Consider the following 120,002-nt stretch of genomic DNA (forward strand, 5'->3'; position numbering starts at 1 on the left):
AAAGAAGTAGCTTGTATAAAACTATGAGTCGTATTGCAGCAGTACTGTCTGGTGTCCATAGCTGTCACATGCCCGGTTACACGATGACGGTTTCATAATGCAAACGACGCTATCATATTTCATGGCTGAGAGGACGTCTCAATCGCAAAGCGAGATCGCGATTACCACTAGAGTGGCCATTCGAATACTCTAAACTATGGACGCCAGTCTCCCACTAAACACCATATTGAATATGAGTATAACCTTTCCAATATATATGAGTGATGGAAATCTATCGACGTCAAAATAATTACATAAAAACAAAAAAGAACAATATGGCGGTCATCTGAATATTTCGAGGATCATTCATTGTAATGGCCAATATGGCGTCGTCACGTTACAAAAGCACGTGTAAGCGCGACCTCTAAACGATGTTATCCTCGCGACTAGACCGCGCCAAACAAATGCGGCCGAATTAAGAAATTACAAAGACATTAAAAATCAAGACTTCGAAAATGACTTTCCAAAACGAATCGTTCGTTTAATTGAATTAATTCGATTGGTTTTAAAATTGAAGGAGTGACATTTCTGATCTCGACGTTAGAATATAATTTGATTAGTAGGGCTGATTGAATCTTAAAAGCATTTTTCACGCAGAGCACCGTTTTTAATTTTACACCGCTCTCTCCCTCTCCCTCCCTCTCCCTCCAACTCCCTCCATCTCCCGTCCTCTCGGAGCTAAGTTGAATCGACCTAATTCTATTCTACAATTCTTAATTCGTCTTCGAATGGACTATCGTTAGATATAAATTAGACCAAGTTAATCATTAAAGTATAACCTCATTTCGGGGACTTATCGATGTTTCATCGAAGTCGCGTTTGACTACAAAGAAACTTTTGATATTTGATCATGTAACTCGCAGTTGCGATCAATTTGTAGAAATTTCAGTCAATATTTGCCCGGTTTGTTTAACGAGCCGGTAGGTTATAAAACTCTATCTCTTTATTCATCACCTTGTATTTATCGCGTTTATTGATATAACAGCAGAGGATACCTGCGCTTTCCCCTCCTACGGATTTTAGTATTACGCTCCCATTCAGGCCTATATTTGCTGAGAATTAGACCCCGCTAACGTTTTAAGTTGGCGTAATGGCTTTCGCCGCGTTTCCATTAGAAATTTGTTTATACACAGAATCGCCGCTTTATAGAATTTGTGGGTGTTTTTCGCCGGAAAGAATACCGCGTTCGTTTTGAAATTTCCTCTTGGAATTTCATCTTTGCAAAGAATATCTTCATTCTCCCACCTCACTAAAACCGACGCGAGGCAAACACTCTGTTCGCCTTTGTTTTCTTAATTGATTCCTCATTTAGGCAAAACGCGGGTGCTTTTCGACTTCAAAAAGCGACAGCCCACGATGTGTTTTTTGTTCAGAAACTCATGAATTTCACCCTAAACACGGAATGTTTGTCGTATTCGGTTTGATTATTCCGTCGACAAACGACGAGGTGAAAAGCAAAAACCTCCGAGACCAAAAGCAACCAACCTATTTAAATATTGGATAAATCGAAAAGACAGGTTGATCGAGTTTTTGCATATTCGTGAAAAAAGTCCTCTTGCAAACAGGCGATGAGCTAGATTTCCCAGGACACCGAACTAGATGTATTTCGTACGTGGCGTCTTCGCCACATCGAAAGGCAAGTAAATTCTTTAGGGACATTGAAACTAGTGAAACATGCACATACGAGTGAGACATAAGACTGTCTGTTGTGTATTCGTTTCTAGCGGGGCAAAAATACGACTGGGATCTCATTAAATGAGGTTATTCTCACCTCGAGTTGTGCTTCCATATTCTTCCGGGATTTACATAGACTTCGTTCCATAAAATACGTCTATAAAAGCCGTCGACGCATTTATTTTCGAAACAAAAATCGGTGATTCAAAATTAGAAATACTTAGACCACGTATTATTAGCTTTTTGGCGAAGAGCCGGGAAAATATAAGTGACAAATTTGAAAACTTATGGGAAAACATAAATCATGCTTTGCCTGACAGATCGTGACACTAAACCCGTGCGTATTCATATACGAGATGATAAACCGCGGAATATCTGTGTGAAGTTACGACTCGTTCTCAGAGACGGCTGACTAAATATCAAACTACTCTCCGTCTAGATGATTTCGCATTTAATATCGAGGTGTTGAACATAGAAATTTTATGAAAATAATCCGAACGCGAATTACCGAATAAATTGGTGTCAGAAATTGTGGGATAATCTGCGACAGAATATAATTAAAGCATGTGGCACTCAGATTTAAATAATTCATATATAAAAAATATGAATATATAAACCATATATGAATTCCCTGTTTTGTGAAATAGGCTGCGACAGGTGGTTTTTTCATACGGGTTTGGACCGTCAGGCCGAAAAACCTATATGACTATTCCATAAACTGAAATATCATTAGAATACCAGCTGATAATTGACTGACTTTTAATGTTACGTTTCAATAAATGGAACCCTGAACAATATTGCACGCTTTCCCCTTGGTTACACATACTATTACGTTTCCCGATACGACCTCGTAAATTGCCGCGCAAAAAAAAACTGGGTTCTGCGAAAATTGGTTTGACAATAGTCGGGCGGAGAACTGGTCAATTTAGGGACTGATGGCTGTGTCGATTATCGAATGTCTGATATCGCCACACGTCACAATCACTTCCATTCGTCACATTGCTACTGATAGGAAATAAATGGTTAGATTCCGACGCGCAATCCCAATAATCCAATCGTCAATAGCAAATTGTTGTTACATCGCTGTGTCACATGACATTACCGACATGTTCCGCTGGACCTATCGTCATCGCTTCGCTGCCTTTATTACTAATAACTTCACAAAACAGCATGAGCAAGAACAGTAGGGGTAAAAAAGTCATCGTAATCACGATCGAAATGCAACGATAAGCTGGTCCTAACCTCCTAACCGTCACTGTGTTCTAAATCCCAGTCTAAATGACCACCTTCATGGTCAAAAAATGGCTCGTTGTTCAAATTCAACCTAGACTGTCGAGCTGGTTTCTGTTCGGAGTCCAAATTCTGGGTGACTTCGACAAACAATCTAAGTAATGCACCCAATATTGTTTGGTTTGGTCACATCTTAACGATGGAAGCCGAGAATAACATTTCAGCACAATGAATGCACTCAGTACGGTATATATCATCACATTTATCCCCTCTAAAATATAACAACTGTAAAATCTAATTGCGACCTTATCTTCACAAAACTTAAAATACGAGAGGTAATTAGAGGAATTAGATACAAGTTAGATAAGTAAGACTAATGGATGAGATCTGTCGAGGATTGTGGTAGATTTATACCGTGGATTTTACTAATTCTCTCTTAAACATCACCGTTAAACCATTTACGGGGGGATTAACATTGAAACAAATGACATATCCCAGCGACAAAGAGTTTACCCAGTAAACCAGACAAATATAGGGGTATTGGGTTATACTATCGACATCGAAACCAATATTGAAATTCGATATTTCGACGACCGACCTGGTAAACCATTGTACAGTACATACTCACAACTCAAACGTTTATCGGGAAATCGGAGATAAGAGGAACCCGTTTAGATTTACCATTCGATTCTTTATCGATGGCCCTTAAACTACATTTACCATACAAGTAAATGACAACTGTTCGTTCGGTACTTTGGGTGCAACGATTGTTAAAAATTGCTAAAACTTTTTGATAATGGTTTTTCAAATAGATTCCTATTGTCATATAGCGGAAAGTAAGAAAAATTTCACTTGAAAAAGTCGATCTGATTTTATTTAGTTTGTATTCAAACACTTTCTATGATCCATTAACTAAGTTTAAGTAGACGAAGGGTGTAACTGTAACACTTGAGGCGTAGACTGGAGTTGAAATACGATATTCCTGAACAAGTCGCGTTAATGTTTCGGAGTTGATGATTTTGTTTAGTTATTCATGAAAAACTAGCTACGCCCGGGCAAATGAGTGAATGTTGATTGTCAGCGTGGTAACAGAACTGAAATGGCTGCAATGTATCGTAATTTTATGGTTAGTTAGGCATCTAATGTATTACGTCCCATCCATCTTCATCATAAAACCAAGATGAAAAGTAAACATCTACATCAGGTAGTATGCTTAATCTCAAATTCCCATCCTCAATCACACGGGGGGGGGGAGAGGCATCATTAATACGTCCAGCGTGTGCGTGGTGTGCGCTACGACTCCTGTAACACCGAAACACTTCGACTCGTATAGTCATTATAGAAAACCTACTAAAATTCACAAATCCGCACACGAACCTTTGACCATGAAATGAGGACACCGAAATGGTGAATAAATCAATTATTCTCCGTACCAAACCTAACGCAATGTGATGTTCCACTCGTACATAACATTCCAGAAGGAAATATCTTCAGCCTCGACAGAAAAATAATAACGAACTTTCGAAAGGGAACGACTAACCGATAGAATTATAGCACAGGCTTTTTTTGTTTTGATATTTCAAACATCTTTAGCCTTTAGTTGATGATTTTACATATCTTTATTCATTTCATTCGAAATAGAAATAGATTCGTCCTAAAAATGTTTGTTTGGAATAAATCACTTCAAAACGTAATTATACTCATATTTAAAATATGAATTCAAAATCATATACGAAACACAATTTCAGGATTTAATAATTTATATCGATTACGGCTTGTATCAATGGTTATCACTTGTAAAGCATTTTACAGTATAATCGTATATTTGGCCTGTATTTTGCACGCAGTTGCCTTGAAGTATCTAAGAGTACATAATCATGACAAAGTGCTGTCTATTTATGAATATTGTAACATCTATATCATTTATCTGTCAGTATAATTCATTATAGATCGTTTAATCAATCTAATGTACCGATTGTAAAGTATCTAAGTGGGTTGCGAAGGGTTTGTTTTTCGGAGGGTTTTACAGATATACGTGTGGTTATAAGTGGATTATTGAATTCATGGACGGACGCGATTTTAATCGCCTTCGCATCCGATTCGATCTCGGCATCGATTGATAAACCTGAAATAAAACAAGAAATCACGGATTCGACGCGAAATGCGGCGCCAACATCGACAAATTCTCATTGCGCGTGAAGTTGCTGATTTATTAAAGGTTTATGAAGAACGACGTTGCTTTTAGTGAAATTAAAAGTAAATCTTATAGATGGGGAGGATTTGAAGAATTTGAATGCGATTAATTTTGCCTAGACGCGCTTCGCGTAGAATATGTGAAATCACCACGCGACGAAATAAACACAACTTATGAAATAATCAATGATTTACCACTATTCTGTAGTTTCGAGATTTTTCATTCTAGTAAAAGTTATATTTCACTTGTCTAGACGTGTAAAGGTTCGATGAATGTAGGGATTGTCACAAGCGTTCGCTTATTAACTAGCGAGTTATTCTAATTAGATTGTGGCAACACCTGTCGTGTTTCAAGTGAAGAATTCGTTTAAATCGCGCCTTCATCTTCTTTCTATCCTTACTTCAAAAACACCATCATTAATTGAATCTCAAGGCGAAATAATGACTCTCCGATATAAAAGAAATAAGATAAATTTGTCTGAAATTAAGAAATGTTTCGGTGTCACTTGGCGCCAGTATGCTACAATATTGGAAGGAGAGATTGCTCCACCGTCTGGAGAGGGAAGGGACATGGATTAGAGAGGAATAACAATAGAATATGAAGAAATAGAGCGAGGAAGTTGCAGGATGAGCGCCAGAGACAGCGGAGGAAGGAGTGAGAAGAAAATGTGTTAAAGAGTAGACGTAATCAGGATGAGGAGGAAGAGAGGAGAGGGGAAGATGTAGAGAATGAGGGAAAGGATGAAGGAAGATGATTGTATGGAATGGGAGGATGGATAAAAAGGAAAAGGTAGAAATTATGAAATTCACATTTATGATACTTTTACTAATAGCGGATTGTTCTCTATAATAATGGTAACACATTGAACTGACTAGTAATAGTAGAGATATAGCGAAATGTTGATAAATGATGTGGTATAATTTGCAACCGCTGCAAATGACAGAAGACAAATTTCACCTAATAAATTTTTCCTTTCAGATGAGAAAATAGATAATTCAAAATAAACACAAATACATAATTATAACATGCATACTAGATTATATGTAGTTGCACACTTAGGGACATATTTCCGCGGTTCATGGTTAACTCGATTTTCGATTCACGCAATCGGTGAAACCCGGACCCCAGAGCCAATTCCACAGTTGACAGTCCGATTTGAATTTGGAGTCGTTCATTTGGTACATTTCTAAATCTACAACTCAAAACCGTCGAATGAACTGAATCCTGGAAAGTTTTAACTCATTGAAAATGAACTAATTCTAATTCACAACTGTGGCTCTAGATCCTGTTCTACATACTTAAATACTAAAAATAGAATTAATGGATTTAACGTTTTATATTTTATGCTGAAGCGTCAAAGCTGTATTTCATGTTTTATATAAAGGCGCGAGCGACTAATGAGTCGTCGGAATCAGCGCGAATCGTCCATAGATATAGAAGAAATAAACGCATTAATTTCTACGTCGTCTATTATGCTTTATTTCGCCGACGCGAAGATTTCTTGCGGCTTTGATAATTAGAATAAATGACTTGCGTCGGAAACGACACATCGCGGAATACAGAATAACAGGAGAAAATTCACCGACTTGACAAATTAGATGTAGTTAGTTATCGGAATACGAAAAATACTGACGTCGTTAAATTGGAAAAACGTCCAGAAATTATTCGATTACAAATGAATTGCAACAACACATTTCCGAACTTAAGCGCATTGTCAAAATACAATCTTCGAAAACCTATAAATCATGTTTGATAATAATAAAACGAGCATCACTCTTAATTTCTCTAAGACATCAACACATGTAACGCACAAAATTCACCGCTGGTTAGATCTCCACATCGAACGATCATCAAACGGGAAGATCTATTTCATTAACTTACGTGATTTTCAGCGTGCCATTTTTACCATATTGGTCAGCGGTCCGTACGTGATGATGCAGCTCAGTTACGAAACACTAACAGTTGAAATAATTCCGCGCACACTCGAGACAAGTAGCGTAGCGCCTCGCGTGGCCGAATTCGGAACTATACGAAGCCGGCATGACCTCGGTATTTCTTAATTTCAGTGAGATGAACAATAAAACCGTCGAACTAAACATTGATTGTTATCACTTCAATATCGCAGCATGTGACTCTATCGGGACCTTTATAGCAAATGAAGAAATGAAGTCCACACTTTCGGTTTTCGGGTTGGTTGATTCAAGTCGTATTTAAGACGCTTCGTCACCGAAATATCGACCAGAAACAGTCGACAAAATACGCCTGTCAGTTCATTGATAAAATGCGTGAATCAAAATTTGTTCAAGTCACGACCTTCACCAATTACGATATATTTCATCGTAACATTTTCATAAATCTCTGACAAAAACCGATTTCACGCGTAAAATGTATTCAAATTCAGCCGGTAAAACCTGACCGCAAACCGCATCCAGTTTCATAAACCTCATCAAAGTTTATTCTAAATACCGAAAGCGATTCGAAATCAAAACGTTGTCATTAGCAACAAATCAAAGTGTTACTTGATGAACGCATGTGAAATGTGATACTGATTTAATTAATCGTGTGAATGAAGGATGGTGGCACCTTCTACAGTATACACAAAGCTAAATGTGTCCATTAAAAGATCTTATGAACATAATTCCAACCTTTTAACGCTCACTTAATATCATCCCATTTATGTCTCGTACGTATATGGAGGACAAACTTTGATTATAAGTTCAAACACATTAATTCCAGAGGCAATAATGAATAAACATCCCATATCGGTGATTATGATATGAAATCTTAAGATATCATTGTGAGCCACAACGTTTCATCTGTTGACTAACGGCCATACCTGAGTCGTGACTTAAGCCCAAAAATGGTCTTAAATCATAAGACTGGTCTTAAGTTGTTAGATTGTTTATAGAACTTAATTTCTAATGCGTCTGCGACTTGTTGGAAACCGTAGCATGAACGCGTGATATACATACACTTATTTTTCCGATAGGTTTATAAATGGATACAGAAATGGTCACGGATATTCATGTTTGACGCAAATCTAATATCCATAAGAGAGTATTTTGCCATTTCGCGACGCGTACTTCGACCATGCGTCCCGAGCGATTTGTGAACGAAAACCTCGTTAGATTTCGTCTAAACAGCTGCGGAAAAGTTGGCCAAGAGTATTTGACTAGTCGGAGACGATGGCTCGAGGAGCTGGGAAGAGCATCTCTTCCTACTTTACTCTCGAGTTCCGATCGACGGTAAGGTTTTTAATGCGACTGACCACAACGAAGACGCGCAGAAACCTGGCCTTGAAACAAATGCAAATATGATTTGACGTTATGACTCTCAGGAAGGGCTACACATAAAATGTGCGCATCAGATCCGGAGGCCATAAAAGATCAAATCAAAGCTACTATCCATACCCCGCGTCCGCGTGTATGTATTAGAGGAAAAAGCAATCATTCGACCATTTGCCAGTGCAACTTCAGAAAGAATTTATATCACAAAATGACACATGTATATGAAATTGATATGATCGATAGCTGTATAACCCCGAGGTCTAAATCAGCAAACAGTACACCGAGTCACGAACACGCCACAGAGTCAGTCGTGTCGTATTTTTCTTCGTATTCACAGTGTAGACGGTATTTTAAGCTATCCTCCCGCGGGGACATTTCAGCGGTCGATTCCGTGTGAAGATTTTCTAAATTTCATTGACGGAAGTAAAATCAGGGCGAACCTCGGTCTATAAATTATCGGCGAAGCGTTCTCCTCGTCAGACCGTCAAATGATTTTACCGTTTGATTGCTATCATTAATGCTTCACGGGATCAATCGAATTTAGAAGCGCGCAAGCTACGGAGACCCAGTCTGATCAGAATAAATCACGTCGAGACGCCATGCGACCGGGTCACGCCAAATTACACCACTAAGAACACATAAGATTAGGTTAGGTATAAACGTTTGTTTTTGTCTTGCATCTTCTCTCAACCCGGTGAGTCTTCTGGCCAAACCATCACACGGTTAGTAGGCTCATCAATCCACCTTTAATGGCTGAAGCCTGGACGATCTGATTATCCATGTTGTGAGATGCCGGTCAGGAGATAAAAAACTGTAATTCATTTTTTTAATAGAAAATAACAGACAGGAGACCTAGCGATGTTTTTTGTAAAAATGGCGGCCTGAAGGGTCAGTGGTACAGACATCACAGACATTACTGAATACTGCTCGAGTTCAAGCGATTGACGCGCTCAAATTTCAGTTTCTAAATTTCTAGTAAGATTTAAGTGAACTGCATCGGAGATCAAACGATCGCTCTTCACTCTTCACAGCCAAATTCTGGTACGGGCCAAATTATTATTTCCCGATATAGATGATACGCCGGCCGCATTTGTCATTATCGTCGTTATTGTATACTTGAAATAAGCCGGGTCTGTAGACTTTTGTCCGTTTCGCGTGTCTTTTACACGATGTCCGCACAAAGAGAACAAGCAGAATCGGAAATCAGTGAACGGAAGACCGGCAGCTGATTTTTTCTGTAGCGGAAATTACGAGCAAGTACTGTGCACTCGGTAGAACCAGCCACATTCCGACTGACTTCAGGAGGTGGTGCGCGATCCTCAGAGCCGTTCAGAGCAATCGGGCTCACAAACCACTGTCTATTCCAAAATCTCGTGTGAAATCCCAAAATGAAATTCGAGAGTGGTTTCTTATATGAAAATATCGCGCCATTAAAAATGAGGGGTATTTCATAAGAGTACACTCGAGCCGGATATTGCAGGGAATCCCCAGTTACTCCAGACAAAACAATGCCGGGAATCTCCTATTTCACTAACAATTTTCCTATCAGGACCTACGGATCTCAAACATACAAGCTTTTCATCACCGTTCCTATTTTTAGAACTATAGCAACTTTGACGCTCCTCTTGTTCATTCTAGATACTATTTTTGGGTCGTGCCCGATGCATATTGAGGCCTTCTTTCTCAACTAGGTCTCATACCATACTTCTAATACGAGCTAACCATCTAATTTACACATTCGTATGAAAATTCAAATAGTTCATTTTCGTACGACCTACGGGTATATGTCACACGATAGAGTCAATAAAGTGGATTATGAAGAAAAAAAAATCCGACATCATTAGATCATTGGAACAAGCGCGAGTAAGTGTAGTCGTAGCAATCGTGAAGACATTGTAAACACTGGGAATAAATTGACCTCCGATCTTAGTTAAATATTTGCTATTTCTTCAGCCCGAACGATCGAGTCTTAACGTCATAGATGTTTAGACACGGCCGGTTGAAGAGAATTTTATTCACGGCCAAAGATCCGAAGTGTGTTTGTATAATTTGATGGCTTCGGTTCACCATTGCTGTCGGGAGACCTAATAATCTACAGCAAGGTAAATTTGATTAGCGCTTCTCAAACTACACTAATGTAACGCCCTCTCGAAATGAGAGAGCCAATCTAGCTCGATTTGCCATAAAAAAACGAGAATTAAGAATCTTAGCGTAAAGGAACATTAAGACTCGCAATGAGCCAGCCGGATATATGAAACTTCGATTGATAAGCGATAAAAACGTTTAACATAAAATATATCTATATGCATTACATCGTTGCCTAGTCAATACACATTTTTTGAAATAATTTTCGATAAGATTCACTCCACGTAGATGCATCATTTTGACATTGGCTAATCAAGCAACCTGTACTTATCAACAACCGACGACGTAACCCACCCGAGACAACTGATTATCTAGTTAATTTCCAATTTCCTGGTTTCCACCAGCCATGACTGTGAATACTAAAAAGCAGCGCATAGAAGTCCCGGTTGTATATGTTTATGAAGTGCACAAGCATCTGGGATTTACAAACGCATCATGATTATTTTTGAAACATAATTGCGAACAAAAATAATGTGGAAATTTCCCAGAAATGATGTTAAACGTAATGAACAAGGGAGAAGTAAAATCATTTGAAAAATGATGTTAGAAATGATCATGATTATAATTTCATTTTTATTTCGACCAGATTTCCACCAGGAAGTCGCTTTTCAAACAATGGAGCTATAATAGCATCAACCTAGTTTACATGTTCTACATTCAGAAATATTTGCAAAATTGAGTTTCAACTAGTAAGAAATTGATGATGATATTATACGTTACAGAGAGGATTTTTCTATCAAACAAACGGTATATTTGTCTATGATACAATCTGTAGCTTAAAATCCATGGAGTCGTATCACCAGGATCAAAACCAGTTGTATCAGTAATCCTCAATATACATCCCACAGAGCCTGTGCATATAGGCCTAACTCGTTTTTTCTTCCAGTGTATCATTTTCATCGAGCGAATTTGATTCGATACATGATTAGAATTTCACGTACCCTACGTGCACAGGGACAGCATTTAATTCAGAATTGTTTCGTACGACCTCCTACTTCAGCCCTGGCACCAGTCCACTATCAAGTTAAAGAGTCGAGAATGAGAAATTTGCTGCCATGAGTAAATCGTGAATACCACCACAGGCGTGGATCCATAGGGGGTTTTAGGGGTCGTGCCCCCCCCCCTGCTCAGCTACCAAAAAATTGTTTGATCATTTTCTTGAAAGAATGTACTCAATTCAAAGCCGGTAGAGAGTACCACATAATCGAGTACCATATTATCTTATGTTTGGCCAAACTATATGCCGTATAGGCCCTTCATTAGAGATTTTAGTCGGTAGTCTAACATTAGGCCTAACATTTTTATGAACCCCCCCCCCCCCGGAAAAAATGCCAACGCCAATGAAGAGAACGATGATGTTCAGCTATAGTTATAAATATCAAAATGAAGAGATTCAATGACGAACCACTCGGGTCTTAAGGTACCTCGAACAAGCGCTTACTAACGAATGAAAGCCCGTGGCCCGAAATGCCCGAATGAAAATGAGTTCCGAGTCGAAACTAGGTCAAAACGACGAACCAGTTAGTAAAATAATGAGTCGATGGTAGAAACGTTTACCAATAAAAAAGAAAATTAGCATGTTGGCCCCGTGGCCCGTTGATGATCGAAAAGGCTTCGAAAGTAGGTCAAAACGACGGCACTTACCATATAAGTACATGATGCTTCCTGGCCACTGTAGCCGCCAAACATCGCAGAGAGCTATGTCATGGTTGAAACGTTGTAAAGCATTGTTTGTGATTAATAACAGTGACGATGTTGCGCACACAGCGTGGGTTATCTTGTAGCAGATGTATAAAGAATCATTCATATGCTGTATGAGAATTAACCGATAGAATTAATACATGCAATAACAGCTTGTCTTCATGTGATGTGTCACTTGGACGCGTTTTTAGTCAATATCGGCTTCAAACTGTATGGAATTCCCCAAGGGTCATACGACTTACGAGTTACGTTTTACGAGTTACTACTTCCTTATACGTTACGACTTACGTTTAACGAATTACGAGTTACTATTTCCTTCGTTACAACTTATATCGAGCATCCGAAGCGCGAATTTAACAGAATTCGTCTCTTCGATAAATTTCACTCCGAAATAGTGGCAATTAATTGCAGTTGTTAACTGAATGATTGCTCTTTCTAGTGTTTTATTTGAATCTCTATATGCATAGTCCACTAAGTTATTTCTGTTTGTATAAAAAAGTTTGTTGGATTTGTAAATTTCCTACCGTGTAATAAAATCTCTGAATTTTGTGTTGTTCCACTATGCATTACCACTTGTAATGGGTCCGAGTGTAAATAAATAGATAAACTATGAGTGGGATGTCCCGGGTTCGAACCCAGTAATTACTGATACCGATTCAGAATGAATATGTAATCTAATGATGGTTATATCCACCAGATGGCGAGTGTGATTTTAACGGATTAAAGAAGAGTCAGTGCGACAAGTAAGCATCAGGACCATTCTGAAATCAGAAGCAGTAATTTCTGTATTCGCATAGTTTATCAATGATGCTATGATCGCCATCTATTGGAATTTGGGTGAACTGACTAGTCAGCTCTTACTCGTCGCACTGACCCTTCTTTAATCCGTTAAAATCACACTCGCCATCTGGTCGATATAACCATCATACTACAGGATCATTCTGAATCAGTGTTGGAAAAAAAGTCACCAGTTTTTTTTATTAGGAAAGCTGCATTCGAACATTATGTTTCATCTATGCGAACATTTTTGCCTGTTTATTTTAAATATTGCAGTGTCTGTGATATCATGGCCGTTAGATGGCGCATGTACAGCATGTGGCCACTTTTTCTGGTTCCAATGGAGTTTTAGAACGTCGTTCTATTAATGATTAGGCTAAACAAAAAATGATACCTTGTTTCTCCGCAGCGGCCGGGTCATTTTTGTAAAATATGATAAAATTTATAAACAGTTCATTTCTATAGCGGCCGGGGTCTGTTATGGTGAAATTGATCACGATTTAAAAAAAAGTAATGTATATGGTAGATAGGCGGCCGGCCGGGTCAACATTTAAGCTCAGCAGAGCGGAGAAACAAGGTATCAATTTTTTTTGGCCTATGAACAGGTTTTAAACACGACGCTATGTCATTGTACTTTAATCGTCAACACGTCATGAGAGCCTCATATAACATTCTTTGTAAATAAAAATGTATTGGTAGTAGGCTATATATATCGCCGATATGTGAAGGCGTTACCTATATCTGGTATTTCGAAATAGTTTTTCGCTAACTTTCCCTAGAAACGACTGCATTCGGTTATTTACGATGATAAATCCCGCAGGACCAGGATCAAAATATTATGAAAGTTCTGACTCGGGCTTGAATACCGGGACGGGTGTTACTACAAATGGATGCAGTTCTGCGTATTCAATATCAGCATCTGTTACATCTATACCTACGTTCAGCGGATCGGTAACAATTCTGCGCCATCCACGACCGGAATCAAAGGTAATCAATCATTACACTCTAGAACGTGGGGTCGCTATGAAAAGATAGGCCATTTCTGAGATTTCTGTCACACGTGGGGTCTCCTGTATGAAGAAAGACATACGGAAAAGATGCAATTTGGAGAGTGCCCGCGATTATCAGGTGTTAACGAATCGATTTCTGGCTTGACAAGGTTAACATCAGTGGGAAGGTACGTAGGGTCCAGACTCACAAACCCCTAGATTCACCTCTGCATGTAGGTTAATTCTATTTCATCGGTGTGGCAACGATTGGGGTCGTTGACATCTGCAAACGGGTGACGCTTATTTCTATTTCAGTGCGAGAAATTCAAACGCAAGTTCGGATGTGAATGTCAATGTTCTTGGTGGACTATCGGGAAGATTATCGCTACTATTCTAGTACTGATTCTCGCTGCTGTGGTTGGTTTACTGGTCGGTAAATTCGCCACGAACGAAGTCGAAGTAAATATATTAAACTTCACCAATATAATCTGATAAATGTCTTGAGAATGACAAAACTGTTTAGAAAGTTTGTGTCATTTTAGCCATACAATTTCGTAATACGGGAACGAGGCGCAATAGCGCACGTTGAAGGAGCACTCGTCTACAAGAATTCCGTTCGATTTTACACTCCGAGTCATAGTAATGATATCAAAAATGTGGAGACCATTTTAGACTTTTCTAAAGTAAGTATTTACAACATCGTCACAATAGACATAGTCAATCCAAACATCTTCACTGCACTAATTTGACATGAACATAATTGATAATTCTTAGTCTCGTATTTTAGAATTAATATCATTCATTTTACAAACCTAATTTCGTAATGTTTACATGTATATGGTTGTGTGTGTCGTGAGCGTGGGGTCGACCTCATACTTTCGTTCTTAGAGGCGGATTCGATATCGGGGGCTCTTACGACTGAGGCCTCTTGTGTCTGATTAGCACTCTTACAAGGGTGACTACAACCGAGCTTTACTAAACCTCATTGATTTATTATGGCGACGTCATCAATTGTTTTAGTTCATCTAAGTTCTGATTTGTGAGAATAAGGAGACAAATAAATGTTAAAAGTAAAATGTAAGCAAGATGTAAAGTTTATGATCCGAATTGGTCACGTAGTCATATGTGCTTTGTTAATGCTTAATGATTTAAGGGTGAGATAATTAATATAGACCACACATCAAAACATTGTTTCATCGACAATCTATCAGAGAAAGAGTTAGGATCATTGGACAATGTGAGGGAATCGTTGATCTATATAAGAGATAAGTTGGTAAGATGTGACAATCACTTATTGTATTATTCGCTTGTTTTCCGGTTACGAATCACCATTAACTGTAACAGTATCTGCAACACTTTCGTCTATTGTTTTAGAATCGCGTTCTTTGGCAAACAGAACCACCAGTCAAAGAAGGCAAATTAGCAGGACCGGTTACCGAAGTGCCTGGCGGTCGTACTCCAGACGCGTATCAGAAATGTAGAAAAAATAAATATCCTATTTATTCAGCTGGGATATTTTACACGTCATTAGGTATGCTAATGGTGTTCGTTAATTGTATCGTTTTAGTTTTGAAAAGCAATACACATGACTGTATTCATAATCATTTCAGACCTGAGCACTTGTGAGAAGGCGTGCTATCCACATTTTACTGTAACGAGTAATTCAGAATCGACACCAGTTATTCATCGTTTAAAGATGGCCGTCATTGAATGTGTGCGCTATGAACCTTGTAATAAAACTACTACGACTTGATGTAAATCTCGGAAAGATTTCTTTGAACAAACAGAGACATAAATACATATCGTTCTTTCTGTGTGCTAGCGTCAGGAACAGTTCGTATGTGTAATGTCCACGTACCGGTATGCCTTTTCGAAAGTAAGGCGCCCTAATGTGCGTATCATCCAGTGTGCTGATCTACAACACTATTCGAGATAGAGCTGAACTAAGTGAAAAACCTTGAAAATGAAGCAAATGACACTGACGACAAACACCGGTTTTACAAATAGACACGGTTTTATACTATTTACAATGATTACAATTCAATCCTATCGTATATGTTTATATTTGAAATTTCGAAGACTCCTCATTCTCAGTTAAATCATATAGTTGACCTTCAGTCGAGAAATATGTATTTTGGTCCGGAATATCCAAGAAGTTCATCTTAATAGTTAACTATAGCTTTCACTTGTTTGAATATAGGGTCCGATAGATTTACCCATAACTGAAATATAATAGTAAGATATAATAAGATATAATCAAGACTCTACATGTATATTTTGAGGTAAAGTAATCTGAGACCAAAATTTTACTTTTTCTTCAATGTTCCCTTTTGCGAATTTGGGTTGAGAACCGTTCTGCTGAGTCCGGCTAATTTATCTGTTTTAGCTTGTGAATTATGTGGGGCCGGGTGAATTTTGACTTGTTTCTTCGGTCCTGTCAATGAAACTCCTCCCACCATTGCTGGTCCTGTGTGAGGTGGCTTTATCGCAGGATGTGAATTCTGGGCTGGATTTTGTATTCCTGGATGGTTCGGCATCGGTCTATTTTGTGAGGCAGCATTGAAAGGAATTTTTCGATGTGGTTGTTGAGCGGCCCCGACTCGCGACTGGTGCCATGGAGGGTGATAGGGGGAAGAACCTGCTGAAGGTTGGTATGGGTTACCACTATTAGGAACGTGGTGGGGTGCCTGTATAGGTGGAAGGTGTGGTAAAGGTTTTTGCGGTGTTTTGAGATGATACGTTTGATGATGAGATTGGGAAAGTGGTGGTGGCAACATGGGGTGACCTCTATTTTGTGGCCCAGTTTTTCCAGAGACTGGATAATGTCCATGCCATGGATGGATTCCAGCCTGTAGTATCGGGACAGATGGATCATGTATTAATGCATGAATGCTGTGGGTTATCCTCACAGCTGCCTCAACAGTCACTACAATTATACAAAATTAGATTTAACATACATATATATACGTATTACATGAAGTTTCATTGCTGATATAATATGAACTATGGCACTTACGTATTTGTCCTTGCATTGTCACAGTTTGATGTGCAACGCAATATCCTCCACGTACCCTGCCCGCCGGACACGGTCCAGATGATGGTTCTGTTGAAGAAAATTATTCAATAAGATATTTTGCAAACGTATACAAACTATTTCGTAAATCATGAGTAATTTCAAGGCTTTCTTACTTAGCCTATGAATGTCGACTACGCAACTCTTCCTATCGATTCCAAGGTGGGAACCGATAGGACACAGAATCACTCTACAATAGTGAATTCCGTGTGGATTCATGCCGTATGGACAATGCGCCGATGTCCTCCTAAGGTCCCCGGGAGGTATTCTATCTGGTACCATGGGGTATGGATGTGGATGCGGTGGTAGATTCGGTAACGGACCTTTATCAGCTGAATGTAAGGAACAAATTTTATACTTTAGTGAGGATATGACGTACATAATAGATAGCTATATTCAAATAGAATCAAAGTTTGTGTTACCGACGAAGCCGGTGTGGACACACATGTCACCATATCTCTCAGCACCTGGAGGACATTTCACAACTGCAACGATTACATCGTTAGTTAATATCTAAATCTTAAAGAATCACATTTCCAGTTGAAAGTGCTGGCGTGTACTTACTGTTGCAAACCTTTCGCGGAGGAGGCTCCAAAATCGTGCCAGGCGGACAGAGCGGATGATCAGAGGCTGAAAATATTTCCAGAATAATTAAACTTAAGTCTGAATACTTTTTCCACGAAGGTATGCAACAATAGCTTACCGATACAGTGTCCGACTCCTCTTTGATCATATCCAGGAGGACATATGCTCGTGTACCGCATCACTGGTCAATGAAATAAAAATTATTTGATTGAGATAGATTAATGCACGCAGATCGATTAGATCGATATATTAGTCTGTATAAGACTTCACTTACTGTTGCATGTCATGTGTATTTCCTTGTAACCCGGTGGACATCTGTGAACTGTAAAGAAGGTGAGACATTGAATTTGAATTTGGCATATGGATTTTGTTATATTTAAGACCGAGGATTTTGATATATGATTAAGTCTTACAGGTGCAAGTTTGATAATTCCGGGAGAATCCAATCGGGCAAGCGAATTCTGAAAGATGGAAGTTTGCATTGAAAGGTTAACAAGTATCAGTGCTGTCATTGATAAATTGAAAATCATGAAACAAACTGCTATTAAAATGCCATATAAAAGGACTTACGCAGTGTAAGCTTGAAACATTTGTCTTGAACTCGAGAATAACCCAATGAACAGCTCATATCTACAATCAAATATTAGTACCAACTTAACATCTGCCAGAAATGGATGTTTTTAAGTAATAGCATGGCATCGCAAAAAGTTCTGGCACACAAATACAACTGCTACCTTTTTGTGGCATTTTATTAGCAATCGGACCGATTGGAATCCAACTAACCACAACCATAAGTTCAAATGGCTTACTGATATTTCGAGATTCCCTGTATGTTAAGCTTCTTTTCGTCACGAGGCATTGATCATACTAGTCTTCCCCAAATCTTGGAGCTCGAGATGCTGATGCTAGTTTTTTTTGCAAGTACTCACTTGTTATATTGAAATGACCATGCTATTACTTGACAAACATCGATATAATTGCATGCGAAAATTGCGTTCATCGCATTAAATTTTATTGGTAACACAGTTAACTTTTTCAATCTCAACAACTACTGAAATTCTCCAATGAGGTATTTTGTCCACAAAAATAGAAAACAAAAGGCTGCACACTGTAGCTTACAATATATCGACATACAGTAATTTGGACGTGAACATTGAGAATGTGTGGCACGCCAATAAAGTTCTTTTTGTAATCTCTTCACTTTTTCTTCCAGTTCGTATTTACCTTGCAACATTCGTCTGAGCATTGTTTGCCATATATAAATGAGTTGATGAGGATTCACTATGAACCAGTATTCTTGATACGTTAAACCCCAAATCTGAGATACGTCAACGTTGCCGACGCCGATATAGTAGAATCTCGAGATTTTACGCACCTCCGCGGCTTCGTGTTCCGCATTTTTCAGGTTCGAAGATTTCCCAGCGCCAATCATTACTATCACTTTAGCCACAGTTTTATCTCTGGCTCCATTCGCGGTACTGAATACCTCCTTGCGTATAGTGTACAAGGCAGCTGCAGTATTACCGTATTCTCCGCCGGTCACGTGTAGTTTACTAAGCTGTGTGACGGCTTGCACTTTATTCGGGTAGTTTCGGAAGTGACCGTACACGTGTGACATCCGGCCGAATCCGACGATAGCGACCCGTACACGATCTTTGTTGACGTCTAGATTTTCGACGAATAGCTGCATGAATCCTTTCACGAGATCAAGATTGGTATCTCCGATAGCGTACGATGTGTCTATAGCTAGGCATATATCAGCTATAGCCGTGGCTGTAATGAGAGTTATATCAATACGTCTTATATCTTCTTTAGATTAAAGTAAATTTAGCTTGGAAAGATTTTCGAAAATTAATTACTCACGTTGACCTGGAACACATCTTCCGTCCACCTCGATAAATCCAAAATGACACTTAAGTCCTAAAATGAAATTTATTCACATAATGTTTCACATACATTTCATACCATTTGATACATCATCAAACAATTAATAATGAAACAAAAAGCTTTTGTGGCAATAAATGTGTATGTTGTTAAACATTTTTCAAGAATGAGAAAACAACAAAAAATGAGTTCATTGATCCCTGAAAAATATGAAGATTGAATCATTACTACGATAAGAAAAATATAATGGATTTTAATTGGAGTCAATTTTTACATACCTGTTTTCTTTTTTACCATTTACAGCGATTTAAGACTTACATATTCTCCTTACGATTTATGCTCGCATTTTCCTAGGTCCAAGCAACAGCATCTTCACCATACTCCTCCGTATTAGTGAATTTGAAATTAATATTGAATGTTGTTAACTACGGTGAAATTTTCTATTAAATGCCATTTCCCGATTCATAAAAAGATTTAAAGATACACAACTTATTTAGTATAAAACCGCGTCTATTTGTCTTTAAAAAAAAACGTAACAACCCGACGAATGTCGAGAAGGAAGGAAAGATCCGGACCTATCCTACACCAAATATATAATTTACATGTATATTTAAATATATGTATATATATGATATAAATAACGATTGTATGTAGTCCAATAATATGGAGTCTCCTTCGGTTATCGTTTGCCATTGCCTGAAAAGATAAAAATGGAAAAAATGGAGAAAAATATCCGAAGGCTTAAGGCCGGAGAGTGATGAATGGATGGTTGCTGTTCAAACCAGTTCAGGTCTTACCTATACACGTTTTTGCGCTAATCGAAGGTATGAGTTCTATAAGTTTTTGATAATTTGCAGATCTGAACTGATAAGCTGCATTAGATGCAGTAGCTGCGTAACTCATCTGAGCATTAGTTACTCGATTTCCAACTACAATTGTAAACAACTCGAATTTCGCTTTTTTCAAGATATCCGCCTCTTGTTTCGCGACATTCTGATCTGTTGCTTGGCTTGATGTTATCAGAATTACAGCTTTTCGTGCTTCCGATCGCATCAAAGGTCGAAGCTGGTTATTTATGACCTTATACGCTGCCCCGATCATTCTATTGGCGCTTGGTTTGAAACGTATGGTCAATATAGCATTTATAAGATTATTCCTACAATACCAGTTGAAGTCCACGACAACTTTGGTATTTTTAGCGTCTGAAAACCTGACGATTCCAAGTCGAACATGAGCTTTGTCAATGCGCGGATCGTTTTGAACTAGAGTTGATAGGAATTGAGAAATGAGCAGTAAATTCGGCGCTCCAACTGCGTCGGAACTGTCAATCACAAAAATCACGTCAACGTGCAAATTAACCGGACACCCTACAATATACCGTCAATATACAGATTAGTCCAGGAATTTCCTTTCAACTTTAGTTCACAACGATTTTCTTTTTACCTCATAATTTTGGAAGTTGATAAAAGCAAACCATCCATTCTGGAAAGAAGCTGTGTACTTACGTTTGGTAATTGGTGGTTGGGCCGTTTTCACAGGTTGCTTGACACACTTCATTCCTGATAGAAATGAACCCACTGGGCAGTTCGGTAGACATTTATTTTGGAAGAAAGTGGTATCAGCTGGACACGTTGGCTCTGTAATAAAATAATCAGTGAGTAAATCTACGGAACGAAAATAAACCAGATCTGATGAAGTGGCATCCTTAAAATGATAACGAAAAAGATCGTGCAATATTCACTTACTTCCTACTGCCATTCCACAATTTCCATTTACTGGAACCATTCCGTTTGGGCACGTAGGAGCTAGAAAATAGGAAACAGCCTTTATTGCAAATAACCAAAGACGTAATCATTAGAATGATATTATGGACTTAATAAATAGAATGATACCTTCTACTTTAACTACACATTTTGTGTTGGGTTGGCATGTGGTCTTACATTGCCCCTGCTGCAATGTCATCCCTGCCTTGCACTTCGCACCTAACAAAAAGCAATTGATTGATTATCAGATGATGTCACTGTAATCGATGCATATTGATTTTATTAATAACTCGGTTTTGTTGAGAAATGGTATCAGTGCTAATAGTGTCCAAAATCAAGTACCTACCCTGTATGATTGATGTGCAGACTGTCCCTTGTAAGGTGCTTTTGGCAGGACATGTTGGAGCTGAAAATACAAAAAAAAAACAGATTCAATTCGGTCTAAATATAGATTTATAAAAGGTGAAAAATATGTATTGATTATTATACAAAGATACCTATAGGTCTGATCAACATTTCACATATGCCGCTAACAAGGGAGAATCCCGTGGGACAGGCGGACAACGCTACAAGAGATAAATTAGATACGAAACATTGAGACCATTCTCCTAGAAATTCTAAAAGGTAAATCTCGATAAAGAGGTACATACGTGAACAAGGCTTTCTTGTTGTCAATATGTTATTAGTTGTGCACGGAATCGATTTAGTGTGTTTCACCGGTACAGTTGGTTGTCCTGGAACTACTGTAGGCTGACCTGGTAAGGCTGGAGGAGGTGTCTTACATGGTTTTGTCGTGGTGACCCCTGGAGCAACTGGAACAGTTGGTTGTCCTGGAACAACTGTAGGCTGACCTGGTAAGGCTGGAGGAGGTGTCTTACATGGTTTTGTCGTGGTGACCCCTGGAGCAACTGGAACAGTTGGTTGTCCTGGAACAACTGTAGGCTGACCTGGTAAGGCTGGAGGAGGTGTCTTACATGGTTTTGTCGTGGTGACCCCTGGAGCAACTGGAACAGTTGGTTGTCCCGGAACTACTGTAGGCTGACCTGGTAAGGCTGGAGGAGGTGTCTTACAAGGCTTTTTCGTAGTAACGCCTGGAGCAACTGGGACAGTTGGTTGTCCTGGAACAACTGGGACAGTTGGTTGTCCTGGAACTACTGTAGGCTGACCTGGTAAGGCTGGAGGAGGTGTCTTACAAGGCTTTGTCGTAGTAACGCCTGGAGCAGCTGGAACAGTAGGTTGTCCCGGAACAACTGTAGGCTGACCTGGTAAAGCTGGAGGAGGTGTCTTACATGGTTTTGTCGTGGTGACCCCTGGAGCAACTGGGACAGTTGGTTGTCCCGGAACAACTGTAGGCTGACCTGGTAAGGCTGGAGGAGGTGTCTTACATGGTTTTGTCGTGGTGACCCCTGGAGCAACTGGGACAGTTGGTTGTCCCGGAACAACTGTAGGCTGACCTGGTAAGGCTGGAGGTGGTGTCTTACAAGGCTTTTTCGTGGTAACCCCTGGAACAACTGGCACAGTCGGTTTTCCTTTTGTCGGAACTACCGCTGGGTCTCCTGGTTTAGTAGGTTTAGGGGCGCCTGGTTTAGTAGGTTTAGGAGCGCCCGGTTTAGTGGGCTCTGGAGCCTCCTCATTCGGCTTTTTAGTTTTGCATGGTTTCTTTGTCGGAACTACCGCTGGGTCTCCTGGTTTAGTAGGTTTAGGGGCGCCCGGTTTAGTAGGTTTAGGAGCGCCCGGTTTAGTGGGCTCTGGAGCCTCCTCATTCGGCTTTTTAGTTTTGCATGGTTTCTTTGTCGGAACTACCGCTGGGTCACCTGGTTTAGTAGGTTTAGGGGCGCCCGGTTTAGTAGGTTTAGGAGCGCCCGGTTTAGTGGGCTCTGGAGCCTCCTCATTCGGCTTTTTAGTTTTGCATGGTTTCTTTGTCGGAACTACCGCTGGGTCTCCTGGTTTAGTAGGTTTAGGGGCGCCCGGTTTAGTAGGTTTAGGGGCACCCGGTTTAGTGGGCTCTGGAGCCTCCTCATTCGGCTTTTTAGTTTTGCATGGTTTCTTTGTTGGAACTACCGCTGGGTCCCCTGGTTTAGTAGGTTTAGGGTCCCCTGGTTTAGTAGGTTTAGGAGCGCCCGGTTTAGTGGGTTCTGGAGCCTCCTCATTCGGCTTTTTAGTTTTGCATGGTTTCTTTGTTGGAACTACCGCTGGGTCCCCTGGTTTAGTAGGTTTAGGGTCCCCTGGTTTAGTAGGTTTAGGAGCGCCCGGTTTAGTGGGTTCTGGAGCCTCCTCATTCGGCTTTTTAGTTTTGCATGGTTTCTTTGTTGGAACTACCGCTGGGTCCCCTGGTTTAGTAGGTTTAGGGTCCCCTGGTTTAGTAGGTTTAGGAGCGCCCGGTTTAGTGGGTTCTGGAGCCTCCTCATTCGGCTTTTTAGTTTTGCATGGTTTCTTTGTTGGAACTACCGCTGGGTCTCCTGGTTTAGTAGGTTTAGGAGCACCTGGTTTAGTAGGTTTAGGGGCTCCCGGTTTAGTCGGCTTCGGAGCGCCCGGTTTAGTAGGTTTTGGAGCACTGGGTTTATTGGTTTTTTTGGTTTTGCATGGTTTCTTTTTAGGTACTACTGCTGGGTCCCCTGGTTTAGTAGGTTTAGGGGCACCGGGTTTACTTGGTTTAGGGGCACCTGGTGCACCTGCCTTGCCGGTAGTACAAGGTTTTTTCTGACCTCGAATAGTAGTGGTCTTCGGTGGAGCTTTCGTAGCCGGGTTGTTTCCACATGGTAACGCGCAAGGATATTTCGAATCAGATCCTTTATAAGCCAGAATATCAGTAGCTGAAATGGATAACAACTGTCTTATTCAAACATCCGTCAAGACATTGCCATAAGACATTTAATATCTGATCCTTATTTTCAAAAAAGAATCCCTTTTTGCAAGACCATTACCTCTCAATCCCAAGTAACTTCTACCTACTGATGGGTTGTATCGAGCAAAAACTGCACAGAGAATACGTTTGATAGCCTTATCACTTTCATCAATGACAGCAATTACATGCGGTTTCGTGAAGGTCGTATTTACAATATTCCAATTTACTTTTCCTCCCGTCGTTATAGCATAGTATAAAACCCTTTGTGACTTCAAGTTGGTTAAACTTGCAGTAGCTTTCTTCTTATCAGCAGGAGTTGAACCGCCAATTGTGACAACCATATTGGGGAATTTATCTCTGGTGCCTTGTTTTTCTTTTAGTATCTTATTCGCTAAGTTGAGTGCGGCAAATAAATCCGTTTTTCTACCTTCGAATTTCAATTTAACTATGTCGGCGTTGTACAAGTCCAATACGGCTTTGTTAATTCCAATATCAAAGTCTCGCAATCTGAGAGATGTTGACCCGAAATATATCGGGATTATGGTCAACCAGTCTGGGTGTATGTAGTATGTTTTGAGAATCATTCTGATGATTCGTTTTACGACTTCAAACTTTTTCTCGCCTGTGCCACTCGACGCATCAATCAAAAGAATTAGAGTGACCTTCACACGGATCATTTCTATAACGGAAATTAAACAGCCCGGGTATACATGATATTGTCATCAAAAGTTACACAACAATTTATTTCCCTGCGATGAAACTTACTACTCGTATATTCTCCTCCAACTATTGTCTGTTTCAATTCAGTCGCTGAAAAATGAAGCCGTTAAAATAATATTCATTTTCTCCTTGTTTCAAATTATCAGAAAAAAAAAACAGTTCTAAACCAATAGTTTTACGATAAGTAAATAATCTTGGAGGACCATGGAGGAGCTTGAAGGGGCCTCATAAGCTTTAAGAACAGGTATCATTTAATGGATGTATATCTTTATTTTTTCAAAATATACTTACATTTAGCCATTCTTGGTAATAGAGACCTTGCCACTGATGCCAATATCTTCTTGGAATCAAGCGACTTCATATTAACAAAGTTGGCCTGTGGTATAACCTGACTAAGTGGTTTGGTTTCTACTTTTTTTCCAAGAAGTAGAACAAACATTCGAACTGACTTGAACGTTAGGCCACTCAGTAGCTCAGATACGGATACGGCATCACTTTTCTTAGGGGTGGAACTTCCGATAAAAAGGTAAACCTCGTCAGTTGTCTCACCATCGGATTTGGGACTTGTCTTTGTATCGACGATTCTAGTGATAACTTTAAGGAGATCCGCCGCTCCATCCGAAGCATCGTATTTTAATTGATCAACCTAAACGTTATAGAAGGTGAGTTAACGACAACAATTTTCTGGCTAAGAAAACAATCGTAGAATCAGACAAATGCAAAGTGTTCTTCCTACCTTACTTATCATCTTGAATTCCTGATATCTCTTCGTGCCTTGTAACGATGTAACGGTTTCTGTTTTTGTCATCACATCGTGAATGATTACTTGTAAATACTTTTTATCAATTTTGAAACTTTCGATTATGGCTTTTATGAAATACTTGGCTTTCTTGAAGTTTGTTTGGCCAGTATTGGGGCTGGCGTCGAGAATGATAATAAGACGCATAGTAATTCGAATTCTTGCTGAAATTATGTAAATATACATGTAAAAACGATGATGTTATGTACAATGAAAACCGATTAACGACTGCAGTGTATGCATGTCCTTACGTTTAGGAGTGGTGGTAGGCTTCGGCGTTGTTGTTGTTGTTGGTGGATTAGTTTCTTTTTCTGTGGTTTGAGTAGTCGGTGCTTCTGTTTCTTTTTCAGTTGTCCTCTTGGTTGGCTTCTCCGTTTCTTTTTCCTTCTTTTTCTTTTTATTCGATTTTGTCTTACCTATGAGGGCACAACACTTGAAAATGAAATACCTTCAGAAAACACAGTCATACATAGGCCGATGGGTTGGATTTTGTTGGGCTTTGTACGTTTCCTGTTTCGAAAGTTCATAAAACCCATCACCATCAATAAGACTTGAAGCTTGTTTACTTACCATACTGCAACGCGTTGAAGATTTGCTTACCTTATGATGAACTACCTTACCTCTCCGTTTCATATCTCAATATATTCGATATCTGCGAGTTGATCAATTCATCTGAAATCAAATATAAATCGACCAGGCTGAAGAGCCCAGCATGAATTCCCCACAATACTCTATAAGATATTTTTCGAGAACAAACTGGGAAAATAACGCACTCATAAAGATATCACATGATGTACGCATAATATCCTACATTTCATGTTATCAACAGGTTGTGGTGCTTTATATATTTTTCCAGCTCAATTCCAAAACAACAACAAACACATTTATGGCCACAAGTATTCTTAAGCAATAAGCCAATTCATACCCGAATGCTTATGAGGTAAAGTACAAAGACTCCCTGACCACTTCAATCCAGCATCACATTCGTAAGCTGAAAAGCAAAAAGAGATGTCAGTGTTTTACCAAAATCCAGAGGCCCCTGTGCATGATTTACAAGTACCTTCGCAATGTCCTCTAATGCTGATTTGATTCTGTTCGCGGCAATAGGAATCTCGCCTTGCTTGATCAACGAATAGGTGAACCAACCATTTAGCGCGGCTTGCTCTTGAAGTTGCAGTACTGTAAAAACGCATATGAGGTCCTGCTATCTGTCGTACAAATGATATGTCCTGGTGCATTCCGATCGGAATTGCGTACATATGTATTCTACTGTGGTAGAGTGTCTTGGATATGGCATCGTGTAGATTAACTAGTATTGAAGCTTCCGTAGCAGTTGAACCCGGTCTACAACCACCGATAAACAAAACCGCTTTACTAATGCGATTACTACGCAATTCCGAACCTTGAAGAATGGCCACGAGAGATTGAACAGCGTCGATCATTTTCGGTGGTTTGTCGACGAACTTCAACGAATGCACTTCTTTCATGAAATTGTTTACGATATCTGGTCGACTTGATTCTTTGAAAGTAATTTTTCGTGCAGCAGTGGTGTAGAATATCAATATGATTCGAGTCGAATGTTGTTCGGTTGTGTATTCCCTGACCAGTAGGTTTACGATTCGTTTTGCCGTCTCGAAATGTCCCTCCCCCGTAAATGATGACCCGTCCAGAAGAATTACCAGATCTATCACTAGGGCCGTGGCTAGAATTCGAAAAATCAATACCGAAAATAATACACATTTAAGTTAGATGAATCGAATGGTGTGTGAAAGCCCTACCTGAAAAAGCCGATGTAGGGCGGCACATTTTTGACACCCATTTCATTCCCTTTGGACATATGATAGCTATAATACAAAATATAATGAACAACATAACAATATATTAAAAGGGTTAGGAATGTACACCAGAAACCTCAAGAGCGGAATGTTTGGGTTGTGGCTTGTGGGTACTTACGAGTACACTTCCCATTTTGTGACACCATTCCAGTTCCGCAATGCAAATCTGAAAGTGGAAGATATCCACATCATAGCGTCTTATCACCTTCATATCATGTCATATTATTTTGTCATGTAAAGAAATTTATGGAAAAGCAAAATATTGAAAACAACGAACCTGCCTGGTATCTTCCCATAACGTTATTAACAGTAGTTATCATACTGGTCTCTTGTACGTAAAATACCATTTGAGGCCATATAATCGTATTTAGGTACGCTGTATCTAGTCTTTGTCCCATTGGTAAGGCGTATATGCGGATATCATCGTGATACAGCTTGGTCATTTCTATCAATACTTTCTCCTTCTGAAACATCGGTGGGTGGCAACTTCCAAGCATAATGACAACTTTAGGAATGTTCGAGTTCTTGTTTTTGTCTAATGCGACCAATTCGACGAGTTTCTTCAAAGCTCCAGCCATATCGGGAGGTTTGTCCGAATGCGTGACACTTTTTAGCACGTTGTAATATTCTTGTACCGAGCTGGACGACACAAAAGAAAATGTTTCCACATCATGCGTATAGTAGACTAGATAGATCTTCATAAAGTTCTTTTCCAAGTGGTATTGTTGTAAGAGCATTCGGACAAATTCTCTTTCTGTTTGAACATTCGACTGAGTTGTATAGCCAGAACCATCCATCAGGATATAGAGATTCAACTGAAGCTTCTCTATAAATCAGAGATGAAAAACATCGTGAACGTTTTTTACTATGATGATGTTTTTCTTTACAAAATGAGCGCAATTTACTAAACCCACCTGCTATGCGGGCGTCCATACATGATGTCAGCACCCATTTCAGATTGCTAGGACATTGTGTCTCTACAAGTTTCAAATATCTCTTATATTCATAACGTACGCTCATCAAAGATCAAACGGTTTCATAGGAAACACTTTTTATTGTTATATATACATACCGACACATTCACCGCGAATCTTTAATTGACTGTATGGACATGTCGTATCTGCAAAAGGTTACAACTTATTCCATTTATACGATTCACTTATCCTTGTTCAAACTACCACCGCATCATCGATATTAATGTATTACCTTGGAACATGCGAGAAACTAGTTCAAGAGAGGTTGTCATCAGGACAGTATCTCGTGATAAACGAGGGGTTGATCCTGACGATCTTTTCTTTCTTCTTTTATACTTCGTTTTCGTTCCTGTGCTGATATGAAATTGATATTGGGGCCAAATATTCTCATTCAAGAAACTCATCTGAACTTGGGAACCATACGCAACGGCGTACACCCGATATTTCAAATTGTACAGTATCCGTATTTCTGATTTGGCGTATTTCTCATCCTCTGCTTTGGGACGACAGCTACCAATAAGAAGAACGGCCGTTGGAATATCGTTTTTCTTGCTACCGGATGCTGTTGTGATTCCATCGATAGCTCTAAGTGCACCTAGCATAGCAGGAGGTTTCGACGATGATTGAAGACTAGCGAGACCTCTAAAGAACTCCTCTTTTTTAGCGTTTGAGCTATCGCCAGCGATTTCAAATTTTTCGTTTTTATCGGAATAAGCTACCACTGAGATTTTATAGGACGAAAATGCTAATTGACTTCCTTTCACGAAATCGACCACGAATTTCTTGATCATGTAAAAATGTCTGATACCAGTGAACGAAGATACATCCATAAGAACTATAATCTGCATCAGAGTAGCGCCTGAAAATTGAATGGTTATTATGGAAAAGTTCGATCCTGGAAGCTTAGGCAAAACAATAGATAAGCCCCACCAAGATGATACGTTATGCAACACACAATTCTTGAGGTTTCTGGTGTGAGAAAAATAGTTAAAGGAAGTTCATATTTATGATATTTACCTTTCCCTGTACAGGCGGAGCACATTAGGTTGGTTGCGTCCCATGTCAATCCACTAGGGCATTCTATGGCTAGAAAGAAGTTCAATGAATGGACAATAAAAAGAAGTTGTCAGATACGACTAGAATTTTCAATAAAATGAAGTGTTATCTGTGTGTTTGTTGTTCTTACATATACACTTGCGGCTCATGATGTCGTAAGTCTCCTTTGGTCGACAGGATACATCTGTAATATATTCCGAAGAAGCCGATGTAAATAATAAGTATAAGTTTAAGTATTTATTCTATATAATATGGAAGGAATTTTTTTCAAATACTAAATAATGTTACTAAGTCGACAATATTCACCTTTGAAAACTCGTCTCATTAGGTTTTTAACTACTTCTGATGATTGGCTTTGATCGTTCACGTGGAATTGATTCTGTGGCCAAAAGGTCAATGCAAGCCGTTTAGGGTCGACTTTGGTGCCCATCGTAATAGCGTACATTCTAACACCGTGTTGGAATACTTTAGCCGCCATCTTGTTGCATTCGTCAGTTTGCGTACTTACTGCCATGCAGCTTCCCAAGCAAATCACCGAGACCTTCGCGTCTGCGCGATTTCTGTGCATGAAGAACTTCTCGATTTCGGTGTAAACGTCTTGCATATTCGGTGCATCAGCGGAGACTACCAAATTCTGTATTTGTCGAATGACTGAGTTCTGTAGAGACGCTTGAGTGTAGTCTATACGCGCTGATACGGTACGAGCATACGGTAGGATGTATATTTGTAAATCGTTCGGGCTGACCGGATACGTCTTAACGATATGTTCAAGTACACCGCGCATAACATTGAAGCTCAAACTCCCGGTGTATGAAGACGAATCCAGTAGAATCCAAAGATCGACTTTGCTTGCTGCAATGGAGACACGTAAGAATTATAGTCTGCATCAGAGAAGCACCTGAGAATTGAATGTTTTTCGTGGAAAGTTCGATCCTAGAAGCCTAGGCCAAATTAAACCGTCATCTAAGCATCATCTAATAGATACTATGGCGTAACGTCATTCTGTTCAACTCTAGCTAAAACTTACTTGAAGTAAATTGTCCACCTTTGCACAAATATTTCTCGGGGTCGAATTTTAATGAAGCGCCACAGGTCGCCTCTGAAATGTGAACAGTGAAGATTGAGAACATTGATACTCTGTTCCTACGTATGAATATCTAAAAAGGGGATGAATTACAATCTAACTCACGAGTGCATTGCTTGGTATCTTTTGACATCACCATCCCAGAAGAACAGCCATTATCTGAAATAGCAATATCATTTCTATCATATCTACTGATAAATTGATAATTCAGCCGGTATATCCGTATATAAAATAGCCCTTGGTGAAACACTCGTGTTGTGGCGATGATATAAAAAAGGTCCTTCACAACAAATGAAAAAGAAATAAAGTCCAAAATGTTTCCTGAGCTTTTCCTTTCGGCTTTATCCTTATAGTCATCACCACGGAAACATTTTTGACTTCATTTCATTTTCCATTCTTAGTTCTTAGGGATTTTCATATAAAGAATATTACCTGCATTAATCTGTTTCAATATCGATTCTGATATTTTGTTCATTTCGTCCTGACTCGTTGCCAAACTTAATTTAAACTGATTTTGCAGCCAAACGAATGTCGATGTAAATTGCGTATCTTTCTTCTGACCGAGCTCTAAATGGTAAACTCTGGTCCCACGTTTCAAGATGTTGCCGAACGATTTTATGACGGGTTTCATCTGATCCGGCTGAGCGACGCCATCACCGGCGATCAGTATAGCTCGTTTAATTCCGGGTCTGAACCATGTAGTTCCAGACATCATATCTGATAACGATTTCAAAGCAGCCAACATGTCGGGTGGTTTGTTGTCATAAGCCAGTCGAGAAATCTGTGATGCATACACCTTGTAACGATACAAACAGATAGAAGATTATGAAACATTTTTTCTCGTAAACTATATACGAAAAATGACCCAGTCGTGGCACCTATCTGGGAGTGTCCGGGTAAAATTATCATTCCAGGTGCGATAGATGCGAGGCCAAGCTGTTCACAGAGCTATCACTAATGCACGCCGAATGGGACGGACTTTTACAATTTTTGCACAAAATAAGTCTTGACGTTTCATAAGGCGATGAAGCCAGTGATGTAACTCGCGAACTAACCAATGAAACGTTGTAGATAACGCGTACAACGAAATAGAATATCAATTTACCTTAAGATATTGCTGGTTTTCATTGTCCACAAAACTAAGGGTTTGAGTTGCGGAACTACCATAACTGATAACTATTACATTCAACGCTTTTTTATTCATGGGAAACCCGTTGATTACAGCTGGAAGTAACTGGCGAAGAACTTTGAATTCATTTTCACCAGTATAAGACGAAGAATCCAAAAATATGACGAGGTCCATCAGAATAAGGTCTGGAAATAAGATATGAGGTTACTGAATAAGTAAAAAGCAAAATCAATGAATATGATACAATCAATTCAATAAAAAACATTAAAATTCTATCATAAGCAATATGTGTTATGATGAGCGTGAAATGATTCATCATCTGAGAAAATCTTACCGTTTGTTTGGCCATGGATGCACATACTTGTTCCGTCCCATCTATAGTTTGGTCCGCAAGTAATTGCTATAAACGTAGAAAGTTTGGTACAATGATTTGTTAGATCTTTGCACAAATAAAATCAGAGAAAATTGGTCGGGTACGGCGCACTTACGTCCACAAGCTCCATTAGGTAGTGTAAACAAATTATCCATTTTACATGTTTTCACAGCTAGAATTTGAAAGAAATAAGTCAGGTATTTTGATGTAGCATGCAGTACAATCAGAGATCTATTCTTACTGATTTCTTTACTTACATCCATACACGCTATCAACTACGTTCTTCGCCATTTCAGCGAGATTCGTTTTTGTCGCCACCTTTGGTACATAGAAAGTTGACTCCTTCCACGCTATTCCCATCATGAAGTTCAAATCGAGTGTGTCACCGGCGCTAACGTAGAAATATCTGACTTGCTTTTTGTAGGACTTTTTCACGTCCTTGATAATTGCTTTATGTTCGCTTGGATCTTTCGCTTGACCGCTACCAATGATAAGGATGGCTGTTGGGAAGTAACCTCCTCTTAAATACTTCGCTTTTTCGGAACTTTTTGATTCGACCATTTTTGTAACTTCCGCAATGAGTTCTCTCATTTGAGATTGTCCTTGGAATGGAATTGTTTGCAGTCGATCATCAACATTTGACGACTGGTCTTTGAAAGTGGTCACTTGAACAATGCTGAAAAGACATATATATATGGTAGAAAGTGTTTTAAGAACGAACGTAATATATTATATTCAGGGTTGATAAATCAAATGCGTAATGACTCGTAATGCGTATTCATGAGGCAACTTATCCGCGCTCAGAATGATTTTTTATCGTTGTGCAAAAATATTTATCACTAACAATCACTAAAAACCACATGATTTATCAGTGACAAAGTGTAAAGTCTAAACGATGTAGAACCATAAAAAAGCGATTATAAAGAGATATCGATAGAAATATATGAATAATATGTAATTACTTATCATAGTAAACCAAGGCAATTTCGAGTGATTGTACTCCGATTGTATATTGTTTTCCAATTGCACTAATGAGCATCTTGACTTTATCTGACATTTTTCCGGTGTTGTCAGAATTATCCATGATTATTATCAGATCCAACGCGATGTTCTCTGCAAATCAAATAATTCGTGTACGTGAAATCACAATGTAAATGATACAAAAATTATTGATAAGTTATCATCATACTTTGGTCGTAGGATTCATCACAACGTCCAAGTTTTTTGGACCATTTCAATTCCTTTGGACAAACAATATCTTTGCATCCGTCCAACCCGTTGAATTTGCCATTTTCACATTTCATATCTAAAAAGATGAATGAATAATATACAAAGAGATGATTTATAACCACTCAGCTCGAGAGAAGTAGAATGTAAGTTTTTTTTACCATTTAGAATACGTGTAATAAGTTCATCACAATCTTCTGATGTTGATCCAGTCGATGGGAGCTCGAAGCTAAAGCTGTTCCAGATGACAGTCTCGGTGAAGCTCTTATCTTTACTAGAACCGACAGTTACGTGGTAAATGTAATTGAATTTTCGGTAGATGTTGAACAACGAGGTTTTCACTTTTTCTTTCGATTTACTATCGGCGTTAAAAGCGCCCAGTAACACAGCCGCAACGGCTCTACTCCCGGACGACTGAACCGTCGGATCTAATGTGCTTACAAGACTCGGTAAATTGTCCGTGTTGTCTAGATAGGGTATATTTTGAATTTGATCTTTTGTTTCCTTGCTTTTCGACGGGTCATCGATGCGAATAGTTCTGGCGCTATCGCTTTCGATATAAATCAAGTTGATTTTGAGATCGGGGTCGCCTACGTTATAACGTTTAAGCAGATCGAATAGAAACATTTTCAGCTGGGTCAGTTGATCGCGGCCGGTGCGAGCAGTATTGTCAATAGCTATTGAAACATCTGCCGGTGCCGATTCTGAAAATAATATGTACAAGATATAACAGACGTTTTGTTCTGAATTTAGAATGGACCAAGCGTTCACACTAGCGAAAAATGGCACGGACCAACTTAGAACGGGCAAAATCAACACCGATCAAAAAGACCTGATCCTGATCCGTTCTAAGTTCTAGAAAGGATCATTTCTCTGTGAAACATTGCCGACTTGCTGTGGACGGACAGCATTGGTTTGAACCGTCCTAGGGAACATACAGGCTAAACTAGCGATAGTGTGAATGCGGCTGTAAAATCAGGTAAAACGAATATAAGTGAATGTATATTTACTTTTTTGCGGAGGAGGAGAAGTAGTAGGTGTTGTGATTTCAGGGGTAGTTGTCGGCTCTGGTGTTGTAGTCGGTTTACAATCGCAATACATGTTCTTCCATTCGCATGTTGTGTAGCATTTTATTGCTGCAATTCGATATAATTTTGTTTAATCTTTAAAAGATAGTTTCTCAATTTCAATTAATTATGGGTCTTTTATACTTACTCGAACAGCCTTGGTCTTGAGATGACACCTGGTTGAATTCACATTTCTGATCTGAAATTCATTCAAAAATGCATCCTAATTTTCTCCATCATTTTGATTTTCTCCAAAGGATGAACGCCAAAAATTAGATTTTACCTGCTAACAGCTTTTTTATCATTTTATCAGCAAATCTATTCAGTTGTTCAGTAGTCATAGATGGCGTTGCGTCCTTTAGCCAGTTCTGTTCCCAAACTAACCGATGTGACGTCAAAACGCGATTGTCCAATTGATCCATCTGCCCTAGTCTGATAGCGTATACACGAATTCGTCCTGTCCGTAGATAAATAATCGAATTATCTTATAATCGTTAATCTATCGTAGGAATTAAAAACTAGTAAAAAGACATTTTCTTATCTAAATGTTTAGAAAAATATTCCAAATTAGTTTTTGAAGCAAAAGTTCCAGAAATCATGCTGTTTACCTTTGTAAATTGTTTGCATGTCAGTAACAACTGTTTCTTCATTTTTCTTCTGCGGTAAGCCTCCACCAATCACAACGACAACTTTAGGCGCATCCATTCGCACGTCAGAACCTGTTTTCAAGGCTGTCTTAGCCGCCGCCACTGCCGCGCTCATTCCACTGGTCGAACCACCTTCATATGTCAACGATTTAAACTCGCTTGTGAATTTCTGAATTTGATCCTTCGATATATCGCCGGTGAGCGTGTATTCGCGCACTTGTTTCGACTCGGTTGTGAAGTAATAGATCTTAAGTTGCAGCCCGTCCTGTGTTAAAGCGTAGTTGTTTGCCAATGTCGTTACTATTCCTTGTCCCGCCTGCATTTCTCTGTTTCCCGTATCTCCAGATCCATCGAAAAGAATTATCATGTCTAACTTCACCTTTTCTAAAAGTTTAGATCGCTATTCAATGATTTATACAACTGGTTTTTATAAAAGACCGTTAAGAATATATACATACGCTTCATATTAGCGAGGTCGTTATTTTTATCCGATGGATCTGGTGGGGGCTTTGTACCGCCATCAAGCCCCTGGGCCCCTGATGCACCCCTTGCCCCAAAGAGGCAAACCAGCACCAGGACTGGAAGGGGCCATCGTACAATCATTGCCCACCTACCTATAAAAAGGACAAAACACTTAGTGATTCCTGTTTAAAAGAACGGCGCGAACCTGCAGTCGCCAACATGTTTACTATTTAGTTTCAAGAAATCAGTTTATGAATAAGAAATTGAATCTAGAATGACTATTTACTCAAATATTACCTCCACTATATGCACGTATTTTTTTACTTTTCCGTGTAATAAGAAAACATATTCCGTGACGCGTTTGCCAACCGCATCTCACATAGTTCCACGTGTAAATGTCAGTTTGCTCGAACCCTTTCGCAAACATCTGGCCGCCAAACACTCCAATTAAGTATCGACTCGAAAAACTTTCTAATTATCGAAAATATTCTAATTGGAATGTTGGCTTTTGAATATCGAGTTTTACTAATTGAAGGGGGCATTTCGAAGGTTGTCGGATTATTCCTCTAAAGGGGAGTGTAACGTTTAAAGCTGAGAGTTCAAATCTATGAATCGTTGGTTACTAAAATCGTTTCGAGTCACCTGTTCAGAGCCGCACCTTCGTCCTCTTTCGAAATGGGTTAGGTATCTAGAACCAATTCCACAGTTCTCGACTGATTCTGACGCGTAGGGTGATGATAATTCATTTTCAATTTATTACTGACAATATATATACGTAGCCGCACCATCGTCCTTTTTCGAAATGGGTTAGGTATCTAGAACCAATTCCACAGTTCTCGACTGATTCTGACGCGTAGGGTGATGATAATTCATTTTCAATTTATTACTGACAATATATATACGTAGCCGCACCATCGTCCTTTTTCGAAATGGGTTAGGTATCTAGAACCAATTCCACAGTTCTCGACTGATTCTGACGCGTAGTGATGATAATTCATTTTCAATTTATTACTGACAATACGTATAACGATTAATCAGTTACGCAACCTAGAATTTCGTCCCAAATAGGACGATTTCATACTGGATATAACGAACTACGTAGCAGTTGCTGCGAACAGATTTTCTGGTTTCGCTGAAGTTCGTTGTAATGAAATTCCAACTGTATTTTACACCAAGTCCAGGGGGTGTCAGTCGGAAGGTATTTCGGAAATTAGTTTCGCATCTAAAACTGGGGAAACCTCGTAACTATTTAAACGCAGGTTCAATAATATGGATCTTCTTTTCGTGATTATTACTGCGCGTTCGTTCCATTTCTAGATGGGTTTGATAAGTCAGTGGACTAGAGGTCTGTCTGTCTGTAGAGGGAGTCTCGGAGAATATATGCATCAAAAAGTCTGTTCTCAGGCAAATTAAAAAAACAACTACGTCAAATATTGCCCGAATTAAGTTTATTAATACGTCAACAGTGTTTTTAGGACGGTATATCATAGCAGTTTCCCCATACACTATTAGATAAATAGAATTAAAATATAGCGTATATAAACTAAATCAATTGTAGAAAACGGTAGATTATTAGGGTTTATATTGTATAAATATTTGTAAATTCGAAAATCTCAGCTCATATATTTGCATACAAACTGTGCGAAGACACATTTATCCAGTTTACACAAATACCGGGTACATCGAAATTATGTTTCTACAATAATGGAAGCGATAAAAACTAACGGTATTCACAATCGTGTCAGTTATACAATTCAATTCATTTATGTTTATATTATTAATACAAGTAATAAAATATTATCTTACAATTTGATACATTAAATAGTGCGACCTGGTTAAATAGCAGAATTACAAATGGAGGTAGGAGTTATAGAGACAGGTTAAACAGTGCTATAGATTTTTAAAGACAGATTATGATTGATTTAGATCGATTTATGGAAGAGACAATTTACTGATTAGACAGATTTATAGAATCACATACTGGTAGACAGGTTTGGGCAGGTTTCAACTGAACGTTGATTCCGGATTACGAATTCTGGCCGCTTCTATCAGGTTTACGGATTATGCCATTCGAGAATAGGTTAAGGCTAAACAAAAATGATACCTTGTTTCTCCGCAGCGGCCGGGTCATTTTTGTAAAATATGATAAAATTTGTAAACAGTTCATTTCTATAGCGGCCGGGTCTGTTATGGTAAAATTGATCACGATTTTAAAAAAAGTAATGTATAGGGTAGATAGGCGGCCGGCCGGGTCAACATTTAAGCTCAGCAGAGCGGAGAAACAAGGTATCAATTTTTTTTAGCCTAACTATATTCCGGTCGATGTGAAGGCACCAAAAGAAAGTATTCTAGAATCAGTAGACACTAGTTGAAACGATACGTTAGTAAAAGGGTTACAGGGCCCAGTTGAACTGGAGATATAGAGACAGGTTTAATACAGGTTCTCGTGAATAATATGCTTTTTCGTCATAGTTTTTCAAGCTTTTGTCCAAGCGTCCGTGGATTCATCTTTCAGCGATGCTGTGTGCTTGTTGTGATTTATCAACGGCCATTTCAGCATCCACGGTCCCGATATGGTCGTATCAAATTCTTCTTCGTCCTGCAAACCGAAAACAATGTACTTAACATATATAGTACTGATGATATCTCATTAAAAACCGGCAAAAACAAGAGGCCAATAATTGGATAGATAACGAATGATACAATTAGTTTAATCAGGCGAGTTGTATAACAGCTGATGACAGCTGAAACTATTGGGGAAAAATCCAATCAAACAGAGCGAAATATTTCAGATATCAATCTACACCCCTACACCCCCCCCCCTTTCCCCCACAGACATTACTTTATTAACATTCTTACAATCTTTCAACGTTCACACTTCACAGTAATTCACCCTAGATTTATTTTTTTTCATTGAGTAAGAATGACAAACACAAGACATTAAACATTTTATCAGCAAATTTTCAAAAATTTATTGTCCACACTTTATGTTATAATGTCTGAATGGAGTATTCCTGACTGGAAAAGGTTACTCCAGGCTTAAGGGAGTGATTTCAGGCTGCAATAAGTGGCTCCAGGCTGAAGGGGGCTGGCTCCAGTGTGAATGGGTGGTTCCGGGCTGGGGGTGGTTCTAGGCTGCAGAGTGATGCCTACGTGAGTAAAACTTACATGATTGACAGCCTTTGCTTGTGCCAAATTTCTGTCCACGGAACAGAATGTTTCCCAATCAATGTCTGGTTTCGGGTTGTCTTTAGTTCTCATCGTGACACCTTTCTTGACGCCAAAAAATCCAAATGGTTTGTCTGGATTCTGCCAACGCAAGTCAAGACTCCAACGAATTTTATTAGATTTATTCGGCAAACTGAAAATAATGAATTAATCAGTGGAAATATAACTGAAACAAAATATATTTCAACATCACTGAATATAATGCAGATATCCATCTACAGGCCTGAATCACACCCCTTCCGAGATTCACTCTATTACTGTCACTATTTGAAAGCATGCCGATAGAATGTCCATCTGATGTTTGTTGATCATTTCCAATAGATTTATAGAAAATATCTTCACGGTAAAAAGTTGGAAGAATGTTGCTAAAGACATTGAATATCTGAGAGGGAATAGGGTCCAGGGTGTTCAAAGTACAAGTTCCAGGCTGCAAATGGTTACCTAACGTAAGCTGAAGGTGTTGTAAAGTGAGAATGTTTACCTCTGATGGGGAATCATATTGTTGAACAAGAGGAAACTGCCGTAATTGATGGGTAAAGTGAAAATATCTTTATCTAAATCGACGCCTGAATTAGAAAAACATAAAACAGACAAAATTGATTAGAAAAGATTTATTTTTCATAAGGATTTACCTGAATTGTCAGATCAATTTTCGCTATTGTGGGTCTTTTAGAAATAAACTCGATAGAATTCTCTGAATTGATTTTTTAGATAGAGATTGATAAATAGAGATATAGATTACCCAAATCGTTCTTCATATCTTCTTCATCCAGCATGACGTACCAGGTCGGACCGGCGCAACATGAATGTCTGGCTACCTTACCCGATTTATGCCCATTCATCACCATCTAAGCACAACACAAACAATCAGTGTTAATCAATTGAAAATCTTCACAAAATGAATCACAGTTAGCTTAAGGTTCCTTCATGAAGTATTCACAAATATTCACGTAGAGGGCAGTAATTCTCAGTGTATAGAATTTTGTATATTTCATGAATGGACTCTCGATCTTAAAACGTTTAAACATCCGGTTTAGGCTTTTTATACTGTGAATAGGAGTAATGCTAGTGAATGGGAAATCTATCTACCTGTAAACAGCCATTTTCATCATTAGCATCAATTAGAGGAATCCAAGCAGTTGGAGTCAGTGTAGTGTATGAATCCGTGTCCAAATATGCTGAATCTACAAATATAACACACAATGGATGACTCAGAGGAATAAGTCATTAGTTCCAAGTTTCAAATACGATCTCAAACTTTTATGAATTTGTCAGGCCCATATTCAGGGGGGAGTTTGGGCAACCCCCCACTGTTTGCCCATTTCGAGTTGTAGGTCAGGGAAAGTTTGGTCCGCGTCAAACAGGTACCATTTGGCACCAGCATGAATGTCCCCAGGTCTAATCGGGCACTGACAAAATTTTGCCCGAGTCAAAAACATCAGATCAGTTTTTATAAAGATACCTTGATGCCAGGGTACAGTAGTGGCGATACTTCCGGGCGTTTTAGTTCGTAGATTCCACACTGGATGACCGGCGATATCGGGACCAATCAGCTGTTCGACGATATTCAGCAACCGTTCGTCGGACCACAGATCGCGGAATGACTGGAAATCAGAACGGAGAAAAATTTTTACCCACCTCTAAAACAGCAGTGTTAGATCTAGATAACAGAATATTTACAGTACTACAGTCCATGGCTTCTAACTAGTTAGTTACCTAATCACTGGTGGTAAGCTTCTTATAATCGGATGGGCTTATACCAACGGTATATATATGTGGTTTGTGAAAATATCCGATCGTGAAACTAAACCACAGACAGGTTACTGACTAGGGCTTCTAACATGCTTGAAGAACCAACGGATATAGACTCGTATATAAATAATGAAGGGGTCTGAACTCTTTACCTGGGGTAAGATGCCACCTTTATGTAGGATGACATTGGCGCCAGGAAATTCTTTTTCAATCTCAGTCAATCTGTAGTAAAATCCCAAATCTTCGTATAAATCTACAACGAGGAGAGGTTTAACAGCATTTCAACAACCGCGCAATCTAAAAACTTCAACAACAATCATTCAGTCAACGATGAATTCATACTTTTAATTTTTCCCGCATTGTAAAGTTTCTTCGCCAGGTCGTCGACTAATTTATCGATATCGCGACAACAAGCGTCAAGTTGATCCTTCGTGAAGAAGTTCTCAACCACGATACAACCCTGTAATTCAGTACGGTAGAACGCAAATGAAATAGAGAATTAATATATTTTCTTTAAGAATTGATTTTCGAGGTAAATTCCGTACATTGATAATTAGCCTATACAAGATATCTCACCTATAGGCCCCTAATACTTAATAGGCTATATATAAAGTTTTCTTTACCCAGTTTAAAAACGATTAGACATGCATACCTTATCGAAAAACTGTTGAATTTTTTCTAGAGGTAGTTGTCCTGGTTTGGGCTCGGGTTGAGGAGGTAGAGTTGAGAACACTAGTGGATCACAGGGTACGTCTTTGGTTGGAGCCATGTTTTGTTTCTGAAGTTCCACCTAAGCCTACGTGATTTCTGTCAGGTCAGCTATATCAACAATCAAAAAGACGGATCACATGATAACGAGGAGAGCTTTTTATCTTGAACTGACCTGTTGAGAGAGTTTTGAGTTGAGAATACTATTATCTGATAATACCGACCGGTACCAGTTTTTCCTGCGCAATAATAATGCACGCACTTTGTTAGTAAATTTGAAGAAACGATCAAAATAACGGTGTTAGGCTATGATAAATATCTATGTGTATATAGGGTATGTGTTGTTATACCTGAGAAAATGTTGTTTGATTTTTCTTCGCAGTTTCTTTATTGAGCTAAATAAATTAAATTTGAATTGAGAATTTAAAAAGGCTGGCTCCAAGTATATTATAGCTCCAAGATAATGGTGCGTGTACTGAGTAAAACAGGGAACATGACTCGCGGTCCGGATGTGGTAGTCGAAGGATTTAATTGGCCGGTCTGACAATGGGGGTCCATTTTACTTACAACCCTAAGTCTTTTGGATTTTGATTGTTTTCTTCAAGCTATAGGACTTACTTTGGCCTCCTTAGTCCCCCAGTCTGGAAGTGCGTCTAGATCGGCGCAGTTGGAGAATCAGGAAGCCGGGCGAAGCCGCGGGACCCGCAGTCCGCCCAATAATAATATGGCAACTGTGGCTTCCAATGTCAGAATCACGAAAATGGGAAATATAATCATACATTTGAAGCAAGCAATGTGACTGAATGCAACAGTAATAATCATATACATCACAGTTCACCGTATTTATCGCAAATTATCTTGGTACCAGTGGTTCGTGTGCGGCGTAATAGTGTAGAGTAATTGGCATCCTGGGCGGTGGCGGTGATAGATACGGAAGATTCTCGGTAGTGAGAACAATATGGTAATCATATACTGTATCAAAGCAAGCGGAGCAAACGCCTGAAGATCGGAACATTGTTGCATTCGAACACAGCCAGTCAGTCGACCCGGCCATCTCCACCAGATTTCGCCGAATATAACAACGATGTCATCATATAAAGTGTTCGTAAATCGAACGCAAATTTGCTGCGGTAATTTCTGTGATGGATCGGGTAGATACACGTACGGTACCATAATGACATTAGCCCGTATCGTGTTATATGCAATCGGTATAATCGCCAATTGTCTGGCATTCATAGTTCTCCGTCTGATGAAAATAAAAGGAAGCAGTATCATGTATCTGAAGGTGCTCGCTATAGCTGATACTGTAAACTGTTTAACTGCGCTGTTCGGGCGCGAATTGATGGTTATTGCGAAGAGCTTCCCGTTTGAATATATTCGCTACGATCACATCTACCAACAGTATTTCCACCATTTGTATCTGTATGTAGATGTAATATATCAGATGACCACGACTACGAGTCCGTGGCTGCTTTTTGCATTAAGTATCGATCGTTATATGGCCATTAGATATCCTCTGTTTGCCAGACGTGTATGTACAATTGAAAATGCATGTCGCGTTTCTATTGCGACCTGGATTCTAACTCTCATTTTCGATATTCCGACACTTTGGGACCTGGAGACATATGTAGTAATGCCCAATAACCCGTGTACATATGTCGAAAAGAGAAGATTGCTGCTTCTCGATAAGAACTATGCAATGTATTACGATTTTATATTCGGTAAAGTTGTGCTTAAGTTCATTCCGGGTCTAGTTGTTGTCGTTTGCAACCTGCATATGTTTATGTTGGTTCGAGCGGCGGCTCGTACGCGTCAGAAACTTCAACATGTCGATACGGAAAATGATGATTCTACAAATAGTAAACAAGGTCGACAAATTACTCTCACGATACTCGCTTTAAACATTATATTTATGGTTGAATATATAATAGCTTTAATGAACACATTTCTATCAGCGGTTTTGCCGGCAAGTGAACTTAAAAGATATAGGCCTTATCATTCGGGTCAGTTGCTACACGCTGTTAATTCTATGATTAATCTATTCGTTTATTTGTGTATTCGAAGAGGTTTTGGAGAAACGCTTCTCTGGTTTTTGAGCTGCCATCGCTTTGGAAAACAGGCGTAGACTGCCGGCAGATATTTCAAAGTTGCTAGTAAACAATTGGCTACACTTGCCTATGAAATGTGGATCGCAGTACTAGAATGATGCAGAAATTAGTTGGGAGAGAACGGGGAACCCTGTAGACAAAGACATTGCAGTTAAATCTAGAAATAAACCTGAATGAATACTGCAATTACTTTTTTTCGCAGTTAGAGTCATATGGGGTCGGTTAAGCCAATTCAATTCATTGAGTTTGGGGCGAAGAGACGGTGAGTCAATCCAGCCGCCGACCGCGATTGCCGGGCCACACCGCCCCGGGCCGCCGGGATCGGCGAGATTCGGACCTCTGCGAGAACTGCTCGCACCGTAAGTAAAAAGTGATCGAGTCGCATTTCTTATTTTTGTGTCGCTGGCACTCGCAGGTGCGTTGGTCAACGAGTCTTTGCGGATGCAATCGTCGCTGGTGTCGCAGATAATCGTATCCGATGGCCGGCTCGCCGCACCGAGTCTGGCCGTCGCAAGGCCAATCCCCGTTTTATTCATTACCCAATTTAGTAAGACACACTCCAATAATATGGTAGGAATCAGATCCTGGTGCATCTCGTATCAATTCAAATTATTTTATTTACGCCGAACGTATCTCTCACTAAAATGGCAGTAATTGACAAATTTGCGTATTCTAGCAAAGATTTTCTATTATCTAGCGTTTGTGATGATCACAAAAACTGTAATAAAACTAAGGTGGGTTTGTGAATTTATTAAAACACGGTTAAAAAACACGATTGAACTATGAAAAAATGTTACACGCAATTCAATTCAATAATTATTATATTGTGTCATTATAACGGTTTATGTCGGCTTCTCTTACAACACACATGGGGCATCTAGATTTAGCATGAGAATCTACTACTATGAAGTTTAGCAAATCCACTACTTCCAGTACATCTACAAAAAATTTTGGGGTCCTAATTGCGGTGTCCTTCTTTTGAAAAATTGATAATATCCCCATCCTGGCCTGGGCCAGATTTAACATAAGACAAAAACCAGTATGTTAGACAGCTGGAAGAAGGTGACTCCCAAGAATTTGTGCAGAGTTCGAGGGAGTGCAGCAGAAATACTCGCATCAGTATTTAAATAGTCTGAATACCAGTCGTTGTTCTGGGTTTCCTCAGTGTTGTGGGAACGATGGCTAGGTACTAGACTAAGTCAGTATTATGACCTATTTATTTTAATTTTCTAGTTGGAAGTGATGTTGTGTGATGGATGGGATGAAGGTATGAAGCAAGGATACTTCAGATATGAGTTGAATGATGTGCAATCAAGACTCATTCCTGGGGAAAGAAAATATATTGTTCAGGTAATCATGAGTCAGTTTGCTACAACTGGAAGTTTTTACTCTGAAGCAAAATCAAACCAATCTAACTGTAAGAGTTTAAAGTCAAATTTATCCAAGAATGCTTGAATCCGGGTCCAGAAACGTCATGAACTAGAGACTTGACTTCGGTTTCTGAACTCTTTTTGCTTTGTTATTTTTAGTTTAATAACAAGCGGTTTGTGGAACGCCGTAAACCACAGATGATAACACATCTCCGAGAACCATTTCAGCCAGATAAATTCAACTTCACCAAGGTGAAGAATACCGAAATATTATTTCAATTGACACCTCATCATTCCAATGATTCTATAGATATTAATGAAGTGAGTTATTGATTGAATCAAGGTTTACTCTGCTGTAACTGGTACCTGGTATTTTAACTGCTGATTCTCTTTACAGGAACAAACATTAATGATGATCAACGTGAGTCCAATAGAATATGGTCATGTTTTATTGGTACCTAATATACAACAGCATCTAAACCAGGTATTCCCTCGATTTGGAAGTTCTGGTTATCTTATCAAACATGATATTTGATAACTTCTTTTTTTCTATACAATAGGTCCTCACTGAACAAGCTATTAAATATGGTATAGAACTGATGTTGTTAACTATCTCAAGGTAAGTCATTACAGTGGAAGCTCGTGAAAACGAACTTCAGGGGACAAGAAAATCTGTTTGTTAAGAGAGTTCCTTATACAGTGAAACCTCGTTACAGCAAACTTCAGGGCACCTGAAAATCTGTGTGTTTTAACTGTATAGTTCTATTGGAACCTAGTTACAATGAACTTCAGGGGACCAGAAAATCTGTTTCATCCAGTATGAAATTATCATAGTTTTCCTATTTGGAACAAATTTCTCGGTTTGTAATAAGTAACTGACAAATCTGTGTATGCGAACTCATTATAACAAGGTTCCATCGTATCCCTTCAAGGAATCTGTAAATGATGAAACTAACGAATTAAGCAAATAATGTTTCTCAAATTTTCAGAGAGTTTCGAGTTGGTTTTAACAGTCTTTGCGCTCACGCATCTGTTAATCATTTACATTTACATGGATGGTACGTACAGTGGCAGTTACCAACTGAGACCTGTGTAAGTTTCTACAACTGAAATGAACTTAGGGGCGGTCCAGAAAAGAAACCCTGATATCCCCCCTAGATCCGCCCCTGCCACTACTCACTTCATAACAAAATCTTCATTTCAGAAAGCGGATAGAATATGCGAAGACTGTTTTGAATTGAGGGATAGTTTAGTTCGTGGTTTTGCTTTCGAAGTGATGGATCTCAATAACATAGACAATCTCAGCAGGTTAGAGGAAACAATCTGAACCAGTTAGACACAGTTTTCGGTGTCATTCGGAACTAGTTTTAAAGATTCTGGGTCCAGTTATATACAACAATGGTCATTAATCGTGAGACCTATCTAAAGCAATACGGTGTTGTTAAATCTAAGCCCTAATAATGAACATGTGCTTTTACCAACTCTTTCCGCAGGAAAATATTTCAAATCACGGAATATTTCAGCGATAATGAAGTCGCTCACAACATGTATCTAACTCGAGGTGATTCATTCTCTGATAGTTCAGTGCATGGTATAGTACGTATTCTTCTATGGCCTCGACAGTCAGTCTTCGGTAAGACATTATTATTCGTTATCACACCAGACACGTTCATCGGAACCGAATTCATGTTGAACTTCTTTTTAATTCAGAGATGAAAGAAGAAAATCTATTCAATATTGCCGTCGCCGAGCTATCGGGCTATTTGCCTATAAGAGGTAAAGTAGCATACTGGATTTTGTTTTAGATCGATAAAGATTTTCTTCATCATCGTTTTTCTGTCCATTTCAGATTTAGACGGATTTAAGAATATCACAGAAAAAGAAATCGATTCGGCAATAGAGGAAGCATCTTTAAGTAAAGAGCAATTCGATTCTATAAAAACTGATATTATTAAGTTAATTGGACACTGATTTGGAAGTCATTAAAATAAGGAGTTAATAATCTATTCAGGCCTTTCTACAGCCTATATCCTACAGACTTATACATTCACTTTAGTTTCTTCCGTCCTGTGTAGTTTGCAGTCGTCTTGATAAATTCAATCACGGAACGTTCATAAAGTATGTATGGAAGATTTCACTTATTTTTGCAATTTTCTAATCTCCCTTCCTCGTGGATGCTTAAAGTACTTTGATGATAGATCCCGTGCTTTGTTTTTCATTAGTGAATTGTCTAAGGGTGCTTTGAACAGAGCCTGTATGTTTGAAAATAAAGTATGCTTTAATAATGCACATGTGTTACTTATGTCGTTGTTAAAATTTGAAGCTCTACATGAGACAGTAATAAAGTTGAAAGACTACCTTTAAGAAAAATGTTTGTTCGTATTATATTCATAAACTTTTACAAGTAATAAAGTGACGTTACAGAGATATATTGCACAGCTTAGATTAATCCTCCTGTTATCGATGTTTTCTGAAATTCTGCAATGTACTCCAAAATATAAGACCTGAAATGAATAAATACATATTTGCGCTTTGAGCTTAGATATGAATTCAAAAAGATTTGACTTAAGCCGAGTCTACTGCCAGTATTTACCTCAATCGTTCAGCCATCTCAATACCGCTCCACCGTGGACTGTAGGGATAATGCTCTATCGTAACGCTGAATGGCTTCTGCTGATTTGACTCGTGATAAACTGATTGAAACGTCAGGGTCGGTTTCACTAGTGGAAAGTTTAATGCAATTTCAACTGAAATAGAGAAGAGCATATGATATCATGGTGGTAAAAGGGGCAACGGTCTTTAGAAAGTGCCCTTTCAAAAGACCCTGAGACCCCTTATTTGAAAAGTGCTTGCCCATTTAGAGTTCAGACTGCAGTGCATGTCTTGACATACCCCCAGAAATTTAAGAACTTACTGTGGATAATGAAGAAGAAATCATTCCATTCAAATAGAAATGAGATGCTTGTATATTTCTCGGCATCATATTCAATCACAGATCTACATTGAAGAAAACTTATGAAAAGTGACTTCACAAATGAAAAATTTCACGGAGTTTACTCTAAACAGGTCTGAAACTTACCTTTCGTAATGAGCCAGGAAAGCCGACACATATTCCACCCGTTTTTCATGATAACTAATAACTTGATTGACCTAGAAAATCAAACATTTCTCATTCGATTCAAAAAGACTATAGCCTTAAATATTACGAATAGCAAATCCAGTGGAACCTCTTTACAAGGAATTCAGGGAAACCAGAAAATCTGTTCATTATAATCGATGAAATTTCTAGGTTTGTAATAACCGATAACGCATTACATCCAAAGTCATCGTAACGAGGTGCCACTGTATTTCAAGATTGTTTGAAGCCTTTACCTTGTTTTTGAGGAGTGTTATTAACTGTGATATATACTCGATCAGATGAGTACGGCTTTGAATGATAGGAATTTTCATTGAATTTGCACTACCGAGGATACTATAAGTAACGACAAAAACAATGATCATTTAACACTTACCGGGTTGATAGATAGAGATTATCCAGACCGGACTACCTGATATCTCTAATTATACACCGGACTACCTGATATCTCTAATTATACACCGGACTACCTGATATCTCTAAGTATAGACCAGACTACCTGATATCTCTAACTGTAGTAGTTTCCACCGAAAAATGAGAGTAATTCTCCCTTATTTTTGGAACCTGCTTTCCTAGATCAACTACTGAATTATGAATACACCAAGTAAAATCTTACTTTTGAAGCCGTGGAGACAGAAACAACTGCGATGAAGGTTTATAACTATCAGGGGTTTGATAGGTTATCAATAAAACTGCCGTGTTTTCACCGGGATTTTCCTGGAATAAGAAATTGACAATTCAACTATGACAACGAACGCAGTAACATTTTACTAACATGGGTCACATTTACGACGGAAGATGATCCGAGGGGTCTTACCAGACTTCCATATGAACCTCTTAATTTATTTGAAGGCACATTGTAGTCGAAAATTCTGGGAAAGGGTGTATTTTTTTGTCTTTCAAAAGTACACCTCCATGATGCCCAATTTTAATGACTTTGCCCTAAAAAAAAGTTTCGTTCGACCCTGGATTCACCTGTATACTACAGAAGATACAATACCCTGATAAGATAAGGCGGGATATTTTCCAAATCGATTTCCAGCTTCACCAATATGTTCACATTTCCGAATCTCTGAGAAATAATTAGAAATTCTATCGTTTTACATCGTAACATTTCAAATACTTTTCATTGTTATCAAATATCGAACATGAAATCAGACCTCTTTTTTCTGTTGAACGTGAATTTCGATGTCTTCCTGTTTGAAACCAGAGTCTAGTAACGTAGTATATTCTGTACGGATATGTGCACTTTGTCGAGCCAGTGATAGATGATACTCTTTATACTGTTTCAACACATCGACGACAAATTTCCGTAAAGCGAAACGATCTGAAGAATCATACGACAGTAAACTCTGAAAGAGACAAATATTTCGATTTCTGTCAATCAACTGTCTGGAGTCCGTCCTGAAGCCTCCTGAAGTAGCTTGTCTGTCTGAGGGTGAAGGGTACAGACAGCAGCTTGTCTACCTGAAGGTGAATGGTCCAGACAGCAGTCCCCAGGTCAAAGTTAACACCAGTCTATAAAACCGGGCCCAGGACTGTAAAACACGTACCTGGCATTCATGTAAGTCCAGATGGAAATTCCTATCATCGGGACCAAATATAATATCCGGAGGTTTATTGGGACAGCAACAATTGAATAGAATTTCCCCTGAAATGTAGATAATCACCCGAAATTTTAAAATTGAATTTAGCAGGTCTAGGCTCATCGGCTGGCAATGTCCACTTACAAGCAATTAACTGTTTAGCGTAGGGTACAGCAATTTTAAATCTATCACCACAAGAATAATCAGTCAATGTAGGTGTACTGAAAATTCAAAAGAAAAATTAGATCCATAAAGAGGTTATTGCGATGGTAAACAGACAAAAATCGAGCAAAAATCTGTACTCCGATACAGGGCAGGACTGGGACGGTCACTGGAGGACGAGACTGAGTGAGGAGAGAGTGGAGGGAGATGATTTGTTCAATCCTACCTCGATTTTATCTCTAAAATCCGTGGATTTTCTTTCATAACACCAATAAAACCGCATTTCTCTAGAGTCTTTACACATGGTGCTAACTGATCGTGAATTACACTGGCCATATCTTTCATTATTTCGACTCATAGACGAATAAAACCATTCAAATTCGAAATAATGAATAAATAAATCAAAAATACTGAAACACTTCCGGGTTTTCAGGGAATTCCCGGCAGGTGGCGATGGGAAACACCTCCCTCGTATTCCCATAATAGTCAAAATCCAAACATTAACAATCTTGCCTAAAAAACGCAATTTATCGTTGAATTCTCAGAAATATGGCAATTTCTATCAGATATTGTATTGTTATCACAATTATACTGATTATCTGTACATTTATTACCTATCTGTGTGACGAGATATCCGTTACGCAGTCATCATCAGGAGACCCAGGCCGCCAGGCGAAAACACCCCCGGCCCCTGTCCCTGATGATAGTTATGATAATCTCTTCTGGTTTGTTCAGGTAAACGATTTCATTCATCAAGGCTTCACTTTTATTGCGTATCAATCAATAAAAGGCAAAGCGCTAATTCAGGACCCCCAGCCCACCTTAATGTGATAAGTCTCAACAATTCAATCAATCTCAACTTCATGGAATCATCTTAGTCTCGTACTAATTGATCCAGATCTATTTCTATGATGTTTTATTTCTTATCGTTATTACAGATTACTGACCTTCACATAAGTCGTTTCAATGATCCTGGCAAAAAGATGCTTTTAAAAGATTTCTGTCAAAAGGATTTAGCGTTGATAAACCCCGATGTTACTCTAGTAACTGGTAAGTCTGGTACTGATACTACTGCTGCTGCTGCTGCTGCTGCTGCTGCTACTGTTCATAAATTGAAATGAAAAGTTATCCAAAATGTTTCTAATGTTGTTGTCAGGTGATATGACACATGCTAAAGGCGCTGATCATCTAGAGTCTGGACAGTACATCGATGAATGGCAAGATTATAATAGAATTATAACAGAGTCAGGAATCCTGAATAAAACAGTATGGCTCGATATTAGAGGCAATCATGGTACATATCTCTCCTTCGCATACAAAATCTGCATCCAGTTCCACAGTTCAGTTTGACTAGATTTGAAAAAGATTAATTTCTAAATTGATGCTGGGGTGGCTTGTGTCCAAAAGCGATCTTAAATCTTAACACTTTTCTCATATGTTGGCTACCAGAACTAAGATGGTCTTAGTTTATCATAGTCTTAAATCTAACCATGGCTGTGTGTATTCATAAAATCTGTTGTTTCATTTACAGATGTGTTTAATGTACCCTATTTGAATAGCGATTTGAATTATTTCAAGTAAGTATTTGTTTTATGATAGTCCTGCAATGGGCTTTCTGGTTTGTGAAAATATCTGACTTCAATGATAGAAATTGCTGTCCAGAAACTGCTGTGACTCAAAGAGTTACATATATTCTCATATTGTAGGGAGTTCTCACAACAGGGGAAAAAGCATTTATCCTCCTATCATTACACGCATAAGAAGAAATTTGGACGTTATTCGTTTATTGGGGTTGATGCGTGTCCAGTTCCGGGTCCTAAACGACCGTTTAATTTCTTCGGAATGGTTTCAGCGGTAAGTCGATAGTTATACTATAAACCATAGCATATCATCAATTTTAGGGCAACAGTGAATATTTCCTTAGTGAGAACCAATCATAAGAACCGATGTCAACTTTCTTCCACTGGTCCTGACTATCTCGTACTATGTGATGATCATTACTGAATCATGGCCAAATTAGTTTGTTGATGATTGATTACAGAATGAATTTAAGAGTCTGACTAATTATAAATTAGCTGCTGATGCGTCTAACGTGACTATCTGGTTTGGTCATTATCCTACTTCAACGATTCACAGTCCAGCTCCCGGTATCCGGCATTTAATGAGGTAAATTGCCAATCACTATAACTAGTCCAATTTTAAAGAAGGTTGAAGTAAATTCGCTTATATTTTGATATAATTCAGGGACAGTTCGGCTTATTTGTGTGGCCATTTACACACTTTAGGTGATCTAGTTATGAACATGTACGCCAAACAAAAATCCGGAAATCTAGAGCTGGAACTTGGAGACTGGAAAGACAACAGAATGTGAGAATAAGTCAAATTTCATAGATTCATTTCATCAACCCACCAACTGTTATCACGTAAAATTCTGTTCAGGAATTTCTTTAATTTATGCATCGTTTTATGTTATTCAGATATAATTCATTATGTTTTAACTTTGATTTTCAGGTTTCGATTGTTAGTAATAGATCACGATCTGTTATCATTCGTTGATCAGAAAATGGGAACGTGGCCTATAATAATAGTATCGAATCCTAAACATGCGTTATATTCAATGCCTTCGCATGAACCAGTTGGAAGAATGTTACATTCAACTCATATCAGGTTTGCACTTTCAAAATAAGCTTCATTCATTCACACTTTCGCTAGTTAGTCTTTTCTGATTTGGCCCGTACCTGAAACAGACCAATTTAAAACAGACTAAATCAACAATGTGCGATCCCATGTATTTAAATCCATCCAGCTAGATGCTACATTGTGATTGACATCAATTAAAGCAAAGTTTCCATAAGAAAACTGAGGAGGCCATGCTAAAATTTAGAATGGACTAATGGTCTAATTTGATCCATTCTGAAATGGAACATTCTGAATAGAATTTCTATTCAGAATGTTCCATTTCAGAATGGATCAAATAGACTTGATTTAGCTCTAAATATAAAAGTTTTTGTGAACGTGGCTCATTGTATTGTATTTTTACAGGGTATTAGTATTTTCACCGGCACATATTGAGTATGTTCGTATAAGTATTGACTCAGTATTTCTTGGAGAGGGTAAACGATCAGGAGGCCCTCTCTACACTTTACGCTGGGATCCGCAAAGCTACGCTTCAGGAATTCATCAATTAACCATTTCTGTCAAGGTAGCTATCAATATAAACAATGCGATCGATATTTATGGGAATTAGAATTCAGAAATAACACCAACTTAGAAAATTCAATTATTTTCTTTTGACAGGACGAAAAGCATGGATTGCGTATAATATCTCAGCCATTCTCTTTGGATAACACTAGTTTAAGCTTTAGTTTATTCCCTCGGCTGATTCTCATGTGGAATATGTCTACACTTGTAAGTATTAAAATCATCATTATCAATTCTTTATTTCGCAAGGCCTCATAAAAACATTTAAAACGTAGTATAGAAACCACAATCAGAATAGCATGTTTTAAAAGTTCAGCTTAAGTGTCGGACATTTTGTTTCATCTATGCGCATAAAGCTGATTTTTGTCTTATGTGATAATCTGATGCAATCAGCTCCATGGCAAGCGTGGTCTGTAGAATAATTATCTCCCCACCTCTATTTCAGTGTCAGTTGTTATTCTGGAGTATTTGGCTGTTCTCATTCTTACCATTAGTAATTCTGCGGTTTCTGCATATTCCTATATTAGGTAGGTCTATGTACAATTAAAGTAAGATTGGCCTTGCCTATATTTTGTGCAGCCTTCATGTAAGGATTCAAACTCGATTTTCAGTTCCCAGTGAATTCACTGGTTGTTTGGTGAAATTCCTGCAGAATTGGATGAACAGATTCTATTTGTTGACTGCAACTAATAGAATATTTTGGCCACTAGCAGTTTTCCATGTTTACATCGCCGTGGGTAAGCACATTTCGAATATTCTTATTTATCAAATGTGAATTCGTTTTGATATTCTATATGATATATTTGCTGCAGGACCGTGGTTTATTGGTCGTGTTTTAGATGAGTATATCGGAGTGTGTTTTGTGTTTGGTCTATATGTTGATGGTCAACTGCTTCCATTGCATTCCACATATGCGTACGGTTTTCTATTTGTAAGTCATTTGAAACAAAAGTTCTTTTTAGATCAACTTTAATTTCTGTAGAAAAGATTGAGCATTAGCAATATCTATCTGCACCCATCCCCTAAGACCCTGCTACCTTTACCCTCCCTCAACAAACAATCTGTAGTGGGTAAAGGCAGCAGATTGTCTGAGGGGGTACAGATTGTTACAGACGTATCTGTTCTAGCTCGAATTAATGCTTTCTCGTTTCTATTTCAGATATTATTTTTCAATATTCCGTTGATTCTGTTGTTGGGGATGTACCTCGAACGTGCTGCTACCCCGACTCGTGATTCTACGAGGACAAGGTGTGCGTCTAAATATGCCCCTCATCGCCTTCTAATAGATCACTGGGCGATGACTTTGTTATTGATATTTCATTGTTATTGCGCTGTGGCCGGTATCTTCTTGGCGTATGGAACTATGGCGTTTCTGTTGGGCCCTTTGTTGACTTGGTCGGTGATATTGCAGTTAACCCTCTGGTTTCTGGCCGCGCGTGGTAAACCCGTCGCTACTGTCTCCAATGGACTGATAATAATACCTGCTCCAGTTTCCGGACGTACAAGTAGGCCGTTATGATGTTGGATTTGAATTTCTGATCAGTTATTTTTCGAACGAAAAACAGAAACCAAGAAATTTGTTCCGTGCAAAGCGAAAACTGTGATATTCATGGGTTTATCAGTGATTTTGAGCAGTGATTGACAGAGAAAGAACAATTTTATTTTTTATTTTTATGTCGATTGTTCCTGGCAGAAAAATTCACAATTACCTCTACAGATTTTAAAGATTTTCTGCGATTTATATTATTGTGTTTTGAATTAGTATTCATACTAATTCGTTCAATTGTTATAGGTCAGCGCAGTTAATGCATACTACGTGTAATAATTCATGGTTAGGGAACTAGCTTTGTTTTGAATCTGCTTATAAGTACAAAAGGTTTGATATCAGTTTCTGATATGACGTCATTTGATGAAAATATGGCTTTTTTGCACAGCACTAGTCAGGTCATTAAGGGTCCAGGGGTCCCTGAAAAATTCCCCAAATAATCTTGAGTAACGTTTCAACTATGGTCATGTACAATAGACTCTGCCTAAACCGGTACTGGTCTAATCCGGTAATCCGTTCAATTCAGTAAAATCGAAATAAGATTTCCATTTGCTACTGTTTTTGAAATACGTATACAAGACTACTTAGTTCTGATTTTTTTCAAAAGATTGCCAAACTTTTGCCAGTTTTTTTGGTTGTTAGGCCGGCTGTTGGCACCAGGTGATGGGCTCATTCTATGTGCTATGCTGTTCCGGCATCCTAATGGTGGTCATAATGATATTTCTAGCTATTTTTTTATTGAAGAAAACATCGTAATAAATAAGGCCCTTTCAAAAATAAATGGTTTTGTGCTTTAATTTCTTTGTCAATTTTTGATCCAGCATACTAGATTCAACCATGTTTGCAGCAGCAGAATGGTTAATGACCCGAATGAATCTTCACTCCAGGAAGAGTGAGGGGTAGAGGAGAGACTTCCCCACCCACAATCCGATCGAACCTGCCTCGATTTAGTCTAGTACCTAGCCGTCATTACCGGGGGAGCTCAACGACTATGCTCCGTCCCCTCGATGGATTTCGATTCATTATCTACAATCCTTGGATATTCTTTCAACTCAATAAAACCACCACGGCTAGAGTCTTCACACATGGATCATGAATTATACTGGCCACATCTTTCACTATTTCGTCTCATAGGTAGCAAAAAATGATTGGAAATGAGAGTAAAGATGGGAAAAGGTGGTTATCCACCGAACACCGGTCGGGAATTCTCCCCGGTGGTGATTCGAAATTATAGTAAGAACATACAAAACTTTCAAGAAAAATTTCATATTGAAGATAACCTTTTATTTCTCTCTTTCGAAAAAAAGGCGTCAGCTCTAAGTAAATTTTTCTTTTTTTAGTAGACTCTCCAACAATCATTTCCGAACTCCAGATTGAAGTCGGCCGCCACTACTGTCGCCCCATCACCCCCATTTCTGAGACGACCTGCCCCAGTCTGCGATTCGAACTTAATTGAAAATGAAAAACATTTCCACCTCTCCTGTCCGCTCTTTCTGTTACACCGCAATAAATTTCTCGGCCAACTCTGGAAACTATTGTCCATGTCGGCAATTATCCAACATCGTATGTAATATGATTTAAATAGTCTTTTATCAGTGAAATATTTTTTAGGTAAATCTAGCTGTTGTCCAGTTTTATTGAACTCTTCAAGTGATCGATTATGGCTCCCCGGCGGCATCTCAGTATACTTAAAAACGTTGTTCCATGTTAAACCTGTATGGCTATTCTATATTTCTCGAGTTTATTAATTTCTTTGAAAAAAAAAATAACAATCAGATTTGCGATGTCCTGGTACTTTATTACTGTAAAAACCGATGATATGATATGCTTGTTGTACTTTTTGTATTAAGGTGTAATAAAGTTATTTTGAATTTGAATGAATTTGATGATCGACTTCCGTTTATACGGAACTCCCGACAGGTGGCGACTGGAAACACCTCCGGGTTTTCCACCAAATTTAATTTGTAAATGTAAACGAATCTAAAATCGCAAATTTTTTCGTCGAATTCTCAGAAATATGGGAATATCTATCAGATGTTGTATTGCTATCACAATTATACTGATTATCTGTACATTTATTACCTATCTGTGTGACGAGATATCCGTTACACCGCAGTCATCAGCAGGAGACCCAGGCCGCCAGGCGAAGAAAACACCCCCTGTCCCTGATGATAGTTATGATAATCTCTTCTGGTTTGTTCAGGTAAACGATTTTATTCGTCAAGGCTTCACTTTTATTGCGTATAAATCAATAAAAGGTAAAGCGCTAATTCAGGACCCCCCCCCCCCCCCACCTTACTGTGATAAAGTCTCAACTTCATGGAATCATCTTGGTCTCGTACTAATTGATCCAGATCTATGTCTATGATGTTTTATTTCATATCGTTATTACAGATTACTGACCTTCACATAAGTCGTTTCTATGATCCGAGAAGAAAGAAGCTTTTAAAAGATTTCTGTCAAAAGGATCTAGCGTTGATAAGCCCTGATGTTACACTAGTAACTGGTAAGTCTGGTACTGATACTGCGGCTGCTGCTGCTGCTGCTGCTGCTGCTGCTGCTGCTACTGTTCATAAATTGAAATAACAAATTATCTAAAATGTGTCTTATGTTGTTGTTGTCAGGTGATTTGACGGATGCTAAACATGCTAACAATCAAGGGTCAGAACAGTACATCGATGAATGGCAAGATTATAATAGAATTATAACAGAGTCAGGAATCCTGAATAAAACAGTATGGCTCGATATTAGAGGCAATCATGGTACATATCTCTCCCTCTCATAAAAAAACTGCATCCAGATCCACAGTTAAATTCTAAGGCCTAAGTGATCTTTAATCTCAACACTTTCTCAATATGGCTATGAAGCTATGTCTTTAGTCTAGTCTCAAATCTAACTCTGACTGTGCAACAAGATTCCCTGGAGTTAAACCTAAACTGTTGTCGTGATAATTTTATGTGTAGTATTTATAAGATCTATTCATTTACAGATGCGTTTAATGTACCCTATTTGAATAGCGATTTGAATTACTTCAAGTAAGTATCTGTCTTATTATAAAGCTTTATTAATGCAGATTTCAATGATAGTAATTGCATTCTAAAAACCGCAGTGAATAAGTTACTAAGTTACCAATATTCTTATATTGTAGGAAGTTTTCACATCAGGGAAAAAAGCATTTATCCTCCTATCATTACACGCATAAGAAGAAATTTGGACGTTATTCGTTTATTGGCGTTGATGCGTGTCCAGTTCCGGGTCCTAAACGACCGTTTAATTTCTTCGGAATGGTTTCAGCGGTAAGTCGATAGTTGAACTATAAACCATAGCAAATCATCAATTTTAGGGCAACATTGAATATTGTTTCATGGCCTTAATTATCAACAATGAAAGGTCTGTGCTCTACAAAAAAATGTTTACCAAGTTTTAGAACACTGATAGTTTCTGTACCTACGTTGTTTATGGCATATGGTGGCCATTTTGGATTTTCCATTAGAAATGGAAAGATTTCGCTTTACCCCTTATCCTATATTCTGTTAATATACTGTAATAGGGTTGACCAAAATTGTCTATATTTTACATACTGGTATTTATTTTGTGAACTTGTCACAGTTTGTGGGTGATTGATTTCAGAATGAATTCGAGAGTCTGACTAATTATAAATTAGCTGCTGATGCATCTAATGTGACTATCTGGTTTGGTCATTATCCTACTTCAGTGATTCACAGTCCAGCTCCCGGTATCCGGCATTTAATGAGGTAAATTGCCAATCACTATAATTAATTTGTGGTGAAATTAAAATCGCACAACTGATGACTAAAAGAATAAGAAACCAATCTGTTTTTGTGTTATGTGATGATATTTGGTATAATAACGGCTGAAATGCTCTGGAATCTAATTCACATTTTGTCACGATGGTTCTAAGATTTGTCTATGAGTTTAGAGATATTTGACTTGAAAGCATTCAACATAATGGGAGTAGATTAGTGCATTTCCACAATAATTTGTTACTTTGTCATGTATTATTTAAAGGAGTGTGATGTAATTCGCTTATATTTTGATATATTTCAGGGACAGTTCGGCTTATTTGTGTGGCCATTTACACACTTTAGGTGGTCTTGTTCCGAACATGTACGCCAAACAAAAATCTGGAAATCTTGAGTTGGAACTTGGAGACTGGAAAGACAACAGAATGTGAGAATAAGTCAAATTTCATAGATTTATGTCATCAATCCTCGAAATGTTATCACGTAAAATTCTATTCTAGAATTTCTTTAATTCATGCATCATTTTATGTTATTCAGTTATAATTCATTATGTTGTGACTTTGATTTTCAGGTTTCGATTGTTAGTAATAGATCACGATCTGTTATCATTCGTTGATCAGAAAATGGGAACGTGGCCTATAATAATAGTATCGAACCCTAAACATGCGTTATATTCAATGCCTTCGCATGAACCAGTTGGAAGAATGTTACATTCAACTCATATTAGGTTTGTACTTTCAAAATAATTTCATTCATTGGGAAGGCTCCGTATTGATTCTCATTCAATTTTGATTGATGAACTCTAAAACCACATTCACACTTTCGCTAGTTAGTCCTGCACCTGGAACAGACCAACTTAGAATCTACCAACGCAATGCTATACATTCAGATATTTTCAAATCCGTCCCAATAGATGCAACACTGATTACAGTTACGTGAAATAAGAGCCAAGTTTCTATTCACACATAGAGAATTAGGTTGTGCTTAAATTTCGAATGGAGCTAAGTCTGGTCTTTTTGGTCGATCTAAATTTAGGGCCAATTTTAGAACTGACTTTTTGCTGGTGTGAACACTAAGTTCGTTCTAAATAGGAGTGGACTAAATTTAGTTCTAAATAACATCGTGTGAACGTGGCTAATTGTATTGTATTTTTACAGGGTATTAGTATTTTCACCGGCACATATTGAGTATGTTCATATAAGTATTGACTCAGTATTTCTTGGAGAGGGTAAACGATCAGGAGGCCCTCTCTACACTTTACGCTGGGATCCGCAAAGCTACGCTTCAGGAATTCATCAAATAACCATTTCTGTCAAGGTAGCTATCAATATAAACAATGCGATCGACATTTATGGGAATTAGAATTCAGAAATAACACCAACTTAGAAAATTCAATTATTCTCTTTTGACAGGACGAAAAGCATGGATTGCATATAATATCTCAGCCATTCTCTTTGGATAACACTAGTTTAAGCTTTAGTTTATTCCCTCGGCTGATTCTCATGTGGAATATGTCTACACTTGTAAGTATTAATCATCATTATCAATTCTATATTTCGCAAGGCCTCATAAAAACATTCAAATCATAGTATAGAAACCACAATCAGAATAGCATATTTTAAAAGTTCAGCTTAAGTGTCGGACATTTTGTTTCATCTATGCGCATAAAGCTGATTTATGTGATAATCTGATGCAATCAGCTCCATGGCAAGCGTGGTCTGTAGAATAATTATCTCCCCACCTCTATTTTCAGTGTCAGTTGTTATTCTGGAGTATTTGGCTGTTTTCATTCTTACCATTAGTAATTCTGAGGTTTCTGCATATTCCTATATTAGGTAGGTCTATGTAAAATTGGAGTTAGATAAGCCTATATTTTGTGCAGCCTTCATGTAAAGATTCAAACTCGATTTTCAGTTCCCAGTGAATTCAGTGGGTGTCTAGTGAATTTCCTGCAGAATTGGATGAACAGATTCTATTTGTTGACTGCAACTAATAGAATATTTTGGCCACTAGCAGTTTTCCATGTTTACATCGCCGTGGGTAAGCACATTTCGAATATTCTTATTTATCAAATGTGAATTCGTTTTGATATTCTATATGATATATTTGCTGCAGGACCGTGGTTTATTGGTCGTGTTTTAGATGAGTTTATCGGAGTGTGTTTTGTGTTTGGTCTATATGTTGATGGTCAACTGCTTCCATCGCATTCCACATATGCGTACGGTTTTCTTTTTGTAAGTCATTTGATACAAATGTTCTTTTTAGATGAACTTTAATTTCAGCTATCATACACCGTGCTATCTGTACCCATCCCCTCTTTGACGATCTGCTACCTTTACCCTCCCTTAATAGACAATCTGTGGTGAGTGCAGATTATCTGAAAGGGTGCAGGGTAAAGGCAGCAGATTGTCTGAGGGGGTACAGATTGTTACAGACGTATCTGTTTTAGCTTGAATTAATGCTTTCTCGTTTCTATTTCAGATATTATTTTTCAATATTCCGTTGATTCTGTTGTTGGGGATGTACCTCGAACGTGCTGCTACCCCGACTCATGATTCTACGAGGACAAGGTGTGCGTCTAAATATGCCCCTCATCGCCTTCTAATAGATCACTGGGCGATGACTTTGTTATTGATTATTCAGTGTTATTGCGCTGTGACTGGTTTTTATTGGGCGTATGGAACTATGGCGTTTCTGTTGGGCCCGTTAAAGACTTGGTCGGTGATATTGCAGTTAACCCTCTGGTTTCTGGCCGCGCGTGGTAAACCCGTCGCTACTGTCTCCAATGGACTGATAATAATACCTGCTCCAGTTTCCGGACGTACAAGTAGGCCGTCTTGATGTTGGATTTGAATTTCTGTTCAGTTATTTTTTGTGTTTTCAAACTAAAAACAGAAACCGAGAAATTTGCTGCGTTCAAAGCAAAAACTGAGGTATTCATGGATTAATCAGTGATTTTGAGCAGTGATTGACAGAGAAAGAATGATTTTAATGTTTTTAGGATGTTTTATTTTAATTTCGATTGTTCCAGGCAGAAAATTCATAATCATTTCTACAGATTAAAGATTTTCTGCCATTTATATTATTGTGTTTTGAATAGTATTCGTACTAACTCTGTGTTTGTTTTATGAACCCGGTACGTTTCATTTTGATGCGACGACGGTAAGAAATTACTATAAAACACATTCCTGTAATTTTATAATCTATTTTATTAATGCGGTAATAACATGAACTCGAAAAAATTCGTTTTAGAATCCGTGGTTAAACATGTAGTTTACAGATGAATCAATAGATGGCGAGCTAGTCGTGTATTTAGTGAAAAAAAATTCGTGTTTTAGATATTTTCAATCGTTATAGTTCAGCGGGGTAAAAAATGCATGTTTCGATCGTATATCAGTTCATGTTTAGTGAACTAGCTTTGTTTTGAATCTGCTTATAAGTACAAAAGGTTTGATATCAGTTTTGTGATGGTATTTGCTGAAAATATGGCTTTTTGCACAGCACCATAAGGTATTAAGGGTCCAGGGGTCCCTGAAAAATCCGCAAATAACCTTGTGATTATTACGACAATTTAAGTTTGAATTTTTATGATTTTAAACCGCGACCCAAGAAAGGAAATTTGGGGCATTATTTTGAAAGCAAGTTTAGTTTCATTGGATTAAGATTGGTACCGCATTACAGGACAAATGCAAACCATTGATCTAACATTTTAAGTCCACGTTTGTAAAGATAATATAAAATCCTACACTCAGAATGAAAGAGTGCAGAATGTGATGTAATAACATTTCGACTACATGTACATCGTAGCAGTCATCTGGACTGTACATAAGGCTAAACAAAAATGATACCTTGTTTCTCCGCAGCGGCCGGGTCATTTTTGTAAAATATGATAATATTTATAAACAGTTCATTTCTATAGCGGCCGGGTCTGTTATGGTAAAATTGATCACGATTTTTAAAAAAGTAATGTATACGGTAGATAGGCGGCCGGCCGGGTCAACATTTAAGCTCAGCAGAGCGGAGAAACAAGGTATCAATTTTTTTTAGCCTAATATCTCATAATTTTGTTATAACTTTTGTATTACTGAGCACGAGTTAGGATATGCGTCATGTCGAGAAGTCGAACAAATTATTAGATCATCTCGAGAAAACATTTCGCACTCTTTTTATTCGTTTAAGTAGGGATTTTATAATACGTGCTTCCATATGTAACCGTGAAATGTCGTGATCTTCTCGCGTGAAATCGGTTGGGATTTGAAGAATTGTCCGATCAATTAACGCGAAAGGAAAATCTCGTGTAGCGAACGAACGCGCAGTAAGTAAAGGATGTTTGATCCTCTTTAGTAATTAGCCTCAGTTAAGAGTATCGGTGTTTAGGGTCGTGTAAAGGAGAGCAGGCAGCGCTCTGTCGATGACAGCCGGCAATTTAGCTCTCAAATCGATACGAAGAATTTAAACATTCTTACCCCAATATGATTATGACATAAGCAGTTCGTTACTAATGGCTTAAACCTCGATAAGCTCTTTACCTTATTAATGAATCATTACTGGGCAGGGGAGAGAGGGGATGGGTTCATCCGCACTTTAACCCGCCACGAAACCGTAATTTTTCTCAAAAGTATTATAGTTGATTTTCCATAAACGTGTTCATTTTTGATAAATTGACAGCCAATTTAGCAGTTTTCAATTTCGACTGAGATCAAGATTGACTCGGTAGATTTTACCCGGCAAAAAGTTGAAATACAGGTTTACTGACCGATCATCGAGAAACAATCGAGATGGCGCTTGCCTCGGAGATCTCACGGGACCAATAAATCATCTCCAAATTCCACAAATTTTGGGGCCAGTTGGAGCAGGGATGGGTCGTTATAACGATAAACAAGACAATCTGTGATATGTCTGGGGCACGCGTTATTGAACCCGTGGGCAGGGAGTGGGTCCACACGAATAGCTAGTGTCGTAGGTTCCTTATAGTTGGGGTTTTTGAAAATATGAAAAAAACGGATGAAGTTCTGAGCGTCTAGAGCGATTCTGTGACAAAATGACCGGCAATAATGTTATCTTTGCATAAAATAGGGGGTGGGATCCCTGCCCCCCAGCCCCCTCCCCCTCCATCGAATAAATAAAATCCGCAGCAACCGGAGTAAACGGAGTCTACTTCTACGTCAACCTTCCGTTACCTCCTAACTACCGCGTTGACGACGTGTGTTACGCCGACTGGGTGGTTCCGGCAGCAGGGAGAATAGTCACTTCAATTTTTAAACCTCCAGTCAAATGTTAACCAAAAACAAATCTACTATGGAACCGAAGCCTAATGTCTATTATGAAATTCCATTGTTGTTTGAATCTGATATTTTACTCACGTACATCAAAATAAACAATATGTTTAATTTTATTGCATGATTTCGTTATGAATGCGCTGGTGCTGGTATTGAATTTCAATTAGGAGAATTGAGACATTTTTACACATTTTTATGCAATAGTATTGTATATCTGACTATAATTGGGATGAATGAACGAATAACTACATTCGAAACCACTAGAGAAGGCGTCGAGGCCACAGGATGATTCGCGTGGAATATGAATGAGGAGAGCGAGAGGTTATGTGTTGACGTCCACGTAGAATGTTCGCATGCGTCATAATGGCCGTGGCAACTTTGCTTCCAGGCGTAGAATGTTCGCATGCGTCATAATGGCCGTGGCAACTTTGCTTCCAGGCGTAGAATGTTTGCAGGCGTCATAATGGCCGTGGCAACTTTGCTTCCAGGCGTAGAATGTTCGCAGGCGTCATAATGGCCGTGGCAACTTTGCTTCCAGGCATAGAATGTTCGCATGCGTCATAATGGCCGTGGCAACTTTGCTTCCAGGCGTAGAATGTTTGCAGGCGTCATAGTGGCCGTGGCAACTTTGCTTCCAGGTGCTAAGTTTCAACTACGAGCAATCATCTGGTTTTCAAATCGGTTTATAGATGACCATCTTAATTCTCAGAAGTTGATGCATTTAGCCGTATGACGGCCAATATGACGTCATGGACATGGCCTCTATTCATAGGTGAGATAATGAAGGTTGATTCGAATTCTTGATAGTCTTGGCTCTTTTAGATATAAGATAAAAAGAGATTCTTCGCGTCGTCAACGAATTTGGACCACACGTCGTGACGTGCTCTCGACGAAGTTAGAGATTAATCGCCAGGTAAAAAACGCCGGCAGCAAAAACACCCGCTGAAGACAGTTAAAACTCGAGCTACAGAAAATCCCTTCTTAGTCGACATTAGACGCTACAGGAAATAGGAAAATACTGGCGTAATCATGAAATCAGACGACAAACGAACAAGGAGATTGGCCGTGCTTGCAGTCATTAGTATCGGGCTAAAATCATTGTACAAACAGCTACTTTTGACAATAATCCGGCTTTGCAGGCTGATGTTTGGATCTAAAGCGACGCTGTAAAATAGACGCTCGTGTTGGCAAGCGAGCAGTACCTGCACCGATAATGGCCAGGATCAACTGTCTGATGTACGGATTTTCTTTTAGCCGTCGTCGACAAGTGCCCAATTAAACGACTCGACGTTTATCTGCCATTATCGAATTGTAACGTTCTTTGAACTGATAGCGCTGGTGTTTTCGAACGCGATTTCTTCCATTGATTAACGATTTGTTGCTCGAGTAATCCGCGCACCGCCTTTGAAGAAAGTCGGCGAATTTTTATCCTAGATACTTACGTAATAGCAGCGAATGATGAACCTTTTAGGCCGTCTTCCTCTCCTCGCTTGCCGGCCATTATTTAGAATTAGAAAAAAAATGTTGAATATGTTTTAAAGATAATTGATAAGATAATAGTGGACTAAAAAATCTGAATTTAAGAAATGTATCACTGTTTCGTAACAGCCATCATCAGGTGGAATATGTAACGTCTCAATGACATCGGTCGTTTTTTTAGAGAAATAAAAGTGTCCATTCCGATATAAAAACATCATTAATCGAATATGTTTTGATGGATTGATTAACGCGCATTGCGCACGCGTGTACGGAGCCCGCTGCGGTATTCACGGCGTGGTAACCTTTGCGCGGAAGACGCGAAAGCTTCCAATATCCGTAAGTTTGAAAAGACGCGAATATCACGAGGTCCATCGAATCATCAGAATCGAATCTAATCGTAATACAGAAAGCGAAACGTAAAGTGAGATTCCCGCGGTTAGTATTGCGACCGCCGCCGGAGGGGATCACATCCGCTATTCACTAACAGAATACTGTCGCTTTTCACTACTTATTTTTACCGTACGATATTGAATATCGCTAGATTATTAATAATCTCCAGAAACTAATGGTTAATTCTTGTAACACCCAAGCTGTTCTTTATCGAAATGATATTCGTTAATTGTGGAAAGTAGAAATATACGATCATATAAACGGATATGACAGTTTGGCTCCGATAGACGCGACACGAAATTGATGAAAATATGAGAAATTACATTATTCGAGCTTTTTTCTGGGGCATTAAGGTCCGCTCACATTTCGTGAATTTCGGGGAGATCGCGCAGAACACGTTCTACAAATCTCGCTTAAGATTTGACTCCAACGTTTCCAATGTATTGATCGTAAACTAAACCGACAACGCTGGAACGTGGAAACTGTGGAACGTGAGTCCACGTTTAACAAACTGGACTCGGTTCCACAGTTGTGAGTTAGTAGCTTATATATATACTCTGAGTTATTGAAATCCTAATACAGATCTGTGGAAATTGTGTCCAGGAATCTGTGGAACTGAGTCCAGGAATCTGTGTGAACTGTGTTTTCAGTCTATATATATATATATATGTAACGATATGTTCGATCCAAAATTGAAATGATTTGAACATCTCGATTTCGTTTCATTTTTGCAGGTGAATTATTTATTATTGAACTGAGCGACAATATAATGATACACGTCTATGTTGAATCAGGTGATGATTATATGTACATACATTGAAACTATTTTAAACGCTTATTGTAATTACACTGGTTTTATCCGTTAAACTCCGATCATTGTATATATGTATATATGTCGGTCGGTCGGTCGGTCAAGAGTTATTGCCGTGAATAAAATTATGCTAGCTTAAAAAAACCGTGCATCACGAGTGAAATTAAACTCGACCCACTTTAAGGATATTTTGCGGATATTTTCAACGTTCAGGCATCGGGGGGGGGGGGGGGGGTGATTTCTTATAGTCCAGTCATTGTTTCGCATTGATTCAAAAACAGCCGCGTTCAAACTATCGCTAGTTAGTATGTGCTCTAATGAACCGACAAATCTAGAAAGGTCCAAATCGATGTTCTGTGCGTCCACAAACGTTTTTAAATCAGCTGAAATCACTGGTAGACATAAACATAACGCTTTGATTAACAGGGAATAATATCAAGTTTCTAGTCACACAAACAGAAATGGTCCGTCCTGAAATTTAGAACAAATCTGGAATGGTGTTTTGTCTGCCAAAATTCGAACGGAGTTTTCGCTTGGGTCCGTTCATGTATATACAAGGTTATAGTCCATGGTCCATTCTAAATAGGAATGAACGGACTAACTTTAGATTTTTCTAGATAGCGTAGCGTGTGGAACGCGGTTGAATGTGTGACCTGCAATGAATAATTAAAACATAACCGCGATTATCTCGGTTTCCTCCTTACGTTAAACGCGGTACTTAGCACCGATCTAAAGGGCTTTCTTACCCCCTGTAATACCCTCTTCAACTCGGTAACTTGATATTAGCCGTCGCTTGATGTTTGACACGTCTCGCTGGTTTCCGACGAACTATTATTACAACAATATACGGCCGATGACGAGGGCCCAAAAATCACCCCTTCAAAACTAACTTTCGACTTATAATAAAAGTCCTCCTAACCTCGTTTGATCAAAAGTACGTATTTCAAAAACAAAATGAAAGTATATTTCGAATTTCCATAATATTTGAAATTGCCACATGTAGTGTTTAAAAAAGGCATAGAAACATCCGAATTCTGCAGTCGAATTTTCAATTGAGATGATCGGTTTTTTCGGCAGATTGGCGCCAATTTGTAGCTAGAAGAACGATACTCAGACATAGAAAATACTCGACATGGTCCCAGTTTTAAAAAGACGAGAGCTCTTTAATTTGAGTGCGATCGTCACCGTGCCGTATCAAGTGCTCAAAATCAAATGAAAATACCATAAGGTATTATGTCAATTAAATAAACGGTGCATGTTGATACGTGCGCCTCTCCGGTAGCAGCGCAGATGGACCCATCTTTAGATAACGATCGTAATTTTTTTTTTCTCTATAATATCTTCCGGTCGTGTCAAACGATTCGTTTTATCTATTCATCTATAACTACTTTTAGATTATATATGCACATACTCGAACTGTTGGGATGTATCCCTGCTCTTGCCAACGCGACCACCATTTAGTTCATCGATTGTGATTTTAGTTAGAAAACTGAATCACTGGCCTTGGCGGCCGGCCATTTTCTCGTTCGATATAAAAAAAAGTTGGCCCAGATTTGAAAAAAAAATGTGAATCTTTTCGAGCTAATGTTTTAGAAACAAAGAACTATTGTTAGTTAACGGATAATTTGACGAAGTCCGCAGGTGGCCCGAGATAGTGCTGTTGCACAACAAACCCCGAGGACCTTTTTGCGCCTAATCCGTTGAAGTCAAATCGCATTGAATGTATTTTGGAATCTCCGAGCGTGTAACGGTTTAAGCTCCATTTATTTCAGCCGTAAGATGCGATTTTTAGACGGAAAGCGATAAATCCTCGTTTCCTCTGCAAACTTTGTGGATGTCTTTCATGTCCTGAGGCTGTCAGGTTGATGCCGGAAGTTAAGTAGGCCGGTGGTAAATGCTATGATCTCGGGGGTTACTTCTCTACCAGTGTTTATCGCCCGAAAGCAAATCGATTAGTCTCTACGAAATCTGCCCACTTGTCCCTTTTGTCAGCGGGCTGTTAATTGGCGGCGAGTGATGTTAAAATGTCAAACAAATCCAAGTAAGCCGTAGAAATGCTCACGTAAGCTTTCGGCAGCTAGCGAATCAATGGTAAACGGTTTAAGCCATCAATTAAAACAGTAAGCGCCGAGAGAGCGTGTTCGGCTGCTGGTTCTGACGTTAGTCGATCATCTTTAATCGACTCACAGACGATGGTAAAACGTTACTTAACAGATTTGGAATAACTTTGTACATTAAGGTCGGAGAGGATTACACAACGCCGAAAAGACAAAGTCAGCTTTTCCTGCTTCGATTAGTTGTTGCAACTCAATTACTGAACGCTTATCCACCAGCTCTTTTCATCACTTCATCATCGCCAACCTTTTAAAATAGAAAAAAAAACTACATCCACTCGATTCATCAATGTGTACATGTGTATATATATATATAGTTTTAAGTATTGTTTTGATGTCGTTTTACCGTTTCTTATTCTAGGAATCAAGAAATGGAGATCGACAAAAGTGAAGATATAAAGAAAGACGAGAAAACTTGAAAGGCATTTTTGATGTATTGTGATAATGTATTCAGTTGTTTACGCGTTTAACTTAATTGTTTCCATTCAATAAACTTCGTACGAATTTGAATATCAATATTAATTTGAAATCGATTACACTTTTTGTTCATTATTTTCCGCGGTATTCTAAAGTAACCATTATAACGTCGTTACCTGTATTTTCCCCTATATCTCGAGCGTCAAGTGGGTGAATTGTCTCACTATTACGTAGCAAAATAAACAACAACTTTCTTCTAAGCTGCTAAGCTTTTTCACGCTTATCCGCATTACTTTGTGTCTAGCGAATCCATTATTTCAAAATCCGTTCTATTCTATAAACTAGGGCTAATTGATTTTGCCAGTGGTTGTTTTCGGAGGGCTTAAGAGCTTTTCGTGGAGGATTTTCACCGCTGACAAAAGCGAGGACCTCGGCGATCCCCTCGTACAAGAATTATGCATTCCGGCTGCCTAAAATCTGTCATTTGTAAACTTCCGATAATCTATTGTTTGGACCCACCTCTGATGATGTGGGTCATTCTGTTGTTAATCTCCTTAAAATGTTTACGGACACGGAGGATGGATAAAGCGAATTGAACTGGCTTTTCAGTTGAATGGATGAATGTGCCCCTTTCCCTCTTTCTCGTAATTCATAATGACCGCCTTTCTGATATAGGCAAAGATTTATTGAGGAAAATCCAAAACCAGATTGAATCGTATAATTTGAGTTGAATAGCAACTTATTTACATGTAATTGCCGCAAATAATATTCTAACCATTAATAGCTCTTTTCCCCGTGACGAATACAGACATTAACTCTTGCAAATATTGCGTGAAATATTGCATGAAGTGAAATCGCATATTTTTACGCGTCAAATCGAGATAAGAGTTGATGATGACAGCAGCGACGGAGAATGCGTGAATAACGACATGGGCGGGACTAACGGCCAATTGATCTGTCGCTCAGCCTATCAAGCCTACGGCTCTCGGAATAAACCTGCCTTTGAACTCGGTAATAAGAGGCTTAGCTCCTAACTTAAAACGCAAACACGGTTTATATGCGCACCTAATGGGACGGGCTTTGCTTAAATTCATTAATACGGCTATGAGTTAAACAGCTTACACTGACAACCATCATATTTTAACAGTCGGTTGACGTCAACGCAAGTCATTCGTGTCAACCATCCTGCGTCGAAAACTTCATTTCAACTGATTCGTCATTAGCTCGAAAAACTATCAGGATTTTACGACGATTTTCGACTTCAACGAAGTTGACATCGCATTTTTTCGCGCGCTGTTCGTCGATAAGCCGGACTTTCAAAAGCAGTAAAACATGCAGCATTTACCGTACTATTTCCCGACTGCGGAGCAGTTGAAATCAGCTAGTCTTCTATCTGGACATGGACGATCTTTATTCACGATTGACAGTATACTAGCCCCTCGGCCAATTCATTACCAGAGACCAACACCTTACTTACCGTATGCAGCTTTCCCCAGTCACGCAGCTCATCCTGACTTTTTAGGTAAGTCGTGAATTATTCATTTATGCGGTTTATCGTGTGACTGGAGGCGTTTATAGTTACGGGTGCAATTTATAGGTTATAGGGAGAATATGATAGTAGAATTTCAGTATTTTACGATCATGGTGTCCAGACCCTGCAGATTTAATAGCTAATATCAATTTTTGACGTGTTGTATACAGTTCTAAATAGTCAAAAACTTTCATGTTCACGATGAGAGGTATCTTGAATTGTAAACGGTTTGTTACTTGTAATACTTAAGTCAGCTATTTCAGAAAGGATCGTGATTTAAGCCTGAATACATGAGTATAAAAGACAAACTGTTGTTTACATTTTTCCTAATTCATTCGACATTTGAGGACTCCTCGAACATTAATCATGGTCGATTTATTTATTACGTAGGAATTGAAACAATGTTGATGTTTATGTAACAGATTGGTTAAAACAGAAAACTCAAGCTTTCGATATAGAGAATGAATGAAATATTTTGCTTCATCCAATGATACTAGAATCAATTTGGGCGAGCTAATCACCAACTTCGGATGAACATTTTCAAGAAAGCGTGCAGTTATGTATGAACTTGCTAATGGCAAATTATTTTTACTCGATTAGCTACGAACTACACACACTAATAACCATTCGATGGAAATATTGTATTCTGAAAGGAAGCCATAAATATGACGTATTCATCCGATGTATTCCAAGGTTTAAATCTTATGAACTTCAGATCAGTTTATCGCGTTTCTTATCTCCGTTTTATTATACATTTTCAAAAATTATGTAATCATTATCAACACGCAAATATATCAGAGTTTTAATCCGTCCGCCAGCTTAAGACGACATATGTTTGATATGTTTGATCGTGGCTTCAATTGATGAAATTAAAATAAGCAATTTGAGTAAACAAGAGGCCATCTTAGATCTAAATCACGGATGAAATATGTTATGCTTCATCTTATGAAATATCAGGAACTTGGGAAAGAATATCTATGAATATATCAACACGAAATAGAATTTTCAGTTTGCCTTGTTATTAGTAATGTTTTGAGCCTAAAGAATTAGGAATGCTTCAGAATGGAGTTGAGTAAATTAAGTGTTAACTCACTGAAACTGAATTAATTTAACTAAGAGTTTATTCTAACTCAGAACTGTGGAACTGGACTTTATCTAGTTTTAGTCTGTAGCAGGCGAATTGTCAATAGTTATGAATCTGTCCACATCCAAAAAGCCCTAGTATATCGCCTTGATTGAGTTTATATTTTGGCAACAGGTTTTGCCCAAGTGTGAATTAGACACTAAAGCCCTGTATTGTTTTAATTTGTCTTTCAACCAGCAGTAATTTTACATTGCAAGTGATCTGTTGCGATTAGATTTACGATCAGGGGTGACGCGGTTATGGGGCAGACACGCTAAATATCCCTTAATCAGACTTGTTTACCTTTTTAATTCCAAACCTCCACACCCTAAACCTCCCAAATATGTCTAACCTTCCATTTTGTAAAGATATATGATATACATGTATATGTATTAAATATGATATATTAAACAGGGCATATTGGCGGTAAATGCTCGGCTCTATCCCTGGTAGTTAATATGATAACTAGTTGAGAACAGATGGTTAAATACGGACAAGTACTTTTCATTCGTAATTTATATTACTAAATCATATATACATGCATGATATATGTGTATAGGTTAATACTCATAATGACCACTAAATCCTTAGTGATTAACTTCAAAATTCACTTTTGATTCACATTAATCTACATTAATACATGAAATCCTATAATGCGAAATAGCTGATTTATGGGCAGTGTAGCGTTGAGGATTATTCACGAATCTGTATAGGGTGAGGATTAATTGTCGAATGGAACCAAATTCGTGTTTTATTGCTGACTTAGGATTAAAATACAATAGTAGGCTAACGAAATCCGGTATCCCTTCACCACCCGGTACCACTACTGTTAACTCAATGTCCACTCATCCCAGCCGTTAAGTGAACAACGACATGTCTGGAAAAAAGACATCAATATTAGTCGGCAATTGAAATTAGAACTCGATAGAACAAAGCCCGATCAAATTCTATGTCTGTTTGTATTTTGAAAAATGTCCATATGCCACATGTATGACTGGTTCGGATCATATTAAACTCATTTATCACCGAGGATAAACATTTTCACATTAAAATTGATGAACAAATCATTGACGTATTTCATTTTCTCCATTTCATCGGAAAAAAAGAAGAAAAATGACCGACAACAAAAGCAACGCGAAAAATTAGGGCAAGCAGGTGTAGCAATTCTTTATTTGTCGCAAGTTTTACAATACAAAATTCTAAGTAGCCCAATATTTACATAATTTGCTATATATTTGACATAAAGGACCCTAAGATTTGAATGGAGGCAATGCGCATTTCTGCGGCTCTTGGTGAAAGGTCACCGTAGAGTATCGAACAACGATCGAACGATCAAAACTATAACGACCAAACGAAAAGACCTGGTTCCGGTGATACAATCCTACAGCACGGACTGGTTCCGGTGCTACAACCTCCAAATGACTCTCCGCTTAAAACGATACTTTGATTAAGGACGCATTAAGTTTCAACGCAAATAACATTTACTTTTCAGGGATTTCGATACATTCAATCTTGAATTCTTATTCACAAATTGATGATATATTCAGGGGTCAGTTTCAAAAAGCAAAATTCAGATTCAACGAATGCTAATAAGAAAACCTTTTCATGCTAATGACCAAATAAATGAAATTAGCCTCCTAAAATTGGACCAAAGTAGACGAATTCGCTTCGAGCGAGATTATTTAAGTCGTAAGAAATTAGTATCGAGCTGTAGAAGTTATTTGTTAAATTCAATGTGTAATAATCTGAGGTGGGATTTGTAATTTACACGTACATACGCTAAACCGTTAATCACAGACGAAACCCATTAAACTAATCCAAAACCGTGTCTCGGATTAAGAAGGATTATCGTTTAATCCCTTTACTTAGCCTTATGCGTGAAGAGCGAATTAAAGTAAGGGTAAACAACATCTATAAGACGTGTTGTTGTGGGTTTTCTTCACTAAACCGTGACGCATTAAACTCGACACCAATCAACAATAATAATACAGTTATTTGATCGGTTGTGAGCAGACGATCCTGATTCCTTTCAACTTACGATTGATGTTAAGTCTGGGAGTTTTAGAGGACCCTGTGGTGTCGGTTTGTTTTACATCTATAATATGATGTGGGCGCCCATCTGATAGATACATTTGCCTCGGTTTATTCAGTAAAATGCAATCTATTATCATGTATTCATTGCTCATTACATCCAGCTTTACTTTCTCTCTTTCTCTCTCTCCTGACGACACGAAGCTGTTAAATGACTCTCAATCCTCCGAAGTACCCACTATAAATTCAACGGTTGCATTTTTATGTCGTTTCAGCTGCCTATCATCCATTTTCAAGTTTCATGTCCCCAGATCTAATGAGAGCTGGACAAAAAAGAAAACGTAGACATAGAACTATTTTCACTGAAGAGCAACTAGAAGAATTGGAAGCAACGTTTCAAAAAACGCATTACCCCGACGTATTACTACGCGAGGAACTGGCAATGAAAGTAGATCTGAAGGAAGAACGAGTTGAGGTCAGTATAAAAAAGTACTATCGTAGTTCTCATAGAAAAAATATCGATATCACTCGAAAGTTCATTAAAGTAGGGAACCTCGTTGACTAACGTTTAGCCAAATCGTTGTATGTGTAGTGGTTGCTATGTTTTTGGTAGCTATTCTGGAGAGGTTGATAAGTTTATTCACAACTCTCTCATCCAACATGCGCCGGATATGAAACTTTCTCATGAAGTGGTCAATAACAGTTGACACAAGGACATCTGTTAATCTATCAAAACTGCTCATTTTCTGCCGAATTTATTTGTTAATTTTCGCTATTGAAAATGAATGGCTCGGTGTAGTCGTGTGTCCCGTATGTCTGTACGAGTGTTTACACACAGTCTTCATTGAGACTTTCAGCACTTGGATCCGAAACAAATCCACTTCATCTCCTGTCGAACGAAAGTCAACTTGGCTTTGTGCTCTTTTAGTGGTTATTTCTCTATCAAAGTATGAAAACGTTACTTTTTTTCAAGAATTTCAAAACAATGAAACAATGAAAAGTTATTGCGACAAAGAATAATCGGCAAAACCTCGAAAAGAAGAGTTGTCTTTCAGATTCACACACATTATCAGTATGCGTGTAGCTAATGTTAAGAACAAAATTTCAAAATATAATGATTAATTCGACTCACTGCATAAATGCATTAGTTCTGAAGCATTTTTACAGTTACCTGACGCTCATATCTTTAATGTATTCGCGTACTTAATCTTAATTCTCAAGTATTTCAATTTCCAGGTTTGGTTCAAGAATCGACGAGCGAAATGGAGAAAAGTAAAACGTGAACAGGAGGCGACTAAAATACGAGGCCCAGAATCGGCTGGTCCATCGTCGAGTAGCGCTACCGGAAATACGTCATCAAAACCGGAACACACGATAGCATCGGCCAGCGAAATAAACGGCGCGAATAATCGAAAATCGCCGCAAACCAATTCCGCGGATTTAAACGTATCGGCATCGGACATTTCAGATCAAGAGTCAGATTTCGAAGACCACGATTCGACGGCGGAACGACATCGAGAAAAATATCTGCGAGTCGATTCGCCTCCGAATACAGCGGTAAATCTCTGCGCGAACAATAGATCGACAAATATCACATCATCGTCTGAGAAACAACATTCACGAGACGAGCAACAGAGACCAGAGAAACGATGAGAATCTCAAAACTTCTGTCCAGTTCAATAAGTATAAACAATTAGCTGCGTTCACACCAAGTTATCTAGATCGTTCTAAAAAATATTCATTTTAAAACGGACCAATTCAGATGCAGGACTATTTTTCTAGTGCGAATAGAAAATTTGCTTCAATTGCGATGGCAATCACAGTAGTGTCTGAACAAGTGATAACAACAACTGTTTTGAAAACGTTTGTGAACGCACAGATCATTGATTTGGTCCGTTCTAAGGTGGTCCGTTCCAGGTAGGGGCCAAGTTATAACGGACTGCGATAGTTTATATGCGGACAATATCATTAGTGCATTTTAATACGGTGTTCATCGGACAAAGTACAGAGTACATGTTATTCTCCTAATCCCAGTCAAATGTAAATGCGTTTCAGATATCGAGTGCAGGACAGAAAATGAGTTTTTGAAGCTGCTAATTCTAAGAAAGTCATATTTGGAATTTTGTGCGAGATGTACTGTAACTTTGTTCGAATATGAACAGTCTCTGGTAGGAATATAATTCCTGAGTTGAATGTATATATAATGAATATGTTAATAATTCTGTGCTTCGACCATTAAAATAAAAGGAAGCACGTTAATCTGTTGGCCAAAATGAACTATTTAATTATTACATAAACTTTAATAATTTTATCAATCGCCGTAAAAAAATGTAAATAATGTATCATTTAAAAATCATAAGTATCGACATGAAATAAATCGTATTCAATATTCAACCATTCGTTCATTTCATGGTTTCAACACGAAATTATATCGTATGATGAAATGTAATCTTTCCTATTGGCGACAATAGTTAGTTCAGCTTTTTTTAACACGGAAATTGTGTTCTATTACTGCTCACACGCTAAACGGCGGTAGTCCTAGCAAATTGAAATCAACCGAAATACTTGAAAATACGAAGTGTAAAACAAACGTTTGTTCAGTTGGGAATTTGACCGATTCGCGAACAGGTGGCTCGAGATTAACATTCGGTCTTTCTCTCTACATCGATATACATATTATACATGAACAATTGTTTCAATTTATACAGAGCACGAATTTATCAAATTTAGTGTAAGCGTTTTAGTATAAGCATAATCCACATACAGACTGATGCACTTTTTTAGAATTTCAATGCCGTACGAATATTAGTGGATATTTCATACCATTACGATATGACACACTTTAGCTGTGGCCAGAATGGTCTCAATCTTTAGACTGGTCTTGAACTTATGGATGATCAATATATTGACCTGGCCCCCTGCAGGGTTACATATCGCATATTTGCTACTGTTTCAGGAATACTTCTGTCAGGAAATACGTGACGTCACACACGTCTGATGTCCCCGCATGCTTTTGCGAGGTATAAAACTTAATGTATAGAAGACCTTATCTGAAAATAAAATTCACAGATTAAAAAGACGACACATCAGATTGGCCGCCAAGCGCAGCTGGGAGCAAAGTCACAGTGTTGACTGTCATTTTGAGGTCCAGTTTGACGCCTGTGAACCAAAATGTCCGACGTTCGCTATAACCTCTACTGTAACTGGTACAAATCGTCATAAAAGGGTCGGTAGGCCTATACCGGGTAATTGAACATTGCGAATGTAGGAAATCTAAAAGTACAGAACGATCAGAATCTGCACCGATATGAAACACGATCTTCAGAATGATTTACGCGTTCTCTCTTACTGGTGTTTAGTATACTTTTTGTTATGCGGTTAATTACGTAGATACTTAAAACAAACTGTTATCCGTTAGAAGCTGTATGAAATATTAATAACTGGCTCTAGAGCGTGTCTATCACAGTTATTAGATGAGAGTTGATGGTACTCTGAAGTGTATCTGTGTTGCCACTTATCCCTCGCATCTGATGAATATTTGGCTCTTTTCGTCGCGGAAGATGCGCCAAATTTATCAAATTTTCCGCTTAAACATAACCGTAATCTAAGATGATACGGGTTTAGTTACGAATCCAGTGTCGTTGAATCTGGGAACGACGGAAGCATAACGCATCTGTCGAGACAGATTGGGTGGATATATCTCAGGCAGCAGATTTTGCAGAAACAAGGTTATAATACTCGACTAGATGTTCGGTGTTAGTCGCCAATTGTAGTTGGATCTGAATGGATATTAATCACGCGTTTTGTGAGGAATTTGATCTCGGAGATTAGCTGTATTAGGCTTGTATTTTCTTCAACAACCCGCCAATGAGGGGGGGCACTGGCAGAAAAGACCGGGTATCGATGAACGGTTGAAGTTTCAGACGATATAGTGAGTACTGTCGAATATAAAACCACTCAAGTAGGCTGCAATAGAACCACGAGAGACGACAGAACACTGATATTAACAGATGATAAAGAGTTGAGATGCATGTGAATAGTTGGTGAATAAGGTTCGGTTTCACTCCCCTGGTTTAGCTGGATGAACGCGGCCATGTTTTTTCTTTTCCGAAAACACCGCAAAAGCACTTCGGTAATCGAATGCCACATCGGTATCCTAACCACTAGACCAAATATAAGAGCACTTATAAAATTTATTGACAAAATATTCTATAAATTTGCTATTTGCCTCTGTATAAACATAGCTAAATTACAATAGCTCTTTTAGAATGTCCTTCAACCATTTTTAGAGCAGGAAAATAGGGGCCACTGCGCGCGAGCTGTCCACGACTCTCTGCGACGTGAACCATATGCAAAAAATCTGAAAAGAACCATAATCGTATGATAGACATCGCAATGAAACTCCTTTGTTAAAATCCCTTTTTTGTAAGTTGAATTTGGGGATAAAGCGCATTCATGTTTGAAGTGTTGAACACTATCTGGTGCAGATTAACCGATTTGATCGGGATAGAAAATATACCTCGTCTTACGGGAGAATTTCGCTGGATCCTATTGTGACGAGAAAAACTGGGAAAGTTTGGAATGGTTGAAATCCGCTTAATGTGTTTATACGAACACAAAAGAACGAAAGAACTCGCTAATTTACCAATGTTTACACGCTAACCCTCTGAAGAGGATCAACCCAATTTGCATGACGGCTTTGCGCGGATATTTTAGCCCTCCGAACCGCGTCGACAAAAGAATATCCTACAAGACGATCGGTTTAAAAAAGATTTCGGACGTAAAGAATTCGTGGTACCAGGTGGTCGTATTCATTACTCTCAGATTCCTGATGTAATCACTGGAAATGTATCAACAACCAATACATATGTCTCGGGCATTCGATCCCCTTCATAGACCTTACATTCCATAATGAGAAATTCCCATCGAAAGTGCGGATATAAGACTGTTTTAGACGCTGGTTTCATATTTGAATGTGAACTTAGAAAAAGAAAACTACATTTGAACCGATGAGGGTGGAAACTACTTCTAATGTTAATGATCTGTATGAATTTAGATCGCAGAACTATCGTTAAAGATCTGTTTAACTTCGAACTTGTTTCGAAGTCATGAAGTTCGTAAAACTTTACGTTCGTTCGTGTACTATAATCAACGGTCCTTTGTCACGCGTGAACTTTCAACGATTAGCCAATTGCAGCCAGAAAAGTGTTTGTGTCTGCGAATGTCACAGCGCTCTATAGAAAGACGGCGATTATAGGGGGGAAGAGTACTGCAAGTCTCTTATCAAAAACTACATTCACGCACGCAAGTGGCAATTACTCGCGTAGCTACTGAAAACTAGCACTACTCGCGTCTGTCATATCTCAGCTACTGTATCATTCAGATTGAGGTGAGATTTAAGAGTTAATAATTGTTAATTACGATGTTAATGGGGTAATTCACAGATGCTTGCATCGACGGCTTATTAAATCGTGTCGATCTGGCGTTTGCACAATTCTATTTTATATGAGGGATTTGAGCGTTGTTTGTTTTCGCTCAAGGAGCCAACACTCCCAAGACGTAGATAAACACGAATCGTTAATAACGATATCAAATTACTAATTACAGGGATTAATAATGAGTAAAGTCGAAATGATACATGAAATTCACATTCATAACGCCCCACATATCTCTTTTTTCATTCATATTTGATTCTTTTCTACTTGGAAATATCTGAGTTAGTTGACTGATTTTTACACGCAATTTCGGCGTGTTTATTAGCACCGAGCCATGTTTTCTATCGAGCTAAGCATTATACCATTTCAGATTTGACTCTAAATTCAAAATCAGTTCATTCTAACTCTTTAAACTAGCCACTCTGGAACTGCATTCATCTAAAGGGTTTCCTGTGATTCAACCTGACTCTGAATTTTCGGATCACTCTATTATATTTCTATTGTCTTGGTTGTTAAGAATATTAAATCGCTTTTAACTTCGATTACTGCTCCATGAATGGTTTAATATAAGGATCGGATAAATCCTCGTTTTAAGACTTGCTCGATATTAAACCTTCCGGTTGCTTCGACCATAGAAACCCTGCGCGAAATAGAAATCCGCGGACTAATCTTTATCTAAGAAGGATAGTTTTACGGGCTTAATGCCTCTAAATCCCGGGCCACGATAGAAATCTAATTGCATAAAAAATAACCTATAAAAAACTTTGATCAAACATTCGCTTTCAAGTCTAACTATATAAGTATAAACAGTGTTTCCACTTATCATATGAAAGGAATTCTTGCTAAAACTCGAACCGACGATTGAATGCCTGATCGATTAAAGGTTAAGATTTGGGTTGTTTCATTATTTCAGTACGATAGCGTCGTCGAAGATGAGAAATTTAGACATCGACCGGCAGCGGCGGCGCGATAGACCACAGCTCAAGCAGCGTCTGTGAATGAACGCAATATACTATAAAGAATAATATCGTATACGCCGGAAGTGCACTTCACCGAGACTGACTAAGTCTAATTACTGTAAAATTCCGAGTTTATACGTTACATCAATGTCTTTATCTCGACTTCTCAACATCTCTTGAGAATCGTATTGATGAGTTGTCTAGTAATAATCATATACTTATTACACTCGTCGCTGTACACTGTTGAGTTATGTGGAGTTCGTTCGTTGTGTCGGTAGTGAGAGGAAGGAGAGAGAGAGAGGAGAGGAGAGGAGAGAGGTTTGCGAATTCATAACTGTCATTTCCGTCGATGAAAAAAGTCATCGTCATTTTCATCTTTCTCTTACCCTTCCTCTTAGATCATCTCTAGATACTTATAGTGATATATAAGTTTGTCCGCTTATTCCATTTATACGATACATTTTTCCTCATTCAGTTTATACAACTTTATCGGGATAATTTGGTTTTTTCTTTTTTCTTTAATTCTCTGTTTCAGTTATTTCGCTACATATACCATTATAGAGAGTAGAATAGCCCGTACACTCTGACGTGAAGAATAGATTGCATATAACTTTAAAACCAACTCTGTACAGATTTGAAATGATTTAAAATGAATTTCATTACTCAATAATTAGAAAACCGTATTTCATATTTATACACAAGGAGAACAAGTTGATTCTTTAATTTGAATATTAAATTCTTGAGTAATACGTAGAATTCGTTTTGTGTGTAGTGGGTTTGAAACTTATATCATTAGGGAGGCCATGTGTAAAACGGTGTGCCGGGTTTAAGTCTTTTCTGGGACCGTATCCCAAGCACGTTCTTCCATTCTCTTTTTCGCAAATACCTCTATTAACACGTACTACAATATTTGTATAGGACACGCAGCGAAAAAGAGGCACACCCATTTTTTAATCCAAATACGTCGTATAATGAATAGGTCTAATAGGACGAATAATAATATGAAGTTGGTATATATTATGCTATAATATACTTCAAGTAAACAATCGTGATATTTGAAGTAGAGGTTGTTGGCTAGCAAGCTGCTCATTTCGACGCCGGCTCATCATCTGTCACCGTCGTTCCGTGAATAGGTACATTATTCTCTCTACCATCGAGTCCAATCTGAGCGTTTTTCGAGAGCCCAATCGACGGTTCGGACAAACGCGCTAAGCGTCGCATTTTTAGTATCAGCCCGGTAACTGATACGATAAGAGCCTATTTAGAATGCCACTGGAACAATGGACGAGGAAAATAGCAAACTTCCAAAGAGACTCAAACTTTAACAATAGCACTGAACGCGCTATTCAAGTGACGACAACACGTCAAAAGTTTTAATTAATTTGGCTTCCGCACAGATTTTTTAGATTTGAAAACTCCCGCTATTGAAACGAAAAATGAAAATTGAAGTTCAGACGGTTAAACCAGCATTTACCGAGAAACGACTATAGTGATTCGAGTTAAATACGAGCTTTCACTTCAATTATTGGTGATTCAAACCAGTGCGATGTATATATATATATATATATATATATATATATATATATATATATATATATATATATCACGTGAATGTGGTTATTACGTCAAATCTATTTCGACTCAAAAATCTTTTTCCCATATACATTCGATTCTTTCCGAATGAAAATTCGTCGAACGAGGAGAATGAGCTCGTACCTTAAAGAGTGTCTGACAAATTGAGCCTCTCATGTGCGTGACGGTCTCGTAAGAAGTATCACTGTGTTATAAGAAGAAGTATGAATGCGTGTATGAACTACAATCGACTCTGTTTCAATCGGTTTCATTGAGTGTTTACGTGATACTGATTTAGTATTCTTAAAGTCTAGTTTATGAATATTTCATGTACATGTTGTCACCGGTGATGGAATGGATGGGATCTTCAAGATTATCGCAGACAATCGGTTAATATGCCTCAAGTGCTGAACGAACTGGTTCTTCAGACGTATTGAAAATATTCAATTTCCTTTCATAGGAAGAATTATCCAATAACTCCTCGTCGTCTGTCATCGCTCTGAACTGAACCGTGCAACCTCTTTCTCCCTATCGCTTCAACTCTCCCTCACCCTCTCGCTTCAACTCTCCCTCTCACTTCAACTCTCCCTATCGCTTCAACTCTCCCTCGCCCTCTCGCTTCGACTCTCCCTCTCCCCAGCCCCCTCTCCCTTTTTCCCTCTCTCTATCTCCCCCTCTCACGCAGAGTCTATCTCCCTCTCCATCCCTTCCCTCTTCCCATCGTCCCTTCCACAGCCCTCTCACTCACCCTCTCTCCCCATCTCCCTCTCTATCTATTTCCAATTTGAAAAAAAATTTATGACAATTAAGGCCTACTAAATTTACGCACAGTAATGGACGGCGTAAAATTGGTTTGTTGAAAGTGAAACCTTGAAAATGGCATTTCATTTATGTTTGTCGCAAATCATCATAAAAGATAACATTTCTAATTGCCAGATCCGATTGTACTCAGCCGCGAGCCGTGCACGCGAGCTAACCTAAGTTACGGTCGTTAAAAACGGGCACTATCGTGTCAAATATCAACAGAAATGCACATTAAACGGTTTTAAATTACCACATCTCAATAGCTCAATTCTTGGCGATATTAATACTTGAAACATAATTTCACAAACGTCATATAGCCAGCTCAATTATCACTAATGCACACTGCAGCAATTTGAAATCAAAATATTATGCTCGAGAAGGAAAATTAGTTTAGTCTAGTGGTTTGATTTCGATATTTCTGCCGACCGAGTTTATACTTAATATGCATTTAGCTTTAAAACGTTCGCCATTATCCGAAAAGTCGCGTTGCAATTATACGACATTATTTCGAAGTGCTTCACCGCTCTATATTTTAGTCGTGATCAAAATTGAGTATTCAACGCTTCAGCGCGAAACACACTCCACTAAAGTGTAGCTTCCTATCAGTGTTATCTGATATCTCTAAATTTGTCAGTTTAACCATTTTATTACTAAAACTAGCGCAGTTTCTACTGCCATATAGGTAGGGCTAACCTACCTCGCTATAGACGCGGTTCAAACGGAATTTCTAAACTGATTAAAACAGAAATTCGAGAACTATTTCTGGATAATGAAAGCAGTCAGATGTTGAGTTGAACTGTATTGTTATAATTGACTTCCTAATAGCGACGTTTTGTTGAATCGATCGATTTCAATTAACCATCATCCCTTATATCCCTATTGGTTTACGTTCGATTCGACTCTAATTCCTCTAAACTCTATATGAATACATAGTTAAGTTGGAGGCTTTTTACTGCAGTTTATTAGTTGGACGCTAAACGAGAGAAATAATCCGTTATTTTCGTCGCTGCCTGGAAAAATGTATGGTGAATTCACTGCATTTTCCCCTATAATTTTAGAAACAGAATTTAGAGGGATAATCGGATAGTTATTCTCTAGTGCAATATAAACCAAATTTTGGCTGGGCGAGGCCTGTATTATGTAATCATCATTTTAGGTGACCATACGAGGCGAGCCCAAATAATCGTTCCATTGACGACTAATGCGCGATCTATAGATTGACCAGTTTGGGTTGAGGGACCAGTAATCTGACACGTACGACGCATGGCGACGTGCTGGAGGTAGTGACGTCACTCTGTGCTGTGGGAATACACGAGAACCTTGCTATGATACAGTGGATAGAATGCGGTTTCTTGGTCTCACCGCATTGACAAAAATGCGAATCATTCTAAAAATTTCACTAGGGAACAATTACCGTGGAACATTTTGTTTAATTTCGAATTTATTTTTCAACAATTTGAAACAGAAATGTTTTATTTTGACGAATATCTGCGTTTGCATTCATGTTTGATGTTCATTTCTTCCTCATTTTCAATTGAAGCTGAGAATCGAAATCGTTCGTGAAAAGTTAAAATTTCTATATAAAGGATCGCTTTCAAAAGAACCTATCAATTCGATTTCGAGCATCTTGAGACTTTGACGTTAGCGCGATAAAGAAAAAACCGCTCCAAGGAGCGTCGGGTTACACAGACTAAGCCGCGTTCTATGAACCAATTGACCAATATTCAAGCGTGTAACTCGTTCCGTGAAGTGGCGGCGCATCTGATCTTCGTGGCTGTTAAAATTTCACACAATAGATTTCGCGAGAAAAACGGTTAGTAAAATAGTTTAAGAGCGCCGTGGAAACCCCTTCACCAATTATCGAGTATAGGAAACAAAAAGCGCGTATAATAGGATGCCCAGTTAGCTGTTGAAATATATAAACCAATAAACGATCGTTTCGGATACTTTGTATTCCAATCACGATCACTTCAATTTCTTCAGTTCTCAATGAAATGAATGGCGATGGTTTCGAATTATTTTCGTTCAAGTCACTTGATTCGTCGTGGATTAAAAAGAAGTCAAAATCGGGTTAAAAGATCGCGGGAAGAAGAAATAAAACTGCTGTGAACAACGAGGAAAAGCGATGAATATTCAACACAAAGTTCTGGTCGCGTCTATTTCTACGCTGAATGTTTCCCTTATGAAAATAAGGTCACTGTAAACATCGCGATCAAGTATTATTGTCTGGAGACACTTCTGCGACCATTTAAGTCAATGATTAACCCACATTCGATCGGCTCAGTTGCAAGGGACCCGAGTCGCCGGAGAGGGCTTGACACTCGTCAAAAATCGGTCGAGCTCGCGTAGATTCTGCTAAATACCCAAATATTTATATTTCCAGAACTGAAGTCGCCATTGTTAACACGTGTGATGTAGATACTACTAACGGCGGTATGGGCTTTGATGGCGGGGCCTAATTCTTACTTCGTAAATTGTGAATCTTAGGGTATTTTTCAAAACGGCGCCAGCTGCTCTAACAAGCCGAGCCGGCAAACGACTGTTTGGGATCTAACCGATGAACTGTTTGTGGAACCCAGAGATATTCACAATCGGTTAACTTTCTATAAACAGCGTGTACGTGGATCATCTACGAACTGAGGATTAATCATTTGATTCAAAGCGTTCGCTCTGTCTCTCGCGCTCAGTTCATCTCTATTCGATCAATCGAAAAAAGAATCAGATTCTGGAAAGAAATGGATTATCTTACAACCCGCAGCCCCTCCCTTATACACTGAATACACCAGCAGTCTGACAATAGCCCCGGTCCAATGACGCGTTAAGACGCATGTCTCATCGATTCTTATCGTTTTCAGCCATTAATTTGTTTAAGTTCGACATGTGCAGTCTGCCTTGTGTCAAATCTGAATGCCAAAATAAGTGTAGAGTTATCGTGGATTATGGCATGAAAAGTGCACCGGGGATCGATGCCTATCTCCTTATACCGGCTAAATAACCCTATAATTCCGCTGATCGCCAACAAGAAGCCACTTTTGTAATTAACCATTGAACCTAGTCACTTCCGTAAAATTGCCTTTCAGAATGAGCATTGTTTAGGCAGATAATAAGGAATAAATTCATAAATCCCTCGCATCCCGGCTCTTCGTTCCTTGCGCTATATGATTTGGCTTGCAGGTGATTTCGGCTTATGGTCGGGCGAGCGAAGCTTTACTCTGGATTATGTTGCTCCGACCGTAGAAACCGTAAATATGAAACCGATACGATTTCAAGGGTCACGTGATGCGACTCGCGCGTCGTCCTCTGATTGAAAAAAAAAATGATGACAAATACAAGCGTCTATAGACTCGACATCCCACGCATTTTTGGACAAAAACTTCACCTCGGTTCAAATGAGAACGCTTTAATTATTATTCGTTAACCTGTGATACTTCAGTGTGGGCTTTATTAGAGTATAACATCAAAATAAACGTTCTCGAGATTGTTCTCGAGAAGAGTTTGAACGATTTTTTTCTCGAGTCAGGAAAGTGTCAAATAATGGATTGCGAGACTGTTTAAACTGATGGAAATGTTATTAAACGTTTTTATCTCGCGTTACTCGACAAGAAATCGCCCTAAATAACGATCAAGTTTTCTATGGTTGACAACATTCTCGACACAATGATGGAGAACATCTTTTCTATCTGGTGAATGAATAGCGGTCCACTTCTTCCGCGATATGCTGTCTGAAATTGGACTTGTTACGCGCTCAACAAAGCCGTATATTGCCAGCGGAACAGCGTCGTTTGTATGCTGAACTGTCACCACAAAACCCTCAGCGCAGAAATTAAGATTATTTCTGTCATTCGTTAGTGTACGTCGTCACACAGACTCCAAACAAACCAGCAGGACTTGATTCAGCAGATATTTATTGCTGCTTTGTCAGATGGCTTTGTCTAAATCTGAAAGGTTTCCACGCGTCTCGTTTGAAAATCAATTTATTACAGGCAGACGTCCAGACCGAACTGACTGCGGTTTTTTAATGTATAACTTCTACTACGAATCACTACAAAACTACGCACTCTTAAAATCATTATCATTCTATGTTTGCTTGTAATGTTTAAGTTTGTGGCTGTCTTCATGATCGAATAACATTTCGAAATCTACATTTGCCATTCATTCAAAATCATATAATGAGTATATATATTTTGATAAGGAAACAGGCAATTGATGATATATGAATGAATTTATTCTAAATTTTCGAGATTTTAACGAATTAAGCCTCATCATCAGAGTAACGAAACATTTTTCGTTTTTCTTGAAGAATTAATACATCATCAATTGTGAGTTCACTTATCAACTTTGAAATAACTTGAGATATATCAGTCTACTGCCCATCATATGAGTTTTGTTTTTTACTTGTTCGACTCTTCCACAGTTGTATTGCTTCAAATACGTTATGATTTAACCAAATTCAAATGTAGTTTTTTCAAAGTAGCTAAAACGATAATATTCGATATGAAATAGTATATATTATTTGTTTTTGAAAGTTAGATATGCTGGTGTTAAATTTTCGATAAATGGGGAACGGTTTTCTGTAAGTGGTCGGGATCAACGAGGCTCGACGCGTAATGAAACTCATACTCGGCGACAACCTACTGAAATATTAAAGATATTAGGCACAGAAGCGGTGACGCGGAAGAGCTCTCGTTCAACTCTCAGCGACTGCGCAACGCCAAAATCTATGAATGGATAACGAAGATGATGAGACCAGCAGGAAAATACTGACAAAATGCTGTTAATACTTTATGATTTGTCGTGACAGGCCAAACGTTGAGCATCATCGAAAAATAAATTGGATTATCACTTGGCGGCCGGTTTTTATCGTAATTTCGGTGTTCATTTTTAAAAAACAATATCTAAAACACGTAGACCTCACCGAAAGTTAAATGATTTCAATGTCGAAACTTTGATAGATATTTCACCTCAGGCAATCGTGATATATTCGTTCAAAATACAACTTAGTATTTCAAAATCGTCACATATCGTATCGTTGTTTCATCATAGCTCGTCGTGTATTTATTGCCTTGACAGATTTTCCGATATGAAGCTTTACCAACAAAATGACAAAGCAACGACCTATGTTCCAAAACTTCTACAATCTTTATTAAATCTTTTAAATCCTCACTTCCTACTTGAGAACGGATTCAGAGACATTTTATTACAGGCAGCTAATCATTGGATCAATTTCATCCCGTCTACCTTTAACAAAGCGAAAACGACGTAAACAATAATTGGGATTATCACGCACGAGTAAACCGTGCCGCCACCTGCGGAGCGGGAACCCGTCTTAAAACGAGCCCGAACTGACGAAATGTCAAATCGATGAAAACATCCCAAATACAAACCATGAACTATTCATATGAATACATTAGAGTTTTACAATAGAACGTCCGTCTTTAATTGTCGTTTATTAGCTTTGATTCGTAACCGATGCTTGTACCTCGGAATACGGACGAATTCCATTAAACGCCTTCACGAACCACCTTCTTTAATTCTACGCATTTATGTTGCTTTCTATCTGCCAGAAATGAAGCCAGGATGAATCCAGGGTACCTCATCTGCCTCACGTGAAGGACTCATTAGAACATGCGCCTATCTTGTGGAAAGGAAGAAAAAATTCAATTTCCGATTTTCAATCTCCATTTCATAACGATTTTCTGGTGTATAAATCCATCATTGTTCTATTAATTACAATTAAAAAAATCACGAAAATGGTTGAAAATGGATCTAAATACTGTGAATTGGGATTTATTCCCGTGATTGCCTAATCTGAAAAAGTGCCCTTTTTCTTTGATTGGGGAGTCGAAATTGGTCGAAAATGTAGCGACAGCACCCCAATAAATATGTATTTCATTTCACGTGTGTTGATATGAAACGAGTTATTTTACTATTTTATCCAGAACCGATAATGTTTGATGACAGCTATACATAGAATCGTGCATATACCACAAATGACGCAAAGTTATTCATTATTCAATTTACCTGGTCTGCGAAAACGCTTAAAAAGAAATATGTTTTGTCGATTGTGCGTAGCAGTCAATTTCAGCTCGGATTAAAGGTATTAGAAATGTGCATTTCGTTGATTAGTGATCTGAAAAGCTTGTCGTTTGGTCGGATATTCGTCGGGTTTTGTCGGCCGTTTCCGTTATAAACCGACCGATTAATTTCAAATTAGGTTCTATCAACGGTTTTCATTTACGCCTGAGTCATGATTGTTATTTTGTAAGTCACGATCATTGATTGTATGATAGCACGGATTTTATGAATAAAGATCATGTTATTAGTAATTCTTGTCCGGGGTCGTTGTATTTAGATTGTCACGAAATGGTGCCGTACGACTGATGTCTTACAGCCGTTTCTTTGAATATATAATCGGAGGGCCCCTATCTGCGCGAGTCTTACTATGTCTGACAAATAGAATATCCCCGTACTCAGACGCAGATAACAGATAATAGCAAATATGTAATAGATGATAGAAAACTAGATAATAAAATCCGTTAAAATCTGCTTTGGCCCATTACATACATTAGATTAAAAACAAAATTCATTTATCAACAGTATTATTTAAAAATCTAACGTTTTGGGCTTTCATTGACCATTGTCAAGTGTGAAGGAAAGCATAAAACGAGGGGAATTTGAACAGGGGAACAAGTTCATCGAGTAAATATCTCAATATTGGGTATTTATTTACACCATAGATACAATGCGAAAAAGCCTTGTATTTTTTTTTTTTAATTTAATGACGTAGAGTAAAGGTAGGTGCGGTGAATGTAAAATGTTAATCAGTTTTTTTATATTTCAAGTTTATTTGTAGCGGGTTTTGATTCTATTTTCTAATAAAGTCAGAATTATTATTAGACAAAAGTCCAGTATGCTTGTAAATAAATCCTTTCTGTCATTTACGAAGATTATTTGGAATCAAATAGATGTCGCGATGAATATTTAAACATTTTATCGGAATTCTAGAAGTGACGACAGCGCATCGTCTCGAACGCTCTAATCACAGCGTGCGAGAACGGCATAAGTCCAACGCACGCACAGATGCCATCTGGTGGAATTACTGACTAAAAATGATTAAACGACCGTAAGACAACAGTCTATAAATTGCCGTTCCGTCGACTGGTCAAATCAAATTAACTGTGCGCTGCACTAATTGTACCTCCTATTATATACATTTAATGACCATGCCCTACTAATCATCTGGACCCAGTTTCATACACAGTCATGAATGAATTCGACCCAAAACTGATATACACCATTCAGACTGGTCCTAAGATGGTCTCAAATCTTAGCTCTGCAGGTCCGTACCTAGGTAGTTGCCCCCCCCCCCACCAGGAAAAGTGCTCATTTGCAGATATTGTTATATATTCTATAGACCTGCCCTTTAACGGTCTCTATGCCGATAAATCGAATTCTCGGTGCGGCCCTGCTATGTCTGTGCCCCCGGGGCCTGATTCGCTTTCTTGTGAATATTTTAGATCTGTAATCGATGAGAGATGGCTAACAATCTGGTCGCTTATTCAAATGTGTCACTAACATGTACGCAGTATCCTGTCTTTCAGAAAGCGTTATTGAAGTTAATCACGATTGGACCCTCAATGATAGACGGGCTCTCTCACTATATCTTACAGTTGGTTGCATTTGTATACGACTATTCTAGTAGAGGGTACTAGGAAGGAGGGCGCATTGGTGGAGACAGGTCCGGTGGAGGCAATGCTGGACTAAGGGAGTGGACACATGGGCACTAGGGGGCACTAGTAGCACAAGCAAGGGAGGCTAGCTCACGGATAGTACTGGGAGATGCTGATCGGATACTGTTTGAAGACACTGTTGACGCCGGAAACAAGATGATACCTTGGAGTAATCAGACTGGATGCTCGGGCCATTAAAGACACCCTATGTATCCGGTGTTCATACCGTTCAGTAATCAGCGTAAATCCTCAAAGGCAAAAATAATTAAAGCGAAGTCAGTGGAATTGACGTATAATTTCATAAAAACAAACAAATTTATTGATACTTCAAGGAATGCGTGAATATGTGATGAAATGATTTTTCATATTGCGACGATCAAAAGAGAATAAATGGAAAAATTAACTCATTATTGTTTTTCTTACACGCGAAGATATGTCTTTTTTTACAAAACGAGAATTGACCTATCCTATCCTTGGATTAGGATTAATCTGAACGAGAGATCATCCAAAAATACAGATTGCGGCGTTTAATGCGAACACCAAAATCGTTGATTCGAAAGAAAAATAAATAAGGTTTCGTGCCTTGGAATACAGACGGATAACAGCTTTACAATTAAGAAAAAGAAAATAAAGACCTTTTTCGTCGTTTCACCCACGAAATGAATATACAGAGAACATGCAAATAGATTTACAATATAGAAAGAGCATTTTTAGTTCTGCTAACTATCAGCAAACTCTTCAAAATATCTGCCACATTTACACGAATGCTTAAAACATACTCCATGAAGTAACATAAACATTAATTCATACAAATAAATGTAAATAATTTATATCAAACTTGATTTATTACCAAATCATTTAAACAGATTCATAAGCATTAATTTACAAGATTTAATATTACATTCAATAAATTAAATTGATGATAAGCGCGCGCGATGATTGATCATTCCACAACGCCCCCTGGTGACGAACACCGAATTAACAGTAATCGCCCGGTAACAATTATCTCCTATAAGACAAATATAATTATGCAATTTTTTGACTAATTCTGACGTCACAGCTAATCGAGCGTCCGATTGTATGACGTCAGCGTAATTTGCGGGTACATAGGATCCCTCCTAATTCACGTACCCGTAAAGTTATTTCTGTACAAGAGTTTTTGTCATAAATCAATTGTTATTATGTCATGGTTCATGAGTTCAGAATGATCGTTGTCGCAATCATATTTCACAATATTTGTAATTTTGGGTCCATGAGCAATTATCTTTCGTATATTCGTAACAGTCACTGGAGCTCGAACCGTTACTACGAGGTATACTATACTGAGCGCTGGCAAGTGAGGTATATGAACCGGCATGCGTTGTATGCGCAGTACTGCTCGGGTTCGAACCCACTTGTCCGCTTGTCATCACTGCTGGCCATTGCATCTGCGGGAAATAGTCCATGTTGCAACAGTAAGTTGATGCGGCATAATTTTGCGGAGAATATCCTGATTGACAGTTTGAATACGCTGCGGTCCTTTGCATATAATCGGCCGAATTCATATTATTGGCAGGACTCCAGATCGACGCAGTGCCACCGTTTGAAGGTGGACTGTAGGCCGGAATGTTTTTATTGTAATTAGTTGGCGTGATGCTCGGAGACGTGGTCGGGGGTGGCGGAGATTTTCTTTCCTTCTTCAGTTTAGGTGTTGACGACTGGGTAGGGGTCGATGGCGTCGGAGCTTTTCCTTGTTCCTGCGCTTTCTGCTGTTGGCGACATTTCGCTCTTCTATTTTTGAACCAAACCTAAAAAGATGAAAGCAAATATTGATTAGATGAATTAATATCATAGAATGGATAGTCGGTAAATACGTAATAGCATCCGAACTTCGAAATGCATTGTAAATAGTGAGAGTTGATAGAGGGAAGATTCGTCAATAATCTGTATCGGAATTCTAATCAAGAATCAGCGCGACAATTGATGTGGTTGTTAGCAGTAAATACGAAACATTTAAACAGTTATGTCGTGAATAATGTCATCACGGAGAACCCGATCAATGCCGTTAGGATCGACTGCTCTCCGAGTAAACCTGTCACTACGACATCAAAAGGCCCAGCACTCGGCAAAATTACGTTTTCAAATTAACTAAATGTGATTGTCGTGTACTGTGTCCTGGTTACAGTTCGATTTTTGCCAGTCGTTTGCCCGAGGTTCTGATGTTTCTCATCAGTTCGTGGGAATCACGCGGCATGTGACATTAATGTCTTGACGACTGTTACAGACATGTCTCCTGTGGTGTATATTTTCAATGGAAGTTTGTAACACAAGTCATCGGCGGTTGATGGATAATTGAACGTCATCATCCGAGCGAAATTTCACTTTCGATCGACAATTTCCCGATATGAAGCCGGTTTTTCGGACCTAAATTCGGATTTTGTATATATAGGCTTCATGATAATTTTTGAAGGCAGTTTACGCCTCTTTGCCTGAAAATTATTTCTAATTTAATTATTAGCAGCTCAAACGTGTTGCACTGGTCGCGCATAGTGAGAATAGTTTTGAATATGTTGAAGGAGTTGAAATGTCGCGGTTGCTGTGTGCATAGCTCGCTTAAAGAATGCTCCCTTACAAAGTCCACTTCTTGTGGACAGTTTGAATATTGGCCTTCTCGCAATTTGTGACATTATCTTCACACCTGCCATAAGTAACGAATATTAACCAATTAAACCGTCTAATCAACGGTCTAAGTACCTTCCATAATAAAACAACCACTTCAGGATTACGCAAGTCTGTTAACGCAAACAATGGTCACCACCGATACCACAACATCGAACAGGCTAACGTCACAAAATAGATCAAGATTGTACGGATATTTAATCAATTTTTGAACGTGTCCCCGCGCAACCTTTGCCCGATATTTTCACACCTTTATTTATTATCGTCATATTTTATCTGATATTGAGATGAATAGATTTCACGAAATGCTCTCAAACGCTGTTTGAAGTGTTTTAACAGCAATAACGGGTGATCGAAATAAACAAAGGTGTCAATAGTCGAGATATAGCAGAGCAACATGCTGAAATCTATGTCATTTAATCATTGAAACTCTCAACGAAAGATTTACAACAAAAAAGAATTCAATATGATAAAAGAAATGATTATGCTATATCAAGTAAACTGACACGATCCCGGTATCTGTCTCAAGAGAACATCATTATTTCAAATATTCAAGGCTTAAGCGATTTCAAATAGGGAAATGTCATTTTTGTTATACAAATACCAATATGATTTCCAATCTAATCAATTCAAGCGAAAATGGGAAATGTAGCTCCTGAAAACGTGTGCGGCAATAGAATATCATTTACTGGTATTTTTTGCTGTTTTGCGTGGATTTTCAAATATCTGAATTCTACCAAAGACCGTTAAGTCAAAAGTATAAAATGCGGAATATAAATACACGAAGATACACACCTGAACTCGTGACTCGGGCAGGTTGATTTTCAGCGCAACTTCCTCGCGCATGAATATATCGGGATATCTTGTTTTCTGAAACAGCGATTCTAACACGTCCAGTTGCGCCCGTGTGAATGTAGTCCTTTCTCGTCTTTGCTTACGATTCGGCTGACCACCGGGAGCTGAAAACATATACGACGAAAACACTGCTTAAATATTCAATTGAAACCATTCGCATTCCTGTAAAATGCTTTGAACACAATTGAGAATACGTTTCGTCGAATTGAACCGGGTGATAACCGATACGGGAGAAACCTAAGATCTAGAAAGTGATTTTCAATGACGCGCATTTACTTGAATCGTTATAATAGACGATGAAAACTGATTCAGCAATGAAGGTGTCCATTAGAACCTATCTCTACAAGCCCTGTGAGACAATTCTTCATGTATGACATTCGAGGTCGTTTTAATGGATGCAACTGTGACTGGTCGTCCGGGGAGTTAAGTTTAATGTAGCTAGCCCATTAATGTTCGCTATTATATCCATGGTTGGGGACCGACGCTCAAAGGCCGCGCATGCTAGTGTACGTCAGGGCGATGGTAACGTGGCTCAAACCCTCGTTATATTAAGGCGATTCCCAGAGGAATCTCTGTCATCAGCCCGTCTATTAGTGCGCATCATTTGCGGCGAGATCTACCGGTAGATGTTTTACCCAAGTGAAGCTTATCAACTCATTAAGAGACATAACCGTGAAAATATTGAGGCTAATAACGTTAATGAGTTTGTTATCATTGACAATATCAGCACGGGAAGTTTTAATCGTCTCGGTTTCGGTAAAGCAATTAATAGAAGAATGATGCAAAATATATCGTGTTTAGTTCTCCGTCGAAAAAAGGTGATAATTATTTCAGATTTTGTCCCAAACTTATGAATTTTGATAACGAAGGTGGTATGAAATTTCATACTATGAAAATGTATTCAACAGATCTAGCTAAATGTAGATGAGGTGTGGCTGACACAGATGGTTGCAGCTATTTATGCGCCACAAGCGCTCATTAATTTTAGCATTCGACGGTAGAATTGTGACGTCGGTTTCTGTTGACTCGAGGTCTTATAGCGTTTAATTAGTACGAGTAATCGCGTGTTAATCACTTGTTAATAATTTCAACTAAAAACTAGATTCAAAAGATTAACGGATTTTCGGAATAAACTTATATGACAGTTACCTGGATATCCGAGAATTCCTGATGTAGCCGGACTGTTTGAGAATGGATACATTTTGTGCGGTAGTGAAGCCGTCCTATCTGTGAAAGAGAAACACAAAATACGTTTTAAAGAGTTTTTTTTTAATGTGATATAGTTCAGATTCGTAGCCAGGTTGCAGGGTGCGGTCGACAGTAAGAGTGCGCAGTCCACACTCTCTTATTCGTATAGTTGCTAATTTCTCAAGGGTATGGCGCAAAACTGGTGTTTTAATTCTTCAGATTTTTCGGGTGGAGTCTAAGCTAAGCGCTGACGCTGTCGCTGATAAGGGAAGTATATGTATCTGATTTTTTTTTATTTGAAAATTGTTGAATTAAGCGCTGCTAACAGCGAGTGCGAGTTGAGAGTTTTGTGCGACATCTGTCTATATTTAGACAACAGCCGCTAAATCTGAATCGTTAAATATAGAAATATAACTATTTATCACTACGTACATTATGTCGGGAAGGATGCGACAGAAATTTTCACAGGTTGTCAAAATAAATACCATGAATAATTAAACTTATGTGGCGTGAATCATTAGATTATCACTGAAGAACCCGAGGAGGTCTTACGAACGCTAAATCTAAATCATTAAATTAGAAATATAGCTATTTATCACTATGTCACGTCGAAAAGAATGCAACAGAGATTTTCGAGTTGTCAAAGTAGATATATTTTATGCGTTATTAATTTTAATATGGTGTAAATCATTAGAGTGTAACCGGGGTTACCCGGGGATGTCGTACGAACAAGCATGTATGTATATATTTCAAGTATCGAATCTTAAAGAGTTGTAATTTGATAATTCCACTGCTGGAAATTTCAAATAATACGTCATACATTTTCTAAACGCAAACAGTTATTTATATTCGCCGTCAATTAATTATTAAACGATTCAATTTTCAAAAGAAATTCTTCATCTCAAAGTCTTTTCATCGCGGTAAATGTATGATGCATAATATACATATTACAGTTGAAAAGATTAAGTTACACATTTTGAAATTTTGAAGCAAATAATGACGCATTACTTCCGTGTATATGGTGCAATAGAATAAAGATATACAGAAATGTACCGTAGATTCGATTTAGAAAAGAAAATCTTAAGAAAACAATTCTTACCTGGACCATAATTTCCCATCGCGGCCGCTTGAATAAGACATGAATCCGGCGATGTTAGACTGATTCCATTTACTGAATACGGTGACGTTTTACTGACAGCAGGTGCGGTATGGTACGCCATGCTGGCCATCTTCGATAATCTACTATTTGATAAATGTGAACTCTCAGAAAAGTGTGACAACGTTTTCAACTCAGAAATTGACCTGCAAATAATAAAGTAAAGCGTTTGTGGAAATATCTATAAACCGTAGAACTACAGGAATTACCAAAGCGCTCATAATCAACTACGAAATACGAGAGGGTGAAAATTAAAACTCTATCTGGCTGAAAAAACTACCGAAAAAAAGTTGCCCAACACTCGAGTCGGTAAAAAAAGTTACCGTTCATCGGATCAGAACTGTGACGTGACCTGAGCCGTCTTACCAAAATAAAAAACAAATCTTATCTGCCCCTCTTATCCGCATACATCGCGATTATCCGAACTTACTAAAATCCATGGTATTATACTCCGGTTGTAAAAAGCGAATATAGACAAAATCCTCTCAAATCATATCAAATGTATTATTACTCTTTGTCGCCTAAAGCATTAGGGGAATTACAGATCGGCTTACCTCACTAGCTCTTCGTATTCTACAGTACGACACTGCTAAATTCTATCCTAATATCCTATGTAAATCGGAGGATTAAGTTTTTGAAGTAGAATCGGCATGCAAGCTCTATGCAAACTGCCTGCTAAATGTGCAGTGAATGGGGATCTATGTGTTTATATTTCTTATTTCGTGGCTACTCGGCATGCGTGACAGCTCACCAAATCAGATGGGCGGGATCACGTGCTTGGGCGTCACCGTCGTTGACAAATCATAGCGTCGCCAATTGGCGCGATATCGCTAGCGACCACCAGTAAGCGACAAGCTGTCGTGAGTATGTCTATACACGCGATTCTCTAAAATACGGTTTTCTGCTCAAGCGAGTTTGTGCCGAACGCGGACGACTAGAAAAAATACCGCCGACAATTCCCTTTTCAATGGAACAGACGATTTCACATTTGAATAAAAACCGGAAAACATTTTAACGAAAACCATTAGATTAAAATCCTGTAGTTAAAAAAGATACGTCCGCGTTTTAAAAACTGATTCTGAACTGTGCGCAGGTTTCTATGCGGAAATCGTGCACGTATGAAGCGAGTATTGCGGGGACTTTGATTAACCCGAAAAACTCTGAAGAAAATATCTCGAGACGTTTTAGACGAATAAAGGTCAAAGAAAACGATACACGACAAGCTGTATAGCTGTATAGGGAACGGGTGTGTGTCAGAATGTCATAACTTTTACTTTTGCTTTAACAATATATAATCCAAAGCGGATTAGACGGCGGGGAATATAATCCTGCGTCAACGCCACATTCAATATTCTTTAACCGCCCGTCCATAATATTCCATATGAAAATACGGGAAGTATGTTGTGCATAGCATTTATATACATATAATAATCGTGTTCCATAAACAACGACAAAACCAAGCATTGTACAATGAGTATTCAAGGTCCCGAATAAGGATCCCCTATATAGTGGAAACCATGCTTCTCTGATCTGGACGATCTAATGATCTTAAACGTATTTCAGTTGATTTTAAACTTATCGATATAAGGGATAAGTTACAAGGATAAGTTATAAGGATATAAGTTACCTTTAAATGGCGTATATGATATAAACGTTACGATTTTTTGCATAATCGCCCACTTGTAAATAAGTCAAAGCTGAAATTTAGAAAATGGTCTATTTGACCTAAAGTGTACTTGATGATCTGAAAACCCGTTAATTGATACGAAACGAATGACGTATGAAATGAAGATATCTCTTATCGATGCTATGACGCTCTACTTTCTTATTTCCTGTTATGATCAAAGAAGGTGGTGCATGATTTCCCACTTGTAAATGAGGTAAAGCTGAAAATAGTATATCTGACTAAAGCTGAATTTAATCATCTAAAACCCGTTAATTGATATTATACGAATGACGTATGAAATGTAGATGTTTATGGTCGATGCAACTTCGATGACGTAAATGAGTTAAAGCAAGGTGAAACTCTAAATCAATTTGCCCGATTTTGGACATAAGTAGAACCGTTACAAATTTTGCACTTGAGATTCGTAAATTCCTTATTTTTTCAAAGCTGAATTCATTGGTGGTTTTCGATAAACCGTTATATTTATCAGAGTATTAGAAGTATCTGGGAAAAATAAATTCAGACCAGTTATCAGATCTTGGGGGAGGGGATAAACAGCGGTTAGAAAATTAGCTATCTATTACATACATTATGATCGGTATTGAGCGGATCAAAGGCGTAATTCTTATAGTCAGATCTCAAACAGTGAATATAGAAAACACTGCGGAACGTTGCAACAGACGCCGCTAATTAATCGAATGGTCATCAGACGATTAGTTTCATCTCGGGTGCTTATTTCATAGCGGGTCGCATTTAATGATCAAGTATATTCGTCGTATTTGGGAAATTAACGGCACCCTTTTCATGTAAAACATGTTTAGGCAAACAAGTATAGTCGAACTGCGGGTCTACAATACATCGCTGAGATTCATCGCATCGCTGATCATAAATAACTATTTACTAGTAATTAAATAATTAACCCCCGTTACACATTGCTCTAGTTAACCTGTTGTAAATGCTCAAGCACTAACTGGCCAATATACTCATGTTATTTTTGTGATCTGTTTTTATCCCTGTTTAAACAGGTGTATTATATGACAACGTGCGTTCAAAATGAAGAAAAAGCGATATTTTTGACGATGTATTTATCAATTTAAATGTGTCATTGACACTCATTCGATGCTATCTATTAATATTAATCAATAATTCACGCGTTAAGTGTCGGAAAGTGTGTGGTGTTTTATTGATGAATAAAAGAAATATTATTAGATTCATGAGATTATCGAACCTTAAGTGTCGAAATCCACGTCAATCTACAGATTGAACATCAGTGATGGTTTTTTAAATTGTCTCATCACGAATGTGGTTTATTCATAGGCAGAATTATATTATTTCGCATATTTGAAACTTCACAGTGTCCATCGTTCCCCGCTATCTAATCGCGTGCCGACGATGCACTGGGCGTTTTGTTTTGGTGCCTTTTTGTAATTAGAAACTTTGATTATCGCTTCCTTCGATCGAAGAAAGTTAAAAAGATGAAAATTCCTCGCGGCAGGAGAAATTAATTTTCGCCGTTACCTTTCTACAACAAGCGCACAATAGCGAACTCGTCCCTCGGCGAAGCTAGCAGCAATTTCTCTCAGAGCCAGCCTCCCTCGACACGACGCATCACGACGACACGCGTAACTCACTATTTGCTAATGGACGAAAGATACACTTCGACAACCTCATAACGTAATTTGTTTAATAAGAGATGTGCACTTTGCTTTTAATTTAGTGGTCGTTGTAAAAAGGCATGTAGCAATTCAATTAGGGTAGGTCCCTTCACCGTGCGTGGAGAAGATACATTTGTCAAATTAATTTGTTGAGGATGGCTGTTTACGGGGAGACAGCACGGTGGTTACGCCAACAGCAGTCGCGGTGCGATGATGGTAGATACGGCGCTCCTAATTTACCAACCAGCATCATCTTAATTAATTAACGTCGGATGCGACCCGGGGATGTTGCATTCAAACAATATACTCGCTAGGGAAAGAACTAAAGGTGTCAGAGACGTGGATGATGATTAATCGAAAAACGGAATACAATTCCTCAAACAGTCGGTGGCTGATTGAACATAAAAACATAAGCAGATAAAACATGGCTTTGTATAACTATCCGTAGAATAGAGATACAGAAATACAAAAAAAACCCACTGATATTCATAAATACTAAACGAAGACGTTTTTGTTGGCGCAAAGAAACAGAGAAACGATAACAACTACAACATGGAGCCGTCCCTTAAACGTTATACACACGATGCTTTGGTCAGTTTAGACATTTCTGAACTGTTTGTTCCAAGTAAATATTTCGATATTGACATATTTGTTGAGGCTCGGCTTCCAATGTAAACTTTCTGAAATATATATGATGGCGGCTTGTTGCATTTCACCAGTATCGAGTATGAACAGCTTGCGTATAATACACAAAACAAATCTATCTATTTAGAAATTTTAGATGGAATTGATCCTTCAGATTTTTCGACTCATCTCCCCCGAAATCTCATATTAAACGTCTATTATTCAATCAAGATGGCAACTGAATGTCTCAATATGGCTGAATGTTTTGGGGGTATTGTACCATTGGCGCCTTGTGCAATTGTCTTTTCACGGTTGCATTTCTAGAATCCATCTTTTTGCCGGCGACATCGAGGGATATGTTAGAACGACGACAAAGAATTCGTATCGTATCGCTCTAAAATAGTATTGTCACCGAGGATTGACCCCTGGCGCGCGATTCAAAAACAACGCACCCACTTAGTTGAAGTATGACGTTGAAGAATCCGTCGTTTCGTATGATCAGTCATAGTTTGGATCAGGTGTAATGGAGCGCCCTGCTGAGCTTAGAAATAAATCTCAGTAATTATAAGACGTTACTAATACAATTTCTTCCAAATACCACATGGAGTTACAGCCATTCTATATGATTTATAAAACTTAGACTTAGCATGTGATCGGATTAAGATGGAGTTTGTGTCGTTTCGACCGTGACGATGAATGTAGATTTTAGGCCCACGAAAGTCAAATTTTTTGAATTAATTCCGTTGGAGATTTTTTTCGCTTGAAGCCTCGTTAATTTATAAATCTGATGCTTAGTCAATTCGACATGGATTTATCACAATTCGTGAACAAATTAAATACCAATCCATCATTTTTTATTTGAGATGTTGCAAGCAATTTTCAAAACTCCTGAGTCAAAATATTTTCCTAGTTTCTTTCTCGGGTACACTCTACTCCTGATTAAGGCAAGGTTAGCAGGTATTTTCGAGAAAACTTGGTCTTGTAGTTCATATCAGTTTCAGTTTATTTTAGGCGTGGACATTAGTCTCGGGATGGCACATTAGTCTGGGCCAACATGGCATCGCGCCTCGGACCTTCCCGAGCCTCTCCCCGATCCCTGAACGCGTCCAGTCGGGACCCTCCCGAGCCTCTCCCCGATCCCTGAACGCATCCAGTCGGGACCCTCCGGAACCCTTCCTGATCCGAGTACTAGTCCAGTCCGGACCCTCCCGAGCCTCTCCCCGATCCGTGTACTAGTCCAGTCGGGACACTCCCGAGCATCTGCCCAATCCCTGCACCAGTCCATGAGTCGGGACCCTCCTCTGGATCCTATCAGTAAATGCTGTAATCCTATCATTAGTAGATCTCTATAAGTTTAATACGATATAATCCCAGGCGCTCTACGTTATTCTCGACAAATATTGGTTTTAATTCATCGATTTGTGCCGGTAGTCCAAACAGGAGCAGCTGGGACATCCCACCGGACACTTCAACTTCTGCTTCAATTTCTACTCGTTCTCTATTCATACATGTTGGTATCAGGTGCTGAATTCAAACTACCTGCTATATAGAACGGGACAAACTGTCGCTCGAGTTGTCTACAACAGGTCGATGACATTTAGAAATGCTGCCATCCCTGCCCTTGGGCCAAGAAAACGGTCAGATCACATTGAAAGCCCTGGGCTCGAGGACGAGACAGGCGCCGGCCTACCTATTCTGATGCGCTGCAAATGTTTCATATCATTAATGCGAGTGAAAGTAGAACTCAAAATAGAAATAATTTGGTTTTGTGAAGGTTTGTCGTGCGGTGAGACAAATTGAAACAGCGGATCTGCCCAGCACGCTTGCGTACGCACTCTATTGTCGTCTGACTACATGTTGTCTGTGCTGGGCTTTGTTTACCGTAGCGGTGATATGACGTTAATCCATCCTACAATTAATACTAGAAAGTAATTAATTAACTGTTAGAAATCAGGACCGTTCTACACTTTAATCAACAAGATTCGTGCTAATTTTTCGTCTATATCCTATTCAATTTAGCTTCATCATTTTTTTTCTTAAAATAATTAGGACCTCCACTGTTTTAAACTATGCACAGACGTTGTATTCAACAGTGTCTGTCACTCAATGAAGGGAATAGAAGAAAAAATCAGTTAGATTTCTTCGAAACGGCTTTACAGATTTCTTCCAATCCGGACAATGGGCAAGCTCCTCGCATACAAAAAAATGAAATTGCCCAATTGATAAAAACCGGTTACGATACTTATAGTGATCATTCATACATTTAGCCTATTTAACGTGTTGGCATTAAATGAGCACGCAGCCACGTTTCTATGATATTACGTGTTAATACCTGTGTTTACATGACACTTTTTGACAAATTATCCATTGTGCTTCAAACACTTACAAAAGAAAGGCTACTGACTTTTCATTTAGTAATAAGAGCTGCTTCGATATAAAAACGATGGATTCGTTTAGATATTTACATGCGTTGTTGAATAAACACCTATTTAGTTAGTTTTAGACATCTTAAAAACTAGGCTCAAAATTAAGAATTTTTGAAAGCTAGATTTTCCAAAAATCCGGAACAATCTCATTATGAAATTTAAACGAAGGGTAATTTATAGGTTAACTAGGTTTTATTAAGAATATGAGCTTTCGCTACTAATTCTTAGTAGCTTGATCAGGTATAAATGAGTTGAATACCTTACCCAATGAAGCTACTATGCACTAGTAGTGAAAGCTTGTACCTTTGATAAAATCTAGTTAATTCACTAGATGTAGTTAACTGAAAGAAGCGACAAATGGAGATTTTAAAACTACGAAATGTACGCGTGAATTGGGTCTGGAAGAACACGAACTTTTACTAGCGATTTACAGATAATCTCATCACCGGGAAACCAAACAATACGAGGTTTTATCATTGGCAAAAAACTGCGAATATATCTCATTGGGCCTGGCAGTATACACGAAGCTAGCTAGCAGCCGAAATCGATGGCTTTTCTCGGTGATGTACGCCTGTCGCTAGTTCGTTCGTTCGTTCGTTCGTTCGTGTGCCTTTAATCCGGATTAGACGATAAAAGAAAATATCACAGGTTACCATAGAGATCTGTGTTCTACAACATCATAATTTCTCAACATAGTCCCGTAACCCCTATTCTCTATATACTAATAATGTATATACAAGATGCGGTCCTTTCTAAACCCTATTCAAGACGGATCGTTCCGAAATGAATCAAAGCTGTAATATTACACGAATCGCCGTATGAATCATTCGAGAAAAAGATGTTATTGTCCTTGAAACTTCTTAAAAGTAGTAGTCTCTAAAATCGACCTTCATAGATCATTAATAAATCACCCAAAAACAAGTGTTGCATTTCTCAAAATCTCGCGCCAAGATGGCGAGTTATATATCAATTCTACCACTAGTGTTATAGGTCGGTAATGAAAATGCCCGGTCATTTTATATTCTCTTTCAAACCCGTGTTTGTATGGCATCGTTCGCCATTTGCTTATTGAATAACGACGAACATGCCCGCGGATGTACCGTTTTATTTCATCGCCGATGCTGTTGCTTTTCAGCGCTTTTTTGCGTAGTTATTCGGCGTCGGAAAATACCGTCGTGAAAAACATGATAGACCTCTCGGAAAGAAGATTGCAATCTGCGACAGACATTATAGAACGAGCCGGTTTTGTTAGGGTTTTATCAGCGTTTTCCACGTTGGTGGCGAAAAATTGTGACTAAACAAAAAAGCTGAGAATTACACAGGTTTCCCAAAACTGGTATCATATTACATCTCAGGTGAAATGGAAGGTTCATAACGTTGACCATGCACAGCGCTCAGGACAACATTTCATAGATGAAAATTGCATATATCAAAATGAGCAGCTGGAATTCTTGATAAACTACATGCAAATTAGCGTCTGCGAAATCCGACCAGCCGATACTTATTATCATAAACCCGTATTAACTCATTCTTTCTGCATAAAATACACATTTATTTTTAGACAGAGATAGATACCACATCTATATATTACTAAACTATCACATAGAATATGTAAATCGCTGGTTTCGGTGATTGTGAGTAAAAAAGCGTCGAGCCAAATATTCACCCGCCCGCATCGGCAACCCGGCGTCAAAATGGCTCGTCTAGACAACATCGCATGGGCTTAGCTCGGTACATTTTTTACGAATATGACATTGGATTAATGAAATACCGCTGACATCATTTGCTATATTGATAAATAGTGGGGGACATAGTGGCGAATTCGTGTATAATGGACGGGTATAAACCAATTACTGTAGATTATTGAGTGTGTGACAACTATTTAATTCCAATATAATCATCACGACAATTTACTGATATCAAGTTTCTGCGAATGATTGCGACAAAGCGCTGACTTCATCATCAGTTCGTGAACGCAAACACGCAAGGCGAACCGTTCACCTTCGAATCGGGCGTTAATTAGAAATTAAACGATCCGTGAATTTGCGCCAAGCTCGGGCCTGACTGTAAACCGTAGGTGAGACACGACCAACCGTGAATGTTTGCACTGTTTACAATGTATGAACGCCAGTCAGTAGTATACGGGAACCCTTTAGTAAATATGTTTATATCACGACCTGTTTCTCGGGAAAAGTGGCCGTAATTAATGAACAGGTTGACGCATGACGGATGACGTAATTAGCACGAATATTCTTGTTCTAGTGTGCAAGTTCCCCGCCGACATCTGACGTCAATGCCAACAGAATGTCTCGTTTCTAGATCCCTTATTTTTATATCACATATAAAATCATAAGAATACAAATGACCCACTTTCCCTCCTCTCCATCTCTCTCTCTCTCCATCACCCTCTCTCTCTCTCCATATCTCTCTCTCTCTCTATCTCTCTTGCTATTCCAACTCCTCAATTAATGTTTATAGATCTTGTTTAACAATAACTACAGCTATATTTATTGACTCATTCGCGCCGACGTATCTCCCGAGACGTTTGTGAAATCTGACCCACCTTTCCCAGTTTATAAAGGAACATCGTTTATGCGTCATCTTCAATAGAACTGCACGAACACTTAGAAATATTGTCACTATAACATTTCGTATACCTGTAATACTGCACAACCGGTAAAAACGGCGTTATTTTTCTAAACGCTTCTCCATGAAAATTTTACACCTGATATCTAAATGAAACAATTCCAAACCCGATGGAATGAAACGTTGTCAAACGACACTAGATATAGGAAACGTATATATTTTTTCTATAAAAGGACCGGCTATTCGATAATTAATTTGCCATCGCGTCAGTCTGTGTGTGTACAGGGTATGATACGGGTATCAATGTCGAATTCACCATTGAACAATTGACATTTTCGCGAAATTCAGTCGAACGTTTTTTTTTTCTGTCATTGTGACGAAAAGGTTTCTTGTTATTGAAATAATTCGTTTGTAATCGCCTGAATTCACAGTGACGGATGTCGACTGACGCTCAAGGGCAAAATGACCCCCCTCAATTGTGGAGTGCCAAAAAGTGTTGGTCACCGTACTACGCCATATTGTGCTAATCATAAAGAAATGAAACGAGCTTTGCATATTGAGCTACTCTCACACAGGACACCATCAATTAGAAATTACCACCCGAGTCAATGTGAGCTGAAAATGGGAAATAAAGCGACAACCGCGTGGCGCGATATGTCATTAAAGGGGAACTGGGGCTACTCCAACGGCTGGGTGACACAAAGCAAAAGAACCTGCGCGAGCACGATAAGAAAAAATAATTTCGTATGCATCAGATGATCGTGAAATTGTAAGTGCAGGGAGGCAAGTGAGGGATACGGCAAGAGATATAACAGATCGTTGATGAGGGTGACGCGTGTTGATGATTTACCGCTAACCTTAGACTGACGATTCGAATACATTAGGTCAATTATACACTTAGTCGAGTATGAAATGCTTTTTTCTGCGTCGCGCCCTTTAAACGAGAACCAACGGTGTCGCATGACTACCGACATCCGCAAAATCCTCGCTTCCCAGTGGCTAATTAAACAAAAAAAACGTTTTTTACTTGGAATACAGGAATACAAAATGTTTGATTCCGAATGCCAGCATGTCATTTACATACGCGTAATGTTTAAAGAAATGTTCTATTCTAAGACTAACCCACGTAACGTATCAACGAAGGATCATCTTTCAAAAAAAAAAAACGTAATCCTATTATAACTCATATGACACGATAATCCTGATGGTTGGGTCCTGGTGGTAGGCATTTATTAAATGTTCCCTCGTAGAAAACATTATGCATTCTAAATTAGATACACGGTGAATTGTTACCAGATCTGTTCTCGTATCTGAATGAATAATTCAATTTTATGAAAGACTGTGAACCCAACGCGCCTAACCCGTATAACCATTACCGAAAAAAATGTTGAATTAATGCTGTAGCCTGACATGAAATCGCGTCCACGGAATATACGTCAAACGTAGCCCGGATTAACCCGAAGTCTTTTTTAGAAACTAAAGCTAAAAGACTCGTTGTTCGGGGAACAACGCATCGCAGTTGACCACGAGGTTGTCATCGCCAGATTTTTACGGTCAGATTAGTTTTCACATCAGATACAAAAACGTTTACCGAGGTAAGAATGGAGCAGATTACGGAAATGATGTACGAGATAACTTACTTTAAATGAAAGTTAAAGACTTGTAAATCCGAACCACTTCCGAAACTGGCTGGAACGTTGTTGTACGCGACTACCGGGCGCGATGTCGACTTCTCGAGACTTCTCCTGAGAAAACACACGCTCAATCCGATGAAGAAAAGCTACGGAAATGGTAAAACTGGATTTAGGCCAAAATGACAACAAGGCTTTAAACCACTGTGTAGTAAAAACCCCCAACAAAGTCGTAGTAATGACTGAATGATAGAGATTGATAGGTATGCCTAGTTTACGAATCTCATCACCGCGTTCGACCAATCGGCGAGCGGTTCATTCAGCTACTGGCAACCACTAGCATCATCCAAGACGATGACAGAGGCTAAAGAAATGAGATGGTATATACGCGTTAAGATCGATAGAATATTGTCAGACAGGACCCGCCTTCAATTATATCACCAAACTCTACTTATTAACAATTCCACCAGGAGCAGATATTTATTTCCTAAAGAGCTAAATCAAAATGTACGATAATCCCTAAGTATCTAATGTCAAAATAATCTAGAAACTACGGAGTCAATTTGCTTTCTTGTGACGCACATAGCGGCGATTTTTCTAAAATCCCAGTCCTCTCTTAATGATGGCTATAAAGCCGAGAAAAGGTTTCAAGAAAACTAAGCGCGTTATATTTAAAAAGGAATAGTTTAGTAGCCGCCTCGGAATTAATGAAGAGAAAAAGAAGTTTTATCGTAAAGCTTACCGTAATGTATATAAATCACGAAGTGGCGGGTTATTGTAGAGTGAATACCCTGTGCACGATTCCACTATAAACGACCAGTAGTAGTACATTGACAGTGTTCATGCCCGATGTGGCTTCTATATGAGGAAATTTTAGGGTAAATGGCCATAGTGAATAAGCGCAGATTTTATTATTTTCTACTCGCCTTTGAACAACTATAATGAACAGCCGAAATTCTAGACCATTTTACCTGTCAGTCATATTCTTTTATTCTCTCTACGGATCGCGCTCCTTTTTAAATGAAGATCTTAAAAGTTATCGGTATTAGGTGACTGTCGCAGAGTTTAACCATATATTCATGAGGATGATTTTTAGAGTAAAACCTGTATCAGGTCGCCACGGCAAATATACATAATTTCCATCAATATTTTAGAGGATTTAGTGGAAACATGTTGCAGTCATTTTCATTAATACATTTTGATTTCACATCACGTTTTCCATATAATTCATATGTATATTATATGTATTGAAACTCAGGCGATTTAGAAAAAAAAAATTCCGTCCCAACATATCTACAACAGATGTCGCATATAACACGTCATGTTACTAGGCGAATGCACACAATAATCTGAACTAAAGGTCGAAATATCATTTTGATCAAGATTAAAGATTATCAAAAATATAATTGCCTATTTCTATCGTCGTAATGTTATTTACAATTTTATATTCGGCGCTATTTTTATCGTATAAATAAAACGCACATGAAGATTTTTATCGGTGTCCGTCGGTTTAGAAATACAATGGATTCATCCTGACTGCGGGTCGAAAGATAATTCCCATCTCACAATAGACGCGTTGCCAACTCCGACTGAACTTCACAATAATAGTCATCTTCTGCGCTGAAGCCCGGGGACAATACGCTTTACAATTCGGTACCGGCGCAAGACGAGCGCACCCGATTCGGGCCCCAAAGGTTCGAACGATTGCGATGAAAACGTGTATCGGGCGGCTATTTGACCACATGCAGATAACCAACCGAGAGTTTGATAGCGAAACCATCAATTTCCCAGTCGGATAAGATTCAAAAAGTGAGCCGAAACCAACCAGGCGTCTAAAATAGTCAGCTCAATGTCCGCAATGACACGCCGGTCCGAATTTACACAACGAAGCGACAGAATGCGCTCTAGTTTAATCACAGGGCATCAAAATGCTTCGTAAACTTCAGTCAGTAAACTCTAAACCGTAAGATTTGAATGTTTCGCCGAACTGGCGAGGTCTATCGCGTCAAATCGGGTGTATACAAAACGTCGAACCTCTTTAAAACCGGACGCATGGTCGGTGATTCTAATTTACCGGGAAATATCTTTTACCCATCAAAGGTTGCGCCATAGAAAACCAGAGCTTTACAAATCTCCAAAGAAGGTTAACTGACAGTATTCAAACGAAACGCGACCTATTTCTTTTTCACGCACAATGATCTGCGATAGGACCAAAATAATAGTCATAACTGAAGTACCCCGGAATAAATGAACGAATACTCGGGTTAAAGTTGCTTCTTAATAGACAGTGTGCGGCTTTTCTTAAGTAATAATTCATTTCGCACAAGTACAACAATATGGCGAATAGGAAGAATCTTGCGAAGAGTCGCAGGTGGCCGAAACCATTTCCGATTGCGCTTTTTGTTCGGTGTCGGAATCTCTCGTCAAACCCGTCTGGTGTTAAAGAGTTGTTGTTGTTGGCATTTTGTCTTGTTTAAAACTATTGAAATTTGTCACGAATCTGCAAACTACAAAACCTCATCTCCAAATACCTCGAAAACATCTACGTATATGTACATGATTATGATTCAAGATGCATTTGAGTGAACCCTGAACGAGAACGGTTAGGTCGGTTAGAGCGACAGAGAGTGATAATGAGTTTAAAGTCAGGTGTTAATGGCGAGTAAGAATTTGACGACGAACTCAAATGCGTAGGTTGCAAGAGGTATGTCAATGACTTACCACTTTAAAGTTCATCAACAAGTACAAAATCCATACTCGGTCACATTATCCTGAAATTTAGCTATTCTATCTCAGATATAAAATCTCATGTCTCAGATAACAGTTTTCACCTCCTCCTGCACATGTTGTTCCTCTATATTCCTACATGCACATGTTGTATCCTCGGCGTACTGTCTTATGTATTATCGTTCATTATCTAATGCTCGATTTCATATCTATCAAAGCGCACTTATCCACGGTAACTATCCAGAAAACCCGCCAATGGCGGCCATCATTTTTAGACTCGAGTTATTTTAGACGTTTCGTTTGAGGATTGAGCAACCGTCCCGGACTGAATCTCTGACCAAAATGCCGTCTGATAGTCTCCTAGTTTGGTATTATATTCTCAGCTTATCCTCTCTATGCAATGATTGAGGGCTTAGGCTTAAATTGTTTAAATGTTTCGAGCATTTCTGTGAACGCGGCTTAATAGGCTTATAATCTCAAAATAAACCCCCAGTAATACCGCCTAACGATCGTGTACTACCGCACATATAAAACCCTCGCACCATTGTCATCTCACGATTCAAAATTCAACGTTTACCGGACAAATCCGAGAAAATAGGTCTAGCAAATAAATCCTCTCGACTGAATAAAAACATCTGATTGAACGGGAGAGTTCTTCGGCGGTTACAATAGACTAATCCGATCCTGGATTAACTTTTCCTCCGTGTTTGCTATCGCCCGCATTTTTATGATATATCTTAATCTCGATTCATAAACATATATGGGAAAAATGTATGTGCCCGGTTTGTCAGGTTGGCTTTGTCAAGGCTCAAAGAACACTTTCTGTTGGGATATTATTCGCCTTGGACATTTATAAGAAGATATCCGTGCTTTCGGGCTATTATTAACAAATTAACTGCTAAACGCAGTCTCGAAGAGGATCAGCGAATGAAAGACGATATAATACCGTATAATCGCCGATCATCCTCCCTCATATTACAAGCGTTTAACGGCAAATAAAACCGTGTTTATTTTTGCACGGATATTAACAGATTTGATATGGATTATGATAGAATTCCCTTGTCGGAACTCGTTCCATTTCCCACTGAGATAACCGGAAGTCATGACAGACGCGTATAATGGCGGACTCACTCACTCGTCAAGGGTGTACAGCCCGCTAGACAGTCCGTTCTAATATGGCCCGTACCAGGAACGGACCTTGCAGAACGGACCAAATCAATGCGGTGCCTTCACATACATTTCTCAATCAGCTGTTATCACTGGTCCAGCTAGATCGGTCAATTTGATCGGTCTAAATTGATCTGTTCTAATATGGAACGGACCAATTTAGAATGGCATTTTAGATTTTGGTGAACCCGGCTTATAGCAATCGTAACCCTGAGCCCTTTTGCGCACTTAATCCTCCTGGGCCAGTAACTGAAGATACAGCATTCTCCATATGAAATCAGTTTTGAGTGCTATCTTGTAGGCCACGGCGGCAATTTGACCAATCTTTTCATTTTGTAAAAATCACTTAGCAAATTACAGCTGAGTATCCGGTATTCTTTGCCTCTGTGTGTTGCTCCGTGTGTCAGTGATGCTGGAATTGAAGTTACTCCAACAGTGCTGCCTTACTGTGTCTATCAGTCCGGGACACGAGGCTGCTCCCCATTGTCTTACAACAAAAAGATTAATATCATTTAATTAATTGATTTTAATTGAATTAGATCAATTAATTAATGTAATTGAATGAGTGCGCGCGTTTTGATTGATTAAATCTTCGTTTGTCGACGCGACACACAAGACGTTTGCACGACTGCGATTAGGCAAATTGCCGCAACACGTTGAGCGCAAACAATGATGTTTTTACCGTCGAATGAATAAACGAGGAAAAATATTGTCTGCCACAAATGTTTTCAGGAAACCGGAATCAGAAAAAAAACCGACTGCGAGTATGAACGATGAAAAATCTGCGGTGTTAAATCTGATTTCCATAGACCTCACAGTGGTTCAGAACCCGGTTTCACTTGGGTTACAGTGGTTCAGAACCCGGTTTCACTTGGGTTACAGTGGTTCAGAACCCGGTTTCACTTGGGTTACAGTGGTTCAGAACCCGGTTTCACTTGGGTTACAGTGGTTCAGAACCCGGTTTCACTTGGGTTACAGTGGTTCAGAACCCGGTTTCACTTGGGTTACAGTGGTTCAGAACCCGGCTTCACTTGGGTTACAGTGGTTCAGAACCCGGTTTCACTTGGGTTACAGTGGTTCAGAACCCGGTTTCACTTGGGTCACAGTGGTTCAGAACCCGGTTTCACTTGGGTTACAGTGGTTCAGAACCCGGTTTCACTTGGGTTACAGTGGTTCAGAACCCGGCTTCACTTGGGTTACAGTGGTTCAGAACCCGGTTTCACTTGGGTTACAGTGGTTCAGAACCCGGCTTCACTTGGGTTACAGTGGTTCAGAACCCGGTTTTACTTGGGTTACAGTGGTTCAGAACCCGGCTTCACTTGGGTTACAACGGTTCATAACCCGGTTTCACTTGGGTTACAGTGGTTCAGAACCCGGTTTCACTCGGGTTACAGTGGTTCAGAACCCGGTTTCACTTGGGTTACAGTGGTTCAGAACCCGGTTTCACTTGGGTTACAGTGGTTCAGAACCCGGTTTCACTTGGGTCACAGTGGTTCAGAACCCGGTTTCACTTGGGTTACAGTGGTTCAGAACCCGGTTTCACTTGGGTTACAGTGGTTCAGAACCCGGTTTCACTTGGGTTACAGTGGTTCAGAACCCGGTTTCACTTGGGTTACAGTGGTTCAGAACCCGGCTTCACTTGGGTTACAGTGGTTCAGAACCCGGTTTCACTTGGGTTACAGTGGTTCAGAACCCGGCTTCACTTGGGTTACAGTGGTTCAGAACCCGGTTTCACTCGGGTTACAGTGGTTAAGAACCCGGTTTCAATCGGGTTACAGTGGTTCAGAACCCGGCTTCACTTGGGTTACAGTGGTTCAGAACCCGGTTTCACTTGGGTTAAAGAAGTTAAAATGAAAAAGTGCTACATCTAACTCAAGAACTGGACCATTTCATTGTTGAACAATTTGTGTCGTAATTTCTTAATTTCTAATACTTAATTTTGTGACACAGTCTATATACATACGAACGTACACTGCATTAAGGTAACTTTACACTTTAGAAGGTGTGTCAATACTTTTCATAAGTCGAGAAATGTATATAAGTTAATTATGGAACTCTTGCAGCGTAAAATGTCACAAAAGAAGTCATTATATCCGCGCTTGGTCGATCAACAACTGACCGCAGTACTGACCAAACCAGTATGATATGAATACAGTCGTACGTGTACGAACAATGGAGGTTATGTTTGGCAATCAACTACTATATCACCTGTACCTACAGTTCGAAATCAAAAATGCGTTTGTTGAGGCTAATATTGTCCTATTGAACTGGCAGGACTCTAAGCACTGTTAGGCTCCTGTTAGGAATATACAAAGTCATCGAATTACTTCGATTTTCACTTATACTTTTAGGATATATTTGTATGAAATGATACTTCGGTAAACATTAAAGAGAAATCTCCAGTCCTAAATGGACAATGTAAGATGCAGAATTTAGAAATGAAGCTGTTATGAAGAATCTATTCCCGCTGTGAGCAGCATATGTTGCCCCGAAGCTTCGTTTATAACGCCCAAAATATTGACTATAGATCATGTAGAATAGGGTTATTCTGGCCAATTAACGGTTTATGAATCTTAACGGAGAAACCTTCGAAGTACCATTGATGCAATTGGAGGTGAGCGGCTAGCCCTAGGCCCTCGACCCCCTGACGTGGTATCCCTTGATCTGGCCACGAGCCGCCTGGTACTATTGTAATACTATATACCAACGGTGGTCTTTTCTAGAGACACATGCACCGTGTTTCTAGGTGACATATGCAGAGAAAGGGTTTTTATCAGTCACCTGTAGACAACGCAATAAAACTCTCCAAAACGCCGTAATTTCTAACGTCTGTCCGATAACAAAAGGAGCGCCGAAATATCAATTTCGCTTCGCAGCCAAGTTGGACAGATGAATGAACGGTTGACCAGGGAGGGCAGGTCATCTGGTATCTGTTAAACAGTAAACCCGTATATACATCACACAAACAGTAATCATTACTGAGTATTTCCTTTATACAATTTTATAAATGATACGATTAATATTTCAAATGAATCTTTATTAATGATAAGTGATATTTCATGATATTTCATACAAATGCGTCTGTTACACGCAGCGGTTAACTGAGCTGAGCGAAGCCTCCCGTCGGGCCACCCGTCGTTCGATTCAAATCTCAGAGCGAAATTCACACGAATTATTTATTCCGATCGATTAAAGGTGTTTGAAAAAAAACGTGTTTAGTCGCCGAAAGGGAAGTAACTACAAAAAGCTATAGGGGTACACATTAGGCTTATCATGTTACAATTGCTCTTGCAAAGACCCCCGCCTGCTACCGGGTCTATGACTATAGTCTTATATCGGTTACCCGCCGGCGCCAAACTCTGTTTGTGAGACGGAAAGTGTGAAATTTTATATGAACAAAACTCAAACATTACAGAGCTATTTTACACAAACTCCGTTATAAACGATTTATTCAATTAATTGAATTTACAAATTGCTCGTTGAAAAGACTGTCCTGATTTTAACATAAAGAGCTGACGGCAGGCAAAAGTTTATCTTTGGCAAGCAAAGTCATTTTGTTAGTTAACCATCAAGTGGCTTTCACCGGTCTGGCCACTTGTTATCGTATTTGCGCCCGTACTAGAGCACACAACCGGGCCAAATTTCCCGGTCCTCCAGTTTGCCAGAGCACATTAGGGGACAATATATGGACGTGTTGAAGTCGATTTTACCGTCGCCAACATGTCAATGTTCACCTCGTAAGTTAGTCAACATCTCACTGCGCTAATAATAATAATACATCATCGCACAAACTTTCTAATAATAAATCCATCACGGGTTCGGCTATCTATTCGTGTTGCGTATACATCATATTCAAGACATTTCTCTTGTCCTTATTGCTACTAATTGAGATTTCGAATCACACTAAACCAATAACGTCCGATATTACAAATACACGCGAAGAAATGAAACTTTTCAGGAGTAATTTCAGGTGAGTTTGTCGTTTGACGCGTCACGACGCCAATAAAACTGTAATTTGTGAGCGAAACGATGATACTGCATGTCGGTGATAGCATTGAGTCAGTCACTAGTGCTTTTATAATGTGTATTGGATTGTTTGACAACATGCAGTCATCGCGCGCTTATCATACGGTTACACTCTACCTGACGATAGTGGGCATTTTTTCAAGGATATTAAGATCTCGTTGTCCGATAGTTTCCGTGTACATTTCAATAATTTACTAATTAGCACGAAAAATACATTATGTTTAATAAAAGTAACGTTCATGGCGGAACGTTTATCGTAAACTTCAAATTAACCAGAAAATCTACAAATTACGCATGAAAATAATTTTCCCCACATATTTAGTATATAACATGACGCTAATTCTATTTCTATACGAACCCTGATTTCACCCTTTTCAATCCGCGGATTGATAAATTTGTTTTTCTTTTATGTCCTTCGTTGTCTCGCTTTAAAGCTGTTTTTGTCACAATGTCAACAGAGTATACAAAATCAGGAACGGATTAAACGACGATCTATTTTACTTTAACATCTACAGGTTCTTATTTCCGCAAGGCTCTCAGAAAACTTTTTTGCTTTTTGCTGCCATAATCAGAATTTACCACGAACATAGCTTTTAAAGTGGCGACGCGAGGCCGGATATTGTGTTGCGACATTTGTGAAGTGTTATAGCTTGCCTGAATATTCCACATTTTTATGCACGCATGAGACGATCTTTCAAAAAACAAGAGGACAGAATTCTGCAGCTAATGCGACACATAAATTCTGACGGATTTTTTTTTAAAAAGCTTGTCTGTATGCCACACATGCGCCGGGACAGATGTTCCATGCGTTTGTTGCTTGCAATGAATTTGTCAAAATGTCTTCTAATTGAATAAATCCGGTGATATAATAAAACGCATAATACAAGAAGGAGTTAAAAGGGCTATAAATGTATAAATCAGGAAAGATGTGAACGGTAAAGGCAAACAAGCTACCAGAAAGAACTAACTATCTCAATGCTTTGCATTCTTCAGACTACCGTCCCCTGTTCTTTATATGCATCTAAGGCAACCGGTTCATTTCAGTCTTGAAGGTCAAGGTCGCGTGATTTCACCTCGCGCGTCATATAGACCGTATTTAGCATTTGACAGAAAATTTCAAATGACAATTAGAAAGAAGGGGGTATTTGATCTTATTTTCTCAAACATTTCTTGCACCTTTTCAACGAATTTATAGCGACGAACTTATTTGACTCAAACACCATATAAGTTTTTACGATGAATTTATTTCGCAACTTCTGTAGAATTTAACGGCTTCGAACGAGTCGAATATAGAGGAGTCGATTGTAAAATCATCATCGACGCTCGAGGCCTTTTCGTGGGACGTGGTTTATATTCGGATGCGAAGCAATTTCACGGGATTAGAATAATCCGTCGAAGCCAAATTAAAGGCCGCCTGTAACGACTGCGGATCGTCGCATCTGCTTTAGTAACGGTGAAACCAGTGACTCTATTCCACTGACGTGAGACTAATTTGAAAGCGTTCGGGTTCGTTAGTTGTCTAATTGGATGGGTCGGTGAGGATACGTACTCGGTGGTACGCCACGCGGCTAAGCACCTGGGATTCCGGTAGAAACACTTCACCCATTCGGAAATGTTGACTAGGATTACAGACCTCTGCAAAATTGGATGCGTTATCGCAGTAGAGTATTGGACAATAGGTGTGCGGTCACGAGCCGGAAATACAGCAGCGACGGAAAGTGAATAGTGATGAACGATCATCTTTCGAGATGTGATTGTAATCAGTGACGCGATATGAAAAAATTAGGAATATTTGATGCCTTAAGCCAGATAACCCTTCAAAATAAATTCACTTCTTCAGAATGCGCCTTAGTTTTTTAGATGTTCGATTAACAGCATCGAGTTCCACAGTTGTGAGTTATTAGGGTTTAGCGTTTATTTAGAATAGGATCATTTTGAATGAGTTGAATCTTAACTGTGGAACTGGAGTCCCGTTTTTCTAATAGTGGGACCCATGGATGGAGTTTTTCTATACGCATGAAATCAGTCAGCTCGTACGGGAGGCACATCTGAAAGCATTGAATAGAAAGACAAACATCCCAACGCTATATATGAGAATAGAAGCCGTATCCAAACTATACAAAACGTCACCAACTATTTGCCGGGACAAAACGGAAAATAATTGCGTTTCCGATGTGCCGTATAATTGGAAAAAAATCTGATTATTCAGACGGTATTTTCGAACCAATTTAAGCGAAAATATGGCGATTGAAAGTTTTAGCAAGAACAACATTTTCTTAAATACAAACAGCCCGAAGCCGCGACTAGGATTTCGGTGTCTTTTCTTCGCGTCGCCGATGGCGATTTTTTCCACCGTATCTCATTCGTTCGACGCGACTCGCACAAAAGGGGAAACAACAGCGTTTCACTGACGTTGGTAACAATTCCCTTGACACACAGATGCGCAAAGATGCCTGGCATTACTCGGTCGCCATTGATAAATCACGATCCAAACCGCCTTCGGGGCTTTCTATTATGCATCTTATTTTCCAGGCTTTTTATGCCGATTAAAACGCGTTAATTGACTCTTCGGGCTTTATGATATATACATAATTATATCATAGGGGTGTTCACAGAAATTCGAATAGAACGATGTACAATCATAATAATCAACGATGATTCCTTGCGAACGGAGTTTAAAGATTTAGTTTCAACTACAATTGCTATGGCATTTCCATATGAGATATCTCTGATATTCGCTTTCTGTCGAATCTCCTATTTGAAGGTCGGGAAATGGTAGACGCTTGAATTATAAACACGTGTACAGAATGTATCGAGATGTTTGGTGTCCCGGAGTCCCCGGTCTGTACACACTCAAAACTCTTTTATCGACGACATCCCGGCAAGATTGTAACCATGGCGATAAATAGGATGGGTACATCAGTTTGAAGGACCGGTTGCCGTATCCCGAAACATCAAGGAAAATACACGCAAATGGAGCTTTTAGAACGTCAGCGTTGTGAAGTGTCTTGTGACATCAAAATTCTCAAGCGTTAAGTAGGAACAGAGGCGAACGCTGGAAGATTATCTGAAACTAGGCAAACTATCTATTCCCATCGATTGCTCTATAATCCCGCTGAAGTAATTCCTACGTAAAGACTCGAGCTTTTCATTCCGATTCGAACTGACGTATTAACTATTATTGTCGGGTGATTGAATGTAAGGATGTAGGACGGTTTGACTGACGCCGGCCGGTAGACCCCGAGACTGGTTCCGAGTCGATAGAGCCAACACATTTGCTCTTCTCACAGTACCAGAAACCAATCTATAAATCACCAGCCGACAGAGAGAAATCAGTGCATTTAGTCACTTTAAATTACCTCAATCTATTATTTAATACGAATAAATTTGTATAGCGAGCTGAGTAGTGCTTAATGACCCACACTGATGGACAGCATATTCTAAATTAATTAGTTCATCGTCAATAATTACACAGCAAATAATAGCTTCCTTTCTCTCTACGATCTGAATCGATTTGCAGTAGAAGCTACTGTAGTTGAGTGAATGCGAGATGAGAGAGAGAGAGAGAGAGTGAGAGTGAGCTGTGCTGCGGGATAGGGTGGAACTATGATTATGCGCTTCATAGAGCGTGTACACATTTCACCAGCCAATCCTCCGAGGGGCATCAAACAAATTACAATTAATTAAGATACAATTCATTACGTTATTATCAAATTATTGTCGTCTGTTTTCTATCAAATAGTCAATTAGAAAGGTAGAAATTTGGCCAGTTGTGAGGGATGGATGCAGGGATTTAGAATAACGAGGCCCAAAAGTTCATAGGCCTTTGTTAATAAATACATAAATGGTACATGTACAGCAATCGTCGAAGGCACGAAGCCTTTAGGAGGCTTGCGATCCCTAAGAAAATACAAAATGGAACATTTTCTGAGCGTCTGGAGCAATTCAAGAACATAATCACCCGATTGTTTGTACAACCTTCTCATGCCAGGTCGTAAAATGTTATCTTGGCAGAAAAGAGAACCCCTAAATCAGCACGTGCGTTATGTATTCATAAATCCATCCAACTTACTCTCAGTGATTGTGTTTGGTAATTTCGCAGACTTATTCAGTTTATATTGTCTTTGCCGATGGCGTTAATTCTTGTGTTTTGTAATTCGATCAATCGGTGAGTTAGTAATTTTGTGATCAATAACTGTCCTGGTTTAGAAGTCTGGAGAATCGTGATGAACCCGCGTAAACGCCGGAACCAAAGTTCCCGACCAAATTGAAAAATCTAATCGCGTCGAATCGACCGCGTGCGTAGATACACTCGCGCTATAGACATTTTCTTTATGGAATTGTAATTGCTTCTTAATGATGTTCTGGTGTATTTTTGATGGTGGGCCATTTAGATAGTTATACCCGGGGCCCTGAGATCCCGATCGAGGTGCCGAAGTCACGCGTGTAGACGTGACCAATTTCTGTACAACTCGTCCGAGTTTATTCCGGTAGAAAATGATTAAAGCTGCGCGTCAGTTTGAATGGCGACATATCCATGAGAAATTACCGTTTCTAAGTTGATTATAAACCCGTCAAACGGCAACCGATGTTCGGACACGTTCCGTTCTTTCTTCACGAAAACTCAGTCGTCGCAGTTGATGAAAACATGGTCAATTCCTGAGGTGCGAATTGAGAAAGCTTGTCGAGTCGGTGGAAATTATGCAAAGCGCGCGTCCCATCCATCACTGCAGTCAGCTCGACCTTCCTGCCTCGGATAGAAAAACAATATCGGTAACATTTTGAGGGAGGGTCGGTCTCTTCGTAGAATATCGATTAGGTTAATCTCAGGGGTAAAATAAGTAAAACTAACGCAGTTTACAGGATAAGCCGACAAGCTTGTCATCGGATTAATCTGACGTATTACAGGAAGACGTTTCTGTGAAGAGTCTTCGCGTTTTAAAGCATAAATTTAGTGTGAAAACCGCCATTTTTCTGCATCATTACAACGTCGTTAAAGTATGAAAACTGACCGTACGCAAATTAACCGCTTTTCAAAAGTTACTGGAAGTTCTTTTATTCGCTTTTGTGAATGGCCGACGCGCGTTTGAAATTTTCGTGAAAGGAAATTATCAATTCTGAAACCGTGATAAATTGTCTTCGCTCTTGGCCGGCGTTCGTTTTGAAAACACCTTTTTATCATTTGAAGCAGACATTTTCATGATTGAACAGACAGCTATGCATTTCGAGACGAGAAGGAAACTGAATTCTATTGTGAACTCAGAAGAGCAAACATATCACTGTTCACAACTACTGTATTATTATTGATTGCTGCAATAATGCGATAAAACGAATTTCAGTATTTTATCGATGCCACAATGCGCCAAACAACAACGAACTATTTCCGTATTTTCCCTTGATTCATTAATCAAAAGATTATCGGAACGCTATTAACATAGGCGCTTCTCTTGAACCGCAGGACAGGGTGGTAGTGTCCAGAAATCAGTGCTTACACCACATGTCCAGGAACTATTGCGATATTTCAAATTTATTGAAATATTGCATTAGTCAAAGAACAACGAGGGAGCGGTGGCCAGAAACTAGCGTAACACTTTAATCTTATCAAATGAAGTATTCATGACATTATAACATCATGCGCTAATGACCTCCCGCAAAACAACAGGATGCGAAATGCCATGTCAAATTAACGGGTCTAACGAGTCAACGGGTCTAACTCATAGCAGATTTTTCTTAAAAAGGCAAATAGCCTCATCTAGCCATCGCTGTGCGCACTAAATTGAGTATAAAACGATACGATATATACGAATTTCATAAAAGGAGTATTTGACTGTAATTGTAAATT

At 38.8% G+C, this 120,002-nt stretch overlaps 10 protein-coding genes and 2 long non-coding RNA genes across 13 annotated transcripts; 5 read left to right on the top strand and 7 right to left on the bottom strand.

Moving 5' to 3' along the window:
- The first annotated feature begins 13,759 nt into the window (after positions 1-13,759).
- LOC141901042 (uncharacterized) lies at positions 13,760-16,325 on the top strand. Its single transcript, XM_074788122.1, has 6 exons — positions 13,760-14,034; positions 14,352-14,495; positions 14,579-14,719; positions 15,190-15,309; positions 15,411-15,567; positions 15,647-16,325. The coding sequence occupies exons 1-6, from the start codon at positions 13,852-13,854 to the stop codon at positions 15,787-15,789; spliced, it is 888 nt and encodes a 295-aa protein (XP_074644223.1). The 5' UTR covers positions 13,760-13,851; the 3' UTR covers positions 15,790-16,325.
- A 745-nt stretch (positions 16,326-17,070) lies between these two features.
- Positions 17,071-19,875, bottom strand: LOC141915374 (uncharacterized). The gene is made up of 10 exons (XM_074806875.1): positions 19,857-19,875; positions 19,558-19,614; positions 18,919-19,467; positions 18,265-18,324; positions 18,108-18,155; positions 17,969-18,016; positions 17,813-17,875; positions 17,674-17,739; positions 17,532-17,594; positions 17,071-17,441 (listed from the first exon to the last, which is right to left on the bottom strand). The coding sequence occupies exons 1-10, from the start codon at positions 19,873-19,875 to the stop codon at positions 17,071-17,073; spliced, it is 1,344 nt and encodes a 447-aa protein (XP_074662976.1).
- Positions 19,876-20,226: 351 nt separating this feature from the next.
- LOC141915381 (uncharacterized) lies at positions 20,227-24,527 on the bottom strand. Its single transcript, XM_074806890.1, has 9 exons — positions 24,266-24,527; positions 21,992-24,154; positions 21,839-21,907; positions 21,688-21,747; positions 21,471-21,560; positions 21,324-21,383; positions 21,084-21,215; positions 20,376-20,945; positions 20,227-20,274 (listed from the first exon to the last, which is right to left on the bottom strand). Exons 1-9 carry the CDS (start codon positions 24,525-24,527, stop codon positions 20,258-20,260), a joined length of 3,423 nt encoding a protein of 1,140 aa, XP_074662991.1. The 3' UTR covers positions 20,227-20,257.
- A 212-nt stretch (positions 24,528-24,739) lies between these two features.
- On the bottom strand, positions 24,740-25,278 carry LOC141901053 (uncharacterized). Its single transcript, XR_012618807.1, has 3 exons — positions 25,198-25,278; positions 24,952-24,996; positions 24,740-24,865 (listed from the first exon to the last, which is right to left on the bottom strand). It is a non-coding gene; the product is annotated as an uncharacterized LOC141901053 (long non-coding RNA).
- A 1,041-nt stretch (positions 25,279-26,319) lies between these two features.
- LOC141901061 (uncharacterized) lies at positions 26,320-26,796 on the bottom strand. The gene is made up of 3 exons (XR_012618808.1): positions 26,766-26,796; positions 26,631-26,696; positions 26,320-26,377 (listed from the first exon to the last, which is right to left on the bottom strand). It is a non-coding gene; the product is annotated as an uncharacterized LOC141901061 (long non-coding RNA).
- Positions 26,797-36,990: 10,194 nt separating this feature from the next.
- Positions 36,991-41,681, bottom strand: LOC141901016 (phytanoyl-CoA dioxygenase domain-containing protein 1 homolog). The gene is made up of 10 exons (XM_074788074.1): positions 41,598-41,681; positions 41,192-41,422; positions 40,882-40,999; positions 40,692-40,792; positions 40,250-40,391; positions 39,877-39,971; positions 39,530-39,635; positions 39,269-39,353; positions 38,728-38,920; positions 36,991-38,158 (listed from the first exon to the last, which is right to left on the bottom strand). Exons 2-10 carry the CDS (start codon positions 41,306-41,308, stop codon positions 38,036-38,038), a joined length of 1,080 nt encoding a protein of 359 aa, XP_074644175.1. The 5' UTR covers positions 41,309-41,422; positions 41,598-41,681; the 3' UTR covers positions 36,991-38,035.
- Positions 41,682-43,971: 2,290 nt separating this feature from the next.
- On the top strand, positions 43,972-47,060 carry LOC141901025 (GDP-D-glucose phosphorylase 1-like). 2 transcript variants are annotated; one of them, XM_074788086.1, is made up of 10 exons: positions 43,972-44,089; positions 44,589-44,705; positions 44,885-45,046; positions 45,123-45,209; positions 45,286-45,344; positions 45,715-45,817; positions 45,930-46,033; positions 46,219-46,358; positions 46,436-46,501; positions 46,575-47,060. In XM_074788086.1, exons 1-10 carry the CDS (start codon positions 44,000-44,002, stop codon positions 46,694-46,696), a joined length of 1,050 nt encoding a protein of 349 aa, XP_074644187.1. In that variant the 5' UTR covers positions 43,972-43,999; the 3' UTR covers positions 46,697-47,060. The 2 variants fall into 2 exon arrangements, with proteins under 2 accessions (XP_074644187.1, XP_074644197.1); XM_074788096.1 differs by having other exon boundaries at positions 44,885-44,977.
- Positions 47,061-47,096: 36 nt separating this feature from the next.
- Positions 47,097-50,011, bottom strand: LOC141901007 (BRISC and BRCA1-A complex member 2-like). The gene is made up of 11 exons (XM_074788062.1): positions 49,836-50,011; positions 49,592-49,668; positions 49,415-49,512; positions 49,022-49,213; positions 48,862-48,933; positions 48,478-48,578; positions 48,098-48,197; positions 47,805-47,875; positions 47,640-47,722; positions 47,319-47,472; positions 47,097-47,229 (listed from the first exon to the last, which is right to left on the bottom strand). The coding sequence occupies exons 1-11, from the start codon at positions 49,952-49,954 to the stop codon at positions 47,166-47,168; spliced, it is 1,131 nt and encodes a 376-aa protein (XP_074644163.1). The 5' UTR covers positions 49,955-50,011; the 3' UTR covers positions 47,097-47,165.
- An 80-nt stretch (positions 50,012-50,091) lies between these two features.
- On the top strand, positions 50,092-55,116 carry LOC141900990 (transmembrane protein 62-like). The gene is made up of 14 exons (XM_074788039.1): positions 50,092-50,344; positions 50,548-50,659; positions 50,766-50,903; positions 51,141-51,186; positions 51,316-51,463; positions 51,651-51,775; positions 51,854-51,976; positions 52,121-52,276; positions 52,652-52,811; positions 52,907-53,017; positions 53,256-53,337; positions 53,422-53,547; positions 53,623-53,741; positions 53,970-55,116. The coding sequence occupies exons 1-14, from the start codon at positions 50,159-50,161 to the stop codon at positions 54,327-54,329; spliced, it is 1,992 nt and encodes a 663-aa protein (XP_074644140.1). The 5' UTR covers positions 50,092-50,158; the 3' UTR covers positions 54,330-55,116.
- A 1,150-nt stretch (positions 55,117-56,266) lies between these two features.
- Positions 56,267-63,103, top strand: LOC141900997 (transmembrane protein 62-like). Its single transcript, XM_074788052.1, has 14 exons — positions 56,267-56,559; positions 56,751-56,862; positions 56,981-57,118; positions 57,346-57,391; positions 57,505-57,652; positions 57,987-58,111; positions 58,425-58,547; positions 58,692-58,847; positions 59,278-59,437; positions 59,533-59,643; positions 59,874-59,955; positions 60,035-60,160; positions 60,236-60,354; positions 60,602-63,103. The coding sequence occupies exons 1-14, from the start codon at positions 56,374-56,376 to the stop codon at positions 60,959-60,961; spliced, it is 1,992 nt and encodes a 663-aa protein (XP_074644153.1). The 5' UTR covers positions 56,267-56,373; the 3' UTR covers positions 60,962-63,103.
- Positions 63,104-69,942: 6,839 nt separating this feature from the next.
- On the top strand, positions 69,943-74,948 carry LOC141915388 (uncharacterized). Its single transcript, XM_074806901.1, has 3 exons — positions 69,943-70,132; positions 73,571-73,770; positions 74,532-74,948. The coding sequence occupies exons 1-3, from the start codon at positions 69,943-69,945 to the stop codon at positions 74,946-74,948; spliced, it is 807 nt and encodes a 268-aa protein (XP_074663002.1).
- A 15,420-nt stretch (positions 74,949-90,368) lies between these two features.
- On the bottom strand, positions 90,369-96,322 carry LOC141901035 (homeobox protein otx5-A-like). Its single transcript, XM_074788109.1, is given in 6 exon segments — positions 90,369-91,043; positions 91,046-91,582; positions 93,249-93,412; positions 94,458-94,535; positions 95,596-95,798; positions 96,207-96,322. Coding segments are annotated over 5 exon segments (930 nt in total). The 5' UTR covers positions 95,726-95,798; positions 96,207-96,322; the 3' UTR covers positions 90,369-91,022.
- Between the last annotated feature and the right edge of the window lie 23,680 nt (positions 96,323-120,002).

The sequence above is a fragment of the Tubulanus polymorphus genome, chromosome 1 (assembly GCF_964204645.1).
Source record: "Tubulanus polymorphus chromosome 1, tnTubPoly1.2, whole genome shotgun sequence".
Classification (NCBI taxonomy): domain Eukaryota; kingdom Metazoa; phylum Nemertea; class Palaeonemertea; order Tubulaniformes; family Tubulanidae; genus Tubulanus; species Tubulanus polymorphus.

What these genes read in the sequence shown, in the direction of transcription:
- LOC141901042 (XM_074788122.1), top strand. Translation starts at nt 13,852, where the DNA reads ATGATAAATCCCGCAGGACCAGGATCAAAATATTATGAAAGTTCTGAC. An exon ending in CCATTTTAGACTTTTCTAAA is followed by an intron (nt 14,720 to 15,189) that starts GTAAGTATTTAC and finishes TAATGATTTAAG; the next exon opens with GGTGAGATAATTAATATAGA. An exon ending in TCTATATAAGAGATAAGTTG is followed by an intron (nt 15,310 to 15,410) that starts GTAAGATGTGAC and finishes CTATTGTTTTAG; the next exon opens with AATCGCGTTCTTTGGCAAAC.
- LOC141915374 (XM_074806875.1), bottom strand. An exon ending in GAATTATCAAACTTGCACCT is followed by an intron (nt 18,017 to 18,107) that starts GTAAGACTTAAT and finishes CCTTCTTTACAG; the next exon opens with TTCACAGATGTCCACCGGGT. An exon ending in AATACACATGACATGCAACA is followed by an intron (nt 17,876 to 17,968) that starts GTAAGTGAAGTC and finishes TTCATTGACCAG; the next exon opens with TGATGCGGTACACGAGCATA.
- LOC141915381 (XM_074806890.1), bottom strand. Translation starts at nt 24,527, where the DNA reads ATGGTTGTCACAATTGGCGGTTCAACTCCTGCTGATAAGAAGAAAGCT. An exon ending in CTGCACATCAATCATACAGG is followed by an intron (nt 21,561 to 21,687) that starts GTAGGTACTTGA and finishes GCTTTTTGTTAG; the next exon opens with GTGCGAAGTGCAAGGCAGGG. An exon ending in ATGTGTAGTTAAAGTAGAAG is followed by an intron (nt 21,384 to 21,470) that starts GTATCATTCTAT and finishes CCTATTTTCTAG; the next exon opens with CTCCTACGTGCCCAAACGGA.
- LOC141901016 (XM_074788074.1), bottom strand. Translation starts at nt 41,308, where the DNA reads ATGGCTCCAACCAAAGACGTACCCTGTGATCCACTAGTGTTCTCAACT. An exon ending in CAATGCGGGAAAAATTAAAA is followed by an intron (nt 40,793 to 40,881) that starts GTATGAATTCAT and finishes TCCTCGTTGTAG; the next exon opens with ATTTATACGAAGATTTGGGA. An exon ending in AAGGTGGCATCTTACCCCAG is followed by an intron (nt 40,392 to 40,691) that starts GTAAAGAGTTCA and finishes TCTGATTTCCAG; the next exon opens with TCATTCCGCGATCTGTGGTC.
- LOC141901025 (XM_074788086.1), top strand. Translation starts at nt 44,000, where the DNA reads ATGGCAGTAATTGACAAATTTGCGTATTCTAGCAAAGATTTTCTATTA. An exon ending in AGTTACCAACTGAGACCTGT is followed by an intron (nt 45,818 to 45,929) that starts GTAAGTTTCTAC and finishes TCTTCATTTCAG; the next exon opens with AAAGCGGATAGAATATGCGA. An exon ending in GGGCTATTTGCCTATAAGAG is followed by an intron (nt 46,502 to 46,574) that starts GTAAAGTAGCAT and finishes TGTCCATTTCAG; the next exon opens with ATTTAGACGGATTTAAGAAT.
- LOC141901007 (XM_074788062.1), bottom strand. Translation starts at nt 49,954, where the DNA reads ATGAAAGATATGGCCAGTGTAATTCACGATCAGTTAGCACCATGTGTA. An exon ending in CTGTCTCCACGGCTTCAAAA is followed by an intron (nt 48,198 to 48,477) that starts GTAAGATTTTAC and finishes CGTTACTTATAG; the next exon opens with TATCCTCGGTAGTGCAAATT. An exon ending in TTTCTTCTTCATTATCCACA is followed by an intron (nt 47,473 to 47,639) that starts GTAAGTTCTTAA and finishes TCTCTATTTCAG; the next exon opens with TTGAAATTGCATTAAACTTT.
- LOC141900990 (XM_074788039.1), top strand. Translation starts at nt 50,159, where the DNA reads ATGGCAATTTCTATCAGATATTGTATTGTTATCACAATTATACTGATT. An exon ending in TGTGGAATATGTCTACACTT is followed by an intron (nt 53,018 to 53,255) that starts GTAAGTATTAAA and finishes CCTCTATTTCAG; the next exon opens with TGTCAGTTGTTATTCTGGAG. An exon ending in TCTGCATATTCCTATATTAG is followed by an intron (nt 53,338 to 53,421) that starts GTAGGTCTATGT and finishes CTCGATTTTCAG; the next exon opens with TTCCCAGTGAATTCACTGGT.
- LOC141900997 (XM_074788052.1), top strand. Translation starts at nt 56,374, where the DNA reads ATGGGAATATCTATCAGATGTTGTATTGCTATCACAATTATACTGATT. An exon ending in TTACATTCAACTCATATTAG is followed by an intron (nt 58,848 to 59,277) that starts GTTTGTACTTTC and finishes GTATTTTTACAG; the next exon opens with GGTATTAGTATTTTCACCGG. An exon ending in TGTGGAATATGTCTACACTT is followed by an intron (nt 59,644 to 59,873) that starts GTAAGTATTAAT and finishes CTCTATTTTCAG; the next exon opens with TGTCAGTTGTTATTCTGGAG.
- LOC141915388 (XM_074806901.1), top strand. Translation starts at nt 69,943, where the DNA reads ATGCAGCATTTACCGTACTATTTCCCGACTGCGGAGCAGTTGAAATCA. An exon ending in AGCTCATCCTGACTTTTTAG is followed by an intron (nt 70,133 to 73,570) that starts GTAAGTCGTGAA and finishes ATGTCGTTTCAG; the next exon opens with CTGCCTATCATCCATTTTCA. An exon ending in TGAAGGAAGAACGAGTTGAG is followed by an intron (nt 73,771 to 74,531) that starts GTCAGTATAAAA and finishes TTCAATTTCCAG; the next exon opens with GTTTGGTTCAAGAATCGACG.